At 36.6% G+C, this 101,998-nt stretch overlaps 8 protein-coding genes, 1 long non-coding RNA gene and 2 pseudogenes across 19 annotated transcripts; 5 read left to right on the top strand and 6 right to left on the bottom strand.

Moving 5' to 3' along the window:
* Positions 1-3,335: 3,335 nt before the first annotated feature.
* LOC126788953 (pathogenesis-related protein 1-like) lies at positions 3,336-4,016 on the bottom strand. The gene has a single exon (XM_050514989.1). The coding sequence runs from the start codon at positions 4,014-4,016 to the stop codon at positions 3,528-3,530; it is 489 nt and encodes a 162-aa protein (XP_050370946.1). The 3' UTR covers positions 3,336-3,527.
* Positions 4,017-5,201: 1,185 nt separating this feature from the next.
* LOC126804126 (cyclin-A1-3-like) lies at positions 5,202-7,238 on the top strand. The gene is made up of 8 exons (XM_050531906.1): positions 5,202-5,467; positions 5,715-5,780; positions 5,927-6,002; positions 6,102-6,178; positions 6,269-6,305; positions 6,544-6,693; positions 6,790-6,924; positions 7,066-7,238. The coding sequence occupies exons 1-8, from the start codon at positions 5,202-5,204 to the stop codon at positions 7,135-7,137; spliced, it is 879 nt and encodes a 292-aa protein (XP_050387863.1). The 3' UTR covers positions 7,138-7,238.
* Positions 7,239-15,079: 7,841 nt separating this feature from the next.
* On the top strand, positions 15,080-15,964 carry LOC126788892 (probable steroid-binding protein 3). Its single transcript, XM_050514909.1, has 2 exons — positions 15,080-15,518; positions 15,601-15,964. The coding sequence occupies exons 1-2, from the start codon at positions 15,190-15,192 to the stop codon at positions 15,848-15,850; spliced, it is 579 nt and encodes a 192-aa protein (XP_050370866.1). The 5' UTR covers positions 15,080-15,189; the 3' UTR covers positions 15,851-15,964.
* A 135-nt stretch (positions 15,965-16,099) lies between these two features.
* LOC126788930 (chaperone protein dnaJ 72) lies at positions 16,100-20,149 on the bottom strand. 6 transcript variants are annotated; one of them, XR_007671450.1, is made up of 5 exons: positions 19,651-20,149; positions 19,481-19,550; positions 18,737-18,852; positions 16,479-17,070; positions 16,100-16,384 (listed from the first exon to the last, which is right to left on the bottom strand). XR_007671450.1 is itself a non-coding variant. In XM_050514980.1 (4 exons), the coding sequence occupies exons 1-3, from the start codon at positions 20,013-20,015 to the stop codon at positions 18,790-18,792; spliced, it is 498 nt and encodes a 165-aa protein (XP_050370937.1). In that variant the 5' UTR covers positions 20,016-20,149; the 3' UTR covers positions 16,173-17,070; positions 18,769-18,789. The 6 variants fall into 6 exon arrangements, 2 of the variants coding, with proteins under 2 accessions (XP_050370937.1, XP_050370919.1); XR_007671452.1 differs by having other exon boundaries at positions 16,173-17,070; positions 18,711-18,852; XR_007671451.1 differs by having other exon boundaries at positions 16,173-18,135.
* Positions 20,150-24,969: 4,820 nt separating this feature from the next.
* On the bottom strand, positions 24,970-27,838 carry LOC126789058 (uncharacterized). 3 transcript variants are annotated; one of them, XR_007671475.1, is made up of 6 exons: positions 27,584-27,838; positions 27,020-27,364; positions 26,467-26,493; positions 25,893-25,997; positions 25,436-25,803; positions 24,970-25,193 (listed from the first exon to the last, which is right to left on the bottom strand). It is a non-coding gene; the product is annotated as an uncharacterized LOC126789058 (long non-coding RNA). The 3 variants fall into 3 exon arrangements; XR_007671473.1 differs by having other exon boundaries at positions 25,893-26,493; positions 27,488-27,838; XR_007671472.1 differs by having other exon boundaries at positions 25,893-26,493.
* A 3,216-nt stretch (positions 27,839-31,054) lies between these two features.
* On the bottom strand, positions 31,055-31,703 carry LOC126789001 (heavy metal-associated isoprenylated plant protein 45). The gene is made up of 3 exons (XM_050515047.1): positions 31,653-31,703; positions 31,479-31,554; positions 31,055-31,377 (listed from the first exon to the last, which is right to left on the bottom strand). Exons 1-3 carry the CDS (start codon positions 31,701-31,703, stop codon positions 31,055-31,057), a joined length of 450 nt encoding a protein of 149 aa, XP_050371004.1.
* A 5,817-nt stretch (positions 31,704-37,520) lies between these two features.
* On the top strand, positions 37,521-45,466 carry LOC126804118 (G-type lectin S-receptor-like serine/threonine-protein kinase B120; annotated as a pseudogene).
* Positions 45,467-46,525: 1,059 nt separating this feature from the next.
* On the top strand, positions 46,526-50,401 carry LOC126788900 (protein PLANT CADMIUM RESISTANCE 10). 3 transcript variants are annotated; one of them, XM_050514928.1, is made up of 4 exons: positions 46,526-46,671; positions 46,995-47,170; positions 48,164-48,390; positions 50,100-50,401. In XM_050514928.1, the coding sequence occupies exons 2-4, from the start codon at positions 46,999-47,001 to the stop codon at positions 50,268-50,270; spliced, it is 570 nt and encodes a 189-aa protein (XP_050370885.1). In that variant the 5' UTR covers positions 46,526-46,671; positions 46,995-46,998; the 3' UTR covers positions 50,271-50,401. The 3 variants fall into 3 exon arrangements, with proteins under 3 accessions (XP_050370885.1, XP_050370890.1, XP_050370877.1); XM_050514933.1 differs by having other exon boundaries at positions 46,995-47,210; XM_050514920.1 differs by having other exon boundaries at positions 46,535-46,671; positions 46,961-47,170.
* A 12,122-nt stretch (positions 50,402-62,523) lies between these two features.
* On the top strand, positions 62,524-66,292 carry LOC126788432 (uncharacterized). Its single transcript, XM_050514427.1, has 2 exons — positions 62,524-62,705; positions 63,620-66,292. Exons 1-2 carry the CDS (start codon positions 62,699-62,701, stop codon positions 65,704-65,706), a joined length of 2,094 nt encoding a protein of 697 aa, XP_050370384.1. The 5' UTR covers positions 62,524-62,698; the 3' UTR covers positions 65,707-66,292.
* Positions 66,293-67,828: 1,536 nt separating this feature from the next.
* On the bottom strand, positions 67,829-69,975 carry LOC126788860 (dihydrofolate reductase-like; annotated as a pseudogene).
* Positions 69,976-70,095: 120 nt separating this feature from the next.
* Positions 70,096-73,947, bottom strand: LOC126788832 (ubiquitin-conjugating enzyme E2 22). 2 transcript variants are annotated; one of them, XM_050514847.1, is made up of 7 exons: positions 73,810-73,947; positions 73,010-73,115; positions 72,137-72,281; positions 71,978-72,055; positions 71,601-71,713; positions 71,348-71,451; positions 70,096-70,676 (listed from the first exon to the last, which is right to left on the bottom strand). In XM_050514847.1, exons 2-7 carry the CDS (start codon positions 73,010-73,012, stop codon positions 70,292-70,294), a joined length of 828 nt encoding a protein of 275 aa, XP_050370804.1. In that variant the 5' UTR covers positions 73,013-73,115; positions 73,810-73,947; the 3' UTR covers positions 70,096-70,291. The 2 variants fall into 2 exon arrangements, with proteins under 2 accessions (XP_050370804.1, XP_050370811.1); XM_050514854.1 differs by having other exon boundaries at positions 73,877-73,895.
* Between the last annotated feature and the right edge of the window lie 28,051 nt (positions 73,948-101,998).

Genomic DNA, 101,998 nt, shown 5'->3' with positions numbered 1-101,998 from the left:
AGTGATTGATATAGTTTTAGATATGAATTGATTTTAGTAATTTGTTTTTGTTTCATACTTTTAGGTAGAGGAAGAATTGGTTCTTATTTAGATCTGCAATATCAAAATGATATATGGAAAGTGAGAGGGAGAGAGAAGGAGCAAGAAGGAGAGTGAGAGGAAAGGAGAGGGGGAAGGAGACAAACAGGAGGAGGAGGAGGAGGAGGAGGGGGAGAGGGAAACTAAGAGGGGGACAAGAGGGAAAGAGCTCGGATCCTATCGTTTTGTCTATTTAGTTTTGTTTTCAGATATCCATTGGATTTTTCTTTTTGGTGATTAATGGTGTTTCCCCCAAGTGGTTGTGGGATTTCAGAGTTTGGCTGAACTTGGTTCTTTTTTTCATTGTTTTGGCAAAATTGATTTAGTTAAATCCTTATGGTGGAATGTAAGTTTTTCACTTTAAGTTGATACAAATTCAACTTACTGTCAGGTGAAGCGTTTACTTGAAAACATGATATCAAATTGTTATCAAAATTATCATTATTAAACTAACCGAATATATGTTCACAGTGATGGAGAACAAAATATGAAGAACAAGTAAACTGCATTCCAAAAAATAGATATATTCTAAATACAGAGAGTGGAGACCAAATAAGAGAGCTGAAAAATGTTTCAGTTTCTTTGTTTTTATTTGTAATGACCTCTTGCCTTCTATTGGAAGATATGTAAACTCTATGGACGTCAATCAATAAAAATAGGTTATTATTAGTTAATAGAGTTAAACAGCTTGGATGAATGAAAAATACAATTAACAGAGACTACCTGACATAGTTTATGAGTTTCTACGTAACCTCATTGACATCCGTAGACTTCTTTTACTTGCTTTCATTCTCAAACAAATGTGAAACATCAACAATACATCAATGAATTCCTACTTAAGCGATTAATCAAATACTTAACAGTTGTGGTATGGACATAAACACCATAAACATCATGCGGAGACATCAAAGCCACACCACGACTCATAACCAAACCTTATAGCAATTACAACTCCTCAAAAGTTCCATACATAAAATCACCAATTGCAACAACAATACCAACCTACACTCATTGATGAACTCAATATACTGATGCCAGAAAACACAAAGCCTCAAAAATCTTGAAATTTTTTAAAACCACTGTGTTAGCAAACCAATAAGATTAGGGAATGCAAATGGAACTATGCTATTTCTGTTTTACCATATGCTCTTCCCATTTTGTTTGCTTGGTTTCCTGTCATTCTCTTGCTCAGTTTTGTTTGCTATTTGGATTTGTAGGCTTTCACTGAAAACGGATTTGTTCGTTTAAGTGCATCGAGTAGTTGAAAGCATTTATGCAGATACATCTCTAGGTTAGTCCTGAGTTCTTCCTGTTATTGTTAAAATCATTTGTTTACAAAAGGTCTCCATAATTTATCAACTACGTCTAATTTTAATATTAATTTTTATTAATTTTTTAATTTAAATTTTGATAATTAATATAATTAATTTTAACTTTGATGATTAGTACAATTAATTTATATTTTTTTTATTAGTACAGTTAATTTTAATTTTTAATTGATACATATACTTAATATTTTGATCATTAATACAATTAATTAATTATGATGATTGATACAATAAATTTTAATTTGTTAATACAATAAATTCTAAGTTTGAGGATTAAAATTAGGAATGGATTTTAAAAACAATCTATATGTAAGACAACACATTTGATTAATCATTCTTACCTTCAAGTTATCCGATATAATAAGAGGTAGATGAATTCGCAATGTCATTGCTTCATTTCTTTTTATTTTGTTAAATATTTACTATTACGTCAAATCTGATTGAATAAGAGAAGTGAGAGGCAATAATAATTTCAATTAAAATATATAATAAAATGTTGGAACTAATTACTTAATTATAAAATTAATTTATTTACTTGAAATAAGAATCTAATACAAAATTATAATACTTAAACATGTAATAACAACTTCAAATCTTAAAATATAGTTTAAGGCTAAAAGTTTAGTCCTCTGAGTTGGAGACAGCTGATGTGACATCGATGAATAATTTAATTTTTCAAGACTAAAATTTTAACTCTGAGGCAATTTTAGCATTTCCGGTTAGAGATTGTCTTAGAAGTTTCTAATGGCCACTGAATAGTCACTATTAGAAAGGTAGTTACTTTTTTTTTTTTGGAAATGAGAAAGGTAGTTACTTAATACCATAATATTTGATACTTGGCTGGTGTGCTAAGATACCGCTGAACTTGAATTCAAAAAACTCGGTTTGTCCAAATCAACTTCATTTTCTGAGGGTTGCACTTCTAGGATAAGAACTCTGGCAGAACTTGTGTATTGAAAACTTCGTGGTCTGAGGTAGGGGTACTGTCGTATTGATTTATGTGATACCTTGTTTCTATCTTATTTGTTTAAACTCTCATGCTTAACTATTAAACCATCTTTTAGTTACAAAATTCAAATAATTTATTACATAGTCATCAAGTAGCGATAGTCAACAACTCTGGCTTAGGTCTTCAACATGGGACCAAAGTTAGTCATCAAATGGCTTGAGAACAACCAATGGCTAGGGTGGCTGGCCAGTTTAACTTCAACTCCTGATTGTTCATTCATTGAAATGCATATTAACATCATATGGATTTGAGAATGGCCATCTGAGCAAACTACTCAAAGACATATATGCAGTTGTCATATTTAGGATATGCGCAATACCAAGTTACCAACACTAATGGATTTGAAAATGGCCATTTGAGCAAACACTGTCTTTTTACCAACATATCATGTCGTCCATGTATCAGCTTCAAATATATGCAGTTCTCATATTTTGGATATGTATATTGAACCTTTTAATCAAATCTGTTAGGATACCAGATTTTTATGCTCCACGCCTCCACCAGACTCTTGAAATTTTGAGTTTAAATATCATCTTCATTCCTCCGTTTTCTTTGCAATCAATCATTATATGTCAGTAAAGGCTCATGGAATTCTTTCCTTTACATGGCAGCTAATTGAGGGTGGACCAACAAGAGACTACAGGGGTCGCCTTTTGGTAACGAGATGTACGTACACTATTAAGTTTAGAGCAATTAGATTCACATTAATACTTAAACCACGTACAGTTCATTTTCTTTGTCATATGTATGTTCTAGCTAGCCATATATCAATCTGCTCGTTGGGAGATTACTGCGACTAATCTTTCAGCAGGGAAGTAATTAACACTAAGAAATGTAGTTTATTAGTTTATATGGAATTAACCGCTTCCAAACAATACAATAATTAAGCAGATAACTCGTGTGCGAAATTCATAGATATATAGCAGCCATATATATATATTTATTCCAACGATCAAGTCATTCTTGACTGAAGAGACAGACCATATTCCACTCGTGTTCTAAGCAGCTTAAACATGCTTCTACGCAATTGATCTTACAAGAGACAGACCATATTTCACTTTATTCTTAGAAATAGCATTAATATATAGTGATTTTCTGATCGAGTACCCAGATTAGTAAGGCTTTTGACCAGGATAGTTTCCACGGGGATCATAGTTGCAGGTAATGAAGGTACCTCCATTGTTGCACCTCACTTTGGCACACCCCACACGTACTGACTTGCGCCAAACCACCTGTGTGTAATGCCCACAAACCTTGCCAGGAGCACATGTGTTAGAGTTGTAAGAATAGGACGTCTTCTCTCCCACCCACAACTTCACAGCAGCTGTGCCTGAGAGGTCGCCCCTACTCTTTGCGAGGTTTTCACCATAAGGGCCAGAAGAATGCACCATATTGCAATCACCAATATGTGAATTAGCATATCTTTGAGCATAACCTGCTAGATTGTTGTCCCATGTCAAGCGAGCAACGCTCATTGCGGCTCGAGCACTGTTGTGGGCATTGAGGTAGTCCTGGGGTGAGTTTTGTGCATGAGTGGAATGGAGCAGGGCTAGGGCTGCTACGAGGGAAATGAGGAATAATGAAATCTTAGACGATTCCATACCTTGTTATGAGACAATGCAATGTAAATATGTAATCTATATCCTGCATGGTATGGTGTATTTATAAGGGGAGTTGCATATAAAATTAGCAAAAGCCACATTATTTTGTGGCATTTAGTCGTGTGGCCATTATGAAAAGATTCCACACATCTCAATAAATGTGGCTTTTGTATTATGTAAGTGAATAGAAACAAGAAAAAAAGATAAAACTAATCACATATGGATCGGAATTAATTGGACAAACTTCACAAAGCTGGTGGTAGTTTGTACAGAGCCTTGCGCGCAGTAGCCAGCAAGCTTTTATATATATTGTAGATTTGACAATTTAAAAAGATTTCAGCAACAGACTTACAGTAGAAACAAAAACACACAACCTCCTTGGAAAAGAAAAATAGAAACATGATCTGTGCTGTGAAGGTCCCGGATCATCAGTGAGAAGCGTTCAAGTAGTTTTTTTTTTTTGAGAAGAAACGACAATATGCGTTCAAGTAGTTGTTATAGAAATAAGAATGATTGTTCGTAGAAGCCAACAGTACTTTTAGCCCAGTTTGGTGTATAGGCGCTTCGTTTGTATATGCTAGCATCTTAACCTACGCTTCACGTGTGTCAATTTGCATTTTTATGTTGTTGCATATTTAATTATTCATTGATTAAAAGTTTAACAAAAGAAAATATTTTTTTCCGTATTCTTTCACAGATTGTAAGTTTGTAACTGCAATAACAGTCAGAATGCAGTACTACTCCCATGTTCTTTCTTTTGTTTATTCATTTATTACGTTTTATGTTTTACGATAATAATCAAAACTGATATGTTTTATTTTACTTATAAATTTATCTTACATGAGCAATATCGAATATTCATAAGATTGTGAAGTTGTTGACACCAACCAAGCCATTCCCATTATAGTAATGGAGATAGAGAAAATTATAAATAAACTCAATATAAAGATTTGTAACTTAAGAGATAAAACTCACACCTTTGTTTTTTTTTTACAAGACGAAATTATATAAATAAAGCGTACATATATAAGGCGACGGCATAAGTCGTGGTCCCTCATTCTCTTCTTCCCCCTCTGCCTCTTCCTCATCCTCCGCTTCATTAGGGCAATCCAAGCCACCAGATTAAGATGCAAATCCGGCAACGTCTAAGCAAAAGTTCGTACCTCCCCCCCCCCCACACGAAACATGCGAAGACCACGATACAGTCGGACCGGGTGGCAAAGTGAGATGCAATCTCACCGTTCCTCAACTCAATCCATGCACACTAAGAAGCACGGAAGCTTGCATGCAGTCGCGCTTCGCGCTTCAAAAGTGGAAGCGAATCGGAAGCGCACCGAAAGTGGCCGGAAGCGGTCGGAAGCGCGATTCCGAGAAAAAGGTGGTTTGGAAGCGATATGGAAGCGCGAGCTTCCAAATTGGAAGCGTCAAATAGGCTGGAAGGAAGCGATATGGTATCAGAGCTACGGCTCTTGATCCTGTTGACCTCTTCATGTTGTAGATGCTTTGTTTATCTTCTTGCTTCCGCTAATTTCATTTTCAGTAGCTATCGATTTCGTTTTCCCCAATTTCAAAACTCTAGTCTCAATCCAGTCGATTTCATGCCCAATCTTGTGAAATCAAAGTCGCACAGCTTTTAATCGGAGAAGCCCAGTGCCTCTTGTTCTCTTTTCCAATCTGATTTTTGCTGTCTCTCTGATTTTCTGGCAATGCGATGAAAAAACAAAGATTGCAACTGTTGGGTGTTGCATGCATGATGATTGCAGCGTAAGATCCTAAGTTGTTTCTTATTTATGGAATAATTTTTATTTTTGGATGATCTGCATCTCCTTGGCTATCTAAATATATTTATAAGCATATGAAGTATGAGTTTTTTGTATGTAACGAACTGAAATGAATGCCAACTTTTCCAGTAAATACGAGGAGATTCATGTTCCAGAGGTGGAAGAGTTCTGTTACATTACAGACAATACATACTTCAAGGACGAGGTAGGTAATCTCTCTTTTTATTGTTGTTGTAGTTCTTAATGCTCTTTCTGTTGGTTGATTCTATATTTTGCCAGTCCCTGAGCTATATGATGGATGCAGATTTTGCAAATGGAATTTGATGTATTGGATCACTTGAAGTTTGAAATGGCAGCTCCAACAGCTATGTGCTTTTTGAGGTCATGTCTAGCTTTGTTAACTATCAGTCAAACATGAAGTTTATTTCTGTTAGTATGGATGTTGATTTCTGGTTTGTGACAATTCTGCAGGCGGTTTTGTTCAGTTGCTGAAAGAACAAGCTGTGAGGTATACATTTCTGACCTGGCTGCCTATTCTTATTTACTTTTGTACATTCATATTTGGGTCCTTACATGTTTGGGTCAAATTGACTTTCAGTTTCTTTGTGACGGTCAATCTGTCATTTATGAAAGCAGATACTTGATCCTGGGCTGCTGATATATATGATGCATTTTATCTATTTTCCCATTTTGATATCAAAACAATGTTGATGCATCGCCAACATCCAACATACAACTTTTTGTAGGTGCCACCAGTGCTGTTCCAGTGCTTGGCCCACTATATTGCAGAGTTATCTCTTCTAGAATACTGCACGCTTGGCTATGCCCCATCGCTGATTGCTGCTTCTGCTACTTTCTTGGCCAAATATATACTCTCTCTTTCACAGAAGCCTTGGGTATGCGTAAAGTATTTGTTAGATTATATTTTTTGCCAAGACATTTTATTCCCTCGTGCTTGACATGGAATTCGGTTTCTATCTTTTTTTGTCCAGAATTCTACGTTAAGACATTACACAAACTACCGAGCGTCTGATCTGTGTGATTATGTTAAAGTGCTGCATCACCTATGTTGTAATGGCAGTGGTTCTAACTTAGCTGCAGTTCGAGAGAAGTACTGTCAACACAAGGTAAGAAGATTCTTTCTTCCTTTCTCTCAGTGAAGTAATAATGATCCAATAGCTGCACGTATGGCTCTTCTGAAATTCATAAGAACTTATATTCATGTCCAAATGGCCTGTTCTAATCTGAGACATTTCTTTCCACCTTAGTACAAGTTCGTGGCCAAGACGTACTGCCCTCCGTCAATACCTCTAGAGTTCTTCCACCACCTGAGCAACTAGAAGTTCACAGTTCGATGTATGTTGTTTTTTGTTGAGTTGGTGAGGCTCATTCCGGTCACACTCCCTATGCATATTGGATCGCAAGTTACTGCTGTGGGATAATCAGTTAGCTCTGATTCGTATCGTTCTTCAGAGCTCACCAGAAGCTGGCCTTGTACAAAGATAGACTGCGCTGCAATTGTTGTTGTATTGTGGTGATACAGAAGAGTTGAAAGTCTTATTAGTTGATGTTAGTAGATGGTAAGGCTTGACATGTATTGGCTTTAACTTTAGTTTGATTCAGAATAATTACATAAATGTTTATTCTTTCATATTGGTAGAGAAAATTGGAAACAATGGAACGACAAATCAGAACTATGACAGACAGAACGAAGACATAGAGCTACTAATATTTAGTTTGTCCACAGTACTCACTGCCACCGATAACTTTTCAGTCAACAAGAAACTTGGAGAAGGTGGCTTTGGGATAAATTCCTAATTGCACTTATTAAGTAGTATTGTCTTTATTTTTATTGAGTTTATTTGGTTGTGTAACAATAACATTGAATTTGCTATGAATCGGATAATGACTTTGAATTTTCTATTTATTTGTTTTTGTAATATTATATATACAGGTTAATATCTTTAATTATATATTATTTTATTCCGCGCTTCCAAGAAATTTTGAAAAAAAACGTTTCCGCGCTTCAAAACGCTTCGCTTCCACGTCCCCGCTTCCGATTCCATGCAGCCTAGCATGCACATCAACCCCCAGGTTTGGGTCAATGGTATCACCAACCAGCTTTTTAGTGGCAGTTACATGTCATTTAGGCCGCCACCAAATTCTTATTTAGTTTAAATTCAACATTTTATTTTAACATCATAGTCAATGGATAATGATCAAATAAAGAATTATATGAATACAGATTGCTCTCACGAGTATGTGAGAAACGAATCATGCAAAACTACAAATCAATCTTTATGATGTATCAACCTAGAATGAACCTTGAACTAAAACCAAACCGGGTCATATCATATTTCTATGTCGATAGAGCTAAGAGCATTTCTAAATTTTTAACTGAAATTTTAGATTGTAGCAATCGTTTTAACAATATTACTCCATCAATAGTTTCTAAATATTATGTCTTATCAAATCGTAATTTGATACATGGAGTATAATATTTAGCTATTTATTTAGCAATGGATGAGTCAATTGACAAATTTAGCAATTCTCTAAGCAAATATCAAATTTAGTAATCATATAGCAAAATTGCTTTAACAATATTACTCCATCAATAGTTGCTAAATATTATGTCTTATCAAATCATAATTTGATACATGGAGTAGAATATTTAGCTATTTCTTTAGCAATGGATGGGTCAATTGACAAATTTAGCAATTCTCTAAGAAAATATCAAATTTAGTAATCATATAGCAAAATTTTTTTAACAATATTACTCCATCAATAGTTGCTAAATATTATGTCTTATCAAATCATAATTTGATATATGGAGTAGAATATTTAGCTATTTTTTTAGCAATGGATGGGTCAATTGACAAATTTAGCAATTCTCTAAGCAAATATCAAATTTAGTAATCATATAGCAATTCTGGTGGAGCTCTAATTTACCTAAAAAAATTTGATAAATTGTTAGAAGCAATTCAGGTGGAGCTCCAATTTACCTAAAAAATTGATAAATTGTTAATTAGAAGCTGGAGATGCTCTAACTAGTTGTAGATTGATAACTAAGATGACTCCATTATTTTGCCTTGATTATGTATTTTAAAATGACTCTATAATTAATTGTAGTATCAAGATGTCTTTTATAAAATATAAGGATACAAACAAGAGGAGCGCGACCACGGGATGGATATAAATAACCTACTTCAAAAATATTAAACTGATCAACTTGGGTAATCCAACTTGCCAACTAGCTATCTAAATGGTTGTTGTGTATGTGATGTACGTTGGTATTTCAACTTATGTGAGAAGCTGAAACCAAGATTAATTTGCCTGCTTGGTCCCTTAAAATGATTGAAATGCTAATACAAATTTGTTTACTTCCACTACGTTGGGTCCTTCGGTTGTGATTTATCGATGCCTTAAAATTTTGATATGCTAACGTGCCCATTGGGATGACAATATTACCCATCAAATAGGGTATTTGTAGGTATTCAACCTTAATGGGGCTGTAAAATGGGTAAAAACGGAAAACAGGTATGGAGACCTCCTATATTCAAAATATGAAATTGGGTAACGGGCGGGGATGATATTTTGATCCCCATCCCCACCCAATAAGAATAAAATATTTATTGTAGGAAATATAGAATTAGATCTACTTATCTCATTGATAATCATATTTATTATAGGGGTTATTACAATAGAAGTAAATGGTAATTACAATGGTAATTAAGGCTACATAATGGTGATTGATCCGTTATGTCCGTTTATCATAAACGTCATTAACTCATTCTGTTATTTACTGGAACAAATGCACACTAATAGTGTTTTTCCTTCAACACTCCCCCTTGTGCCGAGTTTAAAGATATAATGGTGCATAGGGTGTTGCCTCGTTAAAAAAACCTTGCCAAGTAACAAAACCCAGTGGGAGAAAATAAAACTTTGGTCGAAGAGGAAAATAGCACAACACACCTATTACATTTAAAATTAGCATATATGTGCTAGACTCCCCCCTGATGTATGCACATCCCCCTGATCTTTACATTAATCATGAGAACTTTGATTATTTTTGCATATTTAATTATACGTTTTATTTGGCACGTATTTCTTTACGCCAAATATGCAACGACGTGAATAATATCCATTTTCATCATGTCGTTTTCTCTTTTCTTTATAGGGACTATAAACCTAAACCTTTAGATATTTTTGTTACGTGGGCGCTAAGCTGTACAACGAATGATAGGTCGATTCAAGTATATTGTGTTAAGTGAAATAATGTGTCTTTGCACTTGTATAGGGAATCTCATTTCCCAACACTTATTCTTCATCTTTCAATGAGATGAAAACAGATATATCTTTAAAGACTTCGACTGATCATTGGAGTTATAGAAGCCTCACTTTTAACCTTTAGAGTGCTTAAAGCCGATTGATGGTTAATCATCAATCTTACAGTCCTCAAGATCAATTTTGAGACTATGTCTTCCCAATGTAAGAGGGCGTTCTATATTGCGCATGTCTTATCACCTATACATATTTCAAACGTTACATTGTTATCAATTGTCATTGATCATTTTCTATGAACCTACATGTTCATAATATTTGCCCTTTGCTTTAGGGTTATTTCTTCGTTATTATCCATAGTTTGTTCTGAGAAAATTTCTTTGTCTTGAGAGACATTTCTTTGTCATTCAATATTTTAAGTATGCTTCCAAATTACGTGCAGGAAAACATGTTTGCATAATTCGATCATGGTTGAGCCTTAATTGGCTTGTAGGGGAGGTTGGTACTCAAATTCTTTAGAGTCCAATATATGTTGTGTTGGTTTAACCAACTGTAGATAGAGTACAAGACTTATTAGTTTCGCAGTTTAAAATTCTAAATAGACTTACACGAAAATTAAACATATCAAGATACATTATGGCAATTTTGGAGATTTATGAAGTTGCTTTATCACAATAAAGATATACAATTTAATTAATTTTCAAGAAATATAAATCGGATGCAAGACCAAGAATTGAAATGGTCGTATTTTTTAATGTTTCGTGAAAATACTTTATCACAGGAATATGTTTGTCCTCTCTTTGTTTTTGATTTATAAAATTCTCATGAAATTTTGTTATCATGGAAATACTCATATTATATGCTAAATAACATAATTATTAAATTATATGACATAACATATGCAACAGATAGAGCATATCTTTTAACATGGTTAACTAATTTACAAAACTTAGACATTTATCGTATTCATGATACATGTCAATAACCATGTATAAATATATAATGCTTAAAAATTTAAATCATAACTTCACGATTTAATGACATGTTAAGTAATCAAATTTTGATAATAAGCATAATATGTAGCATACACAATATTCAGAGAGTACTTTACTCACATAATATATATAATTTCATTTAAATAAATGAACTTTAATAAAAGCGGCAACACTAATTTAGATCTTACTTGTAAGTTTACCAAATAAACTGCATATTAAGTGATTTTTGATCTCGTAATTTCATGTTGTTCTTCACATGGTTATGAATAAATCACACGCAAAAAACAACAATATTTACATGATTAGTCACTTTAATCATGTAATGAAATTGCATGTTATTTTAATTTATCTTATTCAATAAAAGGTAATAAATAATATATAAAAGGTAAAGTGAATGACATATTTACCATTTATGAAGTAGTTGTTAAATTGAGAACAGTAAATATGATTCACTTTGCGGTAAAAGTAACAAAATAATTACCTTTGACTGTTTATCAGAAGAGGTAATTTTTTGAATAACCAGAGATAAAAACTTCTTCTTTTCATGGGTCGGGTCGGGTCGGCTGATTCGGTTTAGGAATCGCTGGGTCGAGATTTGCAACCGTAGATCTGAGTAAAGCGTCATCGGATCTGGGCAGCGCCAATGGATCTCATCCTCCATGTAATGTTGGCGACGTCGATACTTCGAGCTCGAGGAGCTAATCGCTGTTGCGAAGCGCTGATGGATCTCGTCCTCACCAGTGCGATGATCGACGGGGCGACAAGCGGAGCGTCGCACAACTATCCTTGGCGACGATAGGGATCCGGGCTGAAGTCGTTTTGGGCCACCGATCTGGGTCGGTAAACGATTTGTAAGATCTGCTTTGTCGAGGATCGTCGTGGCTCGCCGGATCGGGGAGTTGTTGGTTCAAATCTGCAGCGGTGGATCGCCCATGCAACTCCTAATCCTATTGCCGCCGCCGACCAGAATCGATGTCAAGCCAGCCATGTTCGAAAGCGCGGACCACGCTGCCACGCTCACGATGATGGCGTTGATGGCTCCTCATCGTGCAGCGGCGAAGTGCAGAGGCCGATCATGGCAGATCGGAGGAGAAAAAGGGGTGCCCAGAGAAGATTTATGTGTTCCCAAAGTAAAAATATGGTTTTTTTTCTCTCTAGCTTATGAACTTAGATCTAAAGCAATCGTGCTAATAATGTGTTGTAGGAAAATATAGAATTAGATCTACTCATCTCATTGATAATCCCCTTTATATAGGGGTCATGATTACAATAGAAGTAAATAATAATTACAATGGTAATTATTGTTACATAATAGTGATTGATCTGTTATGTCCATTGATCATAAACGTCATTAACTCATTCCGTTATTTACTTTAACGAATGCACACTAATAGTCTTTTTCCTTCAACAATATTATAAATATTTTAATACTAATTAATAAATAAAAACTTTTCTTACATTTATTATTCTATTTTGAACTAGACTTCTATTTGTTTGAGTTGGATTAATGTAAAAAAACTAATTTTATCATGATATTTTATTTTCATTTTAGATTTTACGTTTTTCTATACTAAATATGAATTTTGATATAATATAACAAACTATCGTTATATGGGGGCGGATATGGAAAATTGATCCCTAACGGGGATGGTACAGGGAATACCCATTACTTTCGAACAGGAATTGAGGCAACTAAGAGGACGTAAGAGAAAATATGTATGAGTATGGTATTTCGATCCCCTCACCCTACACTACCCATTGCAATTCCTGCGTGCCCAGCCTCTAGTGATTCTTGAAAATTCATTTTGATTTTGAATACTGATATTTCATGTCTTACTCCATTGCTTTGATATCAAAATGAATGAATGCTAGATTTTGATTATTTTCATACTTGAAATATCGAAGAATAATGAACTCCAGGTAGGTAGGTAATAAAGGTTGAATTGTTGAAGCATTGGCATGAGAGTTACGATAGAAACTTTCTATTAGTAGTGTCAGGAATTAAAGTCAAAACATCTCAAGTGCATGTAAAAACAACATGTTCAAATTTAATTTGTAAGTTATTTCTGGAAGTGAGTGTTTGGGCCTAAAATAATACTCTGGTATTATTTATATTCTTTAGGCTTGTGGACCGGTTATTTGGGGAAAATCTATCGAAGAGCAAGATTACATTCCTTATTGGAATAGATTTCGGGACTGATGCTGTATAGAATCTGAGTTGAATAAGGATGGTGAATCCAAATCAACTAAGAGGTTCTCAAGACTTGATACACAAGAAAGAACAATATGTGTTCTCTATATAAAGGGGTCGAATGTGTAAAATCGAGGACACACAACGTCAAACAAACTATCGCGCAACCGCATAGTCAAGTCTCCTCACGAAGTAAAAGTCCGATTCACTTCGGCAAACCAAGTCTCCTCACGGAGCAAAAGTCCGACTCGCGTCGGCAACCAAGTCTCCCATCGGAGCGGAGCTACCCAGATGTACGCCTCGCGCTGCATGTAGCAACAAGTCTGATTAGCTTCGGCAACAAGAGTCAAGTCCATCGAGTCGCTAACATAGCTTCTAACAAACACAAAAGTCTGCACTAGTCAGTAATTTCCTACAGCAAAAGAGTCCCGCTATCAACGACACATTATAAGTTCTGCTTTTCCCCAAGCGGTCTAACGTAAGATCGGCCATCTACTTGAGGTGGAGTGAAAGGTACCTAGCAACTCCGGTTGTGTGTAGGTCATTCGAACTTCAGCGCTTTATTAGCAACTGCGGAACAATCGTTCGAGAAGAAGACAGTACGTGAGCGCAATCATCATCAACAAGCAAGAGTTGTACCTAACTCAAAGGTACTGGCACGTCAAGCAACAACAGAGAACGAAGGTTAGAACCATCTAGGGTTCAAAATCTGGGCTTGCTGATTGTTCCCTGAGGAAATCTTTTTCCCAGCCCGAACAGTGAGAAGCCAAATTTTTATGTGAACATAGACTTGAACGATAAGTTTGCCTCAAAAATTACAATAACGATTTCACTCGACACCAGTGAGTGTAGGGCAGCATTTCCAATCTCCCCGTTCATTTCCGCATTATACTGTAGTAATCTTATTTGTCATAGAGTCTAGATTTGCTGCTTCTATGCTGTAGCTGTGTTGTATGAAACAGCTCGATCGCAAAAGATCAAACAGGGATGTGTTATCTTCCACATGAAAGAAGCACCTGAACCCCTTGTCAATCTTATTGACTCCAACATTTGTGAAACACTAATAGATTAAATTTGCTGAGAACTAATAAAATAAAAAATAAGACATTTACAAAATATATTCTCTTACAAAATAAAGCATTTGTGAAAAAAAAAACATCTCTCGGAAAGAGACTATGTTTTTTTTAATTTATTGTTGAGACTGGTTACAATCTCGTCTTACATCGTCTACATACCTAGTCAAACCCCTAGAACCACTGCCACTGTCGCCCCCACCAATACAAGAGACAGAATTGCACTAAACGATGAGAGAGAGAGGGAAAAGAAACCTCTCAAGAAGAAAAAATAAGTTGTGACATCTAGAATTACCTAACCAAGTACATATCTCTTTGTTTATGCTAGATTACATACAACATTGGTTTTTTTAAAATAAAAAAACTTGAATTGTCATTTTGTGAATCTGTATGTGGATTAGTATTGAGTGAGTATCATTCGTCATAGATCAAGTTATTACATAGTCGCATTCAACAAGCATTATCGAACCAAGTGATATCTCTACATTCTCGTAAAATCCATAGCCTAGTAACACCATTTACCACACTTTTGGAGTCACCACATCACCAACTGTGGTGACTATATTTCCACTTGTCGGACCTCAATCCTTACATACATAGTTTGATATTTGAGCAAAATTCCGCTCAAACGCAACGCGTATATCCAATCTTGTCGCTTCATTCTATGACATGTTTGCAACGTATGAATACCATTCTGGACTTTGTAGTCTATTTTAATTGAGAAAAAAAGATGTAAAAAAACGCGGGTGGGTTGTTGGCGAGCCTAAAAGATTCAAAGATGAGAGTGGTAGGTGAAACCGCGATCGAATAATATAGGAAGGAGAAGAGAGTTGGTGATGATAATTGAGTGATATGGGGATATACGAGGCCGTGATGGAAGAGATAACGGCGTTTACAGGGCTATCACCGGCGGCCTTTTTCACAATCGCCGGTATGATGGTCGTTGTTTACAGATACGTTACCGGGATGTTTGTTTCTGCCGAAGATTACAACAAGCCTCCCGTGGTCAATTCTGAATTTGTGAGCAAGTATTTCGATCCCGCCACAACCACCGCACCAAGCTCAGTCCAAGTAGTCGGGGATATGACGGAGCAAGAGCTTAGAGCTTATAATGGGTCTGACCCCAGTAAGCCCCTTCTCATGGCCATCAAAGCTCAGATCTACGACGTCTCCTCCTCCAGGTAAAATCATCTCTCTGTTTTCTTTCTTTACTCCCGCCCAGATCGAAATAGGGTTTGATTGGTTTGGTTGGACTTGGAGCAGGAACTTCTATGGTCCGGGTGGGCCGTACGCAATGTTTGCCGGAAGGGATGCGAGCAGAGCGTTGGCGCTTCTGTCTTTCAAACCCCAAGACATTAACGGAAACATAGAAGGACTCGGTCCCGACGAGCTTCAGATTTTGCAGGACTGGGAAGATAAATTCGTCGAGAAATATGTCAGGGTTGGACAACTCGTGCATGACACTGATTCTGAGGCTTTGCCACAACCAACCCAAGAGACCCAGCAAATTTGAGAGATCAAATTCCCACTCCACTTTCATTAACTTGTTGACGGCATCTTGTGTTATATTTCATAAGACTCGCTATTCTTTGTGCATAGTATCTCCTTTTACGATTTTGTTTCAAGAGCTACTGCTTGCAGTTGTGACTTGAGTAGTTGTCCCCTTGCATCAAATTCACAATTCCATATTTTCCAACTTTCCAATTTTATTACAGGTAGTAAAACACAAGAAATCTAGGAATTCTCTAAAATAAAAGAGATGTTAAAACATTTTAGCAAATCCGCCAAGTGTTCAAAAAACAGATACTGGTGAGTAATAATGCGGTCCTTCCAGGCTAAAAAAAAAAAAGACTTCAAGACAGCGTGGAAATAACCGGAATATGCCTACAGTGTAGTCGACAGTGGCATTGTACAAATAGAACAGTCAGTTACCAGAAAAATCAGTTGGGAATTTTCTGAGTTTGTCCTGCTAATGCTTGAAAGAAGGTAATACTTGCTGACGAATGAAGATTGAAACTGAGAGTTGATCCCGTAGAATACTCTTCATCTGCAAACAAGAGTACATACGTGAATCCATATAGCTAAGACCGCGCAGTAGTCACTCTATTTCATTCAAATGGAAATCAATGTCAACAGACTACATCAGAGAGGCGGGGAAGAGTGCCTGGCAAGGCGGCAACACAGATTCATTCCAATCTTCAGTGACATATTAAAGCACCTTCTGAGATTTGAAGGCTGCTGACGCCGAGGCAGAAGCATAAGCAGCTCTTTTTTCTTATGTGTTTCGACTTCTGCTACTACTACAAGCATAAACACAACCACATTGGTAACTTGTAACACACAATACTAATTGCGGCATCACTAGTTCTTGTATTCTTGTGTTCTTGAGTGCAGAGTTATGCATATATATGGGGAGCTGTAGACCACCTACTAAAATCCGCAAAAGTCTTCTCATTCAGTCGGGAGCTAAATGCCGGCAGAAACTAGAGCGCGATGATGTCTAAAAATTGGAGCATAGAGGTAAGCTTATCCCTCCTGGCCAGGCAATCCTATTCAACCATACAGGCTGACTTTTCGTACCACACCTTCAATGCCATATCAAAATATACCAGAACCACAAAGATAGCAAGGACACTGCTGCTAACACTGCCTATCATATTACGTCGTGAGATTATAACCATCCCTCTTCCCTCTCTGTTATGGTTGCAGTATGTCTCAACTCAGGAAGACCATCTGCAGTAAAATTGGCTTCATGAAAGATGTGGCATACCTGGAAATGCTTACACTACTGAAGAAGAATGAGAGTAAACATAAGATTAACCAACTTTTATATTATTGAAATTGGACAAGCCGCATACAACATTATGGCAACGTATGCCACTTGTCCAAGTTGTGACAATTTCTGTAGTTCATATTACTCATTTTTGAACTATCAAAACTGTTGTATCTTGGACAAGCCTCACAAATTGCCATTATCATGTTGTTTAGTATTAGCTTGTCTTCAATCATGTACAATGAGATTCATTAAACACTTAATGTTTAAAGATATTCATTTTAACATAGACAATATTGTTTGCTCACGAGAAAAAAATGAAGGAGAGATACACTGATAGCGCCAATTGCCCAAAAAAAGAAAAGAGCGACAAAATGGCAGGTTCATTCGAGTAACCAATAATTATTTCATTTGGAATACTAACTACTGAAAACAGAGGTCACAGCATATTCCATTCCTTATCTTCTTTAACAAACTGATAGAGACCCTCAAGGGGGAATACCAGTCTATCTAAAGGCACTCTGGCCAACTGCTTATATAGGTTATATTCTCCCCAAGGCTGTATCAAATATTAGATATGCTTTAAAGTATCTACTCAAAAATTCTCCAACTGAGAAATAAACTTAACAATGGTCGTAAATCCACAAATATCACTCATATAATACTTACACTAGACACCAATGCAAATTCAGGAGACATGATCACACAATTAATTTTATTTTGTTTTTGACTATGACATTTGATTTCCACTCAATTAATTTTTTTTCTTTTCTATTCCACTCTCAACACTCATTGAACTTGTACAGACCTACAGAATCTGTTTCTCATACCAGTCATCATCAATCCTACCAGAAATATAATAACATTACACACTTTCACCACTACATTATATATGGGTATGAGCTAACCATAAGGAGAATCAGACCTGGCAAGCACCAATAGAGCTAACCTCCAGAGACAAAATTTCAGGAACTTGGAAGGAAAATCAAACTTTTTTATATAGAGGTCACCAAATTCTATTAGTTCTGGAAACCAAATCAAACACAATTTTCAAAGATGTTAGCCTCACCAATAACTATTAAATACACAGAAATCATACAAAAATGACAATCATGAACTTAAAAATTCAAGAGTATCGAATTCTAATATTCATGAGTAAGCCTAGCTAGCAAGGTTATCCAAGATCTATGGTAACACATCAACTAAAAGCTGAAAGTAATATTAAATTATACTACATCAGATAACTAATTGTTGTATGAAAAAAATAAAGTTAGTTGACTAACTTTTTCTATTTTAGTTATAAGGTTAATTGTTTCAATTTATTTACCAAGTTTACTACTCTTCTGCTGTGGAAATATGGATAATGTATGAATAGATTGATCAAGAAGAATACGGCGATACATAACTTAATAAGCTGAAAAGTGAAGTTTTCAAGTGCTGTAATTTTTTATTATGAACCAGGTACATTAGTTGTCATAAGAAACCAGAAATGTATATACAAGGTGAGAAAAAAAGACTAATGAATCATATGATAATAAGGTAACACAAAGTATTTCTCAGTGAAATAGTATGTCTTCATAAATTAATAATAACTCTATACATTTAATATGTGTAGATATGACCTACAGGCATTCAACTACTGTCAGGCGAAGACAAACCAGAAACACAGTGACAACCTCCTACAGCTTCTCCTTTTGTTCTTTGGCCTTTTCCACAGATTTCATTGCGTCTTCAAATGATTTCTGAATGTTAATGAAAAGCTTGTTAGTGACACAATGTTCAAAAACATCAATTTGATGATTCTATCCCTGGAATTAATCAAAATAAGATCAAAGTTGGACATTTCTCAGAGACATAAAAACAGCTCTAAATAATGATCATGAGACAGAACAGGAAAGAGAAACTTCTAGAATGCATTTTGGGTTCTCCAAACTAACTGGAAGAGAAACCACTTTTAAGAAAATCATGTATATAGTGGACGGAACAAAATCAAATAAACTTATATGTATATCCGTACTTTAACTGTTGGTTAAACTTCTTAGTAAAAAGCATACTACGTGACATATGAGACTTGACGCAATCCCCCTTGTGAATCAAACACTCGTGCATTTGCAGTTATTCCTAACAATAACAGCAGAAAGGCAAGAATATAATATAGAACACACAACAAACTGATAGCACAAGCATTAAAAGATGGCAAAAGAATCAATGAGCTAAATAACTAGTCCAGTTATTTTCAATAAAGGATTAAGAAGGATTGTGGATTCAGCTTTTATGTCTCCTGTGCATATGTAAAACATAGATAGGTTTAGGGTTTATGAAGTGAAAAAACAAAAACAGAGGAGACAGGAAAAGAGCAAGTAAGGCTACCCCAGAATTACGTATCTTCCATAGAGCATCCCATCCCATATTCACGACAGCCAGGCCACCCAAAAAAGCGCTGCATCAAAATTCCACATACCAAATAAGACATCATCAATCCGAGGTTGTTTGTTAGATCATCAAAAGTAAGAAGAACAAGAGAGGGGAGAATAGGGCACCCTGCGACGGAGACGTTGAGAAGGAAGGCGCGTGTGGTGAGATAGCGAAGCAGACTGTCAAAGCTGGAGGGTCCAGAAGCAGAAGCATATCTGCGCCGGTTATTACTTCGACTATAACCGTAACCGTAACCGTAAGCGGCGGAGGAGGTTCGGAAGTTGTAGTCGGCGCGCTTGCGATCGTCGATGAGGACCTGATAGGCTTCGGAGGCCTGCTTGAATCGGAGGGTGGCGGAGTCCCTGACGGCCTTGGAGGAGTGGGAATGCTTGTCTGGGTGCAGCTTCACCGCCAGTTTCCTGAAGGCCTCTTTTATTTCTTCTTTGCTCGCGTTCCTTGTCAAGCCCAACACCGAGTAGTGATCGCCCATTTCCTTCTTTTGATTTTCCGGCGGATCGATTCAAATCCGGGAGCTCAATTTATTCGTCGTCCCAAACAGAACGTTTCTTCAACTTCGTGGCACTCTCTTAGCCGCTTCATTTTCCTGCCTCTGCTCTTTTTCTTTTTCTTTTTCTTTTTATTTTTCTTCTCTTCACATTCACTCGACTCAATGCCTCGTAATTTAGTAGTTTACATTAAGGGACTTTTTCTTAATTTATCTATTAGAGCCACTGCGTAAGAAAATCACTAAAATTGTAGACTTTTAAATCTGCCACTCAGCCCCTATTGGACGGAAAAGTTAAGGGCAAAATAGTTAGAAAAAAAATTAAAAATAATTATTTTTGTTGTAGGAGGATTATTTCTGTGTTTTTTTATGTATTTTGTCTTAATTAGTATATGTTAATCTAGATAAGAAAATATATACAATCTCTGATTCTACGGGAGATTTGATGTAATGTCTATATAAATGCATCATTATCAATGAATAAAGATAGAGGTTTCTCCCTATTCTAATGCGTATTACATCGTTACATTATCAGCACGTAGTTCTAACCCTGAGTTCCTAGGTCTAGAACCCTACTTTCTGAAGTAAAAATTCTTTCTGTTATAAAAACAATTCGACAGAAGAAGACGTAAAATTCATTCTCCCATGAAAAAAAAATTGGACGGAAGATGCAAAAATTTCTTTTCCTACAAAAAAAAATTGCAGAAAAGACGAAAATGAATCGTTTGACCTAGGGCACCCAATTTTTTTTTTCTCTAGGCACCCCTCTTCTTCGCTGGCAACTTTGCAGATCAGCGTCTACACCCACGTTGGACCAACACCGGCGCTAGCCTCAGAAAGCAGACCAGACTGGTCCTACACACTGACGACCATGATCGTCGACTTCTGAAGAATAAGTTTGTTCAAATTCAACGACTTGGTTTTGTCGTGGTTTGACCCATTGTGCCTCATCATGTTCCTAATAGTCCTATAAATGGAAGTGACGAGATTAGAGATACATACTGCAATTATGCCTGTAAGGATTGATGTCCAAAAAATGGACATGTAGTCACTCTTTGTTAGTGACGTTGTGACTCCAAAAATGTGGTAAATGGTGTCACTAGGTCGTGGCTCTTATGAAAGTGTTGAGAGACCACTTGGTTCGATAATACTTATTGAATGTGAGTTATGACACAACTTGATTTATGATCAATGATACTCACTCGTCTGTTTTCTTAGATGATGGTTATCATTGGGGGACGTCTCAATGTCAATACCAATCTAAATAAGAGATATCGATGAATGACGATGTTGAATGAGTTTGATGTCAAACCATACATACTCTGTTGAAGCAAACTTCCAACATTGTAGATTGGCCTACATGAAAAGTGTTATTCAACCAGATTAGGTGGTGTTGCATAAGATTGTAAGTGACTGGTCACTCGTCTACCGCCTAGAAAGTTGTAGGATCCAGTTTTAACAAAAAGATAGGTCATTGGTCAGGTAATGCCAACACCACGAATGTAAATCCTATCGGTTATACCTTTGTTAGGCATAGTGAAAAAGAAAATAGTTTAGACTCACCTTATGGCGCAAACTCTCTAGCGAAACGCCTTAGAATCAAATATGAGATGGCTTGTTCTCATAATACCTTATCAGTTAGGTAGTTTCCAAAACAACTGAATTTGCAGCTTGTGGTCACAAATCATCTCTGTTGGGACTAAATTAAGAGATGTAGATAAAAATCCTGCATGGATTGGTTTTAACCTAACTCAAGTGCCCCCAAACCACGGAGTGCGATAACTTTTGATGAAAGGTAGGGATATTAAAATGAAGTGTAATAGACTTTTGATGAACTAAGAGCCAAATGTTGCTTTCTAAATCTCCTTACTCAAAACTCAGGACTCACTACATTGACAATGCAAGAGAATTCACTGCAAAGACTTTTTATTGCATAGCCGGGATTGGACATCTCTGTAACCCCATGTTCATTCTGCATGAATGGATAAGCAGGAGCGACAATTAAGCAGTTAAATTTTATAGCTAGGACCCTCGTTACGCGTAAGTAATTTACCTATAACTGTATGGGGATATGCAATATTGCATGTAGCTATACCTTAGGAATGAAAAGATCTTGAGAATAATAGGTCTCGAAAGTGATGACCGTTTATGACATCAAAACCTATATCCCTACAAGTATTCCATGAATCAGTCAGTCATAAAAGACGTGTTTCCGCCGTATGAGTGATGACAAGTTTTAAGAGATGAAACTCTTCAAATTTAAGTACGATATGTGGATGCATGTACTTGTTGTAATATAATTGACTCGACATCTCATTTGGTTTAAACTCGTAAAACCAAGATAATGGCTGAGTGCACCCACACACATATCAATGCTTGATCACAGCATGTTAATAACATCGAAAGACACTTTTAATGAAATGATTTCAGAATTTGCCTAGATTCGTAGGCCAACTTCAACGGGACCTATAGGGCAGCTCACTAGTTTGAAAGATCTATATGTCCCCTTTCCAAGAACATCAACCATTTGATCATATCTATTATACTGAGTGAGTTATAGCTGTTTTAGTAAAATATGACAGATATGTTCGGAAACTGCAGCTGAGTCAACTTCGACCAAGCTTTGTGATCAGCTCAGAACGAACTAGGTTGTGATCCATATATCATTGGAAAGATACTGGTGTCTATTTTTTGAAAATTTTAACGGTTTATTTATACCTATTGTATCAAAGAAGTTATGAATGCTTAAGTACGTGAAGTTCATACGACGCATGAATCTGCTTTTAATTGCAAACTCTTGTTTTGAGTTGTTATGCAATTCTCTTTCTTTTGTGTCATGTATGGATAAGTGTACATTTTTGACATAAGAATGTTTGGCAAGATTTGATATTCAAGTCATTGATCCATTGGTATTTTTAAAGAATGTGAAAAGCGTTCGTATACGCTATCTATCTAAACTCCGAGATTGAGTTACCGATTAGGGGAAGTTGTTTTGCAGACTTCAGGGGGAGTCTATTACATATGTTACCTTCAACTGTAGTTAGTGCGTTGTGCTATTTTTCTCCTTTGCCAAAGCTTTTAATTTTATCGAAGATGTTTTTATTTTTCTTGGCAAGGTTTTTACCGAGACAACAGTATCCACTATGAGCCATTAGGATCGCAATACAAGGGGGAGTGTTGTAGGAGGGTTATCTATGTAATCTCCTTGGTGTATCTTGTCATAATTAGTATATGTTAGTCTAGATAAGGAAGTATATACAATCCATGATTCCACGACATACTTGATGTAATGTCTATATAAAGGCATCCTGATCAATGAATAAAGATATATGATTCTCCCAATTCTGATGCGTATTACATCATTATGTAACAATTTTCTAATTTTATAATTTCTAAACCCTATACTCTAAATACCATTGAATGACAACTTTCACTATTCTCTTCAATTTAAGGACACCCCAAACTTTTTTCCCACATAAGGCCATTATGACATCAGCTTATTTAGTGGTGTACCCGTTTTACCCTTATGGCATAAACTCTCTCCCTCCCCATGTTTTCAACCTAACTAAACAAAAAAAAGGTGCAGATACTCACATTTTGGAGACCCCCCCTTCTCTTCTCTCTCTTAGATTCACCTTTGTAATATCCCACATCGGTCAACGAAGATAAGGCGATGTGTCTTATATGTACATGCCCATCTCCATCTAACACGAGGCTTTTTGGGGGCTCACTGGCTTCGGAGGGGATAGAAACTCTGAAGTTAACCAAGTTGAGCCTAGAGCAATCTCAAGATGTTTGACCTACTGGAAAGTTACTCGTGAGCTCCCAAAAATAAAACCGTGAGGGTCAGAGAGGAGAGTGCCCAAAGTGGACAATATCATGTTATGGGAGAGCTGGTCCCGGAATGTGACAACCTCTCTCTCTCGCCACCCAAGCTCATCCCCGTCCACCACTCTATCAATCTCCCTGTCTTTCTCTCTCTTCTTTGCATATCCGGCAATAAGAATCTTTGCGTTCGACCCGTTGATGGGATTTTTGCATATCCGGTGTGTTTTGTTCGAAAAAGATAGCTTCATTTTACTTGGAATTGTAGAAGTGATTCAATGAAAAGAATTTGATGCAGGTTGTTTGTTAATTAAAGCATATGATTGATTTGTTGCTTTATTTTGATCGGAAAGGTAGCTTCGGGCCTTCGGATTTGTTTTGCTTCAATGTCCACCGGTGGGAGTGGTAGACGTCGAAGTAGGTGCAAGGTCTGACATGCTCGGGTTAGGTGTGGATGCTCAGCTCTGTTTAGGGGAAGAAGACGAAGAGATTGATGGCTTTGATCTCTCTGATTCAATTTGCAAATTGATGAAGACGAGAAAAATGATGAAGGATATAAGCAATAAGGTGGATAGAGGTGAAGGTCAGGATCATTGAGGATGTAGTAGTTTTGTCTGGCCGTAATAGTAGCTTTGTCCGACTATAATAGTAGCTTTTGATGGTGATAATATTAGTTTTTGTTTTGCTTTTATTTTTTGTTGATAATAACAGTGATAGTAGGTTTTACTTTATACATTAGTACCTTTATTTATCATTGATACTAAATTCACTTATCATTGATAGTAGCTTTTGTTACCTACACTACTATATACATAACATCATCAATAGCGTTTGAAAAACGCCATAAAAACCTTTTAACCTTTTTCAACACCATCGTCAAACGTCATAGAAATCGGCGCCATGCTTTCACAAACTATTTCACGGCATTTGCCAAACGCCATAGAATTTTTTTTTCATGGAACACCGTAAACTTTCAAACGCCATGAAAAAAAATTCAATGGCAAACGCCATGGATCTTTTTTCAGTTTTTTTCAAAAAAAATTATATAATTTGATTTTCTGATTATTTGCAGAAAATCAAATATCCTATTGGCAAGAAATTATACAAATCACAATGACAGTCATGACAATGCCTTTATAGGTCGTCCAATTACACTCTGTACTTTAATCAAATAAGAAATACTCAATCTACGATACTCATGTCCAATTACAACACATACAACTGCTAATTATAAAACCAATGATAGGGAATGGAGAACATTACAATAAGGGATAAAGACTAGTATTGTTTTCTGTCTTTGATGGCTTTCATTGCATGAGTTATACTCTTTCTCATTGCCTGCACAAAGCCATTATACTACTTAGTGAGTATATTACACACACCAGGAAAAAAAACCCAATGAATCCTAAACTTAACAAACAGTCCCACTTGATTTTCATTGCAACAGAAGAATTCTACTTGACTATGCAATAAAAAGATCTTAACTATCAAAATGTAGACCTTCTGTCTCAACTCTTCAATTAATAAAAGAAAACTAACTAGCTCTATGAAACAAGATAAAATAGAAGTTGGCTACTAACCGTTTATATATCTTTTGGCAGCAGGAAGAGACGTACTATATGTTGTCACGGCCATCTGCACACACCACCGTTAATTTAATCACTCTAAAACTCACAAACTACAAGTCTACAACACGTCTAGTATTCCATCACACACTTGCACATATCACAACTTTGTTGGCCTATTAAAATTATCAACATTGTTGGCCTTATTGTTTTTTTCACATATTAATCTTTTGGGATTCAATAATACTCGTAAATAGGATAAGCTAAGCTACATATAGTATAACTCTTTTCTATGAGTGGCTTTGAGACGCATTCGGTATTGGGACGCCTGCAGAATCAACTGACTCAGGATTCAATGGTTTTCACTAATCTTCTTTCTCATCCTGAAACAATATTCATGATACAAACATATTAACACAAAGCTCCACTTATTTATAATTTTTCAGAGGATGCAGAGAAAATGATGAATTACTTGTGCCAATTGGTTCACTGAGACTTTGCCACATTTCCACCATGAATAAAAGTAATCATAGTACAGGGTCTGCAACACCAACACTACGATGCTTCTTGTCTAAAGCTGTACAAAACACAAAATTATACTGTTGTGCAAATGATGATCAAAATCAACATACCTTGTCACTTGGACACATGAATACGGATATAATTATGGAAAAAAAAATTAGACCCTACAAATAGATTAATTTCACTGGGTCTAGCTACAATGCCAAAGAGATTCATAATCAAGCTAATTCTACCATATTCATAACTCATAAGCTTGACAAGGATTAGACTTGGGGTATGCGAATTAGGCAAAACAAATTATTTCCTGAACTAGAATCTTCTGCAACAGTAAACTCACAAGGTAAATTTGTCAGTATAGAATTAATGTAAGAGGAAATTATCATGTACAACCGAAGTATACAGCTTTGGAGATGAAGGACATTTTTTTTATAAGAGAGACTGAGAGATGAAGGCTTACAGACAGGGTTATTTCAATAGTAAATTTCTAGGGAAAGCATGAATTAAAGTTAAGATAGTGGAATTACCAGAGCTATGTAGTACTGGGTAAGCAACTGCATCCAATCACAAACAAAACAAGTAAATCATGATCAGAAGTTGCTAAGAACTGAACGGATAATTTCCGAGAAACATAAAACAAAAAAGAATACTGCTGAGTGATGGGTGCTTTGCCTCTATAAACAAGGTAACCTACCAAAGCTAACCAAATGCTAACAACATATCAAAACTCAAGGCCGATAACAATTGCAACTTAGTCAAACTAATATAGCATTCTTATAGAGACCGTTTTACACTCAAACTCTATTATATTAAATAGTAACAGACACTGGAACTGATATATTCAAATCTTTATGAAGGTCACACTGTAGCCACCTCATTATATAGGAAACGTTTCAGCAAAGATTGAAACTCAGATAATATATAGGAAAAGTTTCAGCAAAGATTGAAACTCAGATAAGCTAAGTTCAATGTTCGAGCAATCTCACACCTAAAACTAACAACTGAACATGCATTTCCATTCTAAAGCTCACATTGCATCAAAAGCCTGATACTATAAATTAAAGAAAATAAGGATGATACCTGATGGCCCTCTTGGACAAGGAGCCTAGACAAGAAGACACCAATAAATCTAGGGCCTCCCATTGTCAGAATCTTAATCGTACTCGAAGCCGAAACTTGCAATGCACCTTTTGGTTGTGCAACCTTCTCTCATACTACAAAAACCACCGCATGGGTACTAACCATTTCACCTAAAGCTTTAAACGTTGATCAAATTAAGGTCATCAAAAGAGAGAAAAGGAGAGAGAAGTGAGACCGATGGTGTCTCTGCACTGACAACCAAACCATTCTCCTGCCCTCCTTCTTCTTTCTGTGCAAACCCTGTTGCAGCGGGTCTGTTCTTCAACCCCAAATCGTAACTTTAACCTAATACGCAGAAACCCCAAATTGTAAACCACAATATTGAGTTAGAAAAATCACAGATCCCTAACCCAAAAGCCCCAAATGGTAAACCCTAGATCCCAAAACGAACAAAGGTTGAAAGCCCACCACAGCTAGCATCGGTTTACATAGATGAACATTCCGAATCTAAATCGTGAATCTCATAAACCAAATGCGAAACCATTGCTTCATAGAGAGGCATACCAGCATAGGATGGAGCTAGACTTCAACCCAAAATCTCAACCTCGGATTGTTATCGGCGGAGGAGAGCGATTTCCCATCTATGCAAAACCAATCTGCAAATCGTTGGGATTCTGATGACTTTCGGTGTTTGAGGTCTCTGGGTTAGAGAGAGACGATGGATTTTGGGGTTGATGTCTCTGGGAGAGAAAGAGAGAGCTCTAAGGCCTAAACACCAAAACTTTCGATGGATATAATCCTGGGTAAGCGAAAATTAAGTATTTTCTAGACCTATACTAATGACGTTTACAAACACCATCAAACAATATTGTTATAGCGCTTTTTGAAACATGAATTTAATGAATATAACTTGAATATGGGGACTCGAAAATTTAATGGCCATTAAATCTACTTTCAATGGTGTTTTTCCAAAAATGCCATGCTTAAAATGCCATTGAATGTTATATGTGTACTAGTCTACGTAGCACGGACATGTCCCTCAGCTACCGTATCGCGTGTCCAATACGGACACAGATACGCTTGGACACGTTCAGATACGCCCGGATATGAGCATCGGAAATAGACACGGTCCGGACACTCGAGTATCTGCATCGAACGCGCACCAACTCGGTCCGGACACGCGAGTATCCTAATCGGACACGCACCAACTCATGATAAAAGTGAAATGGCTTATGGTAGGATTCGAACAGATTCAGTTTTTGTAATATTTATGCACACTTTAATATATATAAGGAGAGAAACTCGTGATAAAAGTAAGAATGTTTGTAGTGAGATTCGAACCTCGGTTATCCAAGGTACTTATTAAGTCCTTAGTCATTCCAACAAGTTATGTTTTCATCATTTTAATGCATACTTTGATATATGTATATACATTCTAAATACTTTCAAATTTTATAAATTAATATTTTAATAAATACATATTAAAAATAATATTTAATTAACGTGTACATCATGTGTTTGTGTCCAAAATAAAATTTAATTTTCCGTGTATGCGTATCGTATTATGTCCAATACGGACACTTGTGTCCGTGTCCGTGCTACATAGGTACTAGTGCTACGACAGTTGCTTTTGTTGCGCTTGGTAGTACCTTTTATTGCAGGTAACAGTAGCTTTTGTTTTGCTTAGTAGTACCTTGTTGTTTTTGTTTTACTTGGAAGTGACATTGTTTGATGTTGATAGTATCTTTTAATTAAGTGATAGTATGTTTTATTCTGCTTGGTAGTAGCTTTTGTGATCTCCCTGGAGGTCGTCGGAAAGCTTATAGCATTAGTTTTTGTAGCTACTGATAGTAGCTTATGTTGCTTGTATCAATAGCTTTGTTCATTGTTCGTAGTAGCTTTTGTTTGATAGTGATAATGATGATGGTAATAATAGTTATAGTTTTGTACGTTAGAAGGTTTCTTTGCCGTGGGTAGTAGTTTTTTATGACAATGATAGTAGCTTTTTCTTTATTTGGTAGTAGCTTCATTTTTTATTGATAGTATCTTTAGTAGACAGTCATAGTAGCTTTATTTTGGCTTAGTAGTATCTTTTGTGTGGCTTGGTAGTAGCTTTTGATATCTCATCGGAGGTTGCCGGAAATCTCATCATAATATATTTTACCGTCGGCTATGGTACCTTTTGGTGCTTATGATAGTATATTTTCTAACATCACCAGAGCCACATGAAATTCTTCGAAGATCTCGCTGGAGTTAGTCGAAAGTCACCGAAGACCTTGTGACAGTCAGCTGAGAGTCGCCAGAGTTCTAGCTAGGGAGAAGAGAGAATGAGTGATGACTATTGAGGGTAATGGCATTAAGTAAATATAATTAGGGCTGGGCACGGTCCTAAACCAGCCCTTTATTTCACGGGATCAGGACCGAACTAAGAAGTTATATTTCGGTCCGGTTTTTGTCTTAATTTCAAGGACCGTTTAGGACCGATTAGAGCCGAGTTTTTTTTTTAAATATTCAGGGACCGGACTGGCAAAAATCAGGACCGGACCGGCAAAAACCGGTTTGGAATAAGAGTTTTGGCCTTTTAGGGTTATTTTTTCACTATAATCTCCTACACCAATCTTAAAGTAAGAAGCTGGAATAAGCTTGTACAACTGAATTATATTCCAATTAGATATGAACACGTACATATTCGGGTTTTCAATTTTTTTTTTCACCTCAAAATCATTGGGATCGAGAACCGGACCGACTAAGACAAGGATCGGACCGGGCCGGACCGCTAAAATGGTTAAAAATAGTGAAAAAGACCGAATCGAACAGGCCGAGTCAGATCAGTTCGATTGGATTTTAAAATTTTATTGAGTGTCCTTATGTGTAAATGTGGTGGTCCAATTGGCTTTATCTGTAATTTTGGAGCTTCATCAAAAACAACGACCAACAGCTTGCAAGAGTGTGTTTGAGCTCGTGAGACAATTAACCTACAAAGCTAAAAACTTCAAAAAAAAAAAACTATTAATAGTCTAAATTGGGAACAAATATCACTTTGGTCATCAAAGTATGCTTCAATTGACAGTTTGGTCATCAAACTTTTGAAAACTTCAATTTGGTCATCCAACTATACTACTTGTATGTCACATTGGTAATTTTTTCTATCTTATGTATTAATTAAATGTTAAATCTTAATATGTATGGTCATATTTGTCATTGTAATTAGAAAAAAATTAAATAGTTGTGTTTGAGAAGAAGAAAAAGAAATTGTCATTTGATTGTGTTAATCTCCGAACTACCCTTCGAGTTAACAAAGAAAACGACAAAAACAAACGTAATGACAATGTGACATACGGGTAGTATAGTTGGATGATCAAAGTGTCGTTTTTAAAAGTTCGATGACCAAAATGTCGAGCGAAACATACTTATATCACCAAAGTGACATTTCTTTTAGCTTCGTAGGTTTTATACCTTTTTATGATGCAATGCATTGTAAATTGAGTTATGTCCGAACATTCCCGCTTGATGTAGTATGGTCGTATCAATCTAATGGACTTAATCAGTTTACTTCAAATGAAAAAAAAATCCTTTTTGTTAAAGATTATATATATAAGTGAACTCTGAAGCTTGATATGTGTTTTTGACTTTATTAATGTGAACATGTCCACAGAGAGATGAATATGGTAGCTGATATCCTTGTTAAGCATAGTACCTCTAACGATAGAGGAATATGTATCTTACATGACCCTCCCACGCTGGTTTTTGATGCTCTGCTGGATGACATTGTTGGTCTTTCTAGAACTAAGGAGTTTTATGGTTTGTAGCTCTGTCTAGTTTCTTCGTTGCTTTCTTTTACTTGGGCTAATGACCTCATTTGTACTAAAAAAAGATTATATATATATAAATCAATTATATATATATATATATATATATATATCAATTACAGTTCTACGTGGCCGGCCAGGAACATTAAACAACATGCCTAAACAAATATTGGTTGGATTTATGAGGAGACGCACAGTCCAATCTGACTCATGAAAGTGTACTGGATCACATAAGGGCGCAGTAGGCATGAACATTGTCATCACTAAAGAGATGAACAGTTTGATCAGAAACTGTTGAATATAAAGGGTCAGGGAAGTAGCCATGCACAGCTTCATTATGGCCGTGCATATAGTAGTTATAAGAGGAGGAGTAGGTTGACTCGTCGTAGTATTGAGATGCGTAAGGATAGTACTCGGAATCGTATGGAAATGGCCAAAACTCGGCTTTCCTTCCCGTTCGTCTCACCACCTTTAACACCTTCCGTTCATCCACATATCCTGTCACCGTTACCTTTTGCTTATCCATGTCTATTTCCAAACTATCCACACCTGAAGGGGATCGATATATGAATATATCAATATATGTCATCATCATATGCATGTGTACGTTTACTACTATTATAGTTAACAATCAAGCTAATCCATCTTACCTTCTATTTTTGATATTGCTCGGCGTATCCGCTTTTCGCATCCTTCACAATCCATATGCACCGAGAGTTCCACAATCTGTACGTACGCATATCATCAAGGGCAAATGATCGAAACGAGAGAGAGAGAGAGAGAGAGAGAGAGAGAGAGAGAGAGAGAGAGAGAGCTATACTTACGGAGATGGCATTAGATATTTGTGATGTCTTCCCATGTCGCCAACCGAACATAATGAAAGAAATAATAATATTGGCAGGCAAGGATGGACAAGCTATCACTCTTATATAGCTAGCCCTTCTTAAAAAGATAGTTCGAAATATTTGGGCATGGATAAGCTATATCGATCAAATTATTTATCTAGCTTGTAGTTTTTTTTATATACGATGTCTAGCTTGTAGTTCAAGCACCTCTCAAACATAAGGGACCGATTCTACTGTTCTGTCAATTTTTCTTATTATTTTCTATATATATATTTTCTCCATCCATCCAGCATTTTAGCTACCTTAATTAATTTCCTTTATTTTTGGGTGCTGAGAAAAAGAGAAACAATTACAATTTCAAGGGACAAATGTCTTGGAAGGTGATGGGAAAGAATTAGCAGCTAGCAATGCAAAGTAAAGAGAAACAATTTGAGAATTCAGAGACTGTGAAATTAAATCGACGTGAGTCCATTGACTCGGATTTAAAGTTTAAAAAATGGTTTTATATCAATTTCTAACCTTTGGCTATCAAGAAACACAAAAAATAATCAAAGATTCCTTCTTCTTTTTTTTAATGAAAGATATGAAAAGAAGTATTTGTGAGTGAAATATACAAGAATATTGACATGCCCAATTGATGGATGTCGAGATGGTGTCAGTTGGAATATATACTCAGAATTATTCCTGACTTTGGGTTAAAATCACAGCTATACATTATGTTGACCACAACTCCACATGCATGCTAATTAGAAGGAAATCAAACATCACGTTGATAATATATATTCATGCTCATTTGCTAGTAATGAACATTGGAGAGGGTTTTGAGCAAAAAGCAAAGAACATATCTGAGTTAATCCATTCATTAAAGTGATTCTGTTTTACGTGTAACTTGTGCGAAGTCGGACCAATTTGCAAGTTGAGGTGAGGGGGCAAATTTCAGGATCGAGATCATGAGGTCCACGAATACTTGTAATTATTAGTTTCAGTGAAAAGGAATTTCATTTTGTCAGACAATTTGGCAAATGTACGTGACATATCTTTAACAATCATATTTATTCTATTATTAAGCAAAGATGGCTTGTTAGCCAAAACCCAAATACTACAAAATGAATCATACCATAGGGACAAATACTACAATTACAAATTAGATTTTTATTAAATAAAACCTAACTATCCTGCATCTCACATTTCTCTCAAATCCGCAAAAAGGACGGGTCATGCCGACCTTCCTATTTAGGGCCAACTGACAAACATAACCTTATTTTGTTTAACAAAAATAAATAATTTATTTTAATTCTTTTCTCATCATTTGACTTGTAATATATATATATATATATATATATATATAACTGTTGAAGGAAAAATCCGTTATGTGTCTTCATTAATGTAACAGACGAGAGGTGATTAAGTGATTATCATTCAATATTTATTGTGTAACGTTTAGTTATTATTGTCATCATACATTTTACCATTGTAATACTCTCCCTATATAAAGGGATTATGCAATAAGATGAGTAGACCAATTCCATATTTCCTACAACAATAACCATATTATACAAGTATATATACATCAAAATTATATAACTTTTTACATTTATAAATAAGTCTAGGCAGTTTTGTTAATATATTATCTCTTTAAATCACTCAAAATTAATTATTGTTTCTCACAAATAAAATATAACTTAAAATTTCAATGACAAAAGTTAATAAGTTGTATTGTATATAAAATATATATGTGAAAGCAATATTTTTTTGAATTTGTACCTTTAGGTTTTTCATCCTCTTCAACTTCCATTTCCTAAGCTTTCAGATTCCTGATCAACAAATCTACTCAATATTCATTTAAGTTGTATTTCTCTTGAATCGTCATCTTTTCTATTATGTACTTCTTTGGAAGAGATCTCAAAATTTCCCTAACAATATCAAATTCCTTTAAAGGACGTCTCAAGATTTCACACAAGCTAGAAAGATCAGTAAAACAATGATAGAAGCACAAAGTGTGACGCTTTTAATGTATATATGCCATATTCTTGTTATTTGTTATCTTTATTTAGTTGTTTTAGGTTCATATTTGTGATTTGTATATTTAGGTAGAGCTAATGTCGAATTTATGAGTTTTGATGATGAAATTGTGCTAAATGTTAGAAATCCTTATTGAATTATGATTTTTTACTCGACTAGAATTCTATTTTCCTATTTTCATTCTTTCTTATTTCTTACTTGTCAATTATTTTCAAGAAAGACAATTCCTAGCTGGACAAGGAGATCATGTCCGAGTTGGATAAGGAGAAGAGAGGTCGGCCTAGCAATTCCTAGTTCAAGATGGAGAGTTGCCCTGCAGCTTGTTTGTCTCCCATTTGGATTTGGTTTCCTACATCAAGTTGGATTTGGAGTTCAAGAATCAAAGTCCATATTAAAGAAGATATCTTCATCCAATTATGGTTCTATCTTCTTATGGCACGACAAGAAGGCTGTTTTGTTCTCCTATATATAGAGGCTCGGCATTGTAGAGAAATCATTATCAACCTTGCGTACAAGTGCTAACCAAAGCTCTACCGAATTTCATACTCACCAATTCAGAAAATCTTAAAACTGATTTCTCCATACCTTCATCATCATATCCCTACGTGGTCATCCATTCTCTAGAAGACTTGTTTTCTCCTTTGTGACACCGAGTAGAAAATCATAAAGTGTAACCATGATCCTTCTATTTTTGATTTCGTGTTTTAATTTCTATTCTTGGATGATTATGTATTTGGTTTTGTTAATTTATTTCGACTTTGTCTATGAAGTTGTTTATTGATTTCGAGTTATATGAAGATGTCGATTTTCTGTTTTCGTTTTATGATCTTTTGGTTTTATGCCGATCTTGTTATTGTATGATTTCGATATCGAAGTGTTATGAATGCGAGTAGTAGCATGATATTTAGGTTGTTGGATTAAGGACTTGTGTTATGAACATGTTTATCTTTTATATGTAGTTTTGAAATTTCATGATTGTTTGGTTAAGTAGGTGACATGCTTAATGGATTCAATATGCGTGGCTTTGGAGGTGCATGGTAGGACGAGTATGTTAGATATCAATGAATGGCGAGTAGCAGTAGTTGAATGTGCTATGTGTCTATGCATATAGGATGCCGAGTATGAGCCTAGATTGCATGATCCAACCTTAGTTGTTCTTGACTTGTTTTGGCATGAACCTTAGGGAGAAGGAAACTTGATTTTCGTTGGCTTTACATGATTTGTTTTGGTGATGTGTTGTGAGTTGGTTGTTTGATCACATGTATATATTAGTTTAGGTTTATTTTCTATTTTTATACTTTCAATCTGAAACTTGTATTAAACCTTTTCTCTTTGTGAATTCGTGTTATATGATTGTGATTCATACCCTAGTTGGATCTCCGATTTTGTGAACGATACCCTCTTGCTTTATACTACTAATGATGTTCATATGGTTAATATTGATGTCGAGTAATCGAACCGATCAAACGAGCATAGAAATCATCAATAGTTTCATCATCTCTCATCTTTAAAGCATCAATTCCAGAATAGTATTGTTGTAACCTTTGTTCTTTTACAACATCATTATCTTCATGGAGGACACATATATAATTTATCCCATACCTATTTGGCGCTAATACAATTCTGAACCTTCTTCTTTTCATCTTTAATTAGAGAAGCATAGAGAGCATTTAAGGCTTTGTGATTTTCTTCACTCTGTTTGATCTCTTTTTCATTCCAATCATCTTCATCATTTAATTTAGGTGAAGACCCCTCTGGAGCCTTTCCATCAATAGCAAATTCTGGAGGTTTCCATCCATGTTTCACACTTCTCCATGCATCAAAATCAATTCCATAAATAAATGATCTCATTTGAAGTTTCCATTGAGCAAAATCCATTCTTTTGAGCAAAGGCCGTTGATTCAACCCATTTCGTTCCATCTTTAGCTAGATCTATCGGACATCACCAGCATTCGCTCTGATGCCAAATGAAAATACTTGATAGAATGATTAAGAGATAAACAACGGAATATATCAAAGAACTTTACTTTACTATTGAATAAATCATCACAATGTCAATGTATGATCAATCGTAATTATAATTCTCAGAAATAAAATTACTTCACACTTGAAAAACACAGTCAAGTATATTACAAAGTCACGAAGGTCTTTGTTGCCATGAAGGACGATAACACCACGGAGGTCGTTGAAGCCACGAAGGTCTTCCAATGGAGTCACGAAGGTCTCTTGCTATGAAAGACTGATCTAGGGTGTCTCTCGGACTGTGCTATAACTCACTCTCTGTTGAAAAACGTTTTCTCTCTCTCTCTCTCTCTCTCTCTCTCTCTCTCTCTCTTTTTCCTTTATCTCCTCACGTCGACCCTCTTTTATAAGCCGTACCTTCCTTTTCTCACCAGTAGATCCACATGATAACTCACTCATAACATCCTTTCTAAAAATGAAACTATCTAGAAGGGAACTAACCTTATTGAAACACAACTCTTAAATAATAAAGGAATATAACAACTCATATCTTTCCCATTAACCACACATCCTCTTTCTATAATAAATCTTTATCTCCTAATAAACTGAAAATATATTTGAAAACAACCTTCCAAATATATCTAGTTCTACCCAAATAAATGATGAGAAATATAGAAGGAAATCCCAACCTACAAGGCAAGAGACCTTCTGTATGAAGCTTTCCTAGTCGGACTAGGAAACTTCACTTCTTCAATTTAAACTGACCGGATCTTTCCTTTTTTCACAAGCTTGGAAATCCTTGAACTTCATCAACTCATGGAGGCCAATATATCTTCAGTACAGTATTGGCAAGAGATAACCCATGATTCATACCAAACTTTGTATTCATGGTTGCTAGTTCCGGTCCAATTTTGCTACGAACACCAAGTTTGGATTATCCTAACTCTGCAAGTTTGAATTATCCCAACTCATGGCGTGCCCAATTCTCTGTGATGCATCAATCTTGCAACTTAGCTTTGAGGATGAATGAATTGGTGAGATTGAAAGCAAGAAACCTGGTTAAAACTTGGAGAGTTGGAGGGCCAGTTTTTCAGATGAGCAAACTTATGCCTTGCAATATTCTTGAACATGTTAATGTTCCCGTATTGATCCAAATCTGTCTGGTGAATTCGACTACCCGATTGGATCCTAATGTATCGTGTACGGCGAGAAAATCACTCTGATAGCTAATAAAGCCACATGCTCACAGCTGCTTGAAGTTTAAAACGGAAGAAGAGATGAAAGAGTAATGGGCAATTATGGAAATCTAAATCTAAAAGTACAAATGGGTGTGTGGTTTTCAAAAAGAGGAGTGCAAATTTCACTCCCCTACAATAAGTCGTGATAAGGAAGCATAACCCATTAGCTTATAGGAATTTTACTAGTTGGTACGCCTTACATGAGTTGCATCAATCACAATACTCAAATGTATTTCTGTTAAAAGCGCGACAATATGTACGTAGTGCAATAAGTGCATGCATTATTGAAATAATTCTTCGTCAACTTCAACAACCTAGTATTCCCCTCGTCTTCGTAATACTAGTCCTCTGCATAACTCCCAACCTTGCTACAGTCATCACCGAAACAAAGCCAGAAGTCAGTCAAGGCCAAAACGATTTTCATGTGCAGCTTTTAGGTCTACCTCCATAGTCTAAAAGCTTTACTTAAACAAACGAAGGAAAGCAACACCAGCCAGGCCGCCACCCAATAGTTGAAACTTAAAACTCTCTGCCGACATCACACCTTTCACACGCTTCAACCTTCATTTTCTAGTTTCTAAAATTCTACAGCGTAGAATGCCTGCAATTCTGTGAGTCTCTCCAAATGGAAATCATCACCGGTAAAAACCCAGGTTCTGTTTTCGAGATTTTCTCTGTCTTTTTAATTGTTTCTTGCTATGTTCTTCTGTTTTGCTCTGCTTCGAGTTCGATCACTCAGGGCCAGACTCTAAAAGACGGCGAGACTTTGATCTCCGATGGCCAAACCTTCGAGCTTGGCTTCTTCAGTCCGGGGAACTCTTCGTATCGTTACGTCGGTATTTGGTACTACAACCTTTCAGACCCGGCAATCGTTTGGGTCGCAAACAGAGAGAGCCCTGTGCCTGATAAAGCTGGAGTGTTCACGATAGGAAACGATGGCAATCTGGTTGTTCTAGACGGAAACAGCACTGAAGTCTGGTCTAGCAATGCTTCATCAGTATCCAAGAATTCATCTGCAGTCCTGAGAGATACAGGAAACCTTGTGCTTTTGACAAATACAACTACATACCTTATTGGGAGATTTTTAATTTTCCTACTGATACGTTTTGGCCTGGGATGAGAATGGTGGTGAACGCTAAAGAGGGAGAGAATCGTGCTTTGAGGTCCTGGAAATCAGCCAATGATCCAGCTCCAGGTGACTATATCTCTGGTGTTGATGCTAGAGCAGCACCACAGCTTATGATATGGCATGGTTCTGAAAGAAGATGGAGAAGTGGGCACGGGAACAAGTTACTATTTATTGGTCTTCCTGAAATGCCAACAAGATACTCTGCTGGTTTCAGTCTTATAGATCAGGGAGACCAAAATGGGAGCTACTACTTATCTTACACCCCATGGATGTTTCTGATAAGTTGAGGTTTCGCATAGGATGAGATGGTTATGAAGAGCGGAGCATTTGGGAGGATGATTCAAACCAGTGGGTTACTCTTATGTCTCAGCCGGACAAGGAAAGCGGGTGTGAGCTTTACAACAAGTGTGGGAGCTTCGGGCTTTGTAGTGCATCGGATCATGCTAGTTGTGATTGTACGCAAGGATTTCGTAGAAATACTTGGGGGGATATGTCAGATGGGTGTGAAAGGAGGACACCATTGAAGTGTCAGAGAAATAGTACTGATGCTGAAGGTGGTGAGGATGGCAGTGAAGTGTACAAAGGTGCCGGATTTCGCAGACTTGGTGGTGGCGACAGGTCCACAGATCAGTTGTGAGCAATCTTGTTTGAACAATTGTTCATGTACTGCTTATGCAGATGTTTCTGAACTTGGCTGTACGATTTGGACAACCGAGTTGGTTGATGTGCAACAGTTTCCAAAGGGGGGAAACACATTGTATATTCGTGTTGCTCATTCCGATTTAGGTAACCAAGCTCTCTTATTCTTTCTTGTTGCAGGTTTTGATTGTTTACTTTTACTCAATGGAATAGTAATAATCTTCTCTGTCATTGCTGAGGTTTCTGGTATTCATTTTTATCATCTATAGTAAAGTTTAAGTGTTAATCAAATATGGTCAGAAGAATAATCGAGTCACTACTCACTTGACTATGCTACGCATGAATGGTTATTTATAGTCATAGGCAAGATGAGGTTTCTACGTTGAACATGGAAGCTATTGAAAATTCAGAACATTGCACAGAAAGGGTGTAGGTAGTAGAACTTGTCCTTGTAATGGCTATGCATAAGCAATCAGCTGACTTGACTTTCTGTTTACATAGCTTTTTTCTCTACCATCTTGGTTTTGTGATATTGCACAGATTATTTATTCCTTTTCTTTGGCCTCTTATTGTCTGTAGGTGGCAGCAAAAAACTATCCGTCCTTGTGATATCACTAATCACTGTAGCGGTAACAATCTTCATATTTCTAATATGGAGGTTCAAAGCAAAACTTAAAGGTAGGATGTGTGCATCTACTTCTTTTTAGTGAATGAGAAGAGCGCATGATATAATCTCTTTACCCTTTTTCCTAACTTCTTCATTATTTTTCAAATCTTCAGTGTTGCCCTCCACTTCAATTTCATGGTTGAGAATCTGTGAAACACCAACATATGATGCTGGCAAGACCAAAGAATTCTCAACAGAAATGTCAGGATCACTAGACCCTACTGTAAACGGGAAGCAAGTACATGGACCGGATTTGCCATTGTATAGTTTCAACAGTGTAGCAGCTGCTACAGACCACTTTTCTTTAGTAAACAAGCTTGGGAATGGGGGATTTGGTACTGTCTACAAGGTGAATTTATATGATGATTGTAAAGCATGTCTGAGAATATTTAAGTGATATGCATGTCCTTAGGATTTCACCATTTGTATCATCTCCAGGGAATTCTTCCAGGACTAGAAGAAATAGCTGTTAAGAGACTTTCCGAAGTATCTTGCCAAGGGATGGAGCAGTTTAGAATGAGATAAATCTTATTGCTAAACTGCAGCACAGAAATCTTGTGAGGCTATTAGGCTGTTGCATTGAAGGAGAAGAAAAGATGCTGCTCTATGAATACATGCCAAACAAAAGCTTGGATTTCTTTCTTTTCGGTATGTTCTATTTTATCTAGTTGAGTAACCTTTAGTATCAAACAGCTACATAAAGTTTATGGCATAATTAAAACATACGGATTGTAACTAGAGGGATTTTGCTAAGTAGTTCTGTTTTTGATGAAATTGCAGATACAACCAAGCAAGCACTACTGAATTGGAGAAAGCGCTTCATGATTATTGAGGGGATTGGACGAGGGCTCTTGTATCTCCACAGAGATTCTAGACTTCGAATTATTCATCGAGACTTGAAAGCTAGCAACATTTTACTAGATGAAGATATGAATCCCAAAATTTCTGACTTTGGTATGGCAAGAATATTTGGGGGGAACCAAAATGAAGCGAACACAATGAGAGTTGTTGGCACATAGTAAGTCTCGAGTTGTTGACACTTATATCAGGCCTAATTTTTTTTTTTATGTCAAAAGTTTATCAATCTAAAGTTTATATGTTGATATCTACATTGCAGCGGCTATATGTCTCCTGAATATGCAATGGGAGGTCTGTTTTCAGTGAAGTCGGATGTCTATAGCTTCCGTGTATTGCTGTTAGAGATAGTGAGTGGCCGGAGGAACACTAGCCTACGAACCTCACAACATTTGAGCCTTATTGGATATGTGAGTACATATTGTTGGCGTGAATCACGGAGGGGATTGTGGGATAGTGGGTGATGCTTTCTGATTATATATATAGGACATCAATATGTATAGATTCATTAAGAAAGTTTAATAAAGTTTTCCACTTGGTATCAGAGCATGCTCTGTTTTTCTGGGATTTTTTATTTTTGTTTTTCTGGGTTTGGTGCGAGCTCTCTGCTGGTACATGCAGTGGGAAGTCTATTCTCATAGGTGCTTTATTTCGTCTGGTGGATCCATCTGGTCGAACTCGTCTATCGTTGGTCATACAGCCAGCGGTCCTCCGACGCTGCCCTCCCGTGAACTTCCGCCGCCGCCTCGTCTTCCCCGGTTGCAACTCCAAGTCAAGTCCCGCACCTCCCTCAATTTGGTCCCGGTCCTCACCACCAACATAACCGTCCACACAATCTGGTACGGCACGTGGCAGCCCCCTCCTAGAAGACCACACCGGCCGGAACAAATCCCGCGCCTACCTCAGCCAGAATCGCCCTCAGCTGCCTTGGTATCGTCCCGCGCCTACCTCAGCCAAAATCGCCCTCTGCTGCCGCCGCACTAAACTCCCCCGAATCGCCTCCGAAACCGGCGACTTCTCCACCGAAACCCTCAGCTGCCGCCGCACCAAACCCGGACCACCTTAATCTGGAAAAGGCACTGCTTTTTCTCGATCCTTCGGGTACTTTCCCGACCCGGCCAGCCTGCACGGATCCGACATCAAGATCCGGCCCAGCATCATCAGACCCAGCCAGCCTGCACAGATCCGACATCAGATCCGGCCCAGCATCATCAGACCCGGCCTAGCAGCACCGACTCGGACCAGCTCCACCCGACCCGACCCGGACCAGATTCAACCCGACCCGGGCATCTCCGACCCGACCCGGACCAGATTTGATTGTCTTGTGACCGGTGCCGGTTCACCGACGGTGCACGAGCACCCAAGATAAGTTTATATCAGCTTTTTTTTGGTAGCACTACCTACCGCATCAGTAGTTGGTCGTGACAAAATTGGTATGGCTTTCAATATTTCTAACTTTGTTTACTGCTATACATGGATTATTGATTCGGGTGCATCTGATCATATGACTTATGACAAATCTTATTTTACCGTATTGTCTTCTCCACCAGTACCTTATGTTACTAATGCTAATGGTGAGGCATTTCCCGTACTAGGGAAAGGGTCAGTTCGTATTACTCCCACCATAGAGCTTCATAATGTGCTATATGTACCTGCTTTATCTCATCATTTGATATATGTTCCCCAATTGAACGCTGACGCTAAATGCTCTGTGACATTTTTTCCCATGTATGTGATATTTCAGGATCTTCTCACCGGGGAGTTGATTGGTCGGGGGTATCTGAGGGGCCGGTTGTTTCATCTGGATCAGACATATGCGGGGGAGAAACTAGGGGCTCAGTCTCGGACCGCCTTAATCTCCAATTCTGACAACTTAAGTGAAGTTTGGTTATGGCATCGTCGTTTAGGGCATCCATCTTTTAGTGTTATGAAAAAATCTATGCCTACTTTGTTCATTAGCGTGGATGAGTCACTTTTACGTTGTGAGACATGTGTTTTGGGTAAGAGTCATCGCTCTACTTATTCCCCTAGTACTTCTAATCACCATAGTCTTCCTTTCGAATTAATTCATTCTGATGTTTGGGGACCCTCCAAAGAGTCTACTGTGTCAGAGATGCGTTATTTTGTGTCATTTATTGATGATTGCACCCGTCTTTCATGGATTGTTCTTTTCAAAACTAAAGATGAGGTTTTTCCCGCTTTTCAATCCTTCTATACCACTGTCTAAACACAATATAATGCCACCATTAGAGTTCTTCGTTCTGATAATGGGGGGAATATGTGAATCATGTCTTTCAGGAGTTTCTTAACACACATGGAATTGTTCATCAAACGTGTCCTTATACACCTGAGCAAAATAGAGTTTCTAAAAGGAAAAATCGTCACTTACTTGACATGACTCGGTGTATTCTTTTTAGTGCCCATATGCCCAAATACCTTTGGGGTGATGCTGTCATAACTTCCGCCCACCTCATTAATCGTCTTCCCTCTCGTGTCCTTGAGGGAAAAGTTCCATATGAGGTGCTTGCATCTCATGTCTCCTTACCCTCTTTTCATAATCTTCCTGCCCGTGTTTTCGGTTGTGTTGCTTTTGTCCATCTTCCAAAACACCAGAGATCTAAGTTGGATGCCCGAGCCGTTAAATGTGTGTTTGTTGGGTATGGTGGACATCAAAAAGGGTACCGGTGCTATCATCCGCCTACCGGGAAGTACTATATCACTATGGATGTTACTTTCTTTGAGGACATGAGCTATTTTTCCTCTTCTGATACTGCTCTTCCGGGGGAGAATTCATATTTTGAAGAGCTGTATCATGGAGAGGGGGAGATAAGTGAGCCAGTAGATATGGTGACAGGTTCTATTGAGATTACCAATGTGTCAGCTACACATGCACCACCGGATGATTCCGGCAGTGAAGTCACTCCAGAAATTCAGGTACCAGCAGATGACAACACAACTGCCCCTCATGTTTCTACACCTGACCAATGCTCTCCTGGTACGGAAGATCACTCATCTGAGGTTAGTCATTCTATTGGGACTAATACTAGTGAGACTAATAGTAGACAATATGTCTTGCCAAATAGGTCTACTTGGGGTCAGCCAACAAAAAAGTATGAACCTACCGTTCAGGCTAAAACTAAGTATCATGTGGTAAATTTTATGTCTACCAAAAGATTGTCTAAGTCATATGAATCATTTGTGAATCAAATATCTACTGTATCAGTACCTAACAAAGTGCAGGATGCATTAAGAGATCCAAAATGGAGGAAAGCAATGGAGGAAGAGATGGAATCATTACAAAAGAACAATACTTGGGATCTTGTATCTCCACCACACGGCAAGAAGACTGTGGGATGTCGTTGGGTGTTTACAGTGAAGCATAATCCAGATGGGTCAGTGAGCCGGTATAAAGCACGCCTAGTAGCAAAAGGGTTCACCCAGACATATGGTATAGACTATGATGAGAGATTTGCACCTGTTGCAAAGATAAACACTATTCAGGTATTGCTCTCTTGTGCTGCTTGCTTAAACTGGCCACTTAGACAGTTTGATGTTAAGAATGCATTCCTTCATGGAGAACTTACAGAAGAAGTGTACATGGATCTCCCGCCGGGGTATGCGGCTGCTTCTCCAAATAACTCTGTATGCAGATTGAGAAAATCTTTATATGGTCTTAAACAGTCACATCGTTCTTGGTTTGGAAGATTCTCACAATTCATGAGGAAAATTGGCTATATGCAGAGTAATTCAGACCACACATTATTTCTCAAACACCAACAAGGGAAGGTGACAGCCTTAATCATATATGTTGACGATATGGTAGTTATTGGTAATGATACTATTGAGGTAGACATATTACAGAAGCAGCTAGTCACAAAGTTTGAGATGAAGGACTTAGGTACACTTAAGTACTTCTTGGGCATTGAGGTAGCCAGGAGAAGTGATGGTATCTATATGTGTTAGAGAAAGTACATCCTTAATCTACTAACGGAGACAGGTATGTTAGATTGCACTCCAATTGATACTCTTATTGAGCAGAACCATTGGTTAGCAGAGTACCCAGATCAAGTGCCCACTGATAAGACTCGTTATCAGAGGTTAGTTGGACGCTTGATTTATTTGTCACATACCAGGCCAAATGTTGCGTATGCAGTAAGTGTGGTGAGTCAATTTATGCATAATCCGAGTGTGGATCACATGGATACTGTTGTGAGGATTTTGAGGTACTTGAAGTCAGCTCCAGGGAGAGGAGTAATGTTTTCTAATCACAACAATATCCTTGAGATTTGTGGCTTCACAGATGCAGACTGGGCTGGAAATATTACAGATCGGAGATCCACATCAGGGTACTTTACCTTTGTTGGAGGTAATCTTGTTTCGTGGAGGAGTAAGAAACAAGATGTGGTAGCTCGATCTAGTGCTGAAGCAGAATACAGAGGTATGGCTCAGGGAGTGTGCGAATTGTTATGGCTTAGAAATTTGCTACAAGATTTGGGTATTAAGCCTCAGTTTACTATGCAGTTGTACTGTGACAATAAGACAGCTATTGATATCTCCCAGAATCCTGTGCAACATGATCGTACAAAATATGTAGAAGTTGATCGTCATTTTATAAAGGAGAAACTAGACGCAAAAATCATCAGTTTTCAACTTGCCGATATGCTCACAAAGGGAGTGTCTAAAAAGACATTTTATGATTCACTTAGCAAGTTGTGCATGGTTGATATGTATGCGCCAACTTGAGGGAGGAGTGTTGGCGTGAATCATGACTCGTGATTCACTGAATCACGGAGGGAATTGTAGGATAGTGGATTGTGGGATAGTGGGTGATGCTTTCTGATTATATATATAGGACATCAATATGTATAGATTCATTAAGAAAGTTTAATAAAGTTTTCCACTCATATATCTGTAATGTTACTATTATCAGATTTGATATCTCTATGAGCAAATACTGAAACTATGAAATGATTTCAGGCATGGCACCTCTGGAATGCAAATACACCAGAGGATCTCATTGATCCTTCCATTTCAGACACTTGTAATGATCGATCTGAATTGTTGAGATGCATACATGTTGGATTGATGTGTGTGCAAGATTCCGCAGATTCGAGACCAACCATGTCAGCTGGAGAGTGAGACTGCAAATCTTCCATTGCCGAGAGAACCCGTGTTTACTTCAATTAAGAGATACGTGGACACAACCTTTAGTTCAGAAGAAGAAACCCCTGAGTTAGTATCTGTAAACCATGTCACTATTACAGTGATAGATGGAAGATGACAACATTTTTTGCTACCTGCTATTTGCTACTCCATCCATTCTTGGGCTACAAGCAAATATGTACAGTTATTACATACAGATCTAGTTGGGGATCTTTTTCTTCCTGCTAATATTTTCTTCTTATATTATTTTGGTGGTTAATATTCGAGATTCAGTTTAATCTGTTTCAAATGAACACTTTAATTCTGCTCTATTGAATTCAATGAATCTTTGCGTAATATTCCATGAAAAATGCGTTTAAAAACCTACAATTTAATTATTTCAATAAAAGCACTAAAGTGTCTGAACTACTGTTTTTCAAAAATTATTCAACACATTGCTAGAAGACTTTATTATCTCCATCAAGATTTGAAAAAAAAAAACATAGAGGACAGTTTACTTAGTGGGAACGGAATTAAAAAATAAGTCCCTCATTCTGGATTTAATAAGTGTGTTTCGAACATCTCCAATAATTTTGGTAAAATTTCTCTAAAATAGAGAAATAAATGCCAAAATCTCTAAAAAATTTATGCTCAAACTCCAACAGTTTCTCAATTTTACATATTTATTTATTTTATTACAAGTGAATAAAATATTATATAATCATATTTTTATAATCATAAATTATTTTATATATTTAATTTGCTAGTTTGAAATAAATGATTCAAATTTTTTATTATTTTGATTGGTTGTTATTAAAATTTAAGTTATTGGAGAAAGTGTAGCATTTAATGCTCTTATTTCTGCAAAAATTTACAGATTGTTATAAATTTGGAGAATTTTTCATTCTCTCTCATCATTTATCTCTTTTGAAGAATGAGATGTATAATCTGTTGGAGTTGAAAAAACTCAATATTCTCTCAAATTTCTATTTTTTTCTAAAATTACAAAACTGTTAGGGATGCTTTTAGAGTGTCTTAGGGTCGCAAATTTCCAGAACTTTTTTTTTCCTAGTCAAAACGTTTTCTAAATTTCTGGGCGGTTGCTTTTTCCAGACAAAATTGAGTTTGGACTTCGATAAAAAAAAGAATTGAGTTAAAGACTCCATGTACAGTGGCACACTGGCGCGTGGATCTTACGTGCCACTCCAGAAATCCGAGCAGTCTGTTTGATACTTCGGGCAGGGAAGAGAAATTGGCCCAAAGGAGTAAATCTAACACGGAATCGGGGTTTGTCGTTCTCAGGTTGTAACCACACAACCAAATTACGGGAGGCGAAATTGTTGGGTACGATTCTCTTCTTTTCATTTCTTGAAATTGAATATTGTTTGTTCTTCGTTGGGTCTTAGACTTTATATTTGTTTCCCTTCCTGTTTCAATAATTGAATTTATTGGGTTCAAATTTGTGACTTTGATTTGTTCTATTAGCATTTGAGAGGTTGATCCCCTTCACTACTATGTTACTGGTTTATTCTTTGTTGAAAATCACTGGGAGAGAAACTAGTGTTGAATCTATAACCATTTACATCAGACATTCACACAGTGGCTGTCTGTCTAATCTATAAATTTAATCCAGTGTTCTATCTATAAATTTATTTGCTCATCACCAGAAAGATGAAGAGCCAAGGCAGTTATGCACCGCCGACTTACATTCCCTTAGGCCAATCAGATTCCGGATCAGCTCTTGTTCCACGCAGTGAAGACCCTCCTGAGCAGCAAAATAGTGCCGATGGGCCGATACAATGGTCTTCTGGAATTTGTGCATGTTGCGATGACACGCAGAGCTGTACGCTACTTTCTGCCTTCTAAACTTGCTTTTTCACAAGGTGCCTCTTGACTAGGGAAGCAAAAACTAACTTGTCTTGATCATGCTTTCGGTTTTCAAGGGTTCCATAGAAAGGCTATAACATGATTTTGGCTGTTTAACTAACCATATATCTCATACTCTCAGCCGTTATGTATGAATATATGTGTTCTTATACATGATTTCGACTTCTCCTATATCTGACGTTGTTGTTGTAGCCTGTGTCTATGAATTAGAAGCCAATGCCTTATTGAAATAGTGTACAGTTAACTATACAGTAATAAACTGATTAAGGTTTCTTAATGTTATCTACATAATAAATTTCAGGTTTGAACATGATGAATAATTAATTCGCTATTGTTTCACATTGGTTGGTTTTAAGCATCCGGGTTAACTAGCCTGATGACCAATAGATTAGGCTAACGATATGCTTGCTTTTAACATTTAGTTGTATCAATTTTGTAAGTCGTCCTTGATTTTGACAACAGTCATAGTTCTCTGTTGCTGGCAACAAGCTATAAGTGAGTTTGTCTATTCATGCATTTCCAGAACTTTTTAATATAATCTTGACGAAATAATATGGGGATTGATAGTGTGGAAACATTGCTCTTGGTAAAGTTGTGTATGCTATTTGTGCTCACTATCATTCATTAAGCTGTGAATACTTTTTTTTTAAAGATATTTATAGAAGGCTTAAAGATGGTATTTTTTTCCCCTTCACTTTATGTTTAGAATATGAAATTTATGTTTGCTGGTAAACTTTGAAACCATGGTGGGTGTAGTATCGATAAAACTTGTGTTTGTTTACAGAATTTTAATAAGCTATAATAACTAAAAGCAGGATACTAATTTTTGTCACTTGTCAGTTACACAAACATGTGCATGCAATAGCACGAAAATTTCACCAATCATGTTTTTAAGCTTATGATATTCCAACTATTGTAATCCGATTCAGGTTATTATTTGCTTTTTCAGGTTGTATAGGTTTATTTTTCCCTTGCTATCTGTTTGGAAAGAATGCAGAGTTTCTGGGCTCTGGGACATTAATGGGCTCCTGCACTACTCATTTTATTCTGTGGGTACTCGTAAATACAGTCTGCTGCTTATTAACTGATGGTGTTATTTTGGGTATACCGGGATGTTTTGTTGCATGCTATGCTTGTGGCTACCGCAGGACACTAAGATCAAAATATAATCTCCAGGTATTGTAATATTGTGATATACTGGCTTCTGATTAATGCTTATATTTTTACTATGTACCTATTAAGTAAGTAGATGCTCTTCTTATTGGGTATGCTATCTCAATAAGTTTGGGTTCAATAATGGCCAATTTGGCTGGTGCAGTTATGTTGCAGAAAATGAATATGAAAGATCTAATTTGTGTAAGAAAGGAAAAATTGACTAAATAGTATCTGACATTTTTCCTATTCTAACTTTTAGTATCTCAACTTTCTAAAATATCAAAACCATATCTCACCTTTTAACTTCAACCTAAGATTGGTATCTACGTCTGTTACCTCCGTTAAGGAAGCTGACGGCAGAGTAATATTAGTCATCAAATGACCAATTTATTCTTTATTCCTTGCCATTTTTTTTTTGTAACCTTTGATTCTTCTTCTTCGTCAATTAATGAAAGAAAAAAAGCCACAACAAAGAGAGTATCGTGATGGAAAAGCAGGGATTTTGAATAATGTTGGGCAGTTGGGGAAAGTATATTCCGAAGGTTTTGCCGTTCTTTACAGTGCTGCATAGTGTGTATATATATATATATATATATATATAGTGTTTCTTCCACTCTCTTTGCCAGAAATTTCCAGCTTTCTTTGAAAAACATAGACTCTGCCACTCTGGTTCCTTTCTTACATTCTGTGCTTTTCAATTGTAAGCAAGTTTTCCTTCAAATTATTAAGAATCTCCTTAACAGTACATTTAAATTGAGGAAATTTCAATTCAATTCAGTAACAAAAAAAACTAGAGAGCATCGTGATGGAATTATAACCTGCAATCATAATCCAAACCACTCCCACCACCGATCTGCAAAAACCTGGCGAAGTGGCTTTCCAGATTACAGACCTCTTTTCTTCAATGGTTTGGGCAATGAACACCTGCAATCCCACCAAACAGAGAAGTCACTACCTAGGTCTCTTTCCCAATCTGGTCAATTTGGATCAATCGGTGCAAGATTGTGTCCACTACTTACATAAAGCAGCCGATGACTTTCTTCAATCTACAGTGAATTGAAGTTGATTAATTATATAAATGATCTGGTTAGCCTTGTAGGTTGAATGTAGGTGAAATTGATGCAGAAGAAGACGAGGGTAATAAAATGGATTTGTGGGTCTGTGAAGTAGTTTGGGTGATTAGAAGACCTGGGGCCTTGATCTGTAAATGAAAGTGAGAAGATGATGGGGAATTGGCTCAGCTCGGGTAGCAATGGAAGAGAGAGCCAAGGGGGTTCTGTTTTTCTTTTAGTTTTTGGACTTGACGATAAAAATAATGATATATAGAAAGACTAAAATACCCTTCAGTTCTCAACTTCCTTAACGGATGTAACATACGTAGATACCGATCTGAGGTCAAAGCTAAAAGGTGAGATATGGTTTTGAAGTTTTGGAAACCTGGGATACTGAAAATTAGAATGTGGAAAATGTCACACTGTTTAATCTATTTTTCCTTTAAGAAAATCAATGGACAATATTATGATATAATTCTGAATTTTAAGCGGTCCAGTAGGAAGGGAATTATTATGTGTGATGATGTAGCTTCATTAGCTAGATATGTGGCAGGTGAATCATTATTCTGATAATTTTACAATTCACTTGGGAAGGAAGAATGGTCGTAACTTGCTGATAAATCTGTGACCAGCACAATTTTTCATGGGCTTACCATTTCTTGTGTATGTACTTTGTAGGAAGCACCATGTGGAGACTTTGTAACTCATTTTTTCTGCCATTTGTGTGCTGTTTGTCAAGAGTACAGGGAGATCCGTGAAAGGTCAGCTGAATTTGGTCCAGGTAATTTAAATCTAGCCATAGTTACTGCCCCAATAGTCCAGACAATGGAACCAGCACTTGACAAGTAAAGTCACAGTTCTCTGCAGGAATATTGGCATCAGTTTTCAGTTTTACAAAGTTCTTTACGCCACTTAATGTATATATTGTTACTGAATCCCCAAAATCTCTTATAGTACTATTTATGTATTAAGCTTCGGTGTTTATGAGTGGTAGTTAGCAATATCAGTCTGGTGTATTCTGTGCTCTGGTTGTGCTTAAACCTGTAGTGAAGCAAATGCTCCATATGTAAGCAAAGGATGAGCTTTATCAAATGACAAGAGGAAAAACAATTAACAAAGAAAGAAAGAAGAAAAAAACCGAATAGAAGTATATATCTCCGTCTTATTTGCTATTTTTCCTTCAAACTTGGTCCATGTAAAGCCAAAAGGGGTTCTATTTGTACCTACAAATCCTACAATCGTTGTGCCTCCAGTTAAGTCACTCTTTATGAAATTTACAGACGCATCAAGTTGTTTTGGGTTTAGGGTTTCAGTTACGGGGCGAGAGTGATGCTGTTTGATTTGGTTTCATGTAGGTTCCTATCTTTATGATACTAAGGTTCCAGAAAAAACGATTTGATTCCTTATCTGAAACGGTTTTTCTCCAGATTTCAACCCCTTTAAATACCTCATGAGCACCTCACTAGTAGGGGTGGAATTCGGCCCAAACGGTTCGGTTTTGGGCTCAAATCGGAAATCTAACTGAAATTGAACTTCGGTTCGGTTCGCGGTTCTCTGATAGACCAAATTGAATATTGAACCGACCAATTCAGTTCGGTTCAGTTTTTAAAAAAAATTGAAAAAAAAAACCAGATTGAATCTAGGACCCGTCAACGGCCCTTGCGGGCTTTTACGGGCCTTGCGGGCTTGTATAAGAAAAAAATATAATACTCTAATTTAAGGGTTTAAAACAATAAAAGAATTATTATAAAACATTTTTTTAAAAAGTCACAAATAAATTCTAGTTTCAAAATATTGTCGATCGACACTAATAGACGTGATCGATATATATATATTTAGGGACCATGTAAAAATTTCATCCGTTTTGAACATGGTTTGACCGTCCGTACCAACGGTTAACTAAAAAAGAGGTGTTTACACATAATAAAACCTCATTGACCGGGGCTTTGCAAAATGAGTTTTCTCGTTGCGACTACGCACGATCGATAACAAAAATTAGGTGATTTCAAATATGTAACCAGCTTTCCGCATTCGCATCTTGGTAATGGGTTCCCCCCTTAGGGCATATTAATGTTGTTTTTGGTTTACCGAAAATTCCGACGGTCAAACGAGGTCTGAATTGGATGAAACTTTAAAATGATCACTAAAATATATATACTGATCACATCGGATAGTGTCAATCAATCCCGAGAAGTTTCCTTCATATAGTCGCTTCATAATGTGATAGTTTTATTATAAACCTAATAATATAAAGGTTATGATACATTAGTGGACACTTCGGCTATCGACAACTCCAGTTCGAAATATGGTCGATCAACACCAGTAGATGTAATCGGTGTATATATTTAGGGAACCCGTAAAAATTGCGTCCGTTTTGGACATGGTTTGACCGTTCGTACCAACAGTCAACTAAAAAAAGGTGTTTTGACATATTGAAACCCCATTGACCGGAGCTTTGCCAAATAGATTTCTTCAGTGCGCCTATGCACAATAGGTAATAAAAATTCGGTGATTTCAAATATACAAACGGCTTTCGTCATTCGCATATTTGTAATAAGTCCCCTTAGGGCATATTAGTAGTGTTTTCGATTTACCAAAAATGTCGACAGTCAAACAAGGTCCGAGTTGGATGAACTTTTTATAGGGTAACTAAATATATATACCGATTAGATCGGCTGGTGTCGATCGATCCCGAGAAGTTTCATTCATATAGCCGCTTCATAATGTGATAGTTTTATTCTAAACCTAATATAAAGGTTATGATACATTAGTTGACACTTAGGCGATCGCCAACTTCAGTTCGAAATATGGTCGATCGACACCAGCAGATGTGATCAGTATATATATTTAGGGACTCCGTAAAAATTTCGTCCGTTTTGGACATGGTTTGACCATTCGTACTAACGGTTAACTAAACAAGAGGCGTTTTGACATATTAAAATCCTCATTGACCGGGGCTTTTTCAAATGGGTTTCCTTGGTGCCACCGCACACAATTGGTGACAAAAATTAGGTGATTTCAGATATGCAAACGATTTTCGGTGTTCGCATTTTGGTAATGGGTCTTCCCTTATGACATATTAGTGTTGATTTCGGTTTACCGGAAATTCCGACGGTTAAACGAGGTCCGAATTTGATAAAATTTTTACAGGGTCACTAACACTCTCAGTCCTTTATTTGCATTAGATCTTGAAATTTATAGATGCATATATGTAATTACACATCCGCTTATATATATATATGTAAAAATATTTATTCTTATATTATATTGAGGCGGATTTAGTAATTACATATCCACTTATATATATATATATTTGTTTTAGCAAACTTATTTGAACCATACATATATGGGCCTACATATATATACATAGATGATTATATATACTTATATAACACTACAAAAGAGAAACATATAATTATATATGATCTAAACTTAAAATCACATTAATCAAATCAAATATTCGGTAAGATAAACGTAAAACGACATTGTTTTATGAATAGTTCGGTTTTTCGGTTCGGTGCGGTTTCTTATGACCCAAACCGGAAACCAAACATATTGATTCAGTTTGGTTCGATTTTCTAAATTTCGATTCGGTTTATGTTCCGTACGGTTTTTTTGGCTTCAGTTCAGTTTTTTCAACTCGGTTTTCGGTTTTTCGGTTCGGAATTGCCACCCCCGCTCACTAGTTTCTCCCCTCAGCTTTCAATCTTGAAATTATATTGGAGAGAGTTAGTCTCCCCGAGATCATCACCTGTCTTCAGTTCAAAAAAAGCCATGGCTCTTGAAAAAAGAACCATAAGAGAGTTGAATTGCTCGGTTATAGAACCATACAGTTCATGCATCACTTTCCGTGCTCCGGCTCAAGGGAGAACCGCCGATTTCAAGCTCAGGAAAACCTTGCTCGAACACATCCCCACCTTCCATGGCTTGTCAACTGAAGATCCCATCAGGCATTTGAAGGAGTTCCAATTGGTATGCACCTCTCTGGCACCTCATGGCGCAGATGAGAACATCCTCATGTTGAAGGCCTTCCCTTTCTCTTTGGCCGATGGAGCTAAAGACTGGTTCCATTATCTGCTGCCTCCCGGTGTTATAACTTCTTGGGACGCTATGGTGAAGACCTTCCTTGAAAAGTATTCTTCGACTGGTTGGGTTATGCTATTGAAGAAGAGAATAAGTGGGATTCAACTACAAGAAGAGGAGTCGATTCATGCTTACTATGAGAGGTTCAAATCTCTTATTGCTCAGTGTCCTCAGCACCAGATAGAGGGAAACCTTCTCATTCAATACTTTTATGAGGGACTGGCTTATCCTTCTAGAGGATCACATTGCTAAAGTTAACTCCCCATTGATCATGGAGGAAGTGTCGAATTACTAAGCTTCTCGTTTCAGAGTTTCTTGCAAGCTCAATTTGCATAGAGCTTTATTTTATTTTATTTTTTAACCCTATCACCGAATTCCTTCATCCTTTCACCAACTCGATAGGGAGAGTCCTACTCGGAACTAGATTTTGGGACTCCCATCTCAAGGCTTCTATTAAACAAGATTCTAATTCGTGTCAAACAAAACTATAGAGATTAGAGAGGTACTGTCCCGTAAAATCGTAATTAGAGGGTTGAGTGGCATCCATTTTTTGTTAGGGCTTCTTATATATAAGAGGTCACTTTTGACACATAAAATTAGATTACAGTCAAGTAAATTTTTTTTAGTTAGAAAACTGTCAGTTTTTAATATCTCTTATACTGTTGCCCACAATTTTGGCAAGATTAGAGGGTTGCCACTTATCTGTTTTTCTTTAAGGGCATCTTATAATAAAGTCATTTTTGACACTTGAAATTAGAAAACAGTCAAGTAAGTTTTTATACTTAGAAAACTGTCAATTTTTAATATCTCTTAGAGCATTTCCAACACCTAGTTCGTGAACAAATTCTCTATTATAAAGGAGGAAATTACAAAATCTTTATAAAAAATAGTCACCAACTCCAACAGCTTTTCTACAATATTTGACAAAATTAAATGCATTCATGCATAATTTAATGAATTTATATAATTATTATATATTTGTTCAAAATAAAGACATTTCTTTATTAACTTTTTCCTTTTATAAGGAATAGAGGGTGAATTCTAAGGCAAGTAATAAAATTAATAGATTTTTAATACATTATACAAGTTTTGAAAATTCTATAAATCTAGAGATTTTCATTCTCTTTCTTCCCACTTTCTTTAGAATAGAGTGTCTTACATGACTTGTTGGAGCAAAAAATATGGTGTTTTTCCTCTAAAATAGATGTTATTGTTGTAAAATATAATTATTAGTGTGGCTATCCACATAATAATTTAGGAAATTTACACTAGTGAGTAATGTAACACCAATGATGTTTGTTAGTGCCATACAAGCTTCTTAGCTTGTGAGTACCAATCAAGTTTACTTGCGAGTGATCACCAAGTAACTACAAGAGATCACCAAGTCTTGTATCCCTATATAAAAGGACTAGTGAAGAATGAAATGACACACCACATTTCCCTCATCTATTGTCTCTTCATGTTCTTTACCCTCTAGCTAGCAATCTCTCTCATAATACTCATATCTCTCAATCAATCAACCAAGTAAGTTTCTTACTCCATTTTATAATACGTTTTTCTACTATTTACTAAATAAAATTATCTTATAATTCGCTAGTTATATTTATGTTGGTGTTTATCTTATTATATATGAAGGCATAAATATGGAAAATGGATGCTCTCAACTCAAGAAAGATGGAGAAGATATATGCCTTGCAGATAGTGCGACCACGCACACGATCCTTAGAGATCGAAAATATTTCTCCACTTTAAGGTTGACAAAGGTTAAAGTAACAACCATTGCAGGTCATGCAGACCTAATTAAAGGCTATGGAAGAGCCCATATTTAGTTGTCAAATGGTACCCAATTATCCATTCAAGAGGCATTGTACTCCTCTAGATGCGGAAGGAATCTGTTAAGTTTTAAAGATATACGCTTGAATGGGTACCATGTACAAACCACAGATAAAAACAATGTGGAATATCATTGCATTACTTCCAATACTCACAGCCAAATGCGTTATATTGGAAAGAATGATTGGCCTCTCATCTGGCTTGTATTATACAACCATTAAATATGATTGAGGCATACCTTGTTGTGAACCAGAAGTTCACTGATCAACATACATTAATGCTTTTGCATGACCGTTTTGGTCACCCTAGATCCACGATGATGTGTACAATCATTACAAACTTCAATGGTCACCCATTAATGAACAAGAATGTTTTTATGCTCTGGCATGACCGTTTAGGTCACCCTGGATCCACAATGATGCATATGATCATTACAAAGTCCAATGGTCACCCATTAATGAACAAGAATGTTATTATGCCGAGCTATAATCCTTGTAAAGCATACTCACAAGGAAAGCTGATCATTAGGCCATTCTTTGCCAAGATTGATATCAGTTCCCCATCATTTTTACAAAAAATCAAAGGGGACATTTGTGGGCCTATACAACCATCTTGCAGACCATTTCAATATTTTATGGTCTTGATTGATGCTTCTACAAGATAGCCACATGTTTGCCTCTTATCAACTCATAATATGAATTTTGCCAAGCTTCTTGCTCAAATAATTAAATTACGAGCACAATTCTCAGATTCTTCTATCAAATAAATTCGATTAGATAATGCTAGTGAACTTACATCCCAACTGTTTGATGACTATAACATGTCTTTGGGAATTGAGGTTGAGCATCCAGACCCTCATGTTCATAAACAAAATGGCTTGGCAGAAGCTCTTATTAAGCGCATATATTGCGCGCACTTTACTAATGAGAACAAAGATGCCGACTTCTTCATGGGGGCATTCCATTTTGCATTCGACATCCTTAATTCGGTTGAGGCCCGTAGTCAACCATCAATATTCCCCACTACAATTTTTTTTCGGGAATCAGCCCAATATTTCCCATCTAAGGATTTTTGGTTGTGATGTTTATGTGCCTATTGTACCGCCACAACTTACTAAAATGGGTCCTCAACGAAAAACTGGAATCTATATTGGTTCTGATTCACCATCTATCATTAGATATATGGTACCCTTGATAGGTGATATCTTTACTGCCGATTTGCCAATTGTCACTTTGATGAGACATTATTCCCGCCGTTAGAAGGAGAAAAAACGGTTCTTGAAGAACGTCGTGAATTATCATGGGATCTGCCAACTATGTCTCATTTTGATCCTCGTACGACACAAAATGAAACCGAAGTACAAAAGATACTAAATCTTCAAGATGTTGCTAACAAAATGCCTAATGCATTTACTGATATAGCAAAAGTGACAAGATCACATATCCTAGCAGCTAATGCATCTGCAAAGATTGATGTCCCAATTGAATAAAATATTGTTGCGGCCAATTAGCCTTCTGCTACACGCCTGAAGCGTGGCAGGCATGTAGCTTCAAAAGATTTAGTTCCTAGAAAAGGAAATTAAAGGCACAGCTGAATCATCATAACATCTCTTTTCAAAACGTTATTAGGAAAAACATTGATATCCGATCCACAATTCATGACTCTTTAGATACAGAAGAGCAAAGAGTCAATGATAAGACACAATCCCATGAAGAGGCTCAGGTACATGATAATAAGGAAATTTCCATAAATTATGTACACAATAATGAATTATGGGATTGAAAAGAAATAGGCGTCGATGATGTATTTGCATTCGGAGTAGCTAATGAGATCATTAAAAGCGATGATTTTGAACCTCGCTATGTTGATGAATGCAGAAAAAGATATGATCGGCTCAAATGGAAAGATGCAATCTAAGTAGAACTAGATTCTCTTAAAAACCGCAATGTCTTTGGACTTGTTGTCCAAACTCCACCCAATGTGAATCATGTAGGTTACAAGTGGGTGTTAACGAGAAAGCGCAATGAGAACAATGAGATTGCAAGATATAAAGCACGTCTTGTTGCACAAGGTTTTTTACAAAAGCCTAGGATTGATTATAATAAAACTTATTCCCCTGTTATAGATGTCATACATTTCGGTATCTAATAAGCTTAGTAGTTTCAGAAAAACTTGATATGTGACTTATGGATGTCGTTACCACATTTGTACGGGGAACTAGATGCCGATATATACATGAAAGTCCCTGAAGGATTTAAGTTGCTTGAAGCAACTACCAAATCACGCAATACGTACTCAATTAAAATAAGACGATCATTATATGGATTGAAACAATCTGGACGAATGTGGTACAACCGTCTTAGTGAGTACTTCATTAAGGAAAGATACATAAATGTTCATCTTGTGTGTTTATCAAGAAATAAAATTCTGATTTTGCGATAGTAGCAGTCTATGTCGATGACATGAATTTAATTAGGAGCCCAGAGGAGCTCATAAAGACGGTTGAAAATTTAAAGAAAGAATTTGAAATAAAGGACCTTGGGAAAACTAAATTTTGCCTCGGTCTGTAGATCGAGCATCTTGCTAGTGGAATTCTAGTCCATCAAGCAACTTATACTGAGAAAGTCTTGAAAAGATTTGGTATGGACCAGGCTCATCCACTAAGCACCCCCAATGGTTGTTTCAGAGTCTGGATGTTGAGAAAGATCCATTTCGTCCAAGACAAGAAGGGGAAAATTATCCTTGATCCAGAAATGTTGTATATGAGTGCTATAGGTGCTATGCTTTATTTGGCACAGTGCACAAGACCAGATATTTCATTCGTCGTCAATTTATTGGCGAGATATAGCTCTGCTCCAACATTACGCCATTGGAATGGTGTGAAACATATTTTACGTTACTTTCATGGTACAACGGACATGGGTTTATTGTATACATACAAATCCACAAATGGTCCAAGCATTGTTGGATATGCAGATGTTGGTTTCCTCTCTTATCCGCACAAGGGTCGTTTACAAATAGGTTATGTTTTCACTTGTGAAGATACATCAATTTCATGGAGGTCGAAAAAACAATCACTAGTGGCCACTTCCTCCAACCATTCAGAGATACTTGCACTCCATGAAGCTAGCAAATAGTGTGTTTGGTGAAGATCAATGATTCACCATATTTGAAGCACATGCACTCTACCATCAGTAACTGATGCTCTTACAATCTTACACGAAGACAACGCAACATGTATAGCTCAAATGCAAGGAAGATTCATTAAGGAAGATAGAACCAGGCACATTGCACCAAAGTTCTTCTACACTCATGAGCTTCAACAGCAAGAAGAAGTTGAAGTTAGAAAAATCCAATCAAGTGACAACTTGGTAGATCTCTTCACCAAATCTCTACCAAAATGTATCTTCAAGAAATTAGTTAACGGCATTGGAATGCGTCAAATCTCCAAGCTTCCAAAAGGAATGTTCAATGATAAGGGGGAGTCTTCAATCAAGGGGAGCGCCTAAAATCTTTCTCGAATGACATATGCGCGTTGTGCTCTTTTCTCCTTCGACCAGGGTTATTTTTTCCTACTAGGTTTTTGTTACCTAACAAGGTTTTTAACGAGGCAACATTAATCGCGTCCAACACCAAACTATTTGGTGGATATCCAAGGGGGAGTGTTGTAAATATAATTATTAGTGTGACTATCCACATAATAGTTTAGGACATTTTAACTAGTGAGTAATGTAACACCAATGATGTTTGTGACTGTCATACAAGCTTCTTAGCTTGTGAGTACTAATCAAGTTTACTTGTGTGAGTTCACCAAGTTATTTGTGAGTGATCATCAAGTAATTGTGAGTGATCACCAAGTAACTACAAGAGTTCACCAAGTCTTGTATTCCAATATAAAGGGACTAGTGAAGAATGAAATGACACACCACATTTCCCTCATCAGTTTTCTCTTCATGTTCTTTACTCTCTAGTTTGCAATCTCTCATAATACTCATATCTCTCAATCAATCAAGAAAGTAAGTTTCTTACTCCGGTTTATAACAATTATTATAGTTTTACAAGAGTTGTTAAAGATGTTCTTCTACCGTTGTCCATGATTTTGTCAAAATTTACACGCTGCCGCTACCACTGCCCTTTATTATCTCTCTAAAAAAAAGATACATGAGCTTCTCGATCTAGGCCTCGGCGACCAAGGCGTGGAGGTGGAGGAGATGAAGGCAGTGTTACCTTGCATGACCTAAATTGGCACAGAGTGCCTTTGTGATTTTGGGCCTGGGCCTGGACCTAAATTTGACTTTGTCTGTGTCCATTTATACCCCTTTGCACTGAAATAGTATGTCTCAAATGTTGTATATGCTCTTCCCCAAGTTGCACTTTAAGAGCTTGATTTTGAATTTGTTCCCCAAAGTTGCAAATGAATGTCCCAAGTAGCAATATGGGTTTAAAATATCATCAAAGAATACCAAAATTCCATTGTGTCATAAGTTGTGTAACACATCATACACCACCACTCAAAACGTAGAAGGAGAATTGGATAGCCGAAACAACATCACCACAAATTGTTCATGTCCCTCATGTGACAAAAACGTTGTTTTAGGGATGTCGGCCTCACACATTCTGATTTGGTATCCGGCCCTTAGGTTCAATTTGGAGAAATCTCAATGTAGCTCATCTAACAACTCATCAACATAAGGGATGGGGTAACTTTCTTTAACCGAAAAAGGTTTAATTGCTTGTAATTGATGCAAAAACACCAAATATGGTCCTTCTTCTTGACCAAAAACACCGGTGAAGAGAAAGGTGTATTGCTTTGCTGTATGAAACCTTGTACGTCTGAGCATTTCTTGCACTTGGGTTTCAATCTCACCTGGGAGTGTGTATACCGATAGGATCGCACATTGATGGGTTAGTACCGAGAATGAGAGGTACTTTGTGATCCATTATACATTTTGGTGGCAGGTTTGTGAAAGGGGTGAACAAGGTAGTAAAACTGTTAAAGACTTTTATGCATTGATGGAGGGTGGGATTGAGCCTCATTGGGTTGAACAATGGGCTTGGGAGTAGTGTAGTGGTCGGCTGAAGTAAGGATGGCAAGGAGGGCTTGATCAGTATTCGGGCCTGGTGGAGGGGATTTGTTGACTACGCCGCGCAAGATATGGAATCCCCAATCAACATCGAATACCATTAGTTTCTCTCCAAAGTGCATACCAAAGAATCCCAAAAAGTCTAGCCATGGGACCCATAGTAGCAAACCACAATCATCCCCTGGCAAGAGTATGAAGGAATAGTTTGGATGATGATTCCCATATCCATGACCACACCACTTGGTTGGATTGAGCGGGCGGAAGCTAAGGTGAAGTGGGTAGTAGTGGGTGGTGATATGGCTAGGTGGAGACGTCGTGTGACCTTAGGGTGAAGGAAGCTCATTGTTGAGCCACAATAACCAAAGATTTGGAGCAACTGGTTCTAAATGGAGCCATTGAAAATCATCATGACTTTAAGTTTTGTTATCAAATTCATAAGGTACCCTTCATCATGGTAAGGTGTGGGTTGTGGAATGGTTTGGATTTGGGTAATGGTCTCGAAGGGTTCATTGGGGTTGTAGTAAATTGATGGTGGCTCTAAGATAGCTAAAACAAGTTCGTTATTTTGATCATTCTTTTCTCCTTCAGCTTTTTCTCACACTTCCTCCTTTTCAAAGTATAGTCATGGAAGTAGTCACAATGGTAGTCACAAGTGCAGTCAATATTGTAAGTTTGTAACTACCAATGTGACTTTTGATGTGACATCTAGTGTGACAATATTCACAAGGTGTCGGGAAGAAAGTCTAAACTTGTAGGAGGTCGGTATTTTTGTGCTCAGAATTTGAAGGAGGTCGGTATATATGTGCTCAGAATGAAGAGAATAACTAAATTTATGAAGGCTTGAGCTCCCAGTTTCATCGAAATAGCTTAGAGCTCTACCGTGGACCGCGACAGTCCTTTGCAAGGGTTGCTGCGCCTAGTACAATTATCAGTTCGGAGTGGTATAGTATCAAATGAAAATATAAATATCTCTCATTTCAACGGTACCAATCACGCCCAAATCCAATGTCAGATGACCAAGTTATAGCCTAAATTATAAGAAGTAGAAAAAGAAGAAGAAGAAGAAGGTGAAGAAAAATAAATAATGGTAAAATAATCATAAAAACAAAATGCGGCGTTTTTATTACATAACTTGATATTTTATATAAAATTATATAATTTTATATAAAAAAGTAATTTTTTATAATTACGAAATAAGTGGTGATTTTTTCATAATTTGCCATTTGTCATTATATATATTATATATATATATATATAGTTTCTATCCAGAGTGAACATTCATTTTTAAATTACAGAGTGAAGTTCTAATTTTGGCACACTTTTCGGTCATATTTTTTCACCATAAGTCATTCAATATTTAGGTATGCTATTCAAGATCATCTCTACAGAATTTCATCCAATTTAACAATGGTTTGAGCTTTCAAAATCGAGATTTACACGAACGGTTCACGTTGAACATCTTTAATTCGTTCATTGATTTAATCTAATTTCAATACCTTAGCAATGTCCGAATTAGATGAAATTTTGTAGAGATGATCTTGAATAGCATACATAAATATTGAATGACTTATGGTGAAAAAAATTGATCAAAAAGTGTGTCAAAATTAGAACTTCACTCTGTAATTTCAGAGTGAAAGTTCACTCTGGATGGAGACTGTATGTATATATATATATATATATATATATATATATATATTCTAATAACTAGAACATGATTTGTCCACTAAAAACATGTGAAAATAGGTATATGCTCCTACATCATATATTAATTTAAAATTATATTTAAAATTCAAGAGATAAAAAAATAAAATAAAAAATAAAAAATAGAAGTGTTCTACATAACCTCTAAGTATTGAAACTACCGGTGTTGATAGCTTGGTCAGCGGTTGAGCGCCAGGAGAGTACTAGGTGATCAACACTCTTGAAACTACCCCCACTATCTCCTATGACAAAAGTTTTTGGAAAAGAAAATATTTTATCACAATACTAAAATGTATTCTATCATTTGCTCAGAATAAGAGGAAAGCTTCCAAAATAATAAAACCCAAGAAAGAAAATATACAAAAGAGAGAAAAAGAGAAGGGAAGAATTATTAGCTGGGGTTGGGTGTGTTGGAATAATCTGAGAGGGACAAGGGTGGGACGGCACGAGAGGAGCCAAAAACGCACAGCTTAAACCGATCCCGAATCACAGAAATCAAACCATCGCCCAACGAGTTGCCGTTGACATGATCCTCCTTGCTTCCTCTTTAAACTACCACTTGTACCTCTAACCGCAATGGAAGGTCAGCCCTCTCCCTCTCTCTCTCTCTCTCTCTCTCTCTCTCTCTCTCTGCTTGTCGATTTATAGGGTTTCAGTGTTTTGCACAATTTCAGGATGCGAAATTATTAAATTCCAACAAAATTTCTCCTCAAATGGAAGTGAAAATTAAGGTCGATTTATCCAATATTCCCAACTGAGATTATTGTTTTCATAGAATAATGAGCAATTTCTACAGCCAAAGGGTTGGTGTTGAACCTTCAATATCAGATATGGAATGACAAGTTTTCTCGTGATATCTCAATTATCATACCAAGGGTTTTAACGAAACACAGGAAATATTATAACGGTCCTGTTTGATGTAAATACCGGTTCGACGTTGAAATACTGTAAACTGTGGCCAAATCATAAAGAAAGTAGCACCCCATTGTGAGAGTAACAGCCACAAGGCATCATAAGATAGAGAAGATGCATTAGATGTGTTGGATAGGATGAGAGAACAACACATCCTTGGTCCGGCTTTTTTGGTTCAGATAGTTTAATTTCAATAAATTGCAGCTCTTCATCTAAAGTATTCAGACCAGAGGTTTTTCTTATCTTGAGCATATATATGTATACCCCTTATGTGGCAGTAAACGCTGCTGTTACTTTAGTGGTTGCTTCGTTATAGTGTTTATCCTTCAATGTTGGAGGCAAAATATTGAATTTTTGAAATTATATAAACAAAGGTCATTGTGGGGATTAGTAATTGGCTGTGATTAGTATAGGAGTTTCTGCACCTAAATTTTGTAAATTACCTTCTTAACTTCAAAAGTTAAATACGGACTGGTCTCGACTGTGACACACGCGCACACACATAAGACATGTACAAGAAATATGTGTGTATTCTAGTTTGGCGCCCCAGTTAGCTGATCAACATTAGTGCACTGTCTTTGGCAGGTGGGTCTCCAGGCCAAGAATCAATAGGGTCTGGGACAAAGAGGTCTACTGTATCATCTGGGAGTAGGTCTCGTAAACGCAAGGAATTTCTTTATAGGTTCGTGGACAGTGACAAACTCACAGAAAACCTTGAACAGTGGTTTAATTCTGTATCTAATAGATCAGCAACAAAGAAACCTTCCTTTAATGAGCCTTTTGAGTTGATAGAGCTTCAAAAATTTGAGTATGCATTAGAAGGGATTTCATTTCAGCAGTTGATTAGGATGCCCAGTGCTGTTCATGCTTCAACTTCTAGTGGTGTGGAAGCAACTGCTTTTCTTGCCATTGAAGATTTTTTACATGCCAGTGCTAAGGGCTTGTGGGAAGCATTTTGGAGTCCAGATGAGCCCATGCCTTTCTCTGTTGCTTGTCTATACAGTGAAAACTTAAAATTCTATCAGGCTGAGAATGCAATTGCTGAGGGTAAGCTTGATGGTCTTTGTGCTACTGGTATATTACTTACAAACCCTAGACATCCACAGGGGAAGTGGGATCATATTCTTGAGTTGGCTCTTTTAAGGCCTGATATTCGAGGCTTTGTTGTAAAAGGTGATGGGCAGCCCTCTCTCTCTGTTATCGGTGAGGCCCTTTTCTATGCTATCCAAGTACTAATAGCAAGAAGCTTGAGCCGAATGAATTACTCTCAGACTTCAAATTCTGTTTTTGTTCTTTTAGTTGATTCTCAGTATGGTGGTGTTGTAAAGGTTGAAGGAGATGTAAGTAAGTTGGAGTTTGATGTTGATAATGTTTATGAATGTGCTGCTGAATGGATTGAAAATCATTCTACGGTTGCAGTCTCTTCAATTGACAGAATTTGGAACAAGCTTGGAAATGCCAATTGGGGAGATATTGGTGCTTTGCAGATACTCTTTGCTACCTTCCACTGTATCACTCAATTTGCTGGATTTCCCAAGCACTCAGTGGAGGATTTGGCTGCAGATCATGGTTCTCGTCTCCTAACAAGAAGAGCTGAGAGGCAGTTGGGGGATACTGAGGTGAATGGGAATGGTCTATTCAGATTTCAGCAGCGCAGTGTTTCCCCTGAAATTGTTGAAATTCAGGATGATTCCATCAAAATTGAAACTGAACAGTTATTGAAGCTAGAAGTAGGATCAGTATTGTGGTTGGAGGATTCTAACTGGCAAAAAGGTTACCAGATTAATGAAGTTATGAGTAACAGCGAACAGCCGCATTACATTGCATCTCCAGTGGAAGATCCTCAGAAAAGTTTGTTTCTATATGTTGGCTCTCATCCGTCCCAGCTGGAGCCTGCCTGGGAGGATATGAATATGTGGTATCAAGTTCAGAGGCAGACTAAAATATTGACTATTATGAAACGGAAAGGTATATCTAGCAAGTATTTACCCCAATTAAGTGCATCCAGCAGGATTATTCACCCCGGTCAGTGTCAGAAACCCAGCTCAGGCGGAAATTGTGGTCACCCTTGGTGTGGCACCTCGATCCTTGTTACAAGCCCAGTTGGTGAAACAGTAGGTGAAATGATCAATCAGGGTAGATTTGGTGCGGAAGAGGCTATTAGGTGTTGCCATGATTGCTTATCTGCACTTTCAACTGCTGCTTCTGCAGGAATTCGGCATGGGGACATCAGGCCAGAGAATGTGATTTGTGTCAGGTCTACTGCAAGACATCCGCTCTTTGTCCTGATTGGGTGGGGACGTGCTGTTCTTGAAGATAGGGACCGTCCTGCAATGAACCTTTATTTCTCTTCAACCTATGCTCTCCAGGAGGGAAAGTTATGCTCAGCTTCAGATGCTGAGAGCCTTGTTTATATGCTTTATATTTCCTGTGGTGGGGTTTTACCTGATCTAGATTCAGTTGAAGGGGCACTGCAGTGGAGAGAGACTTCTTGGTCTAGGCGACTAATTCAACAAAAATTAGGCGATGCCTCAACAGTGTTGAAAGCATTTTCTGATTATGTTGATAGTCTATGTGGGACACCGTATCTGATGGATTATGATATATGGTTAAGAAGGTTGAGGAGAAACATTAATGATGAAAATGGAAAGGAAATTGATACATCAGGCTAAGTTAATTTTCCCAGGAGCAGTGATCCCTTGGTTTCAACCTTCTGGAATACATTCCTTGGCATGACATATTCATTAAAAAGGTTGAAGAATGATATGGCAGCCTCCCTTGAGAAAGTCAAGGGTTTGCAATGCGTATCTGGGGTGTTACAGGACTGGCTTATGGAACCTGCAGAGATGTTCAATGCTTTGCAAACTTGCTTATACCTCCATAATTAGTGTTCTCCTGGTGTGTGCGAAGATTACAAATGGAGCTGAAGATTAACAACTATATGGACTTATTTGCACTTTGCACGCAGTTTCCTTACACAGGTGATCGACTACAATGATGTTTCCTGCATTTTTGATCTGTTTTTCTCTCTAATTTGTCCGAAGATTATATGCTGTATTTATTACCATTCCTTTGTAAAGCTAGAACCATTCAAAGTTGTCTTCAAGGTTTCTGCAATTGGTATGTATGGGTGGGATTCAAATTAGTTTATCCTGTATAGGTGATCATCCAATTTGAGTGTTAATATGTACTGTCTGCCCCCTTTTTGTTTGATAAATTCCCACACAGATATCGAATTTACAATGTTCATGACTTCAAGCTTTCGAAGTTTTTGGTGAGTGACCAGGACCTAATAAGAAATTCGCAGAGGAGATTTTCTTTTTAAATTATACCCTAAAAATTTGGTAAAGTCACTATTAGTTCAGGTTCATAACTTCTTTCCAACTCCATTGTTCCCCATGCTCTCCAAAATTAGGAAACTTAAGATCCCTCCTAAATTCGAGGCTTTTATTATACATCATTCTTTTCCTTGGTGAAAAAATCAAGGAAAGGGTCCTTAGTTTAAGACTAGCTTATCATTTTCTGTAGAAAAAGGGTCCTTAGTACAAAGTCCAAGCGATTGGTTTACATAATACCAAATTAGTGTTTGCAAAGATTGTCTTGAGGGACATTTGAAAGTCTCAATTCGGTGTATGAAGTTTGGAAGTCTCATTATGAAAGCCACTGATTTAGCAATGGAATTCAAACATAGTAGAAGGTAAGCTTAAATTTAAATTGAAAATGAAAAAGGCCAGTTGGTGGGTGATTAATACTTCTATTCACCATCAAAATTTTGTTTCTTCTTGCTGTGGTGACAAGAGTAAGTTATTCTTCTTGGTGATGACTGGCAGGCTAGAGTAGGTTAGAACATATAATCTTAGGTGTATAAAAGGAAAAGGTACAAATGAAGAAATCACTAATATATTTTTTTGAAATGGATAAAGAAATCACTAATAGTGGAATGGAGATAACTGAAGCGAAACAAATCACACGCTGACATACGCTAAACATGTTCCCTATTAGTAGAGTCGCAAAGTCTGGTTCTTTTGCTTACACCACCTAAATTCTATTAGCCACAATATTTCTGACAATGAGACTTTTGGCCTGATTGAAAAATTCTTCCTTCATTTCAGGAGAAATACAAGCGTCTTGATACTATCATGGTTCTTGGGGTCTACTTTTTAAGAAAGAGACCTGATAATGTAGCTCGCCAGTAACTACAAAATATAGACATCGCACAAGTGAATGAGTCAAATTTCCTGGTAACCTGAGAAAGTCGGATAAAGGTGAAACACTCCTGCCTCAACCATTCTTATTACAAGTTTACAGCTAAATCTTCAAGAGGTTCTCCCCAAAAAAAGTTTAAAGAATGCATATATCCATCGGCTTCACTGCTCAGGTTGGCTAGCCTGAGCATTGGAAGTAAGCTAGGGGCTAGCTCTTGTGCTTAGTTTTGAGTATCTACTAGATGTATGTCAACTAAGGTCTTACGCAACTAACATTATTCTCCAAAGAATTAGGTTCAACGCTTGGTTTCGTTGCATGAGGCTCCTTAATGCCGGCATGTGTAAACAATGAAGGAATTGCTCTTGATGCTTGTAGCTTTCAATTGGATATAAGGATATAAGGTGTTAGGCAACAACATAGATGTGGAAAACTCTTTGCCTCAACCATTCTTACGACTAAACATCCATTTTTCACCTTCCGCCATTACACATTTATAAAAAGTACATTGCAGTAGATAATGAAGTTTAGTGAGATGGCTGAAGATTATATATATATATACATTCATATATTCATAGTGAATTGCTCAATTTGGATCCTACCCACGATCGCCAATGAAAAGTAATTACGAAATAGAAGAGAACATAACTAAATATCAGTCTCAGTTTGAAATTATGCTCGGTGCCTCGACTCCTTTCTCAGTTTTCTCTTTGATAACTACTCCATTTGTCTCCAGCTGGCCAGTTTGGACCTTATTACATGATGCTGCAACTACTGAAGCTTTGGCTTCTCCATTTCTCAGTTCATGATTACTGTCCAGAGCAGGAGTAGTAGTTGTAGTAGTAGCCCCAATATTGGCTTGGATGATTGTCTTAGTCCACTCATATAACTGTTTTGTGGCTACTTCATCGGTATGTCACAAACAAACCCCAAATTTTTTGAGTTAATCAACCAATATTGGTATAAATCTGTTTTTTTTTTGTCATAGGGTATAAATATGTATGCAACAGATATATATAGGTACTGACCAAGCCTTGGAACAGTATGTCCTTGTGGGTGCCTTATGATGAGGGGATTGTGGAATTCAGAAGCAAGCTCCTCTGATGGTAATTTTAACCAATCTTTGGCTCCTATCAAGTGGACAGATTTGGCCTTGATTTTGTCTTTGTAAGCAATGTCACAGATGCTTGGCTGTCGGAACTTTGCTCCTGATATCGATATGAAAAATTTGATAGGTGGATGCTCCATTAACAGTTTTCCCTGCATTATATAGGATTCATTTACTTTATGGTTCACAATATGTTCCTTGTGATCTTGGACAAAGGACAGAGCTAATTGACTAAATTCGTTACCTGAGCTTGGTAGCCTAGCAAGAGTCCGCATAGTGTTAAGATCAAGTATTATAATATGATCTTAGAATATACTACAATAGATGGTTACACATTTATATACATCCTCAATTAGCTGGTTGATCGATGGATCAGTCTGCTATAGTACGCAGTTATGCACGTCATGAGTGAATGAGACGTTCAGTTTAATGTCGTGTGTATCATACCTGAGAGAAGCCAAGCAAACCATCAAAGGGGCCATTGCTTGTTATGTAGTCACATAAATAAGAGATGCATGCTTCCAAGTTTGTGTACTCCGTGAAGTCCTGGATGAACAAGGAAATGAAGAGACTATTTAAGTTCAATGATATAAAGAAACTTTTTTCCTTTTTATCTTCTTTTTAATTTCTTTCCCTGTAGATAGAGAATAAATAAATAAAAACTCATCTCAAAGGCTGGAACAATTAGAAACAGAGAAGAAATATATATATATCTTAGTAATCTTACCTTTTCAAATTGGAACCACTCGAAGTAAGCAGGTGGGAAGATGCCTTCAATGTCAGATTTTCCTCCAGCAGGAAACATCCCATCTGGAAACTCCTGCAAATTTAGGAAATATTCTTAGGTATCCACATGTATGCAATACATACATATACTCATATGACAACAAAATTATGGTCGTTGTTGTGATGAGTTTACCCAAACAATGATTTTAGTTCTATTCGGGTTAGTTGCTCAACCTATAAAAATTTTACAAGAGGGACTTGTTGTCCATATAGAGCATCCATAATTATCTTTTAATTTACATAAACTAAAATATTAAATCTTGAAATGCTTAGAAAATGATCAACGAAAAGACAAGAATGGCCAAGTGCACGTTCAGTTTTTGTTAGTCTGACTCCATATTAGCATGCAACAGTAAACAGTATGCGACAAATAAGCTACTAAAGCTAGCGGGGGGGGGAGGACACTTAAACATACCATGTCAAACTGAGAGAATAGAAGGCATCCCATTTGCTAATTTGCTTTTGCAGAAAGCTGCCACTGGTTCTAAATCCATGGAGGCAAAGCATCTTCATCTTATTGTCTTTAAGGCTTTCCATTCTCTTCCTATTCTCCGGTCTCACTCCAAACTTACTTGACAAACAAACCAACGTAGTTGTGTTGGTTTAATAGAGAGGGTTGCTAGTTACTAGTGCTACCAACTACTACCTTTCTCGACTCAAGTCTCCCAGCTACTACCTTTCTTTGGTTGGTTGGTGTTCCACGTGCACCATCCTTTTGATTAAATGTGGTTAGGCTTCGATGAAATGAGAAGCTCCTATTCCACCTTCAAAATAAAAATGCCTCGTTTTTGTTCGACCAGAATCCCTCTCTTTTAAATATTGGAAGAGATGTTAGAATTTCCTAACATCATTCTCACCCAGTTAACAAAGAGGTTATATAAGTCTTGCTCATGACCCTCGTTCAAACATGACATGTACATCACATGGTATTGCCTCAACTACGTGTAGAAATGTTTTCAGTGCAAAGAATAATGAAGATGTAGACATAATACTGGGTAAATTCAATTGACAACTTTTTCTCAATGCAAGTATTTCTTACAACATCACACACTGCTCAGCCCATATATTTTGACACTTGACACTGCTCAGCCCTCCCTCCCCCTCTCTCCCTTCAACAGTAAGGGGATAACAGATAAGTCACCACAATTTCCCTTGAAACTTCATAATCTCTTCAGACTTTTCTTTCTTGCATCGATTTTCTTCTTTTCTGCCAGTGCTTTTGTCAAGCCAGCTTCCTTCTTTAGTGTTGTATTTCTTGCTACAGCTGAGGCAGCAGTGCCACCAACTCTCGTCTCTGCTGCTGCAGCCGCTACAGCAGCAGCCTGATCCTGGCCAAGTCCTCTTGCAGTAACAGTCAAAGGGACCAGTACGGATGGGGAAGGGGCTGGAGATGCCAGTGGCAAAGCAGCACCACCTACCATGATCTTTTGATCAGCATTAAGTGCCGAGGTGTTAGATTGATCAACGTTCAGGGCAGTAGTAGACTCAGAAATAGCTCCTGTTTTGAATTTGGGTTTTGGTTTGGCATGGATTCCAGTATAAAGCCTGCACTCAAGAGATAATAATTAATAACCACGAGTCATGGTACATATCTAATAGTCAAATCCCTAAGGAAGTTTACTGGCAGTTGGTACATTGACATGGCATATATAGTCTGGATACTATGGTAAGTTGGTTTGCTGTTATGCTATTTCTACAAATTTGAGCTATTAAGATGCAAGCTATGTGGGTCTCAATTCATAATATGAGCCTAGAATATGGCATATAATTTCAATCACGTGGATGCATACATATCTTATTCTATGATAGCAAATTAAGTAAGGAAATTAGAAAGAGTAGAGACTCAAAAAGTACGGTTTTGCATATCAAACAAAAAAAAACTACATGTAATATTAAATCAAGGTATAAGAGCTGGTTTTTGGCGATTCAAGGTCTAATTGCTAATCCATATTTCCAAAAGCAAGTGATATCTGATAGAGCTGGTTAAAAAAAATTATCTTATTAGGATAGTGAGAGCCAAGAAATAAAAAATCAGCCCGTACCAGCAAGTAGAAAGGAACCAACATCAAAAGTATCAATACATAAAGCTAACAACACATTTAATCAAAGGTTCTACATGCGTAACCACCCAAAGATTTGTATATAGATTCCCTATGTTTCCTACGTTCGCAAACATCCAGCATATAACAAATGAGCTACAATGAGCCACAACTCACCTGGCATGTCTTGCATATTCCTCATAATCCTCAAGCAGCATCTTGCCTGCTTGTTCATTTAAGGCGGATTCAGGAAATGGTTCTATCAACAGACATCTGACTACCTGTTATCACAAAGCATGAACAAGAAAACAAAAATTTAAAAGAAAATAAAAAATATCATCAGACTGCCATAAGACAATACCTAGTAGACAGATACGATAAAATTGGAAATGGAAGGAAGTCAGCCAATGAAGTATCATAGAGAACTTACAATGAGAACATGTCGTAATCCAAGGCTTGGATTCCAATCTTTTTTTAAGGTGTTCACACAAATCTCACCATTATTTGCAATGTTTGGATGGAAAATTCTAGTCAGAAAGTAACCTGCAACAATTGAAACCATATAATCATCAAGATATGACCAAAGTAAAACATTCAGCCACAAAGGATTGAGTGTAGGCATGAAACGGATTGACAATAAAAGCGCTATATGTGAACAGCATCATAATTTCATCTCTTTTGCTTCATAATAATGTCATCATTTACTACACGCAGAATGAGGCAACAGAGGCAGCACAAGACCATAAAAAAACAAAAATAAAGACCGAATATATAAAAAGTTTATGAATTGTCATTACAAAAACAAACCTTTGGGAGGAGAGTGCGGAAAGTCATGAGATAATAACAGCTTCATGCGAAAAACACCATTCTCGTAAGGAGTGCCAGCTGCAAAGTCACGGAATTATGTAAGCAAACATCCTAGAGTATATTAGACAGATGCAGAACTTATAAGACTAGGAGACATGCCTGGCCCTTCAATATCAGCAAATATGAGTGAAAAGTCATCATCATTCACGCAAACTTTAATGCCTTCAGGAGGGGATTCGTCAAGACTCTTCAATTCCTTTGCAAGTTGCTTGATCACATTTGGTGGCAGATTTTCATTGGTAGCCTGACATGTTGACATAATCATAAAAGTTATATAAATAGTTAAAGTAGAAAAGGAAAAAGAAACAAGTCTAGCTCAGCATTTTTTTTTTCTGTATTAGTTTGGTTCAGGCAGATAACATATAATTATCTGCCTTGGTTTGTTGACCCAACATGCACAAAGATAGGCCTACAAATTTTTAAGACAAACCCTTGTGAGCAGGTTTAGAATAAACAACATACGAACTCACATGGCTGACTTTTCTATATAAAGAGGATTTATATTTCATACAAGAGGGCAGTGTTTCATGCACAGACGGATTGCTGTTTAACCCATCACGTACTCTAAACAGTAGAATCAAGGGTACCTCAAGTATATTTGGAGGAAACATCATATCACAATTTCCCTGAACCCCAGCCAGGTTTAAAACATGGGGCGTCATGGCAAAACATTAGAATCGTTATGATACAGAAAACTCTAGCATTTAGCTAGTAGGTCGCATCAAGCGGTTCAAACTCCATACAATAATGGAGAAAAGCACGCAACCCTTGTTAGTGCATAGCCCTAAATGAAGCATCTAGACCAATAGGGTTAAAAATTAAAACTAACGACAAGGATAAAACCTGACGATCACTACTAATAACTTGTTGGTGCATAACACAGTAATATACATCTATATTTGGCCAGTGATGTATGTGACAAGATAGAACGAAAACAATTTTTTAAAAGAATGCAGTAAGTCATAACTTTACCATGGTATTAAAGGAATGATGTCCTTCAACAGATTTTGCTACCGAAATCAATTCAGCAGCTTTACCGAGAAGTGCGATAGAATAGGGCAGCTGTAATCAGAGATACCTGCAATAAAAATTGATGGTTAATGTCAATAATCAAGACTTCCCAACTCATACTTGTCATGTGTCTCCAAAGAACTATGAAAGTAAACTAATTATCCATTAAAAGAAAAAATCATAGACATCAAACACAGTGATGAATATATACAATGCCGTAGTAGTAGAGCAGAACTGAAAAAAAAAAAAAAAAAAGGATCCCGATCATCTCTGTAATATCCCCATCCCCTATAACCAACATCATAAGTGAATGTGAGTAAATATACAAACTAACTCACATAGTCAATAAATTTGCGTTCGAGTTTCACCTTTTGGTATTTGGAAAAATAGAGCACACAAATTAGTTTACAACCAACTATGAGGCAGAAGAACATAACAAGGGCATGTTTTTCTCCAACTGGCATCAGAACAAAGTAATGTACAGAAGAACTTAAATTGAAAGACACCAAGCACATCATAAATATTAAGTCAAAAGATTAGAATTCATTTATCCCTCAAACCAAAGACACACGGGATAAAAAGTCAACAAGAACCTAAAACAGCCGTAGAAAAGCAGATCAACCAAAAAGAGTGGAACTGATGATGCCCAATTCAAAAAGATGACAATCAAACAAAGCACAAATAAGAACACAGCCTCAAAAATTTGAAATTCGCAGATTAAAATTGATGACGAAAACCTAGTCTCAGAGAAGAAAGATTACCGACGAAAGGGTGAGATTTCGCCGGGAGAATCCTCTCATAAACAAGAAAAACCAAAGCAAAACTCACAGTGCTGGCGATGATTGAGATTGAGGGCTTCCAGGAGATGAGAAGCAGAAGAGGAGAGACTGTGTGTGAAGAAAGAGATGATTGATTGGAAGAGGAGCCTTAAAAATAATATATATCTTTATCGGTGTTTTTTTGTTTTTTTTTTAGGGAACATTTTTATTTTTATTTTATAAATAAATGCAATGAAAAACAAACAAGTTTGAAACGAGGTGTCGATCTGGTGCAGCTTCAAGGATTATAGACGTTGGAGTCTTGGAACCCGTGCTTAGTCGACGCGCTTGTTTCTTTCTTGTATTGTACGCGCTGACAAAATTTTGTTTTTTACCCTCATATCAGTATTAATTTTATGGGATTCTCTTGGTTACCAAGTGGTAAAGATTTCTAAGACATCTTGTCACTGTTACCATTTGTTTTCCCGTATGAGCAAATGCACCCATGAACTAAAAGCATGTTTACTAAACCGTAATGAGATTGAAAATGAATCGGGATAGGAGAGAGGAGGAGTTATTCCAATTTTCCTTGTTTACTTGTTATTCAGAATCAGAATTAATTCTTATCATTCATGTGTTTACCAACATGTAAAAATGAGAATCATAAAAAGATAGATGCTAAAATGCTTTTAAGTATGACTCACTAGTCACTAATATAACAAATATGAATGTTTTGGGTTATCGTAAATTATCATGATATTTTAGGAATGAGAGTTTGATTTAGCTTTTATTGGAAATCAATACTTAGGTCCCCGTCTAGAAGTAGAAGGGGGCATTAATTGTTGAATGACTGGTGGGACCCACAACCATTTATTTCCATGTAGAGTTGGTAACTACCATTTTTTAAGGGGAAATAGTCATTCCACAGGTAATCATTCCCTTTGATGGTAAGTAAACACGACATAAAGCCAATGAACAATTGGCATACTAAATTAGTGCTACCAATGAACTATTCATCCAAATTGGTATTACTAATCCACTATTCACCAATACACCAGTAAATACCAATTTGATGACTAATTACTATTGATATTTAAAATTTGTATGATTCATTCATAAAATTGATATTTCACTTATAATTTTAATTAATTATTCACAAGATTGATATTAAAAATTAATAAGATTTTTATATTAAAGCACAAATGTTGTTATCATTGTTTTATTATTGTTCTTAAAAAAGAATAAAATAAAAATTATGTAACCGATAAAATTACTGACAAACCATTATTTTTTACATGTGGACTTTTGATATTTATATCCCACAATAATTATTTATGATTACTGATAAGATAATTGTCCAATCTTCATATGATATGTGTCAACTACTAATTTCATTATCTTCTGAAAATATATGTATAAGTGATAAGATTTGTGACCTATAAATGCATGACACGTGTATTAATCATTACATTTTATCTTATAAAATTCCTAATAAATAAGCTTTAGATTTTGTTCTCTATTCACACAATCATCTTCTTGTACATCTACATTTTCTTTTAAAAAACCTAAGAATCAGTCTCGGTTCTTCCAATGGAAGAATTGAACAACTGGTTGTTAGATAAGGATCATGAAAATATGGAAGAGCTCGAGCAAATCCAAGCTACAAATACACAAGCGGCAACAATAGTGGCGCAATACCAATTATCAAAGATGCCCAGATGACGTGGTTCATGATAGGAGTATTTTATGCGACGATATTATAGTGTAAATCCTTGCATTTTTATTTGTTTATTTCTTTCAAAATACCATATTAACTTGGTTGTGTGTTTAGGTAGCTTGTGGAGTAATTTAGAAGTAATTGAACTTAATTGAGAAATAGTATCTTTATTTCCTAACATATATGGATTATAAGAAAACCTAGAGGATGACTACTTCTAGGGACGGCTGAGAATGGTTGCAAGGGGAAGGAATCAGAATTGAGGAAGAGGATTGATATACAAGGATAATTAAGAGATAGAGAGATAGAAGGACATAGGAGAGAGGAGTTCAAATCATATTGGAAGAGGATTGATATGGATACTTAAGAGAGAAGCAGGGAGAGATAGACGGAGACTTGGAGATATCAACCATCATCACAACATCCCCTCAGACTCACTTTCAATCCCCTCAAGCTCACATACCATCTCCTTGAGCTCACCAACATATCTGCTCGAGGTGCCATAATCTCATCAAGGCCTCCATAGTTGCTTCACACAATTACAAGGGATCTCACCATCATCACCATTGACATCTCCATCTTCCATCGTTACTTCTCCTTTGTTATCTTTAGATTTATTTGTGTGATTGTTTCAACTATGTGTGGCTAACTTTTCTCAGTTAGGGGTGAGGTTAGAAGCCCCGAGTATGTGATAAACATGGTTTGATTCTTGGTTTCGTTGTTATTAAGTTGTCGAATACGTTTATTTGATTTTGGTTTATGGAGAACTCTTGGTTGTTTATGTTCATGAATGCATGCATAAAACATTATTAACTTGTGAGTAGGGATAGAAATAGGTTGACTAATCTCCTAATTGGTTAGAAGGCTTATTTCAAGGTAATAAAACTTATAGAACAATAGGTGAAACTAAGTAAAGAGGATTGCATGCTAAGTATGCGTTTCCACACTAGTTTTGCATACTTGTTTCGATCAAATTTCCATTGAGTTTATTGCTTAGGGTAATTCATTGAAAGGATAACGCCTATATCTGGATTGATTATTCTAAAGGCTAAATAACAGTGCGTCATCTTGCTCTAGTAATTGTGGGAAGTAATAAGAACTTATGCAGTACGTTCACGGTTTTTTCTTGATTGAAACCGATTCTCGACTTAATAACTAGAACCTAGGATTGTACACATGTTTTGAATATTTTCGGTGGTGGACAACTGAGTCTCTAACATCTTCTCCATATCATCTCAATCTCAGTTTGATTTGTTTGTTTTATTTCTTATTTCTATTCTCTTGTTTGTGAAACATCAACCCCCCCCCCAATCATCTTTCACCTTTTCATTTAGTTTAGTTTGTTTGTTTTATTTTCTTTTGAGTGCAAATTAAATACCCTCAGTCTTTGGCATCGAACGATCCTTGATTATTCTATATTACGATTGACAATCTTTTACATGGTTAATTGTGAGGTTATTTTCGCCGTATCAGTTCACAACCCTGCTGTGCTCCAAATGTTGAAAGGTATAGAGAAGTCCGTGGTGAATTTCTATTGTAGGATTGTTTTATCGAATGTCCAGTATATGATGAAGGAAGCTTTTGGATGCGGTATAGAATGCAAAGACATGTATTCAAATGCATAATGGACAACCTCGATAGCTTTTTGGAGGCAATAAGCAAACGCCACTGGAAGGCTAGGATTACTTCATAATCTAGAAAATGAGTGGTGCCCTGAGAATACTTGCGTATGGCGCGGCTGCTAATTAATGTGATGAAAACACTAGGATGGGAGCTTCTACAGTCCTAAAATGTCTCAAGCAATTTTGCAAACAAGTTGAGTTTATTTATGGTGGCTACTATCTTCGTTATCCAAATCGAGTTGACTTATATAGGCTTCTCAATAGAGGACAATGTTGTGGTTTTCCAAGCAGGATCGGGAGCATAGATTGCATGCATTAGGAGTGAAAACACTGCCCAACCACCTGGGTTGGAGCTTACGCGGGTCGAAAGGGTATACCAACTATTATTCTTGCAGCAATTGATGGGTCCTGAGGGAGACTCTCAAATTACCTTGCAAGAAAGAGGTTAATAGTATAGGATAACTAGTGATCGTTCTTACACCAGGAACTAAGGCAGGGGATTTTAGGGTAAGATTTATAAAGAATAACTAAACAAAGTAACAAGCACAAAAGATGGGGTTTTAAGTTTTGAAAACAAAACTAAAGATTGAAAGACAAATTATAAAGATGCTAAAGCATTGAATCCACCACCTAGTACTCATATCCTCCTCGCTAGTTGATAGCAATTGAATTCTCTAGATTGCATGCTAAAGATTTCGGTACAAAAACCTTATTGATCCCGAACATATGCCAAAGTTCTTCTAACTAATGAATTCTAACTTGTTGATCTCAAGTAGCCAAACTATAATTTACTTCACATAATGATCAGGCCAAAGTAAACATGTTCAACTCCATTACGCACAAAAGAATTAGGAAATCATGCAAACAAGAATATCGACTATGATCAAGCTCTTGTATTCTTAATTCACAACTCTGTAATCACAAGATAAAATAATGCTTTCGCACCCTAGAAAACATCTACTCAATGATCAAGCATCATGTTCTCAAATAAAATATCTCATAAATAAAACCTATGTCTTATTGATCCCGATCAAAGATTTTGAATAAGAATTTCAATGAAAACAATGACTAAGAGTTTAACATAGCAATCTGGAAATCCAATCAGCCCTAGCTAGAAGTTTAGAAATTCAATCAAAGAAATCATGACAAGGAAATAATGGAGGAACAAGTCTAGCTGCTCCTTCTTGTCTTCTACGTCCTCCTTTGTGTCCAAGTATCTCTCTGCCAAGGAATTCTTTTCTTTTATTTCTCCAAACTCTACTTTGACTTGGGCTTTTAGAAGTATCCTTGTCCAACTTAGAGTAGATTTCTTCTCCCAAAGTAACACAAAATTATTGAGGTCAATGCAAGATAATATTCCATATACATTCAGGTTTCTCTCATTGTGATAAGATTAATGGACTTGGGCCTCACAAACTGAATTCCAAAAAGATAGGAAAATCATATCAGAATTTGTCATCCCGCACTAGGTTCACTCGCTTTAGAAGAGTCCAAATCCACTTCCATAAAATTCCACATAAAGCTAACATTCATATCTTTCCAATGGTGTATGGCACGCCTTCTGATTCCTTGTGAGCAGGTACATTTTAATCCGCAAAGTTGACGCACTGTAGAGACGATTTCTGGAAATTCAGGATAGCAAGCACATTAGCAATCCTTAAGTCAACTTTAAGCTCAAAGTTCTTCTTTTCTCCTACTTAACCTATAAAATATGAAAACCAAGTAAATGACTCACAATGACAAGAACTAAACATATAACCCAGCATATAAGAGTATAGAAATATATGAAATTATCAGTCTATCAGCAATGGCATCTTACAACACACATGTATGACACGCATTCTTTGAAACCCGTGGAGCCCAAAATTATTTTAACATTCTTGGTGCGTCCAATGTGTTCGAGTGCGTCCTAGGTGGAACTGCTCATGTTATTGAGCTTGAGGTCAACAACAAAAGGTATACTAATGCTTACTACCTAGCTGATGGAATATATCCGAGATGGTCAACTTTTGTCAAAACAATATCAAATCCTAAAACAGAAGAGGAGAAATATTTTTTGCAAAAAACAAGAGGCTTATCGCAAAGATATTGAGAGGTGCTTTGGTATCTTGCAATATTGATGGGCCATACTCCGTCTCGAAGCTAGATTGTTTAAATTGGAAGATCTTCGAGCCATCATGATATCTTGTATCATCCTCCACAATCATAGTGGATGATGAGTTTGTAGAAGAAGAATTCGTGGAGACTTAATAAGAAGATCTAATGAATCCAACAATGGCAACCGTATATGACCTACCTGTGGATCCCATTATGAAATAACCCATTCTTTTTGAACCAGTAGGGAGAGATGGTCGTAATATTCTTGCATTTATGGATTGTGAATTTCCAAGTAGAATATGCATCTCTTCACATGTGTCTACAAGATGATTTAGTGATACATAACTGGAACATGTATGGTAATTGAGAGGGAACTACTAGAATTTGAATAAATCTTTGTTTGTAATTTTAATAAATGTCCTTTATGTGTGCTATGTTTCTATTATATGTTTGATTTTATTTGTAATTTTAATTAATGTACTTCATGTTGTACTTTATGTGTTTAAAATTTAAGTTGGCATCAATAAAACTAATGCGGTTGAGATGTTATTAGTTTATTCAAAGCATAAAAATTTGCTTTCATGAAATTACAATTACAAAAGTGAAATTTAGAATACATAATAAAATACTTAATTAACCTAAACATCAAATTCATGTATGTAGAAATCGCTACTACCATCGTTGGACATTGTCTTTGCTATAATGGAACTCTTCCTTTTCTTTTTTTTCCCACCAAGCCTTTAATTGTAGCACCATGGAATCCATATCCATAGCGATAATTTTTGCCTCTTCAAATATAAGTAATTTCTTTGTGTGAGACGTCATTTCCTCCATTCGTTTCTTTACTAGATCAATAGAAGCTTGGCTTGATTTGGCCATGGTTTGTATAGCACAAGCCACATTTTCTGCTCCATCTTGCGTCGTCTTTTCTTGTAATAACCAAATATTCAAATTTCATTATTGTAATTTCTCTAAATTAATAAAATGGTGTTTTGTATAATTTATGATTCTACACCTTTGATTTAGGCCTTATTCGAAGTCAGTTTAATTTCGAGAAATCAAAAGCTTGAAAACGATTAAGTTTCTAAAGGTTCAAGAGTTTACTTTTGATGCTTCGCTCATTTCCAAAAACTTGCTTTATGAAAGTTATAGAGCTCATCAATATGAGTTCGTAAACACGCGACACACTTAATTCGGGTAACGTATGAAAGTTGTTAGCAACCAAAGTTTGGCTTTCGATTTTGGAAGGGTATAAAAGGGAAATTTTTGGGGAGAAACCTAAAAATCAGAAACTATGATTGGAACAGCCGCACGTAAATTGTTCATCATCATTTTCCTCCCCATTTCGACACAGACATTCCCTCCCTCTGATCGCCCTCATCTGAGCTCCATTAAGGTTGTCGCCGGTCTCTTTAGAACCGCAAGGCCGACCACTTCAAGTTTGTGGGCTGTAACTCAAGCCTGTAGTTGCTGCATTGTGGAAAAAAATTACAGCTGCTCCTCCGGCAACTTCCTAGTCATTCTGACGGTTCTTGAAGGTTTAAGAACTTCTCCCTTCACTTGTTGTACATGTTAGATTAAGTGATAATACTAGTTGTGGTGGTTGTAGGCAGTGCGTGAGTCCCGTGCACAGCTGCCTTGGGCGGCGCGTGGAAGCATGTTTAAGATTGATGTGTTGTGATTATTGTTATTGTGGCGAAAGGGACCGGAAATGACAAAAATGTACCTTCCAATAAAATGAGTCTATTGGTAAGACTTGTGAATATTCTATTGACGTGAGTCACTTGGTTGTTTTCTTTAAGTACAATATTATAATGGTTGGATTGATATGTTGTAAGTGTGGTTTTAACATTGGAGTCTTGTTAAAACGTTTCCTGGTCTTCGAACCTAGTGATGACAATTAAATCGGGAACCAAGCCTTTGGCCGGATGATTGGTTACGATTAGTTAGAGCTCTAGTCTGTCTGTCGTGCACGGCGTGAGGGGTAACCTGGTGGGGTTACTTGGGTCTCATGAGTGCACTTGTTTTTAAATGAGTTATTGGTTATCTTTTCTTATGCATTTGTGGAAATGGAAGAACTTGTTGATGTGATTGACAGTGAAATTATATAATTGTTTGATTTATTCATATGAACTATAAAGCTTACCTGGTTTGTGTTTGTAATCCGGGTGCACCAATCAATGATGTAGAGATAGACCTGCAGGTGAGGATTAGCAAGCTTCAGGAGCTTCTTGTTGGAGGACCGCCAAGTAGTTCCCTTTTGTTTTGGTCAGGATTTGAGTGAATTTTACATTATTGTTGTGAAATTTTAATTAAAACTCACAAGCGCCCCGAATCGTCGTTAGTATAGTGTGCAAGTACGAGGTCGTTCCAACTAAGGATTGAGAATCGATTTAATCCTAACTTAATTGATCTAAACTAATAATATAGATTTTAGGTTTTTAAATAACAAATTATAAAAGAAACAAACAAAGTAGAACCTATGGTATCAGAATTAACCACTAAAATCATATTTATATATCAATGAAATTAATGGATTCTTTTGTATTTCTAGATTACAATTCCCGTATCTATGTCTAGGTATGGCACTTAGACCAAAGTTTTCTTTAAGTGTATGATACTCTCCAGGTACGGCATATATCGTATATCCTATCATGCAGTCTATCCAGGTATGACATAAATTTAACATGAATGACTCATTACAATCTAGAAAATAAGAGAATCATACAAACCATTACTTCAGATACAACAATAATGTAATTCATAACTGTTAATCACAAGAAGTAAGTTGAATTATATTGCAGGTACGCCTCAAATTCATCTTCTAGTTACTAGATGAAAAGCCCTAAGGTGATCAATTAAAGAACTTAAACATAAAGCATCAATTCAAATATTGACTAAAAATTCATCATAAAGAAACTATAAATCCATCAATTTAAAAACCTCAACTACACAAACAATCATGATATGACATTATCCTAACCCTAGAGAAAATCTTTAACAAACTACAACTAAGAAAAACATACACAAGACCTCATCACGTATGAAATTTGTGCTCCCTTTATATATGGAAGATTATTGCTCATCTTTTACTTCAGTTTTCTTGTAAAACTTGGTATCAGACTCCTAACTTGATATGGAATGGCAAAACCTTGAAATAACTTTTGTAAAAGTAGGAATTCATGTACTCTTTGCATCTTCATCTGAATCATTGACCTTGATGTACTGAAATTGAATGAACTTGGCAACACAACTTGAGTTCTCTATAAATGAAAGCAAACCCGATCAGATTTCAGCTCTGACTTCTAGTCACTTAAACGATCATAACTTCCTCTCAGAATATTGAAATCAAGATCTGTAAAATCCTACAAAACGCAGACATCCGTATCTTTCCAAAGTTATAAGGCTCATGGTCTAATTCGATCTAGAACTCTCACAGTAGCTCGGCAAATTTAGATGTTTTGCACATGCAAATTCTCATAATGAAGAATATAATTGCCATTTAATATTTGTTAGCTCATTTTAGTTTTTTTTCTTCTTTCTTTGACACAAACCTAAAAGCACAGTAAAATAACACAAATCAATCCTAAATTAGAAAACTAAACATATAAACCAAGAATATGATGCATAGAAAAATAAGATAATATGAGCACATCAATTATCCCGATTTTGTTACTATTTTGTCAACAATGGTGATATATTATTCATGTTGACTGAGTTGCTTGTTGAACTCAATTTTTGATACACTGTTACTGTAAAATGATTTCAATGTAATTAAGGTTCTTTTAGAGTTGTTCACAACATTGAATTTGAATTATGGTTCAAAACTTTCAGGTTGCGACATTTCTTTTTTCTTTGCTTTCATGGATCTCTTTATTCCAATAGGTCTCAGATTGGAGCTAGCTTGATGGAGTCTCCAAAACAATATTATCTTCCAAATCAATTGGAGAAATCAATTTGTGTGGGAATGAGACTAGGTGTCGAAAAATTTGATGCCGGTGGTTGAGGATTAGGGAGTGGATCTTGGAATGACGGGTGATGCTTAATTACATCCCAACATCCGGTTTTTACAAACTTCTTTTGATACTTTTTCATAAAGATCGTTTCAGCATGATTTTCCTAAAAAATGACAATGAAATAATATAACAATAACATTTGTAAGGAAACAATAAAATCTAAAATAAATTCAAACAACAATAATAATATAACAAATAATAATATTGAGGAAAGAATATGAACCTCATCATTTCAATTGGTTCCACTTGCTATACGATCATGAGCGGTGATTTGTGCATTGTTCCAATATTTACGTTTTTTTTTCAATTCTCGAAAATGAGAAAACATAGCTTGAGCGCCTTAGGAGCTTGAAGGACCATTCCAATTTTGATGGTAATCGGCATGAATTTTGTCCCATAACCTGGCGGAGGTTATGAATTTATCTGTAATAAGAACTACCGTCACACGAGCCCATAAATCGCATAGTTGAATTTTGTCATCGCGTTGCCAATTTGAACCATTTTCTTCTATTGTTGGATGATAAATGAAGAAAATAGACAACTAGTTTGTGAAGGAAGAAGATGAGAATGAAAGAGATTTTCTGAAAATTTGTGGTGAAAGAAATGATATTTATAAAGTTATTGAAAAACATTTGAATTTTACAAAAAATTAGATATATATATTTTTTTCAAACCTCCAACGATTATTTAATTGCAGTCGTCAAATTGAAAATCTAATAGCCACAATTAAAGAGTCGTTCAATGGATATATAGCTTGTATGTGGTGTGTTTTATGATATAGTGGGCTCCACAAAAAGCCATACTAATATACTGATCAATTCTTGGTCATTGAATTAGTACTACATGTGGGCTCCATCAATTGGTCATATCATTTTATAACCGATGCATTTCCTTATTTTTCCCATATTAGTTAATTAGTCAACTCTTAGCTCATTGGTGCATGTGGTCTTAAAAAAGTTTATCTCACACATTCCTCTTTCTTTCAACCTCATTCAATAAAAATTCATGAGTACAAATTATGAATCTTACTTCGCCTAATCTTGTACTTCATCTCCAAACCTTCATGACAACACTATTCTCACACACAATTAGACATCCCACCATCAATGGCATCAAAGTAAATGGTAGGACGAACAATGAAAATATATATCGATTATTAGTGGGTTTTTAATTGCAGTGTGGACAAGTTGGGATTGAATGTAGAATGGTTGAGTCTTTTTAGAGAATTTTTAAGTTGGCTAGTGAAAATGTTAAGGATTTTAAACATAAACCTCAGTCATTAGAGGTCATGGGCTCATGGCCTTAATGCTTGTTAGAGTGAAAATGTTAGAGAAGTTGAGTTCATGCTTTCTACATTGGATAGTCTAGACATAAGAAAGTCTATCAAGCTCAATAACATTTGTCCAGAAAGTTTCCTTCAAGACATGCATTTAGGCTTGTTAAACATGTAAATTAAATACAAGAACATAATAGACTAAAAATGTAACACATGCTCACTAACATTTTTCTAAAAAAGTCTACTTTTATAAATAAATAAAACTTGTAAAGTATCCAGAAAATCTACTTCTAGACATGCAAATGACTCGTTAATCATGTAGCGATGACACTAAAACAAGTAAAGAACATTATCCAATAAGTCTACTACTCAGAATGAAATTAACGTTAAACATGTAAATAAATCATATGAAAAGTAGTATAAATGAAAACATAACGTCAAGCTCAAGAACATTTCTAAAGAATGTCTACTTCTATAAATTAAACAACTCATCAAATATGTCGACAAAAAAAATAAGGAACAAAGTTTTCAATTAGTATTGTATTTGAATTTGTGTTGACTCATTTTAATTGATAGACTTTTTCGAAAATTTACAAACTCTTTGAAAAGTTCACTGACTTCAACCAAAGACTTTTAGTAGGGTGTATTGTATTTGGATTTATATAGACTTATTTTCATTGACAGACTTGTTAAAAAGTCAACAGACTTTTTAAAAAGTCCATATACTTTCATAAAATTGTTAAAATCATTGACTTTAACTACAAACTTTTAGCTGATTTCTACATACTTAAACTGATTCATCAAATCCACAGAATTCATATTGACCGACTTCTATAGAACCATATAATTCATATAGATTGAATTTTAACGGACCCTTAGTACGCATCGGAATTTTCTTGACAACGTCAATGTCAAGGGAACGCCAACTCGCTACTGGTGCAACCTTTCCTTCCAGCCTTATTGTAAGCGAGGCTCATGCTCTTCTATCATATTCGATTGGTTTTTGTTTCCCAAAATCCCAACTCACTAAGTACCTTAGCTTGTACTTATCTCATTCACTCCAGTGTTACCCTTTCACTTAGCCTACTATGCATGACATTTCCATTGTATTCACATGCACAAGTATGTTAGGGAAATAACTTTCCTTTTCATTGATAAACCAAACCTACATAGATAATGCAAGAAATCTTGACAATGTTCGAATTGAACTTCCGAGTCTCATACTTAGATTCCTACTCAACTAAATACAAATATAATTATGGAAAGTTGTAACTGACTATAATTTCCTACTTACACTAAGCAAACATGCCTTCTTTTTAGTAGATAGATCATTATAGTGACAATATGGTATCAAAGCCCAAGTTGCTCATGATACACCTTTTGATTGAAGAAAATCTGTGTAGGGGTGCTTCAGCAATGTAATGTCTCGATGTTTCAAGTTGTTTAAACTATATTTTTCTTTTGTAAACAGAAAGTATGGGTTTCCACGAGTTCGCCATATTTTATGGTGAATTGTTCGGAGTTCCGAGCTATTTTTAGCGATTTCTCGAAATATATTTGGAAAAATCAGTTATAGTGATATGGCGAGTTTTCATTAGTTGATGGGGTGACATTTGGCATGCATAGGATCAGCTGAGGCTGTTTTTTTGTTAGTCATTAGACACATGTCCAATTGTGGTGAAGGCTAGAGTTTTGTTGACATATGGCCTTTAGTCATCTAATAGCATGTTGCCACGTGTCCTTTGGGAAAGCTATAAATAGGGACCTGACCAGCCCCTTGCTGTGCTCTCTCTCGTGTCTCTTTCTCTCTCCTCATGTCCCATATTTTATATTGTTTTATTAGTTTGCGATAAAATTACGCGAGTAGCTGCTGATTCGTATTGACATGTTCTTTCTATCCTAATGGTTTGGTCTAGATCCAACGGTGATGTTTAGAAGGCTCGTTCTAAGAGGTTCGGTTAACGGTCTTGGTGACGTTTTGTACTTTCGAGGTGAGTGGTTGATGTAATGTGTTTTAAATGTTCTTATATGTTTTTAAAATAGTTGAAAAACATGATTTTGATCTATTTATCATATATTTCTCTATTTTCAAGTGAAGCACGTCGATTTGTGAACTATGTTGAGATTATATGTATTATGGTGTTAGATCTACTATTTGACTGGTCATGGAACATGTGAACTTCTTGATTGAGTTATGCTGAAGTAAGGATGTGGCCCACGGAGGTATAGGGCAATGTTGTGCATTGTTGTGAATGTATTGTGCATATATGATATACTCATTATACTGTTTTCCTATAGCGTGAATAAAATGACGTGGCTTTACTGACATTACATTACCCACTCACTGAGCGTGTGGTTGTGCTCAACCACCCATGTATACACTCTTTTTCAGAGAAGTGTAGATTCGTCAAGTTGGGAAGGGATTGTACGAGCCTAGAAAGAAGTTGTTTTTATTTTTACTAGAGTTAAGTTTCTCAATAGTCTCTCAACTCTGGTGCACAGGTCAGTTTGATCCCCAAACTTATAAAGCGATCAATGTGATCCCTAGAGTCTTTTGTTGCTATCAACAAGATCCCTACCATTAACTTTCTGAATAATTCCATTACAGACCTTTTTTTTACCTTAAAAGTCCATATTCAACCTCCTAAAAACTAGCCTTCAACATGCTAAAAATTCGCCTAACGACTCACTTGTCTAAATGGCTACTAAAACTAGCGGAATCACTACTGTCTTAGAGTGTTTAAATCTCGACTTCTTCAAAGTAACAAAAGAAACAAGAGAAGAAGAGCATAAAATAAATATTTTTGTGACGGAATATGGGGCACAACATAGAATTATTTAAGCAAACAATATTACAAACATTAAACCTAGAGCCTCACTCTAGGGTAAACAACTAAAAATATTTTAACCACTCATAGCTATCAATTAAAGTACAAATACTTACATGTAATAGTAGCACACCTTACAAGTAGCACTCCACACCAAATCATTCTACAGTAAGCAAACTCACACTCTGACTTATACAATCTACTAGTGTTTTACACATGTCTCACTTTAACACTTCTTGAGGAAGATTATGAGGATGACTTAAAACCAATCTTAAACTTAACAGAGAAGAATAATGGACGACAGTGAGAAACTTACTTTACTTTTTGTAAAGTAAAGCTTTCTTGTCTTCACGCGTCGGCAACCTCACAAAAGAAAAACATACCAAAAGCACTAGAAAAGTAAAGGAAAAGTTCTTTGTCCGTCCTCTGTGTCATTTTATTCACTGTCTGAGTCTGAGTCATAGGGAAAAGGATAAGGAATCCTATAGCCCCTTTCTTTATCTACTTTTTATAGCCATAAGAAGGTTTCTGGAGTTCCATCTACCTCATTCCTCATAATCACCGAGAAGAAATCACAAGCATCCGGTGGAGGATGATTGTAACATGTGACTATGAATGTTTCTCCACTTTGCTAAAATGCTAGACTCATAATCTCTTCGGACCATATTTTTAATGCACATAATGGCCATAGCTTTCATCCACGAGATGCTATTGTTAGGATTACCATTTTTTCCTGTATTTCTTGAACCTTTGATTGGACCTTGAATAATTCTCACATAGTAATATAGAGAGATGTATTTTTTGCGTCCGTCTGGCATTTCCTATTCTGGAGGGCTAGAAATGAACTTCAGTATTAGAACGCATCCATTTGGACGAATGTTCTTGATAGCCTGAATTATACTTTCTGGAAACCCCTCCAAGTCTTCATTCATCGTGGTCCAAATATTACGCACAAATCCATTTTCTATTAGCCACAATTTCTACCTCTGCTTGAACATCAACAAGATATCTCCCACAATATGGGCTAGAAACTATTGTTAAAGTGGAATGAAGTTTCTTACCATCTCTAATTTTGTAATGAAATTCCCACCACGCTAATTCTTTTAGGATTGAAACAGGAACTCTCGCGCATTTATTGCTTTCTAAATACTTTAGTTTCTTATTTTTGTCCTTCGGAGGACTCTCATTTTCTTTTCTTTTGCATGGACTCCATACAATTCTGCTGTCAGAGCATTGAGATTTATCAATAGATGATCTTCATCTTCTTCATAGAAAGCTTCTAGAACATTATCTATTATGATCTTGTGCTTGAAGATCAATAGCCTCTCTGTTTTGAATATTGGCTCTTTAAGATCTCTAACGGATGACCATGAATGTTTTTCTTTCCAATGACTTCGATCATTTTCCCTTAATTGGGTGATTCTGCTTTTTGGCAAAGCAGCAGCCATCAATGGACTTGTTATGCCTTTATCGTCTGCCGTTTGAGACGGGCTAGCCGATCTTTTACCCTGAGACCGATCAGTTGAGGTTGTATCTTTTGGATACAACAAATACTCTTTACATAGTTTTTCTTCTTCATCAGAACTTTCAATACCTCTTTCGGACGACTTTTGATCCCATCCTCCAGGTCGAATTTTATCATGAGTTGACGGAGTTGATGTTGTTGCTTCATATGATACAATGAATTGGTAGCCGGGTCCGTAATGTAGGGGTCCAACAATCTTGTCCCCTATTTTTGTATATGTTCCAAAGAATCTGTGGTTCAGATCTTCTGCTCCTAGGATTTTGCCTTTCATCCTCATCACCTTCTTCTCTTCTAAATGTTGCCATTTCTCTTGTAAGAGTATCAGGCAAGAACTTCTTGTTACCTGCAATCATTTGAACATCATATTCATACTGGAATAAAAACATTTGCCATCTCAATAGTCTCCCTCTATCTGCAGCATCTGTTAATTTGTAGGTTTTAAATTTCTTGACACTTTTGTTATCAGTTCTAACTACAAATTTATTTCTTAGAAATACCTTAGCTCCTTTGATGCTATTGATCAGCGCTAACACCTCTTTATCCCCAGTAGAATAGTTTAACTCAGATGCGTTAAACTTTCTTGATAGAAATTTGCAAATCTTTTCTTGATTTGTATTTGAGGTTGTTGCCAGAACCACTCCTGCCCAGTAATAATCATTTGCGTTTGTTTGCAGGATTTTTGAAAGTTTAGGGGGTAGACTCTGGGACAATTCTTTGATCTTTTTTACAGTACTACTGTCGTCTTTTGTAAAGTGCCCTTTCTTCTTGGAACTGGTTTTTAGTGAGAGTAATGCAGTGAGACCACTGACTTAAGGGATAAAGTCTCTGGCAAAGTTGACAACTCCTAAAAACCTTTGTAAGGATTTTGCATCAGGAATCTGATCTGGGAATTGGCTGATTTTTTTGACAATATGTTATTGGAGATGAATCTCTCCATCTTTAACATGAATGCCTAAGAAGTCGATTTCTCCTATGACCAGATGTATCTTCTTTTGTCCCAAAATGATTCCTTTCTGGACAATGAGTTTGCAGACTTGCTCCAGATGCTTTAGATGTTCATTCATAAATCTATCGAAGAATAAGATGTCATCTATATAAACTATGCAGAAATATGAATAGGGCTTAAAAATGTTATCCATCTTTCTTTGAAAAATAGATGAAGCCGCTTGAGACCGAACGACATTACTAGTTATTCATAATGCCCTTGGGATGTTCCAAAAGCTGTTAGGGCTTTGGAATCTAGATGCATACTTTCTTGCCAGAAACCCGATTTGGTGTCAAACTTGGAGAACATCTTACCCCTTTGAGTAGATTTATGAGAACTCTCACTTGGGCTATTTGGTAACTGTCTTTAACGGGTTTTTTTTGTTGACAACTCTGTAATCAATTACCATCCTAGCTTTTCCCTTATTTGTTTTGTTTTACTAGGAAAGCTGGAGCATGATACAGACTATTTGAAGATCTGATTAACCTTTACTCAAGTAGTTCTTGAATCTAACTTTCCATTTGCCCTCCTATCTTCTTCTTCTAATGAACCTGAATCAGATCAATTTTCAGGAATATTGAATTCTTCCTCTAAGTTAGAGATTCATGACTCTATGTTTGCCACTATCTCACTGTGATCTTTCAAATGATTTTTTAGTAGCAGAACGAGTTCCAAAACTGGCTTGTAATCACCACTCTTCTCTTGCGATCTCTGATATTGTTTTGTAAACCCTTTTCCGGTAACACTGAAGACCTCTGTAAGACGAGATTCCCAGAAAATCATGCGATTCTTCTCGAATCCAATCATCTGTAGATTTTGAATCATTCTTTGTTGGATTAGGAAATCAGTTCTGATCAACACATCAGCTCCCTGGCTTTCACATTGCCAGCTCATTGTTTGTTAACATTTCGCGCCGTAGTGTTTATGACGATCTCATGTTCCCAATATTCATCTTGAATGGCATATCGTTTTGCAAGTGTATATCCTGAGCTGCTGTCAACGAATGCATGAAAGTGGTGTTTCCTATAGTTGGGAATCTTCAATCCTATGATGATGTATTAGTTGAATCTGCTAGTCTAAACCTGCTTGATTTGTTCCGCTTAGATTTGTGCAGCTTGCAATTCCATGAAATGATTAATTCTTTCAATGATTGGGTCTTTGATGAGATGATGATGATCTTCTGTTTTTCTGATGGAAATAGCACATTTTGTTAATTCTTTTTTCTGGCTTAGCGAAGTTACAAACTTCATCTTTTTCAACTCTTCTTCGAGCTTCGCCTTTCTTATTTCTTCCTTTTGTTCTATTGAATCATAGAACTCTTTATATTCTTGCTCTACAAGAATACGGGCTTCCTTCTCTCCTATTCTTCTCCTCAATTCTGCTACGAAATATTCTTGATGATAGGGTTTCCCTTGTGCTTTTACAATGCATTGGAATCAATTCACTTTCTACAAGCTTATAGAAATCACAAGTGAATTTTCCTGGATTAGGATAGAAACCGTTGATAATATCAGGTGTATCTGTTTCCAGTTGAGAAACTGTAACACAAAGATAGGACGATATGTTGTATCGCCGTCTTCTTCTTCTAAACTTTCTCAAGAAGTATTTTCTGAATCATCTTCTGATGGGTACTCAAGAGAATAGGCTGAATCATTCTCTTCATCAGAATATGCTATTTTGAACCCTTTAAGATTTCCATAATCTATCGCTTCTTCGTATACTTCAATTGGGGCTCTTAATGATTTTTTATCCTTTTTTGGACACTCATTTGCATAATGTCCTTCTGCTTTGCACAACCAACATATGCATTTCTTTACTTCTCTTGTAGAACCAGGATTAGTTTTCATTCTCTTGAAAATCTTTTCCTAAGAATAGATTTCCCTTTTTCACCTTCAGGCATTCTTTTGAAACTTTTCCGGAAATTGTACTTCTTCTTTCCCATTTTGTTGTTAGAGAACTTCTTCTTGTACTTTCTTTCTGTGTGATATCACCACTGCGTAGGAGTCTCCGATATATTCGTACACATGTTTTCAACTCCCCTGAGTTGTTTCTTTGCAGTTTTGGATTTATTGTTCTCTACACATTGCTTTCTTAGGAGATCCCTGACTCTTTCTACAATCCATCCCGCTGTAAAAAAAATATTAAGGGATTTTCTTCCATGGACTGTGCTACTGCATCGTACCAGGGTTCTGATAATTTCTTGTAATAGATTCTCACCAGATCTTCATTGTCGATGTCTTCGATTGTACAGTAGTAATTCTGGAACTCATTGATGTACTCTTCAAAGTATCTCATGTTGCAAATACTTAGCTTTTGAATGTTTGCATTGGCCTTTTCATTCGACTGCTCAATATGTCCGGTTATGTCTTTGCAAAATTTTGCATATATTAGACATGCAAAATCTAGAGGATTGTTTGTTTGAGCCAACTCGGTTGCCCAACCAGGCCATTGAGTGCTCCTCTTGAAGCATTGATACCACTTTTGGACTATTCCGGTCAAGGTTGACTCGTAATAGACATGGGCTTCAGAAGACTCATATTTTGACAACACCAGAGCTCGGGTTAACCTCAAACTAGGCACCTAATTATCTATAGCTTTTATTTTATTTCTGACCTGGTCTAGGTCTAGATACACTCGTCTTTCAGATACCGACTGTCCCCATCTGGGTTAAGTAGGAATGAATTTTTGTAAACTTGTTTCTCTTGGTTTTTTTGTAGGAAAGTTTGACTTTATTTTCTCTGATGATCTTAGTGGGGTAGTTCGTGATATGTTGAACTACTATAATTCCTTGAGGAGGATTTTCCATATTCATATTTTATGTATCCATGTTAGAGGATTCACCAAATTCTGACTTAGCCTCTTGATACGAAAGAATCTTCCTTCTTGGTTTTCTTCCAATCTTGACTTGCGAGATTTTTTGCATGATTTATTCTAACTCTTTTGATGACTCACAAGTTTCTGCTTTTGCATATAGACTCTTGAGTCTTTTAGCTCCAAGCATCTTCATTGGTCTCTTTGTATCTTCTTCCTCGAATGATTCTTTAAGGAATGTTGATGACTTGGTTCCCGAAGTGCTTCATTCTTCATAACTGGCAAACAAATATCTATGGAACTATAGGCTTATCTTTCCTCCCATGTCTTCATAGATTGATGCCTTGATATTCTCAATTTTCTTGACTAGAGGAGTCAAGTTTCACTCTCTTGAAAATGTCACCTCATTTCATCTTGTAACATGCTTTTGCTCGGTATGACTTCTTGGATTGGTCAGGATGGATGTAGTGATTCTGGGACTATTAAGGAACTTGGTATTTGGGACAACATTCGAGCTCATGAGCTTATAATAGATTTAGTAATCTATGCCAAGCTCCATCATTCCTTTTTTCATAGAGATTATGTTTGTCTTGATTCTCAACCTGAGACAATGTGGTGCATCTCTGAGGTGCGTAGTGAAGTTTGGAAAAACATTGAAGTACGCGACCTGATTACATAGAGAGGCTTCCACAGTTCCTAACAGGCTTTTCTTGAAGTCGGTCATCCTCTCGTCTTGTAGGACGCATAAGACAGAACAATCTATCTCGTCTCTCGCTAGAAGTTTTATTCCTACTTGAACTGCTTAAATGTGCATGTATGAATAACTTCTTGAAATTGCTTCACTCACTTCCTTCTGGGTTATCATACTGATGTTTGTTTCTTCCCCTATTGCTAGGATGGTTAGTTCAAGAATCTTGAACCTATGAGAATCTAAAAAGAAAGAACCATTTTTATAGATTTCATTGAGTCTGAATATAGGGACTGATGCTTCTCGCACACTTGATTCTATCTCATTATACTCAAATTCTTGAGCATTAATGAGTAGGACATGAATTGTGCTTCTTTTGTTGAACACTCTGCTCAACATTTTCACATTCTTTTTTCAGTAGTTTTGGAGGATTTCTACATAAGAAGCTTCGGTTCACTAAACTTAAGCTTACTTTCATCTTTTGGGTATGAGGGTAGAATCATCTTACTAGCTACATTTTGAGCTAGTTTTTCTTCATCAATTTTCTCTGTTCCAACTTCAACTTTCATTTTTTCTACACTTTTTTGTAGATGAGAGAGTTGAGATTCAACTCTCAGAATTACTCTTACAGCTCCATACCTATCTCTTGAAGATAAGTAATATTATAGTTTTGCTGATGAATTATAGCCTTCAGGTTTTCAGCAAGGGCTTCTGAAGTAGGGAGATATAAGCTTTTAGTTTTTTTGTCTCTCTCATTGACCTTTACCTCAACCCTCTGGTTCATCCTATTCAGACGATTAGAGCTCAAGATGCTCTTTTAGGGTTTCTTGAGCTCTTCTTAGTTCAAATGCTTACTCTTGGATGTTATTAGCAAGGGCTTCTGTTCAAATTAACTTCTTTTTAGTGTCCAACATATATTGCTTTTCTTTGAGATAGTCAAGTTTTACTTCAAGCCTCCGAATTCTTGAGTTTACTTCTTCAAGTTGATTAATCTTGAGATGAAATCTCTTGAGTTGTACAAACAGCTTTTCTGCAGTCTTGTTGCTAGATAGTTGATTTAGGAACTCTACTAAACTTAGCTGGGCTGGTTCAAGTTCCTCGACTCCAATTTCCCACTGAAGATGAGAGAATGCATCGTATAGTGGGTCTTCTTGAATATATCTTGAATGAAAACAGTTTTGCCACCTATCCAAATTTTTGTAATACAAAAAGACTGATAGTTTTTTGTTTTAGATTCTCCCTTGTTGGTTGAGAGAAGCCAACCTTGTGGCATAAGGCTTTTCGCCTACCTGCTTTTGAGCAAAGCAAGCTCTAATACCAGCTAGGGCAAATTTAACCGATGCTCAAAATACGAAGAGGCTTCTGATCTTCTTCAAAGATTTCTTGAAGAACCTCAATATTTTCTTGAGATGCGTAGATTCTATGTTGTATTCTGTAGATAATATTCCAGTAATTTTTTTTTTGTAATTCTCGGAAGGTTATCTCTGTATCTTATTAGTTTTTTTATATTTTTCTTTTTTTGGTGGAGTTGTTTTAAAGACAGTCTAGCAAACACTAAAAGTTCAAGTCTAGAGGCTACGAAATTTGCTATGATGATAAAATAATTGTTTACCTTTGAGTGCAGATGGTAGATTTAATGATTTGTAAGCTGCTTAGATAAAAAAAAACTCCAAGTATTATGCCCACCATACTCCGTTAAAATTTTAACAAAAGGATAAAATTAAGAGTTCATGGATCTCTTTGATCAATTTTAAAGGTCAGAGATCATATTGATCTTACCACATGAGTTCAGGATCTGTTGGTGAATTTTTTCCTTTTTATTACATACTAAGAAAGTTTTCTACGGAATAATTGTTTTTCTAAGCAAAATATTTTGTTGTGTTTAATATACAGAACAAAATATTTTTTCTATGAAAGCAATGAAGATAGAAGTCAGATTTAAACATAAAGAAGAACTGAATCACACTATATATATATTAAAGGAAATGTAGATAGCTCAACCGAAACACATCCCTACGAGTAGGAGTAGAAGAGGCAGTGTTCGAACTCACACCTCTAGCAAATTCAGTTTGAGTTGTGACCTTAGCCATGGAATTTTCTGCCCTAGCACGCCTATTTGGGCCATCAAGTGACGACATTTTCCTCTTTCCAGAAAGATTTAATTATGACAATCTATCTAGCAATGTTTCACGACACTCCCACTGAAATTGATATCCAAGTGTCCCTTGATATTCAACAGTCATTTCAGCACCACCATGTGAAAGTAGATGGATCTTTGAAGAACATGCAACATTTGGTGGTACTGGAACACTATCATTACAAAATTATATCATCTATTTTCAATAAAGAACTAGGTTTCTGTAACAACCACATTAATGACTTCGCAGATTCTAAAGCATGTTCATTGATTCTAAAGATGTCAGACGTGATCATATTATTCGAACAAAAGAAGCTCCTTTAAGAATTCAAATAGATTATATCAAACAAAATCAGCTATACCTCTTACAAGAGAATTTGAATATCAGAAGCTGCAACATAGTCATCAGCTATTGTTGTTAACACATATATTAGTTCATGTATATAGTTCAAGTTTTCTTCTACAACACCATATGTTGAGCCTATATCATCAGGAAGACCAAAAATGAACTTCACCGCAATAACCCTGTTTCGATTCAACATAATAAGAGAAAACCATTAGTCTAGCAGCTAACATAAATAATTGAATCATCATACGACAAACAAGTACTTTCAGTGTGGGGAGTCGTATATGTACAATGTAGGCAACCTCATAAACAACACAACAAAATAAGCATTCATGTTGTCACTGAGCTACTACAGTTCCGATATTATGCAAATACCCCACATATATTCTCAAGCATATCAACATCTGTTACATTAAAACAAAAACCTTCAATAAACAAAAAAAATCATGTGATGCTTATAAAAAGGGACAGTGGCCTCAAAGTAAAACACAAATAAGTGAAGTTACATGTGCATCTAAACCCTTCTAAAATGCTAAGCTAAAAAACCACATGATTTCCACCTGAGTTAATTATTCTTAACAACAACAAATTCCTTTGTTTCACTAAAAAAAAGTATGATATTGCAAACTACCTTATACAACAACAAAGTCTTACATCTAGTCTCAGCTCTGTCAATCACATCTGATCAACAATGCCACTCTCAGCCACAGTCTGCAAAACAAAAACATATGTATTACATTCTTCCTATGTATGATGAAACAAGAAACGGTAAATGAATATCATGTAGCAATCTATAGAAAATTAAGTCAAAACACGAAAGCAATAAAGATAGAAGTCATACTTAAACATAAAAAGGAACTGAATCACACCATAAGGATTAAATGAAATGTAAGATAGCTCAACTGCAGGCAGCTCCCTCAACTCACTGTTTATATACTTGGCCTTCACTGAATCAACTAGAAGCTTTGGACTTAACATAGTTTCAAACAAATTATGTTCTTCATCACCGAAATGCTAGCTACACGTACAAGGCTTAAGTTTTAATAAAAAAAAATTCAGAATTTTAAGTACTCCAAACACGGATTTACTCCAGATATTTAGTAACATCGGTGTGAATGAGGACGCGAACTAAAGCACCATTTGCCATCATGAACTGTCAATATATGCAAAAGGGTTATACATACTATTTTTTAAGAACATGTGGAACAAATAGACTAAAGGGAAATACAAATACCTACTACTTGTAACTGGATCAATAATCTTCAATAGTTAATCGTGACCACTACATTCCTGATTGAGTTTTGATCTAAAATAAAGAAATTCTGGGATCATGAAGCTAAGGTTGTTAATCACTCTAAATAGGCAACCTCGCTTAATCATAGTTTGGTATAGCTAGATCTGGCTGCTTATGGGTGACACAGTCAAATGACCAAAGAAATAAAATTTACCGGTATACCCTATCTAGATCACATCATCAATCAAGAAAACCTGTAAAATGGTACTCATATTGCTTATACCAATTGAAATCAATATATAATCATAGTACAACGTTGAGGAACATGTGGAATATTAGTCCAGCTTGTTACCTTGGGGATCATGTCAACATTGTAGTCTCTACTTGAGCTCAAAGATTCTAGAGGCTTATTGTTACAACCTTAGAGCCTGATAGGCTGGGCATGGCATGAGCCTTGGGCCGTGCCTCAACGAGGCTCATGCATGTAAGGAATGCATGCAAGAAGCAAGGCAGATCAGTAGCGGAGGTATTAGCCTCGCTAGCACAGTGATGGGCTGCATATTAGCCTCACTAGCAGGAGGCTTACAAGCACGGAGTCAGGTGCCAAGCAATGCAAAGGATGCGGAGTTATTAGCCTCGCCAGCATGCAAGGCAGATGCGGAGACAAGTGCAAGGGCTGGGCTGGAGATTAGCCTCGCTAGCAGATGCGGGCAGATTAGCCTCGCTAGCAGACCTGTAGGCTAGATATTAGCCTCGCCAGCAAGGAAGTGGGCAGATCTGACACGACAGGGAGATTAGCCTCGCCAGCAGACCTCGGCAAGCACTGGGCAGGCGGTTGGCTGGATATTAGCCTCGCTAGCACGGAGCAGGCAGACCTATATGCTAGAGATTAGCCTCGCTAGGACTGATCAAGGCGTGGATGCAAGGCAGCAACACGCAGGGAAGGGTACGATGGCAGGCAGGCATAGGCAGCAAGCAAGCAGGCATGCGCGCGCGCAGCGTGCATGCAGGTCGACAGCAGAGGCTGCGACACTTGGCGTGCACGGGCATGCATGACTCAGCACGGCAGTTACTGAGCAGTTCCCAGGCAGTGGCAGTTACCAAGCATGCAGTGGGCAGTTATCAAGTAGCCATGGAGGTTACCAAGTAGTGGGCAGTTATCCAAGGTAGTTACCAAGGCAGTGGGCAGTTATCCAAGTTAGTGGGTGGTTACTCATGCTAGGTGGCGACTTAAACTTGAAGATAGGACAGCAGTTACTCATGCAAGGTAGGGGAAATCAGTGGGCTGTGTCAAGGGAGTTACAAGGCTTGCTTGGCAAGCATGCAGGCTGCCACATCACCCTAGGGCGGTTGGGAGTGTCAACCGCCATGCACAAATGTTGTGCAACATTACCTAGGCCAATGGGGGTTGTCATTGGTAAGAAGGAGAACGAACGAGCGTTGTAATCACAATCGAGAGACTGTGAGAACACAAGCAGGGAGAGAACGATTGTAAGGGTGAGGGAAACACAATAGAGAGCTAGGCAGATAGGGCATGTTAGAATTGCAAAGGTTGTAAGCCTCATTGTATCCTCATTGTACCCTTAGGTTGAGTGATTAGTGTAGGCGCACTAAGTGAGTTGCTAGGCAGATTGGGTTTGGGTAGACTAAGACTGAAAGCACTCTTTGTACTCATTGTAATCTTCTTGATCCTTTAATGAGTTAAAGGTTGGGAGCGGACTCCCGTAAACACTTGTGTTGTGTGTGTGCGTGTGGCTTGTATGCTCGTTGTCGCTTGTTAGATAGTTTCCGCCGTGTAATAGACAATTGAGTGAGAGAAGTGGGTAGGCTGGTTAGGTAGTGTAGGCTGCTTAACGCCATCACATAGGGAAAAAGTTTTGGTATCGACTTTGCCCGTGTGACACTTATCCTCGCCCCGGAATCTCTTCCAAAGCTACAATCCAATATCAAACACATACAATAGCAGGATTGAATGCACACGTAGATACAAATCATATCTAATGAGAAAACTATGTCAAACTGTAGCAAACTAATGTGAAATAATGTACACATACTTACCTGGTTGAAATTCATAGAAGTAAACTCTCCTCAATAGTAGTTATTCCTATCTAAATGCAGTACCTATTTCAGGTAAAAGAATCTGATCAAATGTCTGTATACATCACTTATCAACTATATATATTAGTAGTTAAATCTATAACATAAGAATGAGAGTTGATATAGGTACATTCATACTTACCAGTGTAAATCATGGTGACCAAGTCATAGTAATAAAAACAAAAACAGAAAAATCAACTTCTATCGATTTGGAAAATGGGTATTCACAATTATTGAAAAACCGAAGGACTAAATCATAAACTCCAAATTTAAGAGGTAACATGAAATTACATGATACGAAAAAGTTATGTAAAACCAAGCCACCATGGGTGGCGGAGCTAGCGGCAGAAGTATGGTGGTAACAACGACGAAGCTAGTCAAATCTAGAGATACAATTAGGGGTTCTTCTATACGAGAGGTACCAACCCCAATTCTGGTGATATGAAGGCCAGAACGTCGCCGAAAGTTGGAAATCAAAGACCATGAAACTTAGAGCTCCGTCGGTGATGCTGGTGCAACTTTCTAGCCTCGGTGGATACCCATAATTCAGGTTTCCAATCCTCTTAATCTTTGAGGCAGGTCGATGACGACGGTATGTGAAGGAACTAGTAGAATTGGAGGAGTTGTGGCTGGTGAAGGTAGAGAGATTCGGAGGTGATGTGCGTCTCTGATGCTTATAGGTTTAGGCAAAGCTGAGAGAGATGAGAGTGTTTTAGAGACAATGAGAGCTGAGGGTGTTAGCTATGTTTCAACGCGGTTTAATTTGTTTAAATTTCAATGAATTCGAATGTGGCGTCTTATTTTCATTGAAGTTAGGTCAAATTTTCGGACAAGTTTAGGTGACATATATATGTCGTCCTATCTAATACAATTTATTTAAACAACTTGTCTCTAGGAAACCAAGCTCTGCGTAGGAAATATCTCTCCAAAAAACGTACAAGGCCAATTTTCAATACAATTAACCGACATATATATGTAGTCCTATCTAGCAAAAAAGTTTTTGCACTAATTAGCTCTAGGGCAACAAGTTTGAAAGGGAAATATCCCTCCAAAAAATGGGCCAGTTTTTTGTATGATTAAGTGACATATTGATAGAGCGTTGGTTAAAACGTCTATAATAAACCCTGTAAAACATCATCGTTAGTATAAAATAAGCAGGGATCGTTCTTTCCGGGGAATTGAAGGGAACTCTAAACTTTTAGTGTTAACAAATAATTGGGGGTTTGAGATTGATTATTAACTACTAAAATAAAACCTAAATTACTATTTACATGATCGACTTCTCTTTAACAAACTTAAACCAAATTTACCATTACACCACATAATTACAAGTTCGAACCAATCATGCATTCTAATTCGACCAATTACATACTTTTTAGACACCAATACAATTAGAGCCTTAGGGGATCATCTAATCATGCAAGATTTCAATTAACATTTAGATTGACTTAGGGCCTACTCTAAATTTGCATGCAATCAAATTCAATAACACTTAGAGTAGAAATCAAACAAGAATACATTTAAGCACCAAATCTTTGTTGGAGACATGTTTCATGTGTGGCGTCACCCACCATGGTTTCACATGCAAATTTCCAGAATTTTTACCACTTTTAATCAACACAAACCGAACCTACTTAGGGCATGATTCGATTTGTATCAATATGGTTGATGAATCTAGCACTCAAACACAATCTTAGGGATTGCATCCAACCACTAAATTCATATGCACATATCTGAAAATTATCTAAAAGTATGAGAAAGATAATTAGAACACAACAATAGAAATACAAACTTATTAATTATAAGAACATAGATTCGACATAGTCTAAAAAAAATATCAAATACAATCTGAAAATTTTAAAACAAATACAAAACCAATATTTCCACATAAACAACAACTTACAATCTTCATAGACAAAAAATTGTAGATTAACACAAATAGACGAAGCCATGGAGATGAGTTGTGAGAATCACACGTTGTAGGAACCTTGGAGGTGTGTCTTCAATGGTGAAACTCGGTGGAGATGGTGATGGTTTTGGGATGGACGGCTTGGCTATTTTGTGAGAGAAGTTTATGGTGGTGTTTTGGTAGAGTTTTGGCTCTTGAATGCTAATGAGAAGTGATCATATTTGAGAGGTGAAGCTATGTATATATAGAGGAAAGATGGAGGGTTTGAAATTGCTTCTTTCTTCCTATAATAATGCCATGCTTTAATCCCTTAAAACATGGAAAGTTTTATTCCCTAAAAGATGCCATGCTTTAATCCCTAAAACATGCCATGTTTTATTCCCTAAAACATGCCATGTTTTATGCCTTTAATGATCATCTTCTATTTAATTGTTGCATGACTTGACTTCATCTTTTTTTCTTTAATTATCTCTTCAATCCAATCTGAAAATAAGAAAATAAAATCATAAGTAAGAGATAATTAGTTTCAAAACCTAACAAGGATTCCTAGTCAAACTAGGACTCTAAACCAATTATGCGTTTTAACTCATGTAAGCACAAAAATGCATCCAATACCGCTCAAGACTCTTACTACGACTCCATGACTCAATAGTACAACAATAAGGGCTAAGGAAAGTACAAATTGAGGTAAAAACATGTTAAGAACGTCACACAAAGTGCTCTTATCACATATATATGTCGTCCTATCTAGTTACTCTAGGGAAACACGTTAGAGAGGGAGAAGTGTCAAATTATCCCTCCAAAAGCTTGGCAAAAGAAGGTTGTATATCAGATGACATATAAATGTCGATTGATTGTTGCTTTTTTTTTGTCAACTTTAGAATTTCTTCAAAATAAAGAGTAA

Source organism: Argentina anserina, chromosome 1 (assembly GCF_933775445.1).
Source record: "Argentina anserina chromosome 1, drPotAnse1.1, whole genome shotgun sequence".
Classification (NCBI taxonomy): domain Eukaryota; kingdom Viridiplantae; phylum Streptophyta; class Magnoliopsida; order Rosales; family Rosaceae; genus Argentina; species Argentina anserina.
Note: the sequence above shows the minus strand (reverse complement) of the source record. Positions and strands in the feature narration are given on the sequence as shown.

Bases quoted from the DNA above. Each gene is read 5' to 3' on its own strand.
- LOC126788953 (XM_050514989.1), bottom strand. From the start codon at position 4,016: ATGGAATCGTCTAAGATTTCATTATTCCTCATTTCCCTCGTAGCAGCC.
- LOC126804126 (XM_050531906.1), top strand. From the start codon at position 5,202: ATGCGAAGACCACGATACAGTCGGACCGGGTGGCAAAGTGAGATGCAA. The intron at 6,179-6,268 runs GTCATGTCTAGC...ACAATTCTGCAG, and splicing joins ACAGCTATGTGCTTTTTGAG to GCGGTTTTGTTCAGTTGCTG. The intron at 6,925-7,065 runs GTAAGAAGATTC...TTTCCACCTTAG, and splicing joins AGAAGTACTGTCAACACAAG to TACAAGTTCGTGGCCAAGAC.
- LOC126788892 (XM_050514909.1), top strand. From the start codon at position 15,190: ATGGGGATATACGAGGCCGTGATGGAAGAGATAACGGCGTTTACAGGG. The intron at 15,519-15,600 runs GTAAAATCATCT...GACTTGGAGCAG, and splicing joins TACGACGTCTCCTCCTCCAG to GAACTTCTATGGTCCGGGTG.
- LOC126788930 (XM_050514980.1), bottom strand. From the start codon at position 20,015: ATGGGCGATCACTACTCGGTGTTGGGCTTGACAAGGAACGCGAGCAAA. The intron at 19,551-19,650 runs GTGCCCTATTCT...ATTTTGATGCAG, and splicing joins CTCAACGTCTCCGTCGCAGG to CGCTTTTTTGGGTGGCCTGG. The intron at 18,853-19,480 runs GTAGCCTTACTT...ATTAACATTCAG, and splicing joins GGAAGATACGTAATTCTGGG to AAATCATTTGAAGACGCAAT.
- LOC126789001 (XM_050515047.1), bottom strand. From the start codon at position 31,703: ATGTTCGGTTGGCGACATGGGAAGACATCACAAATATCTAATGCCATC. The intron at 31,555-31,652 runs GTAAGTATAGCT...GCGTACGTACAG, and splicing joins AAATATCTAATGCCATCTCC to ATTGTGGAACTCTCGGTGCA. The intron at 31,378-31,478 runs GTAAGATGGATT...GATCCCCTTCAG, and splicing joins AGCAATATCAAAAATAGAAG to GTGTGGATAGTTTGGAAATA.
- LOC126788900 (XM_050514928.1), top strand. From the start codon at position 46,999: ATGAAGAGCCAAGGCAGTTATGCACCGCCGACTTACATTCCCTTAGGC. The intron at 47,171-48,163 runs GTACGCTACTTT...TTGCTTTTTCAG, and splicing joins TTGCGATGACACGCAGAGCT to GTTGTATAGGTTTATTTTTC. The intron at 48,391-50,099 runs GTATTGTAATAT...TGTACTTTGTAG, and splicing joins GATCAAAATATAATCTCCAG to GAAGCACCATGTGGAGACTT.
- LOC126788832 (XM_050514847.1), bottom strand. The intron at 72,056-72,136 runs GCATGTCTCCTA...GTGACTTTGCAG, and splicing joins TGCTGATATTGAAGGGCCAG to CTGGCACTCCTTACGAGAAT. The intron at 71,714-71,977 runs GTTTGTTTTTGT...CAATTGTTGCAG, and splicing joins TCCGCACTCTCCTCCCAAAG to GTTACTTTCTGACTAGAATT.